Source organism: Salvelinus fontinalis, chromosome 9, assembly GCF_029448725.1.
Source record: "Salvelinus fontinalis isolate EN_2023a chromosome 9, ASM2944872v1, whole genome shotgun sequence".
Classification (NCBI taxonomy): domain Eukaryota; kingdom Metazoa; phylum Chordata; class Actinopteri; order Salmoniformes; family Salmonidae; genus Salvelinus; species Salvelinus fontinalis.
The window spans coordinates 18,501,297-18,645,475 of NC_074673.1; the positions used below are offsets into that span (position 1 = coordinate 18,501,297).

A 144,179-nucleotide genomic window follows, 5' to 3' on the forward strand; every position below is an offset into this window, starting at 1 on the left:
CTACAAATATTATTTGCATTTCCCGCTTGCCCCTGGTTCGAAGTTTGAGTGACGTGTCTCCTTGAAATTGGCCCTGGTCACGCCCTTCGCTTTGTTCATTGGTCGTAAGCGGGTTCAGTGGGTTTGTATTTTCAAGAATATTAGATCTGCGCATTTATTGCGCAGTGATGAACTTAACGAATCAGCATCATAAATCCAGATGTAATTTTGTCAATCACATACCATAGCCGTATATGTGAAAAACAAATAATAACCTCGAAAAAATATTTGTAATCACCGTTTCTCTACCTCAATTGTGCCAGGACGTGCCCTGATTGACTGCACTGACGCTCGCCACGATCATGTCATGATGTTCGTGTCATGATGATGTGACAGATGGCAGAGAGCATAGACCCCCACTGTGTTGAAACTGGGTGATATTGGGGGTCAATGCTGGGTATAGAGCAACATGTTTCTAAACTCCATTAGACAAGCGTTTATGGGGAGATAGTGGTAATATTCTAAAATGTTAATTACACATCACATCTAGGCTACATCTGTCCAAAAGATGTAGCCTTATAGCCCAGTGCCCCAAAAAAGCTATTTCATGAAGAAATTTGTGAAGTTCCTCTTTTATTTCAAAAATAACATCTTGCAGTGCCTCTTTGGCCTGAGCTCTCTCTCTCTGTGTGTGTGTGTGTGTGTGTGTGTGTGTGTGTGTGTGTGTGTGTGTGTGTGTGTGTGTGTGTGTGTGTGTGTGTGTGTGTGTGTGTGTGTGTGTGTGTGTGTGTGTGTGTGTGTGTGAGAGAGAGAGAGAGAGAGAGAGAGAGAGAGAGAGAGAGAGAGAGAGAGAGAGAGAGAGAGAGAGAGAGAGAGAGAGAGAGAGAGAGAGAGAGAGAGAGAGAGAGAGAGAGAGAGAGAGAGAGAGAGAGAGAGAGAGAGAGAGAGAGAGAGAGAGATAGATAGATAGATAGATAGATAGATAGATAGATAGATAGATAGATAGATAGATAGATAATGTGAGTGCCAGTGATCATGTTGAAGTTTAACAGTTCAAACACCCGGCCCCTCTCTAATGCCACTACTGTAAAACCACAGAACTCACTGGATCTGACTGTTCAGTTCTGTTCTACACTGTTATAATAATTTTGTTCACAAACATTGTTATGGAGATAGACCAACACCTGAACATCCTTAACACCAATCATGAGCCTGCAGAAAAAAATATATATTTTACTTAAATTTACGAAGTACCCTCCCTGTAGAAATAAAGTAGTAGCCTAGGCTAGTACTATAATTTATACTAGCCTAATTATCCTAATAGTAATAGTAGGCCTATAAAACAGCCATTCCATGGTCCTATAGTGTGCACAAATAAGTTTATTTTGGTCCCGGTTCGCCACTTTCTCTTTGGTTCATTTACTTACTTTAATCTTTCAAAAAATCACTCCCTCAACACTATTGCCTGTAACTGTGTAAGTTACACATTGCAACTAGACAAAATTATGTTAGTAGTCTAATTCCAAACTAGTCAGCTCTCCAAACATTGAAGTGCATTTGGAAAGTATTCAGACACCTTGACTTTTTCCACATTTGTTACATTACGCCTTATTCTAAAATGGATTAAACCGTTTTTTCCCTCATCAATGTACACACAATACCCCATAATGACAAAGCAAAAACATTTTTGCAAATGTATATAAAACAAATTTAAAAATTACATTTAAATAAGTATTCAGACTCTTTACTCAGTACTTTGTTGAAGCACCTTTGTCAGTGATTACAACCTGGAGTCTTGGGTATGAAGCTACAAGCTTGGCACACCTGTATTTGGGGAGTTTCTCCCATTGTTCTCTGCAGATCCTCTCAAAATCTGTCAGGTTGGATGGGGAGAGTCGGTGCACAGCTATTTTAAGGTCTCTTCAGAGTTGTTCGATCGGGTTCAAGTCCGGGCTCTGGCTGGACCACTCAAAGACATTCAGAGACTTGTCCCGAAACCTCTCCTGAATTGTCTTGGCTGTGTGCTTAGGGTCGTTGTTCTGTTGGAAGGTGAACCTTCGCCCCGGTCTAAGGTCCTGAATGCTCTGGAGCACGTTTTCATCAAGTATCTCTCTGTACTTTGCTCGTTCATCTTTCCCTTGATTCTGACTAGTCTCCCAGTCCCTGCCACTGAAAAACATCCCCCACAGTATGATGCTGCCACCACATGCTTCACCGTAGGGATGATGCCAGGTTTCCTCCAGATGTGACGCTTGGCATTCAGACCAAAGAGTTCGATCTTGGTTTCAACAGACCAGAGAATCCATTTTCTCATGGTCTGAGAATCTTTAGGGGCCTTTTGGCAAACTCCAATTGGGCTGGCATGTGCCTTTTACTGAGGAGTGGCTTCCATCTGGCCACTCCACCGTAAAGGCCTGATTGGTGGAGTGCTGCAGAGATGGGTGTCATTCTGGAAGATTCTCCCATCTCCACAGAGGAACTCTGAAGCTCTGTCAGAGTGACCATCGGGTTCTTGGTCACCTCCCTGACCAAGGCCCTTCTCCCTCGATTGCTCAGTTTGGTCAGGCGGCCAGCTCTAGGAAGAGTCTTGGTGGTTCCAAACTTCTTCCATTTAAGAATGATGGACACCACTGTATTCTTTGGAACCTTCAATGCTGAAGAAATGTTTTGGAACCCTTCCCCAGATCTGTGCCTCGACACAAACCTGTCTCGTAGCTCTACGGACAATTTCTTCGACCTCATGGCTTGGTTTTTGCTCTGACATGCACTGTCAACTGTGAGACATTGTATAGACAGGTGTGTGCCTTTCCAAATTATGTCCAATCAATTGAAATTACCACAGGTGAATCCAATCAAGCTGGAAAAACATCTCAAGGATGATAAATGGAAACAGGATTCATCTGAGCACAATTTCGAGTCTCATAGCAAATAGTCTGAATAATTATGTAAATAAGGTATTTAAGTTTTTTGACTTTTTATAAATTTGAAAATTGAAGGGGAAATGCAGTCAAAAACGAGATTTTTCCTGTGTTTTGTATATATTTCCACAATGAAAATTCTGAAAATGCATATTTAGTGTAAGAGCTTTTTGAAAAGACCACCCGATATTTCAGCTTGGTTGGGTTTTGGCCCAAATAAGTTAATAAACCAATAACAAAGAGACTTTGCCATTCTCTGCCAATAACAGCTAATTTTAAGGTTACATATCCCTCCCATTAGGCTCCTCCAATTAGGTCCCTTTCTCAGACCACTCCCAGACAGTCATAGCAAAATTCTTGCTTGATAAATTGTATTTGCTAAGTTATTTTTGTTAATTTCTGATCATTTTAATTGAAAACAATCACAGTAAGGCACTTTATTGTTACCCAGAAATGATTTAATATTGAGATAAAAACGGCTGCATTGGACCTTTAAATGTAAGCATATAGGCCTAAACTTGCCGTGCTTGAATGAGAACGTTTATCTCATCCACCCTACAACACCAGACACCAATACGCGCGTACACGCTCACAGACGCAAAACACACACGGCGTCTGGTACAGTGGCTTGCACCTCGTCAAAACAACACGGGGGCGAGCATGCATGCTCCTGGAATGACTCCCGCAGGATAGGTCGCTGGCGCATCGCACAACTGCACCAAAATGCCTGTTTGGTCAGTGCAGACTAAAAAATCAACAATGATATAGACTGGGTTTTATTGCAGATAGGCTATACAGTTGATCAATGCTATATCCACCTCATTCTATTATAAGCAACACGATCAGGAGAAGGAACGGTGAGTAGCGTGCGGTGGATGTGTGTGTACAGACAGTGAACTTTACTGTATGGGTAGGATATTTATGGTCTATTTTTTAAAGGTATGTGTGTCTGTTGATTGAGCAAGGTAAGATGGCCTACATTCGCATTGTTTACATGGGTTTGTTTGTTTGCATATTCTGTAGCGCACATTTTAAAGTTGCCTACTTCACGTGTAATGTAAGCTACGTCCCTCCCTATGACATGGACATCGTGTTCTATGGGGATACATTTCCTTTGTGTAGGCAAGACTGTAGCCTGCGCATCAACAATTGTATAACACATATGTATAGAGCAAGGATATTATTCTGTAGCCTAAGGGGTTCTCATAAATTAATGAAGTAAATGCCTTCGTTTGCAAATGAAAGATATCGATCTGTGGATTATGGAAGGGAAGGAACCCCAGTCGCTCCGCAAGAACAAAAGCATAATAACCAGACTGGCGTGGCTTGCGGGGCAGACAGTCCGAATGGAGTGTGTGTGTGTGGATTCTCTCCTCCTGCTATTATTACTATTTCTTAGATATCATCCAAACATTGTAATCTCCAGTCACAATAAGCATATGCAAATAGGGCATATATGTTTTGTTAGTTGAATGAATTACATTTTTTTTTTTAAATTGGGTTGTAGGTTCCTATTCAATTGTAACACACTAGGAACTACTTTAGAGTTACTATGTATGATGTGCATACAGTCTATTTAGGTTTGAAATGAGACTGGTTTCTAAAGCAATGTTATCTAGTAAGGCAAAGGATAACATTCAATATCTACTGAAGGAAGAATACTGCAAGGACGCAGGGGTATGCATTTTAAATGGAAGTTTATCTATAATTGAAAACATTTGTTTTTTCATTATCTTTTTTCATGTTCAAGATCAATACACAACACCAGAGTATCACAACTGCAATGACCATTCATTCATAACAATACAGTTTTATCCAATAAGTTAATCAAAAATAATAAACTGGGTACCCAATAAAAATGTAAGTCAGTGCCCTCAATTGTCTCTGTTCAGTTCCTACCACAATGTACCAGTCAAATATCTCTCTCTAGAGAGAAGAGGCGACGATAATGAGGATTGTAGAAGCTATTGACGACAAGCCTGTTTAGATGGCAAAGTAGATTGTAGAAGATGGCAGGTGGTGCTGGTGACGTAGAATCAAAAGGAGGGGGTACAAAACCAGTTAGGATTCTCTGTTCACAAACATCAATGGAAAATATATCCCAATTCCCTTCTGGTTTAGCACACTGATTACCTGAGCACTTGATTCTTCTTTAGTTGAAAATACACTAAGAATACCAAATATTACGAACACCTTCCTAATATTGAGTTGCACCCTCCTTTTTGCCCTCAGGACGGCTTCAATTCGTCGGGGCATGGACTCTACAAGGTGTCGAAAGCATTCCACAGGGATGCTGGCACATGTTGACTTCAATGCTTCCCACAGCTGTGTCAAGTTGGCTGGATGTCCTTTTGGTGGTGGACCATTCTTGATACACACGGGAAACTGTTGAGCGTGAAAAACCTAGCAATGTTGCAGTTCTTGACACAAACTGGTGCGCCTGGCACATACTGGCACATACTACCATACCCTGTTCAAAGGCACTTACATTTTTTGTCTTGCCCATCTGAATGGCACACATACACAATCCATGTCTCAATTGTCTCAAGGCTTAAAAATCCTTCTTTAACCTGGCTCCTCCCCTTCATCTACACTGATTTAAATTGATTTAACAAGTGACATCAATAAGGGATCATAGCTTTCACCTGGTCAGTCTATGTCATGGAAAGAGCAGGTGTTATTAATGTTTTGTATACTCAGTGTATATACTTTACAACTTTTTTTCTACGTTTAAGTTCAGTTATCAACTTTCAATATTTCTAGTTTTCTTCTAAGTTTCTTTCGGCTTCACAGTTCGTCGGCACTCTCTACAAAGTAAGGTGGAAAGAGAGCGAGATCAACAAACTCTCAACCCATACAATTAGTGTAAAGAAGTTAGTGACTGTCAAAATTAGCATGGGCTACACAATCATTACTAAATTACTATGTTTTTTTAGAAACCTTATGACACCAGCATTACAAATTGTAACAGCCCCATGTTCCAATATCCTTCGTATAGAGTAGACATTGAAGCCTGGTTATTGTGGAGCATTAGACTTGTTTAAAGGAGGGAAATTCGTCTGTAATTCATCTCTAGTCTCAGATACATCCACTGTATTACCTGTTTTATATTCAAGACAACTCTTTATTGATAGCCTACTCTTAGTTTAATTAACAGTGTGCCTAGATTGTATTTTTCCCAAGGACCAGCTGTTGGCGCCCTATTATTGCAACCTGGACTCAGTAGTAGATGTAACATAGTAAACATATATGCAGGAAGCTCCAATTAGTATGATATCAAATAAAATTGTATTTGTCACATACGTAGAATACAACAGGTATAGACTTTACCATGAAATACTTACTTACGAGCCCTTTCCAAACAATCCAGAGTTAAAAAGTGACAAAAATTCACAAAAATAAAAAAGGAAATAGTAACACAATAAATATAACAATAACACGACTATATACAAGGAGCGCCGGTATAGAATCAATGTGCAGGGGTGTGAGGTAGTTGAGGTAATTGCGGTAATATGTACATGTAGGTAGGGGTAAAAGTGACTAGGCAATCAGGATAGATAATAAACACAGTAGCAGCAGCGTATGTGAAGAGTGTGAAAGTGTGTCTATGTGTGAGTGTGTGTTTTATTTTTATTTATTTTTATTTCACCTTTATTTAACCAGGTAGGCTAGTTGAGAACAAGTTCTCATTTGAAACTACGACCTGTCCAAGATAAAGCATAGCAGTGTGAACAGACAACAACACAGAGTTACACATGGAGTAAACAATAAACAAGTCAATAACATGGTAGAAAAAAAAGAGAATCTATATACAATGTGTGCAAAAGGCATGAGGAGGTAGGCAATAAATCGAATAATTACAATTTAGCAGGTTAACACTGGAGTGATAAATCATCAGATGATGTCTGATGTGTGTGGTGTGTGGTGTCAGTGTGTGTGTGTGTGTGTGTGTGTGTGTGTGTGTGTGTGTGTGTGTGTGTGTGTGTGTGTGTGTGTGTGTGTGTGTGTGTGTGTGTGTGTGTGTGTGTGTGTGTGTGTGTGTGTGTGTGTGTGTGTGTGTGATATGTGTGATATGTGTGATATGTGTGAGTGTGTGGGTAGAGTCCAGTGAGTGTGCATAGAGCCAGCCAAGCAGTTGCCATACCAAGCGGTGATGCAGCCAGTCACAATTCTCTCAATGGTGCTGCAGTAGAACATTTTGAGGATCTGAGGGCCCATGCCAAATCTTTTTAGCCTCTTGAGGGGGAAGAGGCATTGTCGTGCAATCTTCACAACTGTTGGTGTGTTTGGACCATGATAGGTCCTTAGTGATGTGGACACAAAGGAGCTCTCGACCCACTCCACTGCAGCCCCTTTGATGTGAATGGGGGCATGCTCTGCCCTTCATTTCCGGTAGTCTATGATCAGCTCCTTTGTCTAGCTGATTATTATTATTAATATAGTCTATATATAGTCTATATACAGTGTGTGCAAATGGCGTGAGGGGGTAAGGCAATAAATAGGCCATAGTAGCGAAGTAATTACAGTTTAGCAAATTAACACTGGAGTGATAGATGAGCAGATGATAATGTGCAAGTAGAAATACTGGTGTGCAAAAGAGCAGTAAAGTAAATAAAAACAATATGGGGATGAGGTTGGTAGATTAGGTGGGCTATTTACAGATGGGCTATGTACAGCTCCAGCGATCGGTTAGCTGCTCAGATAGCTGATGTTTAAAGTTAGGGAGAGAAATATAAGTCTCCAGCTTCAGCGATTTTTGCAATTCGTTCCATTCATTGGCAGCAGAGAACTGGAAGGAAAGGCTGCTGAAGGAGGTGTTGGCTTTGGGGACGACGAGTGAGATATACCTGCTGGAGCGTGTGCTACGGGTGGGTGTTGTTATCGTGACCAGTGAGCTGAGTTAAGGCGGAGCTTTACCTAGCATAGACTTATAGATGACCTGGAGCCATTGGGTCTCGCGACGAATATGTAGCGAGGGCCAGCCGACTAGAGCATACAGGGCGCAGTGGTGGGTGGTATAAGGGGCTTTGGTGACAAAACGGATGGCACTGTGATAGACTGCATCCAGTTTGCTGAGTAGAGTATTGGAAGCTATTTTGTAAATGACATCGCCGAAGTCGAGGATCGGTAGGATAGTCAGTTTTACGAGGGTATGTTTTGCGGCGTGAGTGAAGGAGGCTTTGTTGGGAAATAGGAAGCCAATTCTAGATTTAGATTTCGTTTTTTGGGATTGGAGATGTTTAATATGAGTCTGGAAGGAGAGTTTACAGTCTAGCCAGGCACCTAGGTATTTGTAGTTGTCCACATATTCTAAGTCAGAACCGTCTAGAGTAGTGATGCTAGTCGGGGTGCGGGCAGCGAACGGTTGAAGAGCATGCATTTGGTTTTACTAGCGTTTATGAGCAGTTGGAGGCCACGGAAGGAGTGTTGTATGGCAGCTCGTTTGGAGGTTTGTTAGCACAGTATCCAAAGAAGGGCCAGATGTATACAGAATGGTGTCTTCTGCATAGAGGTGGATCAGAGAATCACCAGCAGCAAGAGCGACATCATTGATATATACAGAGAAAAGAGTCGGCCCGAGAATTGAGCCCTGTGGCACCCCCATAGAGACTGCCAGAGGTCCGGACAACAGGCCCTCCGATTTGACACACTGAACTCTATCTGAAAAGTAGTTGGTGAACCAGGCAAGGCAGTCATTTGAGAAACCAAGGCTATTGAGTCTGCCGATAAGAATGCAGTGATTGACAGAGTCGAAAGCCTTGGCCAGATCGATGAAGAGGGCTGCAGAGTACTGTCTTTTATCGATGGCGGTTATGATATCGTTTTGTACCTTGAGCGTGGCTGAGGTGCACCCGTGAGCAGCTCGGAAACCAGATTGCACAGCGGAGAAGGTACGGTGGGTTTCGAAATGGTCAGTGATCTGTTTATTAACTTGGCTTTCGAAGACTTTAGAAAGGCGGGGCAGGATGGATATAGGTCTATAACAGTTTGGGTCTAGAGGGAGAGGTTGTTGTCCTGGCACCACACTGCCAGGTCTCTGACATCCTCCCTATAGGCTGTCTCATCGTTGGAGTCGTTTGGAGTCGTGCGCAGCCACGCAGTCGTGGGTCAACAGGGAGTACAGGAGGGGACTAAGCATGCATCCCTGAGGGCCCACTGTGTTGAGGGTCAGCGTGGCAGATGTGTTGTTGCCTACTCTCACTACCTGGGTGCAGCCATCAGGAAGTCCAGGATCCAGTTGAAGAGGGAGGTGTTCAGTCCCAGGTTCCTTAGCTTAGTGATGAGCTTGGAGGGCACTATGGTGTTGAACACTGAGCTGTGGTCAATGAACAGCATTCTCACAGGTGTTCCTTTTGTCCAGGTGGGAAAGGGCGGCGTGGAGTGCAACAGAGATCCATCTGTTGGGGCGGTATGTGAATTGGAGTTGGTCCAGGGTGTCTGGGATGATGGTGTTGATGTGAGGCATGACCAGCCTTTCATGGCTACAGATGTGAGTACCCTGATAGTACCCCGATAGTCATTTAGACAGGTTACTATGGTGGTCTGCTTGAAACGTGTAGGTATTATAGACTGGGTCAAGGAGAGGTTGACAATGTCAGTGAAGACACTTGCCATCTGGTCAGCACATGCTCAGAGTAAAAGTCCTGGTAATAAGTATTGCCCTTGTGAATGTTAACCTGTTTAATGGTCTCACTCAGATAGGCTATGGAGGGTGTGATCACACAGTCGTCTGGAACAGCTGGGGCTCTCATACATGGTTCAGTGTTGCTAGCCTTGAAGCGAGCGTAGAAGGCATTTAGCTCGTCTGGTAGGCTCACGCCACTGGGAAGCTGGGTTTCCTTTTCGCTTTTGCCTTAAATGCGTACTTCGGGATTTTGGCATTTAAGCCCTTTATCTACTTCCCCATAGTCAGATGAACTCATGAATACCATTTTTATGTCTCAGCGTGCAGTTTAAAGGAAATTGCCAACTAGCGCTAGCGTAATTAAACTATTGGAAGTCTATGGGTATATGCTAGCATACTGCCCTCCCAAGCAAAAAGGCAGTAACTGCTAATTTGGTCGAACATGAGTTAATGCAATTTTTGTTACATTAAATGCATGCTTAATCATGTGGACAAGTATCCTGCCTCTATTGTATTGTGTTTGGAAGAAAATGGTGGTCGTATTAGCAGTAACTGCAAAAAGTTACTGTGAAAGGGAGGTAAATGGCAGTTTTAGCTTGGTTTCAACCTGCCCTTGGCTGCAGTTACTGCATTTTACCATGGTTTCATATAATTTTATTCTGATAGTGATGCAATCGAACCTGCATGACACTGACTGACAGCTACACACACATACATTGGTAATCTAGGGATACAACACCATGGCACAGTATTTACGGGGGGAAATTATGGTTGTACTTGCTCTGAAACGCCGACATCCAGACACTGGTAAGAACTAGCTAGCTAAGTAGATCTGAGATCAAAATTAATTAGCTAGCTAACTAGCTAGCGTGCATAGACTAACAATGCTACCTGCTCTCATAAGAGGAGATCTGCAATTGATACTAACTTCAATCTATTAGCCATATAATGAAGTATATTCTGAAATTTCATCTGATGGTTTCTTTGAATCAGTACACCATACACACGATTTATAGCCAGTGACAGCCACCTAGCTAAAACTTACGCGCCCTACCAAAACGTCAAAACCTAGCTAGCTAGCATTAGCATGAAGTAATAGATTTGTGCTACATGCTCCCATAAGAGACGATCAGCAGTTTATACTAGCTTAAATCTATTACACCTAGAATTAGTATAATCCCTATAGTTGTATTCTGACATTCCATAGGTTATTTGAATCAGTAACATTACACCACTGAAATAGAGAACCAGTGGGTGGTCTCTGACTCTTTAGACATCAGTCTATCAGATGAGAAATCAATTGCCAATGATGATGATGAAGATTATCATCCACCTTCAGAGTTGGATGTTCAAGCACAAGTGGCAGCTGAGCCCGTGGACACAACTCCAGAACACCTATCAAACAAGAAATCCAAGATTCCACCAATGGGTAAATGCAAGAGGCAATGTACTCAGAATATTTCAGAGGGTAGGCAAAAGGTAATATGGGAAAAGTATTAGGAGATGAAGTATAAGGAGAAGAGGACATGGATCTTTCACATGGTGGCACAGCAATCTAAGAAAAATATCACTGTTGGCGGGACAGTTGGTTTAGAAGATGGTTTCTGTACCATCTTCCAAACCAGAGCGGTTCTGCACAACAGGTGTGCAAAAGTTTTTTTCTGACAACATTGGGCTGCCACTCCAAAAATGACAGGCTGATTGTCACGATGATGGGCAAATCAATCACCACCAAACTGATTCCACCAAAGGATCATAGGGGAAAGAAAGCTTCAGCGAGCAAATTGAACATGAATCCAATCCTGCAACACATTGAGTCCTTCCATCCCCAAATCAGCCACTACAGACGAGAGCATGCCTCTCTACCTCCCTAGTGACGTTAATTTTCGGTTCTTGCATAATGACTACAAGGATGATGCCAGCTGTGGTTACGAAACTTATTGCAAGGCGGTAAAGGGAAGAAACATCAGCTTTGTGAAGCTTGGAGAGGAGGAGTGCGAGCTCTGTTTGGTGCTGCGTCATCATCTGAAGATGGAGCACAGGGAGAATGAGGCCATGGAGACCCATGCCTGCCAAGACAACAGCCATGCAGCACCTGAATTCACCATCCCCAACCCCGACTGCATGCAATGTAGGAAATATGAGGAGCATAAGAAGTCTGCAGAGCAGAAGCCATTACCAGGCTGATGCACAGAAAGATTGGCCTGAGGACTGGTCTGTGAGGAGCGTTGATATGCAAAAAGTCATCATGCTCCCTCACATGAGAGGTGTGGAAACAGCATTGTTCACAAGAATTGTTGCCTATCACGAGACATTCGCCACCATTGGAAAGAAGTCTCAAAAGAAGAAAACAATCTCAGTAGTATGGCATGAAGGAACAGCTGGTTGGAAGGCAGAGGAGATTACTTCATCTTATGTAACAGCACTGGAAAGGGAGAGAGATGTCAAGAATGCAGTGTATTGGGTGGATAACTGCACTTCTCAAAACAAAAACTGGTGCCTCCTAACATCACTGGTGAGTGTTGTAAATGCTGACTCAACTTTGATGGAGGACATCACCCTCAAGTTCTTCGAGCCAGGACACACCTTCATGAGTGCAGACAGTTTCCACCATGAGGTGGAACAGGAAATGAAAGCTCGACCTGGAGGTGTGGTGTACGACTTCGGGGACTTCCTCCATGTGGTTGCAACTTCCAATGCAGGCAAGGTGGAGGTGGTGGAAATGAAAAAGGAAAACATCCTGGCATGGAAAGCTGGCCATTCCATCGTCAAGCTGAAGAAGGCAGCAGCACCAAAGCTGGCAGAGATGGCTGAGATCCAGTTGAGGAGTGGATCCAGGAGCCTCTTCTACAAAGTCTCCCATGAAGAAAAGGACTTCACAGAGCTTGACTTCATCATGAAGAAAGTCACTCTAGAGACACCCTCGACACTACGTACACAGGATAGAGGGATAGAAGAGTCCAAGAAGATGGACATAATCACCAAGCTGTGTCCTCTGATGCCTGCAAATTGAAGGCAGTTCTGGAACGCTTTGGCTGTAAACACCATTGCTGAGGATGAGGAGTGATATGGAAGAGCACTGAAGAAGTTTTACTTAAAAATTAAATGTTACTTAAAAATTAAATGTAACTATTCAGCATTTGATCAATTGTAGCTAAATGTAATTTGCATCCTCTTATGAATATGAACATGTAAATATGTTTAAAATGTATTCTTAAAGCTGTAATTTATTTATTCATTCAAAATTGTCATTTGAAAACTTACAAATATTTTTTTTTTTATTAGCAACCTCCTGGTCATTTTTTATAATTTGTATTACCCTACGTCATATTTCTATCATGTTCCATCATCATATATTACAAGACAGGTAAACATTTCATGTAATTCAAATAATTGCAGTGCTGCTTTTAACATGTATTCTTATAACAAGACATGGGCTACTTGTGAATCACAGTATGTAATGTGACTAATGCAGAACCTACATCTCTATGTAAATTCAACTGGTATTTAAGTGGAAGACGCACAAAGGATGCCGTTTCAACTCTGTTACACTGTCAGTAATTACACTGTTCTTGTATTAATAGCATACATGACAAGTATAGGAAACTAACAAATTAAAATTGCAGATACTGCTCTTTGTTTTGGTATTACCCTGCAATTTATAACATATCATGCCAAAGAAGAAGGCAGTAACTGCCGTTTAAGGGTCAAAGGTCATGTCAGAGGTCAGGGTCAACATGAATTTAAAAAAATACTCATTGTAAGGCAACAGATCATTACATCTCCAATGATCTCACTAGAATTCATTTGACTGGACAATTAAAAAACTTTGAAGCCATTTTTCTCAGTTCCACTCTATGAGCAGTTACTGCCTTTTTGCTTGGGAGGGCAGCAAAGACTTCACATTGATTGGAAACTGCGTTCTCTAAGCTTTCCTCAGCATGACTTGATCCCTGTCTTCCTGCTTCACTGTTCTCAGGCGAACTGCAAGGTTAACACTACCGAACGTGGGACCTCAACTTCCAGTCAACAGTGTTGAGTGCTGACCGAAAGGATTTGCTTAGTAGATACAATAGACATCCAGTCATTGCGCTAACGCTAGTTAACATTGGGGAAATAATCTCTAACTTCCTTCATACTGGACACACATACAGTGGGGCAAAAAAGTATTTAGTCAGCCACCAATTGTGCAAGTTCTCCCACTTAAAAAGATGAGAAAGGCCTGTAATTTTCATCATAGGTACACTTCAACTATGACAGACAAAATGAGAAAAAGAAATCCAGAAAATCACATTGTAGGATTTTTAATGAATTTATTTGCAAATTATGGTGGAAAATAGGTATTTGGTCACCTACAAACAAGCAAGATTTCTGGCTCTCACAGACCTGTAACTTCTTCTTTAAGAGGCTCCTCTGTCCTCCACTCGTTACCTGTATTAATGGCACCTGTTTGAACTTGTTATCAGTATAAAAGACACCTGTCCACAACCTCAAACAGTCACACTCCAAACTCCACTATGGCCAAGACCAAAGAGCTGTCAAAGGACACCAGAAACAAAATTGTAGACCTGCACCAGGCTGGGAAGACTGAATCTGCAATAGGTAAGCAGCTTGGTTTGAAGAAATCAACTGTGGGAGCAAATATTAGGAAATGGAAGACATACAAGACCACTGATAATCTCCCTCGGTCTGGGGCTCCACGCAAGATCTCAACCCGTGGGGTCAAAATGATCACAAGAACGGTGAGCAAAAATCCCAGAACCACACGGGGGGACCTGGTGACCTGCAGAGAGCTGGGACCAAAGTAACAAAGCCTACCATCAGTAACACACTACGCCGCCAGGGACTCAAATCCTGCAGTGCCAGACGTGTCCCCCTGCTTAAGCCAGTACATGTCCAGGCCCATCTGAAGTTTGCTAGAGAGCATTTGGATGATCCAGAAGAAGATTGGGAGAATGTCATATGGTCAGATGAAACCAAAATATAACTTTTTGGTAAAAACTCAACTCGTGTTTGGAGGACAAAGAATGCTGAGTTGCATCCAAAGAACACCATACCTACTGTGAAGCATGGGGGTGGAAACATCATGCTTTGGGGCTGTTTTTCTGCAAAGGGACCAGGACGACTGATCCGTGTAAAGGAAAGAATGAATGGGGCCATGTATCGTGAGATTTTGAGTGAAAACCTCCTTCCATCAGCAAGGGCATTGAAGATGAAACGTGGCTGGGTCTTTCAGCATGACAATGATCCCAAACACACCGCCCGGGCAACGAAGGAGTAACTTCGTAAGAAGCATTTCAAGGTCCTGGAGTGGCCTAGCCAGTCTCCAGATCTCAACCCCATAGAAAATCTTTGGAGGGAGTTGAAAGTCCGTGTTGCCCAGCAACAGCCCCAAAACATCACTGCTCTAGAGGAGATCTGCATGGAGGAATGGGCCAAAATACCAGCAACAGTGTGTGAAAACCTTGTGAAGACTTACAGAAAACGTTTGACCTCTGTCATTGCCAACAAAGGGTATATAACAAAGTATTGAGATAAACTTTTGTTATTGACCAAATACTTATTTTCCACCATAATTTGCAAATAAATTAATTTAAAAAATTTAAGTGGGAGAACTTGCACAATTGGTGGCTGACTAAATACTTTTTTGCCCCACTATACATAGAGCTATGGTGAAAACAATGTGTGGGGAGGCAGAGGCACAGAGACTCACATCAATACCTTTGTCAGATAACACTATTAAACAAATGATTTATGCTACTGCTAGCAACAAGAGGAAACTGACTGAACGACTCAGAAACTCCCCAGCTTATGCTCTCCAAATGGACATTAGATGTGAGGGCTGAGATGCCCATACATTGACTTTGGTTCGCTATACATGTCGTGGGATGCTATTCACGAGGACATATTGTTCTGTCTCACGATTCCCGAGCATGAAACGGCACAGGGGATGGATGTTCAGTGTGCTGCGTGGCTATATTGATGAAAAACAGATTTCATGGGATTGAATGGTGGGCTTTTGTACAGATGGGGCTCCATCTATGGCGGAACGGCAGGCAGGCCTCTGCACTTTAGCAACTGGTGGCAAAAGAGCTGAGCACAGAACTCGGAGATACACTGCAGCAGGTAACTTCGATTGTAAACCTGAAATTTGCAGGTTGGCATTTATTGGGATAGATCTTGTCCTGGAGGCAACTCTGCAGGGTGGTCACTTGCTGGCCTAGCCACAAAGTCATAAAACCTAACCTTAACCCTAACCTTAACCACACTGCTAGCACTGTGCCTAACCCTAACCTTAAATTAAGACCAAAAAGCACATTTTTGTTTTCATAAATGTTTTAACATAGCCAATTTTGACTTTGCGGCCGGCCCATCAAGCGGAAACCGCTCAGCTCTGCCTCCAGTACAAGATTCATCCCAGTAAACATTTGGTCTGAGGTAGTGCAGATGTGCAGATACTTTCTTCCAATTGTGACAGTTTTGTTTTGAGCTATAGTACTCTAAGGTTTGCGCTTTGTTGAGACCCAATGCGAATGCTACGGACCTATCCCTAATGAAGCCCTTCACTGCATCCCACAGCATACAGGGGTCCCACACGCTGATGGTTGGTTAATGCTAATGAATTCTAGTAATTGTTCTTCAAATTCCTTTTTAAATGTGTAATCTGGAGCAATGATGGGTTAAACCGCCAACGTGTTGCATGCTTGTTGTGATTAATGATCAAGTCTCTGCAAAGCATGTCTCGATGGTTGGAGAGGGCCATGGGTAATACATCTATACATTCACTTATTTGAATAGGCCCTTTGAAGTGAAAACAGTCTAAACGGGTGAAGGATTTATGTCGAGAGGAAAAAAGGATAACATTTCAAAAGGAAGGATTCATAATTTGCCATTAATCATCAACCACCGCCTCATTTGCCCATTTCCGTAAGGCCAAAAGGGCAAGATGCTGGTCTCTCCCCTCAGACTGCCCTGATCTGTCAAGTCTGTGCTTCCAAACTGAATAAAAATTGCCACCAATTATTAGTCATATGTCAGCTAAATTTATTGTCAAGGTAGATAATTGATCATAAAATGAGCTGTCGTAAATGTTCAGTGCATACACAGACAAAATACAAATGTTACTTCTGCTTATAATCTATTTAAAAAGTACTTTTGTAATTGATTATAAAAGTATTTTAAAAAGTTACTAATTAAAAGTAATTCTCCCCTCTCCAAGGGATCCTCCACCTAAGTTAGTGTATTGAAAATTACACCTGGCAACAATTAGTACCCCTTTACCTTTTGTAGTAAAACATGATGACGCAATGACATGTTAATATATTTGTTGGAAAAACGAGACGCAGTGGGGTCCATCATTATTGGCTCCCAATTGGCGCAGCGGTCTAAGGCACTGCATCTCAGTGCTAGAGGTGTCACTACAGACACCCTGGTTCGATCTAGGCTGTATCACAACTGGCCGTGATTGGGAGTTCCAAAGGACGCCGCACAATTGGCCCAGAATCGTCTGGGTTTGGCCAGTGTAGGCCGTCATTGTAAATAAGAATGTGTTCTTAACTGACTTGCCTAGTAAAATAAAAATGAGCAAAAAATATGTTATAAAATAAATTGTACAAATACTGAGCTACTGTATACTGTATGCAAAACAAATGGGGAAATTATATATTTTTTATACTAATACAATTGCTCAGAGAAAGATTTTGTTAAAAAAGTAATTTTAAAAAAATTCAACAATCTAAAAAAAGATAGGGGTCAAAACTATTGGTACCCCTGTTTTCAGTACTCCAGCACCCTACCGTTGCGAGGATAACGACACTGAGCCTTTTTATAAAAATGTTTTATGAGATTGGAGAACACGTTGAGAGCGATCTTAGACCACTCCTCCATACAGAATCATTCCAGATTCTTGATATCCTTCGTCTGCGCTTATGGAGTGCCCTCTTCAATTGAAACCACATGTTTTCAATGGGGTTTCAAGTCTGGAGACCGAGGTGGCCATTACAAAATGTTGATTTTGTGGTCAATTAACCATTTCTTAGTGAATTCTGGTGTGTGCTTTGGGTAATTGTCTTGCTGGAAGATCCACTTGTGGCCAAGTGTCAGCATCCTGGCCAAGGCAACCAGGTTTCTGGCAAAAATTTCCTGGTACTGGGTAAAGTTCATTATGCCGTTGACCTTAACAAGGGTTTAGGACCAGTGGAAGGAAAATAGCCCCATAACAGGTGCACCACCATATTTTACTGTAGGTATGAGGTACTTTTCTGCATATGCTTCTGTTTTTCAAAGCCAAACCCACCACTGGTGTGTGGTCAAATAACTATATTTTCATGTGATCTGACCATAGCAACGGTTCCAATCCAAGTGCCAATGAAATGCCATCATTTGGATATTTCTTTAATGAAAGCCTCTCCAACATAATCCAGGTAGAATCAGGAATTTCCCAGGGCAGCTGTCTAGGCCCCTTACTTTTTTCAATCTTTACTAATGACATGCCACTGGCCTTGAGTGAAGCCAGTGTGTCTATGTATGCGGATGACTTAACACTATACACATCAGCTACTGCAGCGACTGAAACAAAGAGCTGCAGTTAGTTTCAGAATGTGTGGCAAGGAATAAATTAGTCCTAAATATTTCAAAAACGAAAAGCATTGTATTTGGTGAATTTGGTACATCATTCACTAAACCCTAAGCCTCAACTAAATTTTGTAATAAATCATGTGGAAATTGAGCAAGTTGAGGTGACTAAACTGCTTGGTGTAACCCTGGATTGTAAACTGTCAAGGTCAAAACATGTTGATAAAACAGTAGCTATGATCGGGAGAAGTCTGTCCGTATTAAAGTGCTGCTCTGCCTTTTTAACAACATTATCAATGAGTCAGGTCCTACAGGCTCTAGTTTTGTCGCACCTGGACTGCTGTTCAGTTGTGTGGTCAGGTGCCACAAAGAGGGACCTTGGAAAATTACAGTTGGCTCAGAACAGGGAAGCACGGATGGCCCTTGGATGTACACGGAGAGCTAACATTAATAATATGCATGTAAATCTCTCATGGCTCAAAGTGGAGGAGAAATTGACTTCATCACTACTTGTATTTGTAAGAAGTGTTGACATGCTGAATGCACAGAGTTGTCTGTTTAAACTACTAGCACACAGCTCGGACACCCATGCATACAGTACCCCACAATACATGCCTCCAAAGCGTTCTTCACAACCCCCAAGTCAAGAACAGACTATGGGTGGCACACAGTACTACTTAGAGCCATGGCTACATGGAACTCTATTTCACATCAGGTAACTGATGCAAGCAGTAGAATCAGATTTGAAAAAAACTGATAAAAATTCCACCTTGTGGAACAGCATGGACTATGAAGAGACACATACACAGGCACAGACACACATACACATTTGTATTTACTATGGATCCCCATTAGCAGCTACTCTTCCTGGGGTCCAGCAAAATTAAGGCAGTTTATACAATTTTAAAAACATTACAATACATTCACAGATTTCACAAAACACTGTGTGCCCTCAGGCCCCTACTCCACCACTACCACATACAGTATATACAGTACTAAATCCATGTGTATGTATAGTGCGTATGTTATTGTGTGTGTGTGTGTGTGTGTGTGTGTGTGTGTGTGTGTGTGTGTGTGTGTGTGTGTGTGTGTGTGTGTGTGTGTGTGTGTGTGTGTGTGTGTGTCTGTGCCAATGTTTGTGTTGCTTCACAGTCCCCGCTGTTCCATAAGGTATTTTTTTTAATCTGTTTTTTAAATCTAATTTTATTGCTGGCATGAGTTACTTGATGTGGAATAAATTTCCATGTAGTCATGGCTCTATGTAGTACTGTGTGCCTCCCATAGTCTGTTCGGGACTTGGGGACTGTGAAGAGACCTCTTGTGGCATGTCTTGTGGGGTATGCATGGGTGTCCGGGCTGTGTGCCAGTAGTTTAGACAGAGCTCGGTGCATTCAACATGTCAATACCTCTCATAAAAGTAGTGATGAAGTCAATCTCTCTTCCACTTCAACCAGGAGAGATTGACATGCATATTATTAATATTAGCTCTCTGTGTACATCCAAGAGCCAGCCGTGCTGTCCTGTTCTGAGCCAATTGCAATTTTCCTAAGTCCTTTCTTGTGGCACCTGACCACACAACTGAACAGTAGTCAAGGTGCGACATAACTAGGGCCTGTAGGTTCTGCCTTGTTGATAGTGTTGTTAAGAAGGTAGAGCATTGCTTTATTATAGACAGACTTCTCCCCATCTTAGCTACTACTGCGTCAATATGTTTTGACCATGACAGTTTACAATCTAGGGTTACTCCAAGCAGTTTAGTCATCTCAACTTGCTCAATTTCCACATTATTTATTACAAGATTTAGTTGAGGGTTAGGGTTTAGTGAGTGTTTTATTCCAAATGCAATGCTTTTAGTTTTAGAAATATTTAGGGCTAACTTATTCCTTGCCACCCACTCTGAAATGAACTGCAACTCTTTGTTGAGTGTTGCAGTCATTTCAGTCGCTGTAGTAGCTGACGTGTATAGTGTTGAGTCATCCGCATACATAGACACTCTGGCTTTACTCAAAGTCAGTAGCATGTCATTAGTAAAAAATTTAAAAAGCAAGGGGCCTAAACAGCTACCCTGGGGAATTCCTGATTCTAACTGGATTATATTTGAGAGGCTTCCATTAAAGAACACCCTTCTGTTAGACAAGTAACTCTCTATGTTACGAGGGGTGGAACAGGGAAACCCAAGAGCAGACTCAAACGAGGAGACTGGGATGAAGTAACCAAGGTTATTATTGAAACACCGGGGGGAGATGGATTGCAGGCCAGGGGAAGCTCGGGTGGGTTGCAGGAAACCAGGTGCTGAGGCTGGAGCGAGAGGGGCTGGGACAGGGTAAGCAGGTCCAGAGGGGAATCCAAGGGAGCAGTAGAGTGGGGAATCCAGGACAGAGTAGCAGGATGACGAGATGTGGGACTGGAGACAGGGACCAGAGTTAGAGCGGGCAAAACTGTAGTGGAGAGGAAAATCGTGTCAGGCAAGGAAAACAGGCACAACAGAATAACAGGATCTAAACAGTAACAAATGGCTAGAAACTGTATACTGACTGAGCGATCTGGCAGCATGGAAGAGGCAGGACTGAGTATATGTAGAGGTCTTGATTATGGAACAGGTTGCAGCTGGTGGGGATCTGCTCTGACTCCAGCACACCTGTCTCCGCCCACACAATCAGACACACACACACAGAGAGGGAGAGAGCACTGGGGGAGTGGCGGCAGGTCAAGGAGACACAGGATGAGCACTAGAGGGTGTGGCAGGAGCAGATGTGACACTTTATCCCTATTATAGCAGGGGGTGTAAAGCTATAACACATACGTTTTTCCAGCAGCAGACTATGATCGATAATGTCAAAAGCTGCACTGAAGTCGAACAAGACAGCCCCTACAATAATTTTATCATCAATTTCTCTGAGCCAATCATCAGTAATTTGTGTAAATGCTGTGCTTGTTGAGTGTCCTTCCCTATAAGCATGCTGAAATTCTGTTGTCAATTTGTTTACTGTGAAATAGCATTGTATCTGGTCAAATACCATTTTTTCCAGAAGTTTACTAAGGGTTGGTAACAGGCTGATTGGTCAGCTATTTGAGCCAGTAAAGGGGGCTTTACTATTCTTGGGTAGCGGAATGACTTGAGCTTTGAAGATTGAAGATTGAAGATGTGGCAAATAGGAGTGGCAATATCGTCTGCTGTTATCCTCAGTTGTTTTCCATTCAAATTGTCAGACCCCGACAGCTTGTCATTGTTGTTAGACAACAACATTTTTTTCACCTCTTCCACACTGACTTTACAGAATTCAAAAGTACAATTCTTGTCTTTCATAATTTGTTCCGATATACCTGGATGTGTAGTGTCAGCATTTGTTGCTGGCATGTCATCCTTAAGTTTGCTTATCTTGCCAATGGAAAAAGTAATTAAAGTAGTTTGCAATATCAGTGGGCTTTGTGATGAATGAGCCATCTGATTCAATGAATGAAGGAGCCGAGTTGGCTTTTTTTCCCAAAATTTCATTTAAGGTGCCCCAAAGCTTTTTACTATCATTGTAACGGTAGTCCTCCTCGTCTTCAACCGAAGAGGAGGAGTAGTGATTGAACCAAGGCGCAGCGGGTTGTGAATACATAATTTATTTAAAGAAAACACGAAAACACGAACTTCACTATAAACTAACAAAACAACAAACGGAGTAGACAGACCTGGACGACAAACTTACATAAACACGAAGATCGCACGAACAGGGAAAATAGACTACACAAAATGACGATGTACAAAACAAAACCGAACAGTCCCGTATGGTGCAACAAACACTGACACAGGAGACAACCACCCACAACGAACACTGTGAAACAACCTACCTAAATATGACTCTCAATTAGAGGAAAACGCCAAACACCTGCCTCTAATTAAGAGCCATACCAGGCAACCCTTAAACCAACATAGAAACAGAAAACATAGAATGCCCACCCAAACTCACGTCCTGACCAACTAACACATACAACAAACTAACAGAAATAGGTCAGGAACGTGACATACCCCCCCCTTAAGGTGCGAACTCCGGGCGCACCAGCACAAAGTCTAGGGGAGGGTCTGGGTGGGCATCTGACCACGGTGGTGGCTCAGGCTCAGGGCGAGGTCCCCACCCCACCATAGTCAATCCCAGCTTACATCTCCCCCTACAAATGACCACCCTCATATTACACCCCCTTAATCTTTTGGGTAACATCGAGACAAGGGGCAGAGGGATAGCTCGGGATAGAGGGATAGCTCAGGACAGAGGGATAGCTCAGGACAGAGGGATAGCTCAGGATAGAGAGGTTGCTCAGGATAGAGAGGTAGCTCAGGATAGAGGGGCAACTCCGGACTGAAAGGCAGCTCCGGACAGAGAGACAGCTCTGGACTGAGGGGCAGTTCTGGATAAATAGCTGCTCTGGGCTGAGGGACAGCTCATGACTGGCTGACGGCTCTGGACGCTCATGGCTGGCTGACGGCTCTGGACGCTCATGGCTGGCTGACGGCTCTGGACGCTCATGGCTGGCTGACGGCTCTGGACGCTCATGGCTGGCTGACGGCTCTGGACGCTCATGGCTGGCTGACGGCTCTGGACGCTCATGGCTGGCTGACGGCTCTGGACGCTCATGGCTGGCTGACGGCTCTGGACGCTCATGGCTCGCTGGCGGCTCTGGCAGATCCTGTCTGGTTGGCGGCTCTGGGAGATCCTGTCTGGTTGGCGGCTCTGGCAGATCCTGTCTGGTTGGCGGCTCTGGCAGATCCTGTCTGGTTGGCGGCTCTGGCAGATCCTGTCTGGTTGGCGGCTCTGGCAGATCCTGACTGACGAATGGCTCTAGCGGCTCCTGACTGACTAACGGCTCTGACGGCTCGGGACAGACGGGCGGCTCTAATGGCTCGGGACAGACGGATGGCTCAGACGGCGCTGGGGAGACGGATGGCTCAGACGGCGCTGGGGAGACGGATGGCTCAGATGGCGCTGGGGAGACGGATGGCTCAGATGGCGCTGGGGAGACGGATGGCTCAGACGGCGCTGCGGAGACGGATGGCTCAGATGGCGCTGCGGAGACGGATGGCTCAGACTGATCCTGTCTGGCGGAAGGCTTTGGCTGCTCCTGTCTGGCGGAAGGCTCTGTAGGCTCATGGCAGACGGGCAGTTCATGCGGCGCTTGGCAGACGGACAGTTCAGGCGCCGTTGGGCAGACGGCAGACTCTGGCCGGCTGAGACGCACTGTAGGCCTGGTGCATGGTGCCGGAACTGGAGGCACCGGACTGGAGACACGCACTTCAAGCCTAGTGCGGGGAGCAGGGACAGGGCACACTGGACTCTCAAAGCGTACTATATGCCTGGTGCGTGGTACCGGCACTGGTGGCACCGGGCTGAGTGCACGCACATCAGGACGAGTACGGGGAGAAGGAACAGTGTGTACAGGGCTCTGGAGACGCACAGATGGCTTAGTGCGTGGTGCCGGAACTGGAGGCACCGGACTGGAGACACGCACCATAGAGAGAGTGCGTGGAGGAGGAACAGGGCTCTGGAAACGCACTGGAAGCCTGGTGCGTGGTGTAGGCACTGGTGGTACTGGGCTGGGGCGGGGAGGTAGCACCGGAAATACCGGACCGTGCAGGCATATTGGCTCCCTTGAGCACTGAGCCTGCCCAACCTTACCTGGCTGAATGCTCCCCGTCGCCCGACCAGTGCGGGGAGGTGGAATAACCCGCACCGGGCTATGTAGGCGAACCGGGGACACCATGCGTAAGGCTGGTGCCATGTAAGCGGGCCCACCCAAACTCACGCCCTGACCAACTAACACATACAACAAACTAACAGAAATAGGTCAGGAACGTGACAATCATTCTTTATATATTTTATCATTGTTTCATAGTGTAGTTTATTTTTATTTAGTTTAGTCACATGATTTCTTAATTTGCAGTGACAATAAGTTGGGCAGCCAGACTTAATTGCCATACCTTTTGCCTCATCCCACTCAACCATACAATTTTTAAATTCCTCATCAATCCAAGGAGATTTAACAGTTTTTATAATCATTTTCTTAATGGCTGCGTGCTAATTATTAACAGGAATAAGTAGTTTCATAAATGCGCCAAGTGCAGCATCAAGTGCAGTGTCTGGTTGCTCCTCACTACACACCACAGACCAGCAAATATTCTTAACATCATCAACATATGAATCACTATAAAACTTATTGTCTGACCTCTTATGCACTGTATTAGGCCCAGCCTTTGGAACTTTGATTTTCCTAGATATGGCTACTATATTGTGATCACTACATCCTATGGATTTGGATACTACTTTAAAGCAAATATCTGCAGCATTAGTAAAGATGTGGTCAATACATGTTGATGATTTAATTCCTGTGCTGTTTGTAACTACCCTGGTAGGTTGACTGATAACCTGAACCAGGTTGCAGGCACTGGTTACAGTTTTAAGCTTCTTCTTGAATGGGCAGTTTGATAAAAGCCAGTCAATATTTAAATCACCCAGAAAATATACCTCTCTGTTGATGTCACATGTCACATACTGTACATGATCAAGCATTTCACACATGTTATCCAGATACTGACTGTTAGCACTTGGTGGTCTATAGCAGATTCCCAACAGAATGGGCTTTCGGTGAGGCAGAGGAAACTGTAGCCATATTACTTCAACAGTAGTTAACATTAGATAATCTCTAAGCTTTACAGGAATGTGGTTCTGAATGTAGACATTGGCATTTTTGTCTTTTTGGTAGATTTTATAACCTTGTATTGCTACCACTGTATCATCAAATGTATTATTTAAGTGAGTTTCAGAGATAGTCAGAATATGAATGTCATCTGTTACAAGCAAGTTATTGACTTCATGGACCTTGTTTCTTAGGCTACATATATTCATATGGGCTATTTCTAGCACTTTTTTGGGTTGCTTGATTGTTTTTAATGCTTTACTGGGAAACTTATCAGAGGTATACTTACTCATGTTATTAACATTGGAGCTGATAGAGCAGGCTGAGCTGCATAATGTAGTCTTCCTACTATTGCACACCGCCTCAGTGCTAACAGTGTAACTCTGGTTTATAGGCTCATGATTACTGCTTACAATAGCTGTAGGATAAACAGATGTATGCGGTGCAATTAGGGGTACATAAATTAAATGACTTACTGTACATTGTGTTTGCCAATGCCCCTAAGATCATTTGCATTTGGTGCAGCATTATGACGACTCGTTGTCACAATGGGATTAACTGAGCTGGTCTTGGATCATTTACCAGTCATTGTTTCAACGCAGCCTTGAAATGTGTGGACAGAGTTCAGGAGCCAAGATGATTTGGATGGACTCCGTCATTTCTGTAGAGTATCTTCTGTTTCCAGAAGGTGTCAAAGTTATCAATAAAAGTGACTCCAACAGAGCTACAGTAGTCTTTTAGCCAGATGTGTAATGCCAGCAGTCTGCTGAGTCTTTCACACCCGCGGCCCAACGATGGTACTGGACCTGAAATTATTGCCATATTTTTTTAGTCTTTTAATGCTAAAATCAGTTCTTTAAAATCCATTTTCAAATGTTCCGAGCTAGCCCTCCTGATGTCGTTTGACCCCACATGGACTATGACAGTGTCAGCTCCCGGCATCTGTGGGAGAACAGTCGGAAGCAGCCTTGTTATGTCCTATACTCGTGCTCCTGGATAGCACAGGGCTTTTGCATTGGGGACCGAGATGTTTCTCACCATAGAGGTGCCTATGATGACAGCTGGTGATGTTGAATGGGCCGGTCTCACAGGCAGCCTCACGGTCTGGTGAGGCTGGGAGCTCCAAGGATCTAAACCCGAGGTTTGAAACCACTGGAAAGGGAAACAGAACCGAGGACGAAGACGCAGGTACCTCCGGATCTGGGGAAGCCACAAAGGACGAAGGAGCCAGAACCTCTGGGTCCAGGGCGACAAAGCTGTTTCTGGTCTGTGTCAGTTCATGGCTCAACATCTCCATGGAGACCCCCGTTGCCAGAGGACGCCTTCTTCGACTTCCACGGTGAGTGAACGTACCTCCATGGACGGTTTGGTTGGGTCGAGAACAGCTTCGTTCTCCAGGGAAGGGGAAAACCCGTTCAGGGATGGAACCCTGCCTAGCACCGGCCATTCAGCTGTGGAGAGCGGCGACGAAACTTCCAACAGACCAGAGCGGCGTCCAAATACTGGCGTGGAAGAAAAATAAAAAGTAGGTGGGCGTGGGTTCCCCAGTAGCTTATGTAGGTTTGCTACTTGCGTGCTAAGAGTAGCTACTTCGCACCTGTAGTCCTCCGCAAGCAAGCAGTTGCTACATTGAAAGTCATCGCAGTCCACATTGTCCTGGAAAAAAGCAAAGTAAACACAGCTCCTGCAACACTGGAAACGTTCAATAGCGGCCTCCCTTTAAGACCGTCGAGCCAGCTAGGCTAGCTGGGCTTTCGCCCATATACGGGGATTAGCTGGGATTCCCCTATACGGAATCTGGCAGGATCCCGGGACAGATAGCAGCGCTCACAGAAATTTAGACCAACAGAGCCGCAGAATTCAAAGTAAAATAAAAGTATATAAAAACACTGTCAGCTTTTAAACCGAGGTCTTTAGTTCATGTTTTGGCGTTTGACAGCGTTCAACAATAACAAACATACATTGTGCTCTGATGACGTTAAAGGTCAAGACACACACTCTGCACACATGTACACATGGATGTTGTATTGGAAATATGTGATAGTGGAGTAGTGGCCTGAGGGAACACTGTCACGATCGTCTTGCTGTGAGAGATTGGACCAAGGCGCAGCGTATGCAAAATACATCTTCTTTATTAAAAGAAGAGAGAAACAAACAAGAAACAAACAACTATAAACGAACTAAACAAAATAACAAAACTGACGACCGTGAAGCTAAACAGACAAATAGTGCTGACACAAACACTACACATAGACAATTACCCACAAACAGCTAAAGCCCATGGCTGCCTTAAATATGGCTCCCAATCAGAGACAACAATAACCAGCTGTCTCTGATTGAGAACCAATTCAGGCAACCATAGACTTTCATAGACACCTACACTGAACACTAACCCATCTACTCTACTTAACCCCCTAAACCATACAACACCCTAGACAATACAAAAACACACAAAGACAACCCACCCCAACTCACGCCCTGACCAACTAAATAAATAAAAGAAAAAGGAACAATAGGTCAGGAACGTGACAAACACACTAAATGTATTGGATAAAGTGTTATGAAATGTAATGTCATGTAATATTTTTAATTGTATATGACTACCTTAATGTTGCTGGACCTTGACAGCAGCTAATGGGGATCCTTAATGTATACAAATACAAAATACACGTTTAGTGCAAGAGATCTACGCGCTTGTGCCTGTCATGTAGTGAACGCACACTATGAAGCAAGTAGGATGAGTGGCTGTATGCGCTTACCATGAGTTATTTTGATAACAGCAAAAATACATACATCAGAAATTAGAAAGCATCCGAAATTAGAAGGTAGATCTATTAGATGTCGTTCTAGTTTCATTTCTCTCTTTCAATAAATTTCTCTGCAAACCAGAAAATGTTGTGTACTAAAGATGAAATTGTAACCACACAAATACATTTAGAAGATAATTGTCAACCCGAATTATAAACACTGTGCTGACAACCTTTAGCTCCTAAATTAAATAAATTGCACAGTAGGCTACAGTGCATTCGGAAAGTATTCAAACCCATTTACTTTTTCCACATATTGTTACATAACAGCCTTATTCGAAAATTTATTAAATAGTGTTTTTTCCTCAACAAGCTACACACAATACCCCATATGACAAAGCAACGTTAGCAAATATATCTTCTTGGGTATGACGATCCTGACTATTCTCCCAGTACCTGCCGCTGAAAAACATTCCCAGAGCATGATGCTGCCATCACCATGCTTCGCTGTAGGGATGGTGCCAGGTTTCTTCCAGATGTGATGCTTGGCATTTAGGTGAAAGAGTTCAATCTTGGTTTCATCAGACCAGAGAATCTTGTTTCTCATGGTCTGAGTCCTTTAGGTGCCTTTTGGCAAACTCTAAGCGGGCTGTCATGTGCCTTTTACTGAGAAGTGGCTTCCGTCTGGCCACTCCACCGTAAAGGCCTGATTGGTGGAGTACTGCATAGATGGTTGTCCTTCTGGAAGGTTTTCCCATCTCCACAGAGGAACTCTGGAGGTCTGTCAGAGTGACGATCGGGTTCTTGGTCACCTCCCTGGCCAAGGCCTTTCTCCCCTGATTGCTCAAATTGGCCAATCGGCCAGCTCTAGGAAGAGTCTTGGTGGTTCCAAACTTCTTCCATTTAAGAATGATGGACGCCACTGTGTTCTTAGGGACTTCCATGCTGCAGACATTTTTTGGTACCTTTCCCCAGATCTGTGCCTCGACACAATCCTCTACAGGACAATTCCTTTGACCTCATGGCTTGGTTTTTGCTCTGACATGCACTGTCAATTGTGGAACCTTATATAGACAGGTGTGTGCCTTTCCAAATCATGTCCAATCAATTGAATTTAACCACAGGTGGACTCCAATCAAATTGAAACATCTCAAGGATTATCAATGGAAACAGGATGCACCTGAGCTCAATTTCGAGTCTCATATGAAAGGGTCTGAATACTTAAGTAAATAAGGTATTTCATATTTTTATTTTCGGTTTGTCATTATTGGGTATTGTGTGTAGATTGATGATGATTTAAAAAATAATAATTTTGGAATAAAATGTAACTTAAACAAAATGTGGAAAAGAGGAAAGGGTCTGAATACTTTCCAAATGCACTGTATAAGTTTTTTTCCACGCGCCATAATTTGTCCCGTTCGCCAAGCACGACACACCACACATATTGATGCGCTAGAGAAATGCATACAGAAGCAATCTTTCAACCACTTTTGAGACAAGAAAGCATGGTACTTTCAAAGTGGCCTTTCCGCCCCAGACAGAGGCCCGATGCGAGTGTTAACTGCAACCTAATGCCTCAAATTTCCCGGCTGCATCCCCTTTGTGTGGCCATAATCCCCCTTAAAACAATCCATGCCTTTTGCGGCCTGTGGCTGAATATAATCATTATAATTCCCTTCTTCACGCTGTGTGCCAGTGCACCTCTCACTCATATAGCTCTTAGTCACGTGATCGGGTCTTTGTCACCGGCTACAAGTGAAGACAGACACATCGGGGACGCAACTGTGTGCGTCCTTATCCAATTCCGAGGCGCATATTGAAGATATTGGAAGAACTGTTTATATTTACTTTTCGTCAGCAAAACCACTAGTCTATGTCAATCTACTATCCCCCATAGTACAAAAGTTGACCTATTCCATTCTGTGCGAGAAATAAATATTCCAAACATAGCCCGATGCGATAGTTCCCAAATTAATACAACCAATAGCATCAAAAAACCTGTTATTAAAAGATTTGCCTGATGCAACAGATGAGAACATTTAGCTTAAAATGTGGATGAACTGTTAGGCTATTTCTTCACATTCTAAGTGCAGCACTGCGCACACGGAAGTAGGCTATAAGCACAAATGTTCCATTAGCAGGAAAACACCATCATCAAAAGTGACCACAAATGAGATTATGCATGTAATTCTTTTATTATAAAGGTGCATTTTTATGTTGAAAATGTTCTTCCCTGTCGTGTTTTGGCATCATTAAACTGAAGAGTTATTTTTATCAAAAATCACAGTCCACATTGTCCCGGAACAAAGCAAAGTAAACACAGTTCCTGCAAAAGTGGAAACGTTCAATAGCGGCCTCCCTTTAAGACCGCCGAGCCAGCTAGGCTAATCAAAAATTCTCTGTAATTATTATTACGTGATTAAACTAACTTAATCATGTAACTGTAATTAACTAGGAAGTCGGGGCACCAAGGAAAATATTCAGATTACAAAGATATTTTAATATCTGATCATGTCTTCCAATTAATGAATTATTCTTTACCTCACTTTAGTCTCATTCCAAACGTCGTAAATTGTTGGTTATCTGCACGAACCCAGTCTTCACTATGAGTCATCCATACATCAATTGTCTTAAATAATTTATTTACTAACTAAATAGATCACAGAAATGCATAAACAAACAGTAGGTATAATTACAAGGAAATGATAGCGGATGTGCCCTAGTGGGCTAAACCGGCATCGCGGCTTGGTGGACAAAAGGGAAGTGGGGGTCGACTGAGATAAAAGACACTACAAAGTTGATAATTATAACATTTGAAATGCTAATCCTTTGCACATGAACGCTCACTCATTCGGGAATAATTGCAATCAATATATATATTTACGCTCAGTGTATCGTCTTGATCTCTGTTGGAAAGTTTGTTTTTGTTGGAGAGTTTGTCCGCCCTCTCTCTCTCTCTCGCTCTCTCTCTCTCTCTGCCGTGGTTAGAATGGATAGTTCAGAGTAACATTCAGCAATGTCGTTATAGAATAGATGTTTCGGCGGTTGTCGGTCTTCGCGTTCAATGATACCGAATTCCTAGCTGCAGACTAGTAATTAGTATCAAAGATTTGTTCTTATTCTGTTGTTTAGATAGTCTAAGAGTTTAACCACGTGGTATGGTTAAGAATTCAGCAAGAGTAATGCATGGTCTCTACTCAAACCTTAGCCCTCTGTGATGAGGTACTGGTCTATACTCAAACCTTAGCCCTCTCGGTAATCGAGTTAAGCTTGGTCTAAAGATAAATTCCCAAGGTGGGTGTTATATTCGGGAGAGCAGAAAGGGGCTGTCCCACGACGCCAGATCAGGCCTGTGCTCATGGGGCGGGCCTCTGATTAGGTTGAACTCCAAAGGGAATTGGAGTTTCCTTCATTAAACAGTCTAAAATCACATTACATAATTTCACAAATAGTTTCATATTTACTCATTCACCCCATACAACAATTAGACGTAAGCCCCACAACCGAGACTCTTGTATAAACAGAGTTATGGTAATGTGGCTGTATTGTCTCTCATGAGTTTCACAAAATTGTACTAAATGGACCAGTTCGTAGCTGGCTACGTCACCGACCTTTTATACATTCTCCAGAACATGAATATTGTTCGGTTCTCAAGTTCTTTGAGGTGGAAGAAATTCCTTTGTTCTCTCTATGAAAACTCACTCTCTCTTATACTCTGGCCATGAGGAGAGAGCTCCTCAAGGAATTTATGACCTGCCTAACATAGCCTGGTGTAGGGAGTATAGAGAGAGGGGGATGGTGCAGAGAGAGGGGGATGGTGCTCGCTGTACCCAAAGAGGGCAACGTCATGACATCCTTAAACTTGAAACTCATGCGCTGCGTATGTATTACAGTTAGGCTATACACCGCTTGTAAAGCGGATTAATGTGCTTAATTTTAAGAAGTTATTTGGCCACTTTAGTTGTGAAATAAACCTGGTCAAAACATATAGGCCTATTGGCTAGGCTACTTGAGGTGTGTGACTATGATTTGAAAAATTCGCAAAAAAACATGCACTGTTTTACTTAAGCTGGGCATCATTCACAAGTGATAATATATAATTCACAAGTGATCAGCTAATATTGTCACCGATCAGACTATTCTTGATTTAATCTTGTCTTTACATATACTAAATAATATATGTGTGAAATTTGTTTTGATTTAGAATGGACCATTATCATGCACCTGTCTCGAAACAGGGGCCAGGGGAAAAATACATGTTATCTCTGCACTTAAATAGCGAATGGAGGATGCTATTCCCATGGTTAATTTTCATATAATCCTGTTTTAAAGAGATGCAATGTACTTAATATTAGGAAGGTTGAGAAATAAATATACTAGGCCTAGCCTATAGAAAGCTGTTGGGAACCTCCTCTTTTTAATAGAGGCCATCACACAGTTTTCTCATGCAATTGCATAGCCTATAGAAATGTTGCGCAACATGAGCTCATTGGCTCTCATGAAGTGTTTGATTAGATTTTTGATTACATTTGCAGTGATGTCAGAGTGGTTAGAGGGACAATAGAGTGCGGAGTACCATGCAGCTAGCAAGTTTGGTAGGCTACTAATGACCATCAGCAGCATCAGAGCTTGGAGAAGCCTACCATGACTAAATGGTCACATGGAATTTGACTGCCATCATGACTCATGACTGCCGGTGTGGCGGTAATACGGTCACTGTAACAGCCCTATACCAGACTAAACGGCAAGCTAAAATATGTGATGGATAAAGTAATGCCGCATAATCAACTTTGTCAGGGTTTTATTTATTTTACCTTTATTTAACTAGGCAAGTCAGTTAAGAATACATTCTTATTTTCAATGACGGCCTAGGAACAGTGGGTTAACTTCTTGAGAATACAGGGGGTGCTGTTTCGCATTAGCATAATTGCCTCTACAGATTAAACTGCCTCTTATTCAATTATTGCTGTTACTATATGCATATAACCATATGCCATTGGATAGAAAACAAGCTATGGTTTCTAAAACCGTTCCAATTTTGTCTCTGAGTCAAACACAGGTCATTTCACAGCACTTTCCCTGAGCCAGAAGAAGATTGCAAGATGTGTATGCTCGCTTCAAAGCTCTGCCTATATATGGTCACGCGACCTATGACCCGAAACACACTTCCTTCTTCTTCCTCTGGGTGTCTGGAAGACGTCAGAGGAGAAATTTTTTGTTTATCTTGTACTGACGTGAAATAAGACCTATTTCTTTAGCGTGACCGACAACTTCCGGTTTCTGAGATGCGCGTTTTCAGAGGTGCCATTGTCTTTTGTTATGCTGACGTTACGGATGAAAACTATCTCCGTGTCGAAGTTTGTTTGATACATGTGACCATATCACCGTAATGTATGTTTTTTCAATATAGTTTAATCAGATTATTAGAATTTTTTCGGGAGTTTTGCCGTGTTCCGTTCTTTGAGTTTTTTTACTTTGGACATGGACCGTGCCAGTCGACCAGTACCCAGGCTAAATGAAGAGGGGAGGTTGCCATTGTGAATGGATTGAACGACTCATCAGGACTAAGGACACCTTGATCAACATTCTGATGAAAGACCAGCAATAGTAAGACCCAATTTACGATGTTATTTCATATATCTGTCGTGCATGTGAACTGGTCGGGCGCGTCCAGCCGGTTCTGGCTGGCCTGGTTATGCTAATTTAGCGATACATTTTGTTTTCGCTATAAAACATTTAAAAAATCTGAAATATTGTTTGGATTCACCAGATGTTGGGCTTTCAATGTCTGTACGCTGTGTATTTTTTCTGAAATGTTTTAAGACAAGTAATTAGTTATATAACGTTGGTCTCTGTAATTGTTCTAGCTGCATCAGCACTATATCAGATTGCAGCTGCAATGTAGAACTGTGATTTATACCTGAAAAATGCACATTTAAAAAAAAAAAACTATGCTATACCATAAATATGTTATCAGACTGTCATCTTATGAATTTGTTTGTTGGTTTGTGGCTATCAATATCTTAGTTTAGCCGAATTGGTGATAGCACCTGATGGAGTAAGAAACTGTTGGAGTAAGAAAATGGTGTCTTTTGCTAACGTGTTTAGCTAATAGATTTACATATTTTGTCTTCCCTGTAAAACATTTAAAAAATCTGAAATGGTGGTTTTATTCACAAGATCTGTGTCTTTCATTGGGTGTCTTGGACTTGTGATTTAATGATATTTAGATGCTACTATTTAATTGTGACGCTATGCTAGCGATGCTAATCAGTGTGTGGGGGGGGGGGGGGGGTGCTCCCGGATCCGGGTTAGGTACTCTGTAGAGGTTAACTGCCTTGTTCAGTGGCAGAACAACATATTTTTACCTTGTCAGCTCAGGGATTCAACCATGCAACCTTTCGGTTACTAGTCCAATGCTCTAACCACTAGGCTACCGGTGACATCAAGCACCCAACACCGTCTTTTCCACAAGCTTGTGACAGAATCAGAGGAGGCCACCTACGATTATCTCCTGCTTCACAGCAACGTGCGCTGTCTGAGTAAAGGAAAAGTGCTGGAGCAGTTCTGTGAGCTGCATGACCAGGTTGTGGATTTTCTCAGAAAAATCTAAATGAGGGCAGCAGCTGACCATCTTCGTATTCTGGAAATATAGGAATTCCTCTCCAGTGTTTTTTTGGTGATATTCTGTCACTTAAATTGGCTAAATCTGCAGGTACAAGGAAGAGGGAAAACAGTTGTGGACGTGGTGGAAAAACTTGAGGCCTTTACTAGGAAGCTTGAGTTGTTCGATTTGGACTGGAAGGCTACTGCACTTCAGCACACTGAAGAAACAACAGGCAGAGGGACCAGGCCGCAGTATTGTCACAGAGGTGATGGAAGATTTCATCAAGCAGCTGAGGGATAACTGGCAGTGTTAAATCTCCCAGAGGCCCACTTTCAGTTCACACAGACACAATAGAGTCATAAGAACCTTCTATTATGTTGCATAAAACAACCATTTGATGCAATTACAGTATTATAACATAATCTTGTAATTTCTCCACCAATAAAAATTATTGTTTAAATTAATTACTCAACTGGTGTAGTTTCTTTCCATCTGTTGCTGTAACAAGTTAGCTATATTTTCCGCACCAGACCACCAGACCTATTGTTTGTGCTACGGTTGCAGCTTTACATTTCAGCACCACCAAATGGTTCACTGTCTGCTTTATTAGTTGACTGTTTCCTGCATTCTCTCGCAACTGCTTTTTCTTCTTCTAAAGTGCTACAGTTTGGTTTAATATTTGTCTTTGGAAATCTTTTGTGTTTAATTAATTAATTTGTCTCTGCTTTAATCCTTTTTTTAGGTATACATGTCTTTAGTAGCCTACTTTCCCAATCTTGCGAATATGAACTTGATATTTCCATGGGAAAATGACGAACATAACCTACCTAAGACTGATTGGGCTATCGCCGGGTTCCCCAACTGGCGGCCCGCGGGCCAAATCTGGGCCGCCAGCAATATTATACGGCACCTCAAAGCCCCCAAAATGTATTATGAATATTGAAAATAATAGTAATAATAATTTTAAAATGTCAGACCCGAGATGCAAAATGTCCCAAAATAAATATCTCAAGAAGGAAGTTACCCCCCCTAAATAATGCAAAAGTTACATTTTTACTTAATTCATGAGGAGAGAGAATGCAGGAGACAGTCAACAATAATGCAGGCAGCTTCACGGTAGGAACCACATATGCAGAGATCATCCGTTCACCTACTCTGTGTCTCACAAAGACACGGTGGTTGGAACCAAAAATATCAAATTTGGACTCATCAGAACAAAGGACAGATTTCCACCGGTCTAATGTCTATTGCTCGTGTTACTTGGCCCAAGCAAGTCTCTTCTTGTTATTGGTGTCCTTTAGTAGTGGTTTCTTTGCAGCAATTTGACCATGAAGACCTGATTCACGCAGTCTCCTCTGTGCAGTTGATGTTGAGATGTGTCTGTTACTTGAACTCTGAAGCATTTATTTGGGCTGCAATTTCTGAGGCTGGTAACTCTAATGAACTTATCCTCTGCTGCAGCAGATGTAACTCTTGGTCTTCCTTTCCTATGGCGGTCCTCATGAGAGGCAGTTTCATCATAGCGCTTGATGGTTTTTGCAACAACACTTGAAGAAAATTTCAAAGTTCTTGAAATTTCCGGATAGACTGACCTTCATGTCTTAAAGTAATGATGGACAGTTGTTTCTCTTTGCTTATTTGAGCTGTTCTTGCCATAATATGGACTTCGTCTTTTACCAAATAGGGCTATCTTCTGTATACCACCCCTACCTTGTCACAACACAACTGATTGGCTCAAACTCATTAAGGAAAGAAATTCCACAAATGAACTTTTAACAAGGCACACCTGTTAATTGAAATGTATTCCAGGTGACTACCTCATGAAGCTGGTTGAGATAATGCCAAGAGTGTGCAAAGCTGTCATCAAGGCAAAGGATGGCTACTTAGAAGAATCTCAAATATAAAATATATTTTGATTTGTTTAAAACTTTTTTGGTTACTACATGATTCCATATGTGTTATTTCATAGTTTTGATGTCTTCACTATTATTATGCCATGTCAAAAAAAAAAAAATAATAAAGAAAAACCCTGGATTGAGTAGGTGTGTCCAAACTTTTGACTGATACTGTATCAGCGTGGTTGCTTTGCCATAATCAGTTCAGTTTTTATCAAGTTCTGTTTCAATATTAATCAGGCAAGTATCTATCCACGTCATGGCCAGATTGGAAGGTTATGTCCCGGTCTTTTTGGGTGATTTTGAGACTCGCCGGGTAGAGTAGTTTGAATCTTATTTCATCATTGTAGAGGGCAGATTTAACCTTCTTAAATTACGCTCGCTTTTTGGATACCTCCATAGTGTAGTCAGGGAAGAGTTGGATGTTGCCTTAGTAGGAGAGCTGTGTTTTCCCTGCTGCCTGGAGAACATGCTCCTTCATGCAAAAGATTATAAACTAAACCTTGTATTTTCATTTGTTAGAGTGTGTGTTTGTTTGCATGCAGGGTGCATATTACGGGGGAGCAAGGGAGGGCTCAGCTCCCCCGAATGAGACGTTAGCCTCCCTAAATACAACAAAAGTCTAGCTTTGGGGGGGGTCTCTACATTTAACTCTTTCTATTTTTAAAATGCAGTGGTAAATATTAAAATAAAAGCTTCCAAATGAAACGAACGCCCCCACCTCTCTGTCATTGTTTAAACCATTTATTTCTATGTGGTGGCGCTGTCCACTCAGTAGTGCTGAATTTCTTCCTCTTCTGAGCTCCTTTATGCATCGATTTTCCTTTGTACTTCCTAATTTTCACCATTTGTTTGACATGCTAAAAATAGCCTTTATTCCAATACATTAGATTTATCAGTTGATTTATCATTGTTTGCTTTTGTCGGTCAGCTGTTTAGAGCGCTCATTACTTTGTTTTTCAGGTGCACGCAGGTACTGGTGTTCTCCGTGCCATCTGTGGCCAGAAGTAGCAGACCGTTTATTTAGGTTTATTATTTTTTATCAATATTTATTTTCTTTCCTGGATCAGCTGATGATGGTCAACAATATCACTGGACAACTAGCCTACAGCTAGACACCAATGCACATCCGATCCGACAAAACAGGGTACAAACATTATTGGGCACAGACAACAGCACAAAGGGCAAGAAGGTAGAGACAACAATACATCACACAAAGCAGCCACAACTGTCAGTAAGAGTGTCCATGATTGAGTCTTTGAATGAAGAGAATGCGATAAAACTGTCCAGTTTGAGTGTTTGTTGCAGCTCGTTCCAGTGCTAGCAGCAGCGAACTGAAAAGACAAGCAACCTAGGGATGTGTGTGCTTTGGGGACCTTTAACAGAATGTGACTGGCAGAATGGGTGTTGTATGTGGAGGATGAGGGCTGCAGTAGATATCTCAGATAGGGGGAGCAAGGCCTAAGAGGGTTTTATAAATAAGCATCAACCAGCAGGTCTTGCGACAGGTATACAGAGATGACCAGTTTACAGAAGAGTATAGAGTGCTGTGATGTGTCCTATAAGGAGCATTGGTGGCAAATTTGATGGGCGAATGGTAAAGAATATCTAGCCGCTCGAGAGCACCCTTACCTGCCGAACTATAAATTAAGTCTCCGTACGTAATCTAGCATTGGTAGGATGGTCATCTGAATCAGGGTTAGTTTGGCAGCTGGGGTGAAAGAAGAGCGATTACAACAGAGGATACCAAGTCTAGATTTAATTTTAGCCTGCAACTTTGATATGTGTTGAGAGAACCACAGTGTACCATCTAGCCATACTTATATGAGGTGACTACTAGCTCTAAACCCTCAGAGGTAGTAATCACACCTGTGGGGAGAAGGGCATTCTTCTTACCAAACCACAATACCTTTGTTTTGGAGGTGTTCAGAACAAGGTTAAGGGCAGAGAAAGCTTGTTGGACATTAAGAAAGCTTTGTTGTAGAGCGTTTAACACAAAATCTGGGGAGGGGCCAGCTAAGTACAAGACTGTATCATCTGCATATATATAGATGAGAGAGTTTCCTACTGCCTGAACAATGTTGTTGATGTACATTGAGAAGAGTGTGGGGCCTAGGATCGAGCCGGGGTACTCCCTTGGTGACAGGCAATGGCTGAGACAGCAGATGTTCTGACTTCAGACACTGCACTCTTTGAGAGAGGTAGTTACCAAACCAGGCCAAAGACCCCTCAGAGACACCAATACTCCTTAGCCGGCCCACAGATAAGTATGCATTGAAAGTATAGGGAGCGTTACTTTTTTCACCACTACATCACTGGCTACCGGTAGGCCTGTTTGAAGTTCCTGGTAATACACATTGTAGCCTAGTCTAGTAAGACCATGTGTGTTAGGGTGACCATCCTGTTTTTCCCGGGACAGTTTCAGCCCCATTTCAGGTGTCACGACTTTCAGACTACAAAAAAGGTACATTTGTCAGCAAGACGCATCAATTTATGTATGCCTAATCAATGACAACCATTGAATGTCATTAGGAACAATTTTTGGTGTTAACAGATGTCTATTTCCATTGATCAAATGGCAAGTATACATGCAGTTTGGGTGATGGTATTATTTTGGAGTGGATGAACATGACTGCTGAGCTACTTTTGAAGTAGGTGCCAGGTAGCCTACTTTTGAAGTGATTTGTTTGACAATCAGATGAAAATATCTTGAGTGTTTGTGTTCATACCACAATTAAAGGTAATTCATTTTTACCATTTTAATTGTCTTTATTATTAGGCCCATAAAATGTATTCAAGCAGTGCACTCAATAGAGACTCCCTGAATGTCATGGTGTAATTTGCACTCTGTGAGAGATTTACCGGACCCATATGCATTGGGTACATAACCTGTTTATTGTTTACTCCATGTGTAACTCTGTGTTGTTGTCTGTTCACACTGCTATGCTTTATCTTGGCCAGGTCGCAGTTGTAAATGAGAATTTGTTCTCAACTAGCCTACCTGGTTAAATAAAGGTGAAATAAAAAAATAAATAAAAAATAACCTACGGTGCTTAGAATGACAGAAATCACATTTAGATTATGGTAATTCATCTTAACAGAACATGCAATTCCTGTAATGAAGCAGCCAATAAAATGTAATTTTCAAACATTTGCCAAAATGACAGTGGTTCTGTATTTGACAGAGATGAAAATCTCCGTTAGAAACTTAGAAAGAAGGGGACAAATAAATAAAGTATGAGCCAATAGAACAGGAGAGAAATGGCATAGCGGCAGGTCCAATGTGCTAGCTGAGGTAGTAAATTAAAATACATTTGCCAAAATTATACAGAAATAAATAAAATACTTCACCAGAAGCATGACTTAGCCACAGAGGAATCGAGGATCATTAGCTTCTTTAAAAAAATATCTGTTGATTGTTTCAAATCCCAAATTAGTTTCAAATTTTCTAATTGTTTCAAATTCAAATTAGTTGATTTTTATCACTTTATTGTAGATTTGTATGATTAACAGTGATTTGTAGAAATGAAAACATTATCATTGAAATGAAACTGTTCCACGAAAATGTGCATATTCAATCATAACTAGGACGCAGATAGGTAAAATTGTAAGATAAATTGTAAGCTTCCACAAACTTGAAACACAGATGCTGCCTATGAAGTAGGCTATTTATAAAATAATTGCCTCCATCGTCGGATTTTGCCTATAGGCTACTTTGAAGCAAGGTAAGTAGACATGCCTCATAATATGAAGTACAATTTGCCGGTTTCAAACAATTAAGTATGCCTCCAGCTCACATGTTGATGCGCTGATAATCTGTTGCCTGCACTTAAATGGTGAATCGGAGGCGAGCATTAAATTATCAGTTGAGAAATAAAATATAGTAGCTCTTTTAATCGTGCACCAAAACAGTTTTTAACATGCGATTGCATTTAAAATTGTTGCTCAATGAATGGGTTAATAAAAGCACATGTTTTACTCCAGCAGCAACCAGCTGAGGAGCTGCAGGAGAAATACTAATCAAAATATACTTTGTATGCTGTGTGTGTGTGTGTGTGTGTGTGTGTGTAATAGTTGTGTTGGATAAATAAGATACATGAAGGCTAATTAAAATAGATATGCCAAATGGACTACCTGACATAATTCCGCCCAAGTTTTTTTTTCAACTGGCTCCTCCTTCACGACGTCCCCTGAATGTCCACCCGCTAGCCTGCTAGCCGCTGCCCGCTAGCTGTCTAGAGTTGGCCTGGTTTACCACACGAAGCCCTGCTGATCCGTCCTCTGAACCGGAACCCCCAACAGAAGCTAGCCAGCTAGCTTGCTACTAGCTAGTAGTCAGCTAGCCACTGCTAGCAGTCATCAGCTACCTTTAGCCCGGACAACTCTTGCCAGTCTGCACAGCACGACTCAAACCAGAGCAAATCTGACTTATTTTTCTCGCTCTGAACCTTTTTTTTCACCTGGATCATCGCAGCTAGCTGCTATCCGAGTGTCCACTCCTGGCTAACGTCTCTGTCCCGAAGCAACAAGCAATTAGCGTGGAGCTAGCCTTGCTAGGCCCATCTTATAGGCCCATCTCCCGGCTAGCGGAAGAGGTCCATCAGCCACTCCTTGGGCTTCAATACCTATTTTGCCGATTGGCCTGGACCCCTACTGACCCATCATGACTGGACTACCGAAGTGGTTCGCACGAGAGGGTTTCTTAACTGGCTCCTCCGTTGCGACGTCCCCTGAATGCCCATCCGCTAGCCTGCTAGCCGTGGCCCGCTAGCTGTCTAGAGCACATCGTACTGTTAGCTTAAGAGGCCCATCGGACAAATTCTTTGCCCACTATACCTATTTTGCCAATCGGCCTGATTTACCACACAGAGCCCTGCTGATCCGTCAGCTGACGTAACAACAAGAGGGGGCCACAACAGACTTTCTTCCGTTGCGACGCCCCTCAAAGGCCCTTCTGCTAGCTTGCTGGCCCCGGCCCGCTAGCTGCCTGAAGCCACTCACTGGACTAATATGATCACTCAACTACACATGCCTCTCCCTAACGTCAATATGCCTTGTCCATTGCTGTTTTTGTTCGTAATTATTGCCTTATTTCACTGTAGAGCCTCTAGCCCTGCACAATACGCATTAGTTAACACTTTAGTTCCACCTCCCATCACCTGGTTTAAATTATATTTCTAGAGACAATATCTCTTTCATCGTCACTCTATGCACAGGTTTACCCCCACTGTATTCACATCCTACCATACCTTTGTCTGTACATTATGCCTTGAATCTATTCTACCGTGCCCAGAAATCTGCTCCTTTTACTCTCTGTTCCGAACGTACTAGATGACCTGTTCTTTTAGCCTTTAGCCGTACCCTTATCCTACTCTTCCTCTGTTCCTCTGGTGATGTGGAGGTTAATCAAGGCCCTGCAGTGCCTAGCTCCACTCCCATTCCCCAGGCGCTCTCATTTGTTGACTTCTGTAACCGTAAAAGCCTTGGTTTCATGCATGTTAACATTAGAAGCCTTCTCCCTACGTTTGTTTTATTCACTGCCCTAGCACACTCTGCCAACCCGGATGTCCTAGCCGTGTCTGAATCCTGGCTTAGGAAGACCACCAAAAACCCTGAAATTTCAATCTCTAACTATAACATTTTCCGACAAGAAATTTGCAGGGATAGCCTGCAGAATTCTGTCTTACTATCCAGGTCTGTGCCCAAACAATTTGAGATTCTACTTGAAAAAATCCACCTCTCCGGAAACAAGTCTCTTACCGTAGCCGCGTGCTATAGACCACCTTCTGCCCCCAGCTGTGCCCTGGACACCATATGCGAATTGATTGCCCCCCATCTATCTTCTGAGCTCGTGCTGTTAGGTGACCTAAACTGGGACATGCTTAATACCCCGGCCATCCTACAATCTAAGCTTGATGCTCTCAATCTCACACAAATGATCAATGAACCAACCAGGTAAACCCCAAATCCATATACACGGGCACCCTCATAGATATCATCCTAACCAACCTGGCCTCCAAATACACCTCTGCTGTCTTCAACTAGGATCTCAGCGATCACTGCCTCATTGCCTGCGTCCGTAATGGGTCTGCGGTCAAGCGACCACCCCTAAGACACTTCAGCGAGCAGGCCTTTCTAATCGACCTGGCCCGGGTATCCTGGAAGGATATTGACCTCATTCCGTCAGTAGAGGATGCCTGGTTATTCTTTAAAAGTGATTTCCTGACCATCTTAAATAAGCATGCCCCATTCAAAAAATGTTGAACCAGGAACAGATATAGCCCTTGGTTCACTCCAGACCTGACTGCACTTGACCAGCACAAAAACATCCTGTGGCGAACGGCATTAGCATCAAATAGCCCCCGCGATATGCAACTTTTCAGGGAAGTTAGGAACCAAAATACACAGGCAGTTAGGAAAGCAAAGGCTAGCTTTTTCAAACAGAAATTTGCATCCTGTAGCATTAACTCCATAAAGTTCTGGGACACTGTAAAGTCCAAGGAGAATAAGAGCACCTCCTCCCAGCTGCCCACTGCACTGAGGCTAGGAAATACTGTCACCACCGATAAATCTACGATAATTGAGAATTTCAATATGCATTTTCCTATGGCTGGCCATGCTTTCCACCTGGCTACCCCACTGGCTCCAGGTCATCTATAAATTGTTGCTAAGTAAAGCCCCGCCTTATCTCAGCTCACTGGTCACCATAGCAGCACCCACCCGCAGCACGCGCTCCAGCAGGTATATTTCACTTGTCACCCCCAAACCAATTCCTCCTTCGACCGCCATTCCTTCCAGTTATCTGCTGCCTATGACTGGAATGAACTGCAAAAATCACTAAAGCTGGAGACTCATATCTCCCTCACTAGCTCACAGATCACTGCACATGTACATAGCCAATCTGTAAATAGCCCATCCATCTACCTCATCACCATATTGTTATTTATTTATTTTTGCTCATTTGCACCCCAGTACCGCTACTTGCACACTCATCTTCTGCACATCTATCACCCCAGTGTTTAATTTGCCATACTGTAATAATTTCACCACTATGGCCTATTTATTGCCTCACCCCCCTTATCCTACCTCATTTGCACACACTGTATATAGACTTACTCTATTGTATTATTGACTGTATGTTTGTTTATTCCATGTGTAACTCTGTGTTGTTGTTTGTGTCACACTGCTTTGCTTTATCTTGGCCAGGTCGCGGTTGTAAATGAGAACTTGTTCTTAACTAGCCTACCTGGTTAAATAAAGGTAAAACAATTCAAATAAAATGAATTCCACAAAATTATGCAAATTAACCTATAGAACAATAAGCATGAGGTCAAATGTATTTACATCTACAAGTATTTCCATAAATTATTTAGCAATGGTATTTATTTTGTATTTTCTTTACAGCTAAATTGTGACCCCCCTCTTGATGGTGGAGAGGACTTTTTTTTAATCCTGCAATTCTACACATTCTGCCATGGGCGGAGAGAAGTAATGTGCAATTTTACAGCTAATTTCCTGCAAACCTACCCATTTTGCAATTCTACCCATTTTGCTTATGCCTGGAACTGGCCCTGTTTGTGTGTGTGTGCGTGTGTCTGCGTGCATCTCTGTGTGTGTAGACTGAATGAGTTTGTATGAGTATTGAGTAAGCCTTACACACCCTTTTGATTTCAAAATTTCACTGTTGTTACACGTCTCAAATGATAGGCTGCTACATCAACAGTATCGAGAGGCCGTTCAGAGTTCATTGTGGTTTTGACTACTCTCTCTCTTTCCGTGTGTTGAATGTTTCTTGGTTGGCTAGCTGCTGTGACAATAATAATAATAATCTATAAAATATTAAGTTGACAGACACAATCAATTCCTTATTCTACATGATGAAGAGGAATGCCTGTTCTTTATAATATGGTTCTTTCTGAGCATGCTTTGTCACTTTGCACCCTGACCCCACCCTGAATAGAAAGACCCTGGCGAGTCAAGGGTTTAATTTTTATGTTGTTGTTTTCTCAATGTTTCCTTTGACAGATGTTGGATGGACTCCGTCGGAGGCACGGCTCTCGCCCCTCCCCCCGACCCCTGTCACTCAACTTCACCACCTTCTCAGCCCCGCCCCCAAGCCATGATGTGGACAATAGCGATCATCCAATCAGGAGGTGAGGATCAACTCCAAGGATTAACATTTTGGGTGGTCATAAAACTATAGCCAGTCTGAAATCAACCCCAAGCCCGATTCCTTATGTAGTGGATGGCAGATGATACTATGGAGAGTTGCCCTACCATCTCAATGGTACACCTAACATGCAATAACTGGAAATTAGAAAAAAAAATATTGTTGTAAGCGATAGGGCAGAAACTCCAGTTTGCATGTCAAAGGGTAAGATTTGACCATATAGTTATCCAATCCTTACCCACCTGTCCCTACTCCTTCTAAGGATTGTATAAGTGTGCAACACATCTGGCCTATTGGATAATGGGTCTTTGAACTTTGACCCATTGACTGTGTGTAACATTTTGCTGGCCTTACGCAACATTGCTGAGTTGTTTCATCAGTTAATACTGAAAAGTTCTGCAGAAATGGCTAAAGGGAGTAATCAAAAGAAGAGACTGAGTGTGGGGTTTTGTGGGTGAGGTATAGTGAAACACACACAGAGAGAGATCAGAACAGCACAGAAAATGTGGTTACACCCTGTGTGTGTAGTGAGTGTGTGTGTGCTTGTGTGCACGCGTGTGTGTGTGCATGCTGGTGTGTATGAGCTTGTTTCTATGTCTATCCAAATGCCTATGCATACTCCATGCCTGTGTGTGTTCCTGCGTCTGTGAGAGTGGGAGTGGGGTGTTGAAAAGGTCTATTGTTCAGTGGTCTGGTGTCAGCAGACTTCTCCTGGACTGTGTGGGTTTGACCAGAAACACAAGCATTTATTCACACTGTACTTTAACCCCTCCACCGATCAGAATACACATTTTCAATCCCTTTTCACCAATCAGACAACCTCTAACCTTCTAACCAACCAGAATTCAACCCTTTAACTGCCCTCAGTAATCATATCACTGTATTTGATCTATTTTCTGTGCGGTAATTTCCAATTCTGTCTTTTTAGTCCTTCTCCCATCAGAGCATTGCTTTCTCGTCTCATTCCCGGCCGTGTTGCCCATAACCAATGATACAGGTTCAGATCGTTTTCATCCTACTACCGCTGAAGGTTACGATTGGGGGTTGGGTAATCTGATCCAAGATCTGTTGTTAACCTCAAACTGTCTTATGCTTCTAACAGGAGAGCCTAGAAGCCTAGCAAGGCTACTTCCTTTATCCTAGCTTGTCTCGCTGCATCTTTTGTCCCGCGATACATCCCCTACCATGCAGGAAACCGTCTCTCATTGTGCCTTATTGTGTCACTGTTTCCTGTCCCTGTTTTTGTTGTCAAAGAGCTAGACTTCTTCCTGTTAAGCTCATAGTGTCGCTATCAGGTAAACAGCAAAAAATATATATATTAGTTCCCTTTCTCTGCGGTCCCATATGCATTTGATTTTGTGCTGTGAATGAATTTATTGTATTTGTATGTCTGCATGTATGTGTGTATCAGTGGAGGCTGCTAAGGGGAGGACGGCTCATAATAATGGCTGGAACGGAGCAAATAGAATGGCATTAAACACATGGAAACCATGTGTTTGATGTATTTGATACCATTCCACTAATTCCGCTCCAGCCAGGGGAGGGGGAAGCAAGGAAATTGTATTGTTTTTTTTCTCCTGAGACCTCAGACAATAAGCAATAGTCACAGACCATGGCCCCGCCTTCTTCCTCCTCCCCTCACCCCTCTCTCTCTTCTCCTCAGTGTCTCATTGAGTCTTCTGCTCTGGTCTCTGCCTCGGCCAGATGCACAGTCTCTCTTCCATCTTTCACTTTACACTCTTGGTTCATACTCTTCGCTTCTCTTCACAACCCCGCCCCTCTCTCTATACCCCTATTTGAACGATCTCCTTCTTGTTCAGTTTCTAGTCTTTGCTGTAGCTCAATGCTTAGTCTGCTGTCTTTCTCTCTCTCCCTCCCTCTCTTCCGTCATGAGAACTCTACACAGGCTGAAGTTGATGAGCTCTCCCAGTCTTAGTGAGCTAGGAAAGAGTGAGAAGGGATCACCGGAGGAGAAAGGAGAGAAACAGAAGAGGGCTGGGGCCAATGCTACCTGGAACAGGTATGCTGCAGCCTGACCATGCATGTAGTATATGTAGATGTAGAATATTAAATATAATTTAATAAGTAAATGGGTGAATGGAATCTGAGTGGTACATGTTGATGTTTGTGTGTGTGTCCACTAGCATCCACAATGCTGTCATTGCCGTCTTCCAGAAGAAAGGTCTGGCTGACAATGAACTCTATGTCCTCAACGAAGGTGTCAGGTGAGTTACAAACACAAGCAAACACACACATCTGTTTGCTAGCATGGCGTTTATCTGCCACGTGTGTGTGTATGTATGTGTGTGTGTATGTGTGTGTGTGTTTGTGGGAGGCCATGTGGTCTTGCCAGATATCTCATTATCTTTCAAGACCAGACCAGAGCTGTCAGTTCTGTCATGTCAGCCTCGATTACAGCCCAGTAAACAACTGAAGTCACGCATATTACACACTATAGAAGAAAACCAACAGGCCAGAGAGCTGAGTCTCAGCTCACAGCAAATTCTTCAGTGTTAAACACTGTGCCAGTGTCTATATGGGTTCACACTTGAAGGTGTGATCTTTAGTCTGAACCAGGTCTGTGTTTGATCATTTCATTGCGGAGGTGGGTGAGGGGCCTCTAGCGGGTCGTTTGTGTTGTTGGGTGGTTCTTGGCTGTTCACAGGTCTTGGCATGCCGCCCCACTGATTACCTCGTGGCCCCTGTACTGACTTGGTGATAGAATTGAGGGTGCTGGGAGGGGTGAAGACAGTTTGGAGGGTTCGGGGTGTCTGGACTGAGGCTAGCTTGCTGCTGTGCGGGATTATGGGTAGGGAGGGCTAAGGAGGATGGATCTGGGCCACTAAGGAGCAGGGGGAGGAGTTATCATTTGGTAATTTTTGACCTGGGGTTTGATGGGGGTGGAGGTGGCTAGGAAGGGATTTGTTGGGATGGGGCAGAGATAGAGGGGCCGGCAGGGGTAGGGGCTGTTTCTGGAGGGTCTTGGGTGGTGACAGGAGTGGGACATATTGGGAAGTGGGTTGGGCATTACCTGTGGAAAGGTCTGGTTCTGGGTCTTCGTTGTTGTTGTCTGGCGGAGTGGGTTGGTGGGGTTGGGATTTGGGTTAGGGTTTGTGGCGCTGGCCCTTGCTCTGCCGGCATAGGAACTGGTGTCGATTCAGTGTCGGAAAGGAGGTATGCTCTGATTCTGTTAAATGAGGCTGAATCTTTACAATTTCTGAATTTTTACCAAAACTGTTCTAGTGACTGGGGGGTCTTGAAACTGGCTTCAAATGATTCCTGTGGCCCCTGGGGTTTCACCAGGCAGTTCCTGCTGAATTCCAGGCGGGTCATGGTTTCTGGTCTGGCGGTTATGGTTGCTGTTGCTGCTCCTCGGCGATTGGTGGCTCCGTCCTCAGCAGCCTCCTTGTTGGGGATCAGCTTTAGCCTCACTGTGTTGTAGCAGCGCCTCGCTCCTAGGTTCATCCCGGCCATCTCGCTCAGGTGGGTGTTGTTTTGGGTCTTGATGATGCCTGGTCTGGTTGTTGGTCTGCGCCAATCCTACTACACAGTAATATACACAGAGGTGAAAGTAGATTTCATTTCTTCCCTGTACGGGATCTCCTATCGTCGAATGATCTTATGTAAGCATGCCATATGTAAGCTGAAGTAAGACTTCAGAAGTGGCAGCAGACATGCTTAACTTTAATTAACATAACCATACACCACTTCAACTGGTACAACACTTATACTCACTGGTGGCCAAAAATAACTAATTGAAAGCCATGCCCCCACTAAGCCACGCCTCCAATATAATTTCCCAAGGTGCCTTGCCTTTTCGGGTGAATTGCAGATATACCACCCATGACTGTATTTGTTAGTGAAAAAGACATGGTTGTTGAATTTGTTCATTTATTGTTCTGTGGACTTCACCAAGTCAGTTCCTACTGCAGGCGAATATTGTCATTCAAATAAAAAAATGTATGACAATACATACAGTGCATTCGGAAAGCACACAGACCCCTTGACTTTTTCCACATTTTGTTACGTTACAGCCTTATTCTAAAATGGATTCCATAAAAAATGTTCCTCAGCATTATGTACACAATAATACCCCATAACGAGAAAGCGAAAAAACTGTTTTTTAGAAATGTTTGCAAATGTAAAAAAATATACGCAATTACATAAGTATTCAGACCCTTTGCTATTAGACTCGAAATTCAGCTCAGGTGAATCCTATTTCGATTCACCATCCTTGAGATGTTTCTACAACTTGATTGGAGTCCAGCTGTGGTGAATTCAATTGATTGGAAATCATTTGGAAAGGCACCCACCTGTCTATATAAGGTCCCACAGTTGACAGCATGTCAGAGCAAAAACTAAGCCATGAGGTTGAAGGAATTGTCTGTAGAGCTCCGAGACAGGATTTTGTCGAGGCACAGATCTGGGGAAGGGTTCCAAAAAACGTCTGCAGTATTGAATGGCCCAAGAACACAGGGCCTCCATCATTCTTAAATGGAAGAACTTTGGAACCACCAAGACTCTTCCTAGAGCTGGCCGCCTGGCCAAACTGAGCAATCGGGGGAGAAGGGCATTGGTCGGGGAGGTGACCAAGAACCCTATGGCCACTCTGACAGAGCTCCAGAGTTCCTCTGTGGAGATGGGAGAACCTTCCTGAAGGACAACCATCTCTGCAGCACTCCACCAATCAGGTCTTTCTGGTTGAGTAGCCAGACGGAGCCACTCCTCAGTAAAAGGCACATGACAGCCCGCTTGGAGTTTGCTCAAAAGACACCTAAAGGACTCAGACCATGAGAAACAAGATTCTCTGGTCTGATGAAACCAAGATCGAACTTTTTGGCCTGAATGCCATGTGTCACGTCTGGAGGAAGCCAGGCACCATCCCTACTGTGAAGCATGGTGTTGGCAGCATCATGCTGTGGGAATGTTTTTCTGCGGCAGCGACTGGGAGACTAGTCTGGATCAAGGGAAAGATGAACGGAGCAAAGTACAGAGAGATTCTTGATGAAAACCTGCTCCAGAGCGCTCAGGACTTCAGACTGGGCGAAAATTCACCCTCCAACAGGACAACGACCATAAGCACACAGCCAAGACAACGCAGGAGTGGCTTCGGGACAAGTCTCTGAATGTCCTTGAGTGGCCCAGCCAGAGCACAGACTTGAACCCGATCAAACATCTCTGGAGAGACCTGAAAATAGCTGTGCAGCTATGCTCCCCATCCAACCTGACAGAGTTTGAGTGGATCTGCAGAGAAGAATGGGAGAAACTCCCCAAATACAGGTGTGCCAAGCTTGTAGCATCATATCCAAGAAGACTCAAGGCTGTAATCGCTGCCAAAAGTGCTTCCACAAAGTACTGATTAAAGGGTCTGAATACTTATGGAAATGTGGTGTTGTGGAAATTCTTACACAGGGACATTCAAAGTCAATCTTAAATGAATCATTGTTTATTGTCAGCGCGCTGGAGAGGTTCCAACCAACTCAATGCACCATAGTACACATGTCAATCAAAAACTCTGCCTGGGCAGATCCAGCAGTTGTCTTATATACGGCTATACACAGACATGTTATATTTGCATGATTTAGCATAATTAATTCATCATTACCGTTTTGTTTCATTCATGTGACAAATCAATACTGGTTCATAACATGTGACAGATCAATACTGGTTTATAACATATGACAGACCAATACCTCACGAGGCTTCTTCTCTGTAAGCTGAGACCTTGAAACTGAGATATCTTTTGTTCGTTCTCAAAACAAGGTCTGGGTGTACTGCCAAATTGCAGCTACTGATAGTGAGGATTTGTACAGTCAGCCACTTGCATGAACACAGAAATTGGTTATTAGAACAGTACATTAATAGATAATCTTAGGAACTCATGGCAGGTTGAGTTACAGGTTCAGATATCAGAGGAGAGCTGGGGGAACATATGGAAAACAGTATATAAAGCCACTCTACATGTAACCGAACAAGATAGTTTCAATTCAAAGTACTACGTCGTTTTTTTATGAGCCCTGATAAACTTAATAAAATGTAAAAAAGGAATATCAGCAAAGTGTTGGAGGCAGTGTGGACAAATAGGTACTTTATCACATATATTTTGGCAATGTCTGAAAATCCAGTCTTTTTCGTCTAAAGTTTTCCATGTTATACAGGACATCACAGGTATTATTATTCAACCAGACCCATGTCATCTCCTTCTAGGTATTGTTCCTGTGGATACACTCCAATCCTCCCCACTTAAATTGATAGATTATCTTTTAGCAGCAGCAAGGAAATGTGTAACAAAATTATGGAAAAATTAACATGCACCCTCAAAAGATATTTGGTTAGGTCTATGCAGGGAACTTGCTGACATGGAGAGAACTACATCAATCTTGCAGCATAGACAGCATAGGTATAAAGGTGTCTGATCAGAGTTCCTGACATATCGTACAGGTCTTACTCTGTCATTTCTGGGCTTTTTGTTTGTTTCTGTTGTTTTTGTGTGACTTAATCCAAATGGTATACTTATTCAGACTCTTGAAATATATGCTACATGTTCTTTATATGCTCTTGAATAAAAATGTATATACATTATTTTATTTTTTTTAAAGCACGAACATTACAGTTCCCATTACAGTGGTATTTCATTTTTTTTTTTTTTTATACATTTGCAAAACTTTCTAAAAACATTTTTTGCTTTGTTATTATGGGGTATTGTGTGTATTTTGATGAGGGGAAAACATTTATTTAATCAATTTTTGAATAAGGCTGTAAAGTACAAAATGTGGAAAAAGGCAAGGGTTCTAAATACTTTCCAAATGCACTGTACACCATAAGGCCTTACTCTGATGGCCATGTTTTACCCTAACACAGTGGTGTAAACTCCTGGTTTACAGGCCACATCAGGCCTGCAAGTCACATTATGCTGGCTTGCAAAGTGATGTATACTTCCTATTGGAATCCAGCCAGAGTTAGAACATCCAACAGTTGGAATCTTTACTCACCCGCAACCTGCATTCAGAATGACTGTCATGGTTAGGAACATTGATAAAGGAGACTAGCTAAACAATTTAAACTGGAACAACCATTTCAGTAATGGATGCAATAAATATAAGTAACTGATTGAATAAGTTTATTTTTTTGTATTGTTTTATCTTTGTATGGCATAAGATTAATCAATCGATAAATGAACATGTAAAAACACATATATAAAACATCTATCTGCAGTAGAGCATGCTGAGAAATATGATAACGAGGGCTGTGATTTTGATGGAATGTTTTACTCTCCACAGAGTAAAACTGACACAATCACACTGTCACATTCAACACTTATTAACACCAACACTGATGTTCTTTGTACACCACTGAGTGTTAATTTCACGCTTAGAAAGTTAATTTAACTCCTGAATCAACACTAGAAGTGTTACACTGAAAAATGAACACTAGGTAAAACTATCCAGTTTGCTGTGTAGGGTCTAGTCCTAACATTGTTTCAATATACAGTATCAGTAAGAAGTTTGGACACACCTACTCATTCAAGGGTTTCTATTTATTTTTACTATTTTCTACATTGTAGAATAATAGTGAAGACAAAAAAACTATGAAATAACACATATGGAATCATGTAGTAACCAAAAAAGTGTTAAACAAATCAAAATATATTTTATATTTGAGATACTTCAAAGTAGCCACCATTTGCCTTGATGACAGCTTTGAACACTCTTGGCATTCTCTCAACCAGCTTCACCTGGAATGCTTTTCCAACAGTCTTAAAGGAGTTCCCACATATGCTAAGCACTTCTTGGCTGCTTTTCCTTCACTTTGCGGTCAAACTCATCCCAAACCATCTCAATTGGGTTGAGGTCGGGTGATTGTGGAGGCCAGGTCATCTGATTCAGAACTCCATCCATCTCCTTCTTGGTCAAATAGCCCTTACACAGCCTGGAGGTGTGTTGGGTCATTGTCCTGTTGAAAAACAAATGATTGTCCCACTAAGCACAAACCAGATGGGATGGCGTATCGCTGCAGAATGCTGTGGTAGCCATGCTGGTTAAGTGTGCCTTGAATTCTAAATAAATCACAGACAGTGTCACCAGCAAAGCACCCCCACACCATCACACCTCCTCCTCCATGCTTTATGGTGGGAACCACACATGCGGAGATCATCCGTTCACCTACTCTGCATCTCATAAAGACACGGAGGTTGGAACCAAAAATCTAAGATTTAGACTCATCAGACCAAAGAACAGATTTCCACCGGTCTAATGTCCATTGCTCATGTTTCTTGGCCCAAGCAAGTACCTTCTTCTTATTGGTGTCCTTTAGTAGTGGTTTCTTTGCAGCAATTTGACCATGAAGGCCTGATTCACACAGTCTCCTCTGAACAGTTGATGTTGATATGTATCTGTTACTTGTGAACTCTGTGAAGCATTTATTTGGGCTGCATTTTTATTTTTATTAATAAAAAAAAAGAAATTGTACCCCCCTTTTCTCCCCAATTTTCGTGGTATCCAATCGCTAGTAATTACTATCTTGTCTCATCGCTACAACTCCCGTACGGGCTCGGGAGAGACGAAGGTCGAAAGCCATGCGTCCTCCGAAGCACAACCCAACCAAGCCGCACTGCTTCTTAACACAGCGCGCCTCCAACCCGGAAGCCAGCCGCACCAATGTGTCAGAGGAAACACCGTGCACCTGGCCCCCTCGGTTAGCGTGCACTGCGCCCGGCCCGCCACAGGATTCGCTGGAGCGCGATGAGACAAGGATATCCCTACCGGCCAAACCCTCCCTAACGCGGACGACGCTAGGCCAATTGTGCGTCGCCCCACGGACCTCCCGGTCGCGGCCGGCTGCGACAGAGCCTCTGGTGCCCTCCCTAACGCGGACGACGCTAGGCCAATTGTGCGTCGCCCCACGGACCTCCCGGTCGCGGCCGGCTGCGACAGAGCCTCTGGTGGCGCAGCTAGCACTGCAATGCAGTGCCCTAGACCACTGCGCCACCCGGGAGGACTGGGCTGCAATTTCTGAGGCTGGTAACTCTAATTAACTTATCCTCTGCAGCAGAAGTAACTCTCGGTCTTCCTTTCCTGTGGCGGTCCTCATGAGAGCCAGTTTCATCATAGTGCTTGATGGTTTTTGCGACTGCACTTGAAGAAACTTTTGAAGTTGATTGACTGACCTTCATGTCTTAATGTAGTGATGGACTGTCATTTCTCTTTGCTTATTTGAGCTGTTCTTACCATAATATGCACTTGGTCTTTTACCAAATAGGGCTATCGTCTGTATACAAACCATACCTTCTCACAACACAACTGATTTGCTCATACGCATTCAGAAGGAAAGCAATTCCACAAATGAACTTTTAACAAGGCACACCTGTTAACTGAAATGCATTCCAGGTGACTACCTCATGAAGCTGGTTGAGAGAATACAGAGAGCGTGCAAAGCTGTCATCAGGGCAAAGGGTGGCTACTTTGAAGAATCTCAAATATATTTTGATTTGTTTAACACTTTAAGATGTTGATTTTGATGTTGATTCCCTATGTGTTATTTCATAGTTTTGATGTCTTTACTATTATTTTACAATGTAGAAAATAGTAAAAATAAAGAGAAACTCTTGAATGAGTTGTGTCCAAACTTCTGACTGGTACTGTATACTTAGCACCGGAAACAAACATGAACAGTACGTTTAAAAGAGAAAGCTGGGTTGCACAATCCCCAGATATCATGCAGTTGTATGAGATTTACATTCCTTGGTGTAAATACATGTAACTACACATTAATAATCTATATATACCCAAAGGTATGTGGGCACCCCTTCAAATGAATGATTTCGGCTATTTGAGCCACACTCGTTGCTGACAGGTGTATAAAATCGAGCACACATCCATGCAATTTCCATAGACAAACATTGGCAGTAGAATGGCCTTACTAAAGAGCTCGGTGACTTTCAATGTGGCACCGTCATAGGATGCCGGCTTTCCAACAATTCAGTTGGTCAAATGTCTGCCCCGGTCAACTGTAAATGCTGTTATTGTGAAGTGTAAACGCCTAGGAGCAACAACGGCTCAGCCGTGAAGTGGAGGGCCACATGAACTCACAGAACGGGATCGCAGAGTGCTGAAGCGCATTGCACGTACAAATCGTCTGTCCTCGGTTTCAACACTCACTACCGAATTCCAAACTGCCTCTGGAAGCAAAGTCAGCACAAGACCTGTTCTTCAGAGCTTCATGAAATGGGTTTCAATGGCCCAGCAGCTGCACACAAGCCTAAGATCACCAATTCGCAATGCCAAGCATCGGCTGGAGTGGTGTAAAGCTCGCCGCCATTGGACTCTGGAGCGGTGAAAACTCGTTCTCTGGAGTGATGAATCACGCTTCACCACCTGGCAGTCCGACGGACGAATCTGGGTTTGGCGGGTGCCAGGACTCAATGCATAGTGCCAACTGTAAAGTTTGGTGGAGGAGTAATAATGGTCTGTGGCTTTATTTCATGGTTCGGGCTAGGCCCCCATAGTTCCATTGAAGGGAAATCTTAATGCTACAGCATACAAAGACATTCTATACGATTCTGTGCTTCCAACTTTGTCAACAGTTTGGGGAAGGCCCTTTCCTGTTTCAGCACAGCAATGCCTCTGTGCACAAAGCGAGGTCCATACAGAAATGGTTTGTCGAGAAGTTGTGTTGTGGAAGAACTTGACTGGCCTGCACAGAACCCTGACCTCAACCCCATCAAACACCTTTGGGATGAATTGGAACGCCGACTGCGAGCCAGGCCTAATCGTCCAACACCAGTGCCTGACCTAATGCTCACTAATGCTCTTGTGGCTGAATGGAAGGAAGTCCCTGCAGCAATGTTCCAACATGTAGCGGAAAGCCCTCCCTGAAGAGTGGAGGCTGTTAAAGCAGCAAAGTGGGGGACAACTCCATATTGATGCCCATGATTTTGGAATGCTGCCAACTCAAGAAAAAGATTCAAACTGTAACCAGTGCCTGCAACCTGGTTCAGGTTATCAGTCAGCCTACCAGGGTAGTTACAAACAGCACAGGTACTAAATCATCAAAATGTATTCACATCTTTACCAATGCTGCAGAAACTTGCTTTAAAGCAGTGTCCAAGTCCATTGGATGTAGTGATCACAATGTAGTAGCCATATCTAGGAAAACCAAATGTCCAAAGGCTGGGCCTAATATAGTGTACAAGAGGTCATACAATAAGTTTTGTAGTGATTCCTATGTTGTTGATTTAAAGAATATTTGTTGGTCCGTGGCATGTAATGAGGAGCAAACAGGCGCTGCATTTGACACATTTATGAAATTGCTTATTCCAGTTACTAATAAGCATTCACCCATTAAGGAAATGACTGTATAAACTGTTAAATCCCAGTGGATTGATGAGGAATTGAAAAATTGTGTGGTTGAGAGGGATGAGGCAAAAGAAATGTCAAATAAGTCTGGCTGCACAACCGATAGGCAAACATATTGCAAATTGAAAAATCATGTAACTAAACTGAATAAAAATAAGAAGAAACTACATTATGAAAGAAAGATAAATTACATGAAGAATGATAGTAAATCGCTTTGGAGCACCTTAACTGAAATGTTTGGGGAAAAAGCAAACTCAGCTCCATCATTCATTGAATCACTAAACTGACTGATATTGCCAACTACTTGAATGATTTCTTCATTGGCTAGACACTACACATCCAAGTATATCTGACCAAATTAGGAAAGACAAGCATTGTAATTTTGAATTCCGTAAAGTGAATGTGGAAGAGGTGACATTTTTTGTTGTTGTCTATCAACAATGACAAACCACCAGGGTCTAACAACTTGGATGGAAAATTCCTGAGGATAATAGAGGACAATATTTCCATTCCTATTTGCCATATACTGGCTTTACTGGCTCAAATAGCCAACCAACCAATTAACCTGTTACTAAGCCTTAGTAAACTTTTGGGAAAAAATGTGTTTGACCATATACAACGCTATTTTACAGTAAACAAATTGACAACAGACTTTCAGCACGCTTACAGGGAAGGACATTCAACAAATACAGTACTTATACAAATGACTGATGATTGGCTGAGAGAAATTGATGATCAAATGTTTGAGGGCTTGTTTGTTTGACTTCAGTGCGGCTTTTGACATTATCTATCATAGTCTGCTGCTAGGAAAACATATGTGTTATGGCTTTACACCCTCTGCTATATTGTGAATGAAGAGTTGCCTGTCTAACAGAACACAGAGGGTGTTCTTTAAAGGAAGCCTCTCCAACATAATCCAGGTAGAATCAGGAATTTCCCAGGGCAGCTGTCTAAGCCCCCTACTTTTTTTGAGTAAAGCCAGTGTGTCTATGTATGTGGATGACTCAACACTATACACGTCAGCTACTACAGCGACAGAAATGACTGCAGTTTGTTTCAGAGTGGATGGTAAGGAATAAGTTAGTCCCAAATATTTATCAAACTAAAAGCATTGTATTTGGGACAAATCATTCACTAAACCCTAAACCTCAACTAAATTGTGTAATAAATAATGTGGAAACTGAGCACGTTGAGGTTACTAAACTGCTTGGAGTGACCCTGGATTGTAAACTGTCATGGTCAAAACATATTTTACATTTTTGATTTAACCTTTATTTAACTAGGCAAGTAATTTAACCTCTCTTGGGTACGTGAGACGTTAGCGTCCCACCTCTTCAACAGCCAGTGAAACTGCTGGGCGCCAAATTCAAATACAGAAATACTTATTATAAAAATTCAGAAAACAAAACATATTTTACATAGGTTTAAAGATTAACTTCTTGTGAATACAACCACGGTGTCAGATTTAAAAAATGCTTTACGGCGAAAGCATACCTTATGATTATTTGAGAACATTGCCCAGCAGACAAATCATTACAAACAGTAACCAGCCAAGTAGAAGAGTTACACAAGTCAGAAATAGAGATCAAATTAATCCCTTACCTTTGATGATCTTCATATGGTTGCACTCAGCAGACATTCATATACTCAATAAATGTTCCTTTTGTTCGATAAAGTCTCTTTATATCCAAAAACCTCAGTTTTGATCTCGCGTTTTCTTCAAGAATCCACAAGCTCAAACGCAGTCAAAACAGGCAGACAAAAAATCCAAATTGTATCCGTAAAGTTCATAGAAATATGTCAAAGCCTAAATAATCAATAATATTTCAACCGGACAATAACGTTGTCAATATAACAGGTAGACAAGAAAGGCACTCTCTCGGTCGAGCGCATGAAAAAGCTCTGTGACACTTTAGGGTCCACTCATTCAGACTGCTCTTACTTCCTAATTTTTCAGAATACAAGCCTGAAACAATTTCTAAAGACTGTTGACATCTAGTGGAAGGCATAGGAACTGCAATTTGAGTCCTAAGTCAATGGATACTGTAATGGCATTGAGAAAAAGAAACTACTTCCTGAATAGGTTTTTCTCAGGTTTTCGACTGCCAAATCAGAGTTATGGTAATGTGGCTGTATTGTCTTTCATGAGGTCATTAACATGAAACAAAACGGACCGGGTGGTAGCTGACTTCTCCACCGACCGTTTACACATTCTCCAAAACATGGATATTGTTCAGTTCAAGTTCTGTGATGTAGAATAAGTTCCTTTGTTCTACTGTGAAACTCTCTCTCTCTATGTGTCTCTTTCTGTATGGCCAGGGGGAGAGAGTCTCCTCCAGGAATTTACGACCTGAGATAACAGAACCTGGGTGTAGGAGAGGAGAGGGGGGGAAGGAACTGGCTATACCCAAAGAGGGCCACGTCATGACACCTGTCTTTCTAAAATCTTCAAAAGCCAAGTTAATAAGCAGATCACCAACCATTTCGAATCCCACCGTACCTTCTCCACTATGCAAGAGGTCCTGTTGTTCCGGACCTCTGGCGGTCTCTATGGTGGTGCCACAGGGCTCAATTCTCAGGCAGACTCTTTTCTCTGTATATATCAATGATGTCGCTCTTGCTGCTGGTGATTCTCTGATCCACCTCTAAGCAGACAACACCATTCTGTATATATCTGGCCCTTCTTTGGACACTGCTAACACACCTCCAAACAAGCTTCAACGCCATACAACCCTCCTTCCGTGGCCTCCCAACTGCTTTTAAATGCTAATAAAACTAAGTGCATGCTCTTCAACCGATTGCTGCCCGCACCCTCCCGCCCGACTAGCATCACTACTCTGGACGGTTCTGACCTAGAATATGTGGACAACTGCAAAAACCTAGGTGTCTGGTTAGACTGTAAACTCTCCTTCCAGACTCACATTAAGCATCTCCAAACTAAAATTAAATCTAGAATCGGCTTCCTATTTCGCAACAAAGCCTCCACTCATGCCGCCAAACATACCCTCGTAAAATTGACTATCCTACCGATCCTTGACTACGGTGATGTCATTTACAAAATAGCCCCCAATGCTCTACTCTGCAAGCTGGATGTAGTCTATCACAGTGCGTCTGTTTTTATCACCAAAGCCTCATATACTACCCACCACTGCGACCTCTATGCTCTCGTTGGCTGGGCCTCACTACATATCCGTCGCCAAACCCACTGGCTCCAGGTCATCTATAAGTCTTTGCTAGGTAAAGCCCCACCTTATCTCAGCTCACTGGTCATCATAGCAACACCCACCTGTAGCACGCGCTCCAGCAGGTATATTGCACTGGTTATTCCCAAAGCCAACACTTCCTTTGGCCGACCTTCCTTCCAGTTCTCTGCTGCCAATGAGTGTATTTTATCTCTCTCTCTAACTTTAAGCATAAGCTGTCAGAGCAGCTTACCGATCACTGTACCTGTACACAGCCAATCTGTAAATAGCACACCCAACTACCCCATCCCCATATTATTACTTACCCTCTTGCTCTTTTGCACCCCAGTATCTCTACTTGCACATCATCATCTGCACATATATCACTCCAGTACTAATGCTAAGTTGTAATTATTTTCGCCTCTATGGCCTATTTATTGTCTACCTCCCTATTCTCCTACATTTGCACACACTGTACAACGATTCTTTCCATTTTTCTTTTTCTTGTGTTATTGACTGTTCTTTTGTTTATGTGTAACTTTGTGTTTTTGTCACACTGCTAGGCCTTATCTTGGCCAGGTCGCAGTTGTAAATGAGAACTGGCCTACCTGGTTAAATAAAGGTTAAATATAAAAAATAAATAAAGGGAGAACTCTACAGTGCTGATTTATGACATCTGAATGTGCATCAGATGGCAACAAGATCATATTGTACAGCAATTTCATCAGGTAACATGAATAGAAAGCCAGCGAGAGGTGGTTAGAATAGAACGGGAGGCCAAAAGTCCGTGTAACCAATAGAGAGTCAGAATACCGACTGTGGGAACAAACAGTCTGTCCCATGGTTGGGTAAAGAAAGTTTGTAGTCAACAAAGTATGCAGGAGTCATGAGGCCAATAGCAAAATGCACAATAATTAAAAAATATATATAACGACTTGGGGCTAGCCATTGTAAGTTCAGAGCCACTCGCCCCAACAGTGCGTGTGTGCTGGAGGTGAGTGAAAGCTCGGGAGAGAGGGGGGAGTGAGGTGGAGGTACCTGTACCAGACAGGCGGAGACAGGCCAGGGCAGACAGTGAACAGATCACCAGGGGGAATCCAAGCATGCAGCAGGCAATGGGAGAAGCTTTTATTTCTGGAGGCAGATTGCTTGTAGAAAATGCCAGTGAATGGTCTTTGAACAGCAGGAGGGGGCTTCAGAGGACGCTTCAAAGACTCCTGACACTTGTTGGGACCAAAGACCGTTTACTTCACACCTTAGTGCTAATTGAATGTGTATCTGGCTCAGTTCCAGGTTGGAATGGTGTCCTCAGGTCTCTGCTGTTTGTTGGCTAGAGCACCCTCTGTATAGGTTGGAAAAAGAAAACCTTGGAAGCAGTAATCTCTCCGGTTTATTTCGGTCAAAATGATGTCGTAGGTTTGGAGTTTTGATCTGGAGCGAAGGCCATGCTGTGGAGAGTAGCATCCTGCATATGTACCTGCCGAAAAATCCAAGTTTATCTAACTCCAAATCTATCATTTTGTAAAAAAACATGTTGAAAGATGTGAGAGCTCACATTAAGCTGTGTCTCTCTCTGAGGTGGGCGCGTCATTATTGACACAACAGTAGCTAAAATGGGGAGAAGTCTGTCCATAATAAAGCACTGTTCTACCTTCTTAACAGCACTATCAACAAGGCTGGTCCTACAGGCCCTAGTTTTGTCACACCTGGACTACTGTTCAGTCGTGTGGTCAAGTGTCACAAAAAGGGACGTAGGAAAATTGTAATTGGTTCAGAACAGGGCAGCACGGCTGGCCCTTGGATGTACACAGAGAGCTAATATTAATAATATGCATGTCAGTTTCTCCTGGCTCAAAGTGGAGGAGAGATTGACTCCATCACTTCTTGTATTTATGAGAGGTATTGGACATGTTGAATGCACTGAGCTGTCTGTCTAAACTACTGGTGCACAGCTCGGACACCCATGCATACCCCACAAGACATGCCACAAGAGGTCTCTTCACAGTCCCCAAGTCCAGAAAAGACTATGGGAGGCGCACAGTACTGCATAGAGTCATGACTACATGGAACTCTATTCCACATCATGTAACTGACACAAGCAGTAAAATTAGATTTTTAAAAAGAGATAAAAATACACCTTATGGAACAGCCGGGAGTGTGAAGCCAACATAGGCACAGACACATGCATACACACACACACGATAACATATGCACTATACACACACGTACACATAGATTTTGTATTGTAGCTATGTGGTGGTGGTGGAGTAGGGGCCTGAGGGCACACAGTGTGTTGTGAAATCTGTGAATGTATTGTCAAGTTTTAAAAATTGTATAACTGGCTTAATTTTTCTGGACCGCAGGAAGAGTAGCTGCTGCCTATGCATAATAAATACAAATACAAATGAGATGTTTGATGAGCAGGTGTCCATATACATTTGGTAATGTAGTCTACACAATAATATAGTATATAATTTCACATAGATGGCTTTGAAGCTTTTACCTGTTTTGTGTTATTAGTGTATTGCACTAGACAAATGTAGGCTCTGTTCATGTGTGTTAACTCTCCTGACTTTGTTTACTCAGGCACCTATTGAAAACAGAGCTGGGGTCATTTTTCACAGAATACCTCCAGGTAAGTGATGTTACTGCTAAATGGTGAAATAATATAATGGATAGATTGTTTCTGATTGGGCCATAATATAAATTTTTACCAATGCTTTTTTTATTGAACCTCTCTGTCACTCAGAACCAGTTGCTGACAAAGGGCATGGTCATTCTCCGGGACAAAATAAGATTCTACGAAGGTATTTGTGGTGTCTTACTTTTCATAAAATTTTAGTAGATGGGTTAACAGTGACAGTAGAGAGAGCAGTCAGTGCTCCAAATAAAAATAATTGAACTGAAGCTTACATTACCTTTGTCAGGGTTACCTTTGTCAGGGTTACCATTGTCAGGGTCTGTGATGTTCTGTGCTTAACGCACCAAAGTCAACTGAGGCCATAGGTCCCAAACTGCTGTGCTTTGTGAGATTATTTTAGTACTAACAGCAGTTGGTTTGCTCCTCCTTTGGTGTTAAGGTCAGAAGTTACTGGACTCTCTGGCAGAGACATGGGACTTTTTCTTCTGTGATGTTCTCAACATGCTACAGGCCATCTTTCACCCAGTGCAGGTATCACTCTCCTTCCTCATCTCTCTCTCACTCTATCTCTCTGTCTCTCTCTGTCCTGACTCTCCTCTAACCTGTTCTCTCTCTCTCTCTCTCGCTCTCTGATTCTCTCTCAGCAGACAATAAAGAAGAACATTCTCTCAGGGAATTAGCTGCATTTTCATAACCCTACATCCCCCTCGCCTCACCCTTCGCTCCGTTCCTCTTTTTACCTCTCCCCTTCTTCTCTCCTTTCTTTCTGCAGGGTAAGGAGCCTAGTGTGAGACAGCTGTCTCTGCTCCATTTCAGGAACACCATAGTTCTGAGTGTGAAGCTGGAGGATGCTCTGTCTCGGCCTCGCGCCCGCATTCCCCCCTCCATCACGCAAATGCTGCTTATACTGCAGGCATGTACAGAACACCTCTCTCTCTGTCTTTCTCTCCCCTTTTCTCTGTCTCTTTATGTCCCTCACTCACACACACACATTTACGCTCTGACCTGTCTTCTCTCTCTCTCTGTAGGGTGTCCATGAGTCTCGGGGTGTGAGTGAGGACTACCTGCGTCTGGAGTCTCTGGTCCAGAGGGTGATCTCTCCTTACCTGGGCACCCACGGCCTCTACTCTGGAGAGGGCAGCGTGGCACACTGCTCCTGTGTGCTTGGTTAGATACATATACTGCCCTGTTCACTGTTCTTCCACTACGTTTTCCCTCTCCTTTACTCTCCTTCTCTTACACACTCTGTCCCTCCCATAGAGAATCGTTTGCAGTGGTGCTGGCCTAAGCAGCCTGTGGACCAGCCATCTAAGAACCCTGTGGTTCGTTCTAAGAGTTACAACATCCCTCTCCTCCTGACGCCCGTGGCAGAGTACGACCCTGATGCCAGCTCGGTGGGCAGCGGGGGCATCAGACGCCACTCTGCCTGTGAGATCATCTCCTGCCTAGAGGAACAGGGCCTGGCCTACGTCGACATTGCCTCTGGAATTGACCCCTCCACCTCCAGCGCCTCTGCTAACAAGCTCTGTGTGGTTCCACAGTTCACAGGTAGGGCCTCAGTCCTCCTCACTAGGTCCTTACTAGGTTAGGCTATGCATACACTACAAACTGTAAACTTCCAGAGGCGCAGGGTGGAAAAGTTGCCATAGTAGGAAAAATAAGAAAAATATTCTTGCCAGACTGATTGATCCTAACCGACAACCTTCCCTCTGGCAGGAACTATGGAGTCTCCTCTCCCCTCCCCCTTAATCCCCCCTCTCCACTCCCCAGGACCCCTCCACAAGACGGAGGTAACAATGACCCTCACAGACATGGTCAAGGGTGCCCCCTCCTCTCTCCCCAGCGGATCTTCCAGCCCAGAGACCATCATTGGACAGGTGCTGGAGTCCCTGGACACAGATTTAGATGGGATATTCATAGAATTCCCACCCTGCTGCTCGGAGTCAGTGGGATATGGTCGGGAGAGCAGGCAGAGCACTGTGTAGAGAGGGAATCATGGGTAGAAGATGCGCCTTAGGCACACATGTGTAGGATCAGCTTACCCTCCCCAAATATCTTAGCTTAGACATTGGAGGGAAGTCTTTAGGCTAGAGGCAACCTCGTCCTTATAAGGATTTTTGTGGCTAAGTGCACTCCATACTTCTCTCCACAAGATACCTCTTTTTAGTCAGCATTTCCTTGGAGAAGAAAAAACGAACTTTTGTAAGCATTTGATTCGATCTGATAATGTCTGCATTTTTTGGGATGTGTTTTGTTTTGTGTGTTTTGAAACTTAACTCTCACCACTATGATGCCATAACCTGTGGGCCCTTGGATTGTGTCTGGGTTTTCTACAAAAGCTTGGGAGAACTGCAGTTACCAGAAAAGCTTTTGGAGTAAATAGAGTATATGAATATGATTTGGTCACATCTTGCTCCTCATTCTAAGAACCTGCATAGTTCAGTATGTATTAACCTGGCTTGTCCCATCTGTATGTTCCCTCTCCCCTCTGTGATTTTTCACTGTCATGCCAAACATGTATGGCGTGAAAATGATAGTCAGAGATGGCTAAAATACTTCTGGGACCGGTCTATCATCCTCTTTTCAAAGGTCATAAAGCAGTCATGTTATGATTTACTTAATAATGAAATGTAATTGTTTGTTTCCTGTTTACATAGGAAGAGAAAATGAGGGTTTAATGATATTGAATGTTGTATCATTCACTGTGTTGTGCGGCACTTCAACTGTAAATAAATTTTTGTTTTTTAGGACAGCTAGATATTGTGAAGTAAGCTTTTTAACTTAACTTGTGACTTCAATAAGGCCTTTTTAACTGAAGCTATTTTTATGATGTTTTACCTCAACCGTTTTTGTATACTTTGCTTTTAAAAAAATCTGTAATTAGAAGTTTTTATCCATGATTGTAAATTATCATTAATTTGTGATATCAGATTTTAATAAAAACTTCAGTGGCTAAGTACAGATTTCCATTGCCTTCTTAAATAAAATGTTATTTAGTCCATTGACTTAATTTAATCAGAGAGGAAGAGGCAAAGCAAGAGGTTTCACTCAGGGCAACAAAAAAATAAATCTGTCCGTGAAAATAAACCCATGAAGTAAGGAATTTTTGTATGGCGGTCAAAGACTGTCAAAAACAAATGTAATTGCTAATTTGCTACGTGAGGAAGTTTCATAATGGTTAGAGTGTTACTAATGCACTAATATACAGTAAGTGGACACACGTGGCATTTAAGCAACTTTGAAAAAAATGACTTTATATCTGAGTTGTGCCTGTTGTCATAGAGATAGATAGAGTACTCATCATGGATATAACCCATTATAGGTCGTTATCAACAAAACTTCACAATACAGTGCAGTGCCTTAGATTTGGCTGCTGGGGGCAAGGAGACCACCAGCTCTGCTAAAACCATTGACAACTGCATGCCGTGTTCTTGAGATTATTAAATAAATGTTATGACTATTTGGTTTTAATATCACCTCTTGAAGAGCAGTCAGAATACCACATTTCCGATTATTCCACATTTAGTTCCATCAGAGTTATGCACCAAGTAACTGCATGCTTTTCATGATCAGTAAACAATTGATCATGTAATTTCAGATACTAGAGGGCCTATCCATTTGGCATGTAGCTAAGCAAAGAACATTTAGCTTGCTTTATCAGAGATTAGGCTTTTGAAAAGAGCTTGACATCGGCAAACCCTCGTCCTGGTAAAGTTGTCAGTCGAACTACGGTCATCACCACTATAGATGGCAAGCAACTCAAACAATATTTGTATATAGCCATCTAGTTTATCTCCTTAAAGTTAGTTCGTTAACTAGCCATATTGAGGTGATATGTTAGCTAGCCAATTCGACGTGGTAAATCAATCAATGTAGCCTATCATGTCTGTTAGCAGCAATTGTGATTAAATACGCTCTTAAAAACAATGTTGAAAAGGGGATAATGTTAGTTAACTTTGCTAGGTAGGCCTACATTGGTTGGAGAAAAAAGTACATTAGGTCTACTCACCACTATGTTTAGCCAACTGTACAAAGTTTCAACCAGTAGTTTGCTAGTTTGCAAAGTAAACATTATCAGCTAACAGTAGCCTACATCTGCAAATTTCACCCTTCTCCTGCTTGACAGGCAGAGGCCAAAAAGGACTATACATACCACGGTATAGCTCACTTTTATTTTATATCACTCAAATATCCAATTAATGGCGGTGGCCAATATTGAGCGATATCGTGAGGCTATACCATCACATATCTGAAATTACATGATCAATTGATGTTTACCGATCACGAAAAGCACGAAGTTACTTGCTGAATTACTCTGATGATAGAGCTAAATATGCGCAATTGTTTTGCATGGAATAATCAAACATTTGTAGTTCTGACTATGCTCTTGAAAAGGTGATTATATTACAACCGAACTGAACAAAAATATAAACGCAACAATTTCAAAGATTTTACTGAGTTACAGTTCATATAAGAAAATCAGTAAATTCATTAGGCCCTAATCTATGGATTTCACATGACTGGGAATACAGATATGCATCTGTTGATCACAGATTCCTTTAAAAAAAAGTAGGGGTGTGGATCAGAAAACCAGTCAGTATCTGCCTCATGCAGCACGACACATCTCCTTCTCATAGAGTTGATCAGGTTGTTGATTGTGGCCTGTGGAATGTTGTCCCACCCCTCTTCAATGGCTGTGCAAAGTTGCTTGATATTGGCGGGAACTGAAACACGCTGTCATACACGTCAATCCAGAGCATCCCAAACATGCTCAATGGGTGACATGTCTGGTGATTGTGCAGACCATGGAACATCTGGGACATTTTCAGCTTCCAGGAATTGTGTACAGAATTGTGTACAGCATTATCATGCTGAAACATGAGGTGATGGCGACGGATGAGCCTCATGGGCCTCAGGATCTCATCACGGTATCTCTGTGCATTCAAATTGCCATAGATAAAATGTAATTGTGTTCATTGTCCGTAGCTATTGCATGCCAATACCATAACCCCACCGCCACCATGGAGCACTCTGTTCGCAACATTGACATCAGCAAACCGCTCGACCCACAAGGATGCCATCTGCCCGGTACAGTTGAAACCAGGATTCATCCGTGAACAGCACACTTCTCTACAGTGGCGATTTTAGCATGTAAATCTTGGTTGGGAAAACGCAACATTTTTTTTTAGATGCATGCCAGCAAAGCCAATACACTACATGACACTAAACAATACATTTATTGCACTATAACAGTGACAAATGGTGCCCACAAACTGTTAGTTCCTACATAAAGCTATCCTGACAGCAGAGCTTTCCTTTCATAATATAACATGCCATTTAGCAGATGCTTTTATCCAAAGCAACATACATTTTTACACAAGGGCGGCCCAGAAATCAAACCCACAATTCTGCCATTGCAAGCACCATGCTCTACCAATTGAGCCATACAAGAAAACAGAAGAAGAGCGATGCACCATGTAGTGAATCCTTACCACCGCTACACCTGGCTATCAGCGGAGACTTGTCTGGCAGTTCATTCAGCTTAATTTACTTCCTTTTTAAAAACCATAGCTGACTTGTTTACACAAATATGGTTTCTACTGACTTCTTGTGGACATGAGTTAACTTTTGAACTATACACAAACCTTATTACGTTTATGTTCAGTAGATTCATAATGTTTGTTCTTATATCATTAACACTTAGCTTTTAAGTGCAAGCATACGAGCTGTGAAGAGGTAGGCCTATTCGTTCAGCACTTTCAAAATGGACAGAAATTCAGATAGATGTTAGTCAGATAATTCAGCAAGATTTTGAGGCCTTAACTTTACTCTTCTCTAAGTCAACACAGAGAGACAGACACAAAGACACAAAGAGAGAGAGAGAGATGCGGTTAGCCTACCATTTGAAGTATTTTATTAGGTGCTCTAAAAAGTAAGGAAAATACAATCACGAGGATCCCCTTTTATAGACCATATACCAACGCACAGACAGCACAACCCTGGCTATATCAAACGAAATTACATGGGTCTATTACTAAACTTCTTGTTGAAAGAGAATACAGTATTTGAATGGGAAGGAACTGTCACTGGCAAACATGGTTACAGACCCCTAAAAACATTATATAGTGTCCCCTCCTGGTGAAGAAAAGCACATGAGCTAATTATAATACACAAAGTAAGCAAAACAGTGAAATGCATCATTCCAACATTGCCTAAAATTATGAAAAAGATACTAATGAGAGACCTATTTAAGCAATATAACAATTGAGATGTACAAACTAGGGCCTCCCGGGTGGCGCAGTGGTCTAGGGCACTGCATCGCAGTGCTAACTGCGCCACCAGAGTCTCTGGGTTCGCAGCCGGCCGCGACCGGGAGGTCCGTGGGGCGACGCACAATTGGCATAGCGTCGTCCGGGTTAGGGAGGGTTTAGCCGGTAGGGATATCCTTGTCTCATCGCGCTCCAGCGACTCCTGTGGCGGGCCGGGCGCAGTGCGCGCTAACCAAGGGGGCCAGGTACACGGTGTTTCCTCCGACACATTGGTGCAGCTGGCTTCCGGGTTGGAGGCGCGCTGTGTTAAGAAGCAGTGCGGCTTGGTTGGGTTGTGCTTCGGAGGACGCATGGCTTTCAACCTTCGTCTCTCCCGAGCCCGTACGGGAGTTGTAGCGATGAGACAAGATAGTAATTACTAGCGATTGGATACCACGAAAATTGGGAAGAAAATGGGATAAAAAAAAAAGAAAAAAAAAGAGATGTACAAACTATGGCATAAGGGAACGATGATTGGATAAGAGGTAAACCGTCATTTCGTTTAAGAGGAGGGGTCATAATACCCATAAAACCTAACACTTAAAGGGCTGTGTTATGTGTAGGCTTACCCTGGCGTGACGTTTTGATAACCTTGTAAATCTCTTTCGGACAAGATGACTTTTATCAATATTGTAACGACCCTGTGTTTATAAGCGCGGAAATCGACTCTGCCGCACGAGCATGCTTTTGCGGCACAGTCAATAGCGCACCGGACCTCGGGCTAGAAGGTCGAGGGTTCGAGACCCGCGCCCTGCTGTTTCATTACAATATATTAATCAGCTTCTTGATATGCTACACCTGTAAAAGGGATGGATTAACTTGGCAAAGGAGAAATGCTCACTAACAGGGACGTAAACAAATTTTTGCTCAAAATTTGAACATTTCAGGGATCTTTATTTCAGATCATGAAACATGGGACCAACACTTTACATGTTGCGTTTGTATTTTTGTTGATCGTAGTTAACATTTATTTAACAACACCTTGAAAACGGCACCAAATTGTCAATGCTTTTAGCTGAGGATCTCATTGCCCCTCAGCAGGCAAATCTAGCCCTTAGCACCTTATTGTGACGCTTTATTGATAAAGTTTTAGGACTAATGCCCAACTGAGCATTCTACTCAATGCATCCACATTGGGCGGTGATGGAGATTTATTTCTAAAGTGCATTACTGTGGCTTGAAAACACGATGACATTTCTAAAGGCAAATAATTAGTAGGAGGAAACGTTTTGTCGCCAGATTGACTTTAGATGCAGTATAACGTTAGCTACTGTGGGAGTTATTGTCACATATAGGGACAGATATAATACTATAGAGCAAAGACAGGTGGACATCAGACTACAGGAGGAGAAGGCGACACTTAAGTGCATAGGACAGCTGGACATACTAATGTTAGAGGGACACATAGTCTGCTGGTCCTAATAAGGGCAAACATACCAAAGAGCACACCAAGCTAAACATAAGTACGAAGGCCAAAGACATAGGCCCATAGGATAGATGGACATATATTATTTTTAGGACAAGAAAGGGTCCTGCCACTATAACCTATAGCCATTATAACCTAACTGAAAGCAGATATGGGCGTTATTGGGCGTGAACTAGCAGGAAGCTTAAACTAAAAGATAATGGTGGCAGATGGACTGAGGGAAGGAACTTCATTTGCATGTGGGATGGACTCATATGCTGTATGTGTATAAGAACACAGCCAGTGCTAAGAAGGGTCGGCTATTCCGCGGACCAGCACGGCTCTTGATAACTTGTATTAAAAGCCAATATTGAATTCACAAGTTCTTGTAAGAGTGTTATATTTCTGAGACGATTCTCCACGACACTACCTAACTACGATTGAGGGGAGACCTCCAGATTTTAACTAGCTAACATTAGCATTGCTATCTATTTTTCACAAGCTTTGCTAGCTAATGACAACATTGCGATCTGTCTAAAGTAAATTTGACAATATGATGATGGCAAAGTTGTTTCCTACAACATATGTGCCTACTTTAGCAATGTCATTATATTCCCAAGCCCCTATAGTATACTTTAGATGAAACAGTCACAAGCCCCGGTTTAAGGTCTTTATCCCCGTTCTACCTTCGAGCATCAATATGGCGGCTGAAAAACATTGTTCTACAAAGGGTTGGTCAAAAAAAGCATTGTGATTGGTTGAGACATATTCTAAACCATACTGTAATATTCATGTGTAAACATACTGAATTATAATTGGATGCATTTTACCGCCATATCATACTGTGCTATGATTGGTTAAGACCACCCAAATGGTTAGGTCATGGTCAGTTTGATCCTGGTTGGCGATACGTTAACATGCCAGTTATAGCTAGCTAATAAAGAGCTACTTTAAGAAATATTCTGTAGTACTGCATTTTATTATTTTGTACAAAGTGTGCAAAACAAGACATGGTGTCAGAGTAAAAGGTCTTACAAGATGGATTTTACTGGAGTTCCTTCACCTCGAATGGACTGGGAGTCTACAAACTTACCCGATGCATGGCGTAAATACAAACAGCATGTGGAGCTAATGTTCACGGGTCCTCTGAAGGAAAGAGGAGAAGAGGAAAAGTGTAGCTACCTGCTCCTCTGGATCGGTGAAAAAGGCAGAGAAACACTACGATCGTTTTGAAGCATATGTTGTGCCAAAGACCAATACGATATTCGCTAGGTACAAATTCCATGAGAAAGTACAGGGAGCTAGCGAGTCTTTTGAACAGTTTGTGACAGACCTGCGTCTGCTTGTGAAAGACTGTGATTATGCAAACAAGGATGAGATGGTCAGGGACCGTATTGTATTTGGAATAGATTCACCGCGAGCGAGAGAGAAACTTTTGAATGTTGGGTCTGAGGTAATGCTGGACAAAGCTATCGACATAGCCAGATCTCACGAGCTACCACAGGCTCAGATGAAAACCATTTTTCGCTGCAGCACTAGCGCATCACGTGAACAAGCAGTGCATGCAGTCAGGCAGACATCAAAGCACACCTCCGGTGCGCAGAGAGCGCGTTTTAGAACGGAGAGAGACATAACTCCAAAACAGAGAGACACAGACTCAAAACGCCCCAAAACATGTGGATGTTGTAGATACAAAGTGCATGGCGAACAAGGAAATTGCCCAGCTAAAGGCAAACAGTGTACTAAATGTGGAAAATGGAATCACTTTGCAAAAGTGTGCAGAGCTTACCATGGAAAAACAGTACACACAGTGAGTGAAGATGAAATGTCAATCAAAGAGTCAAACGCTGATGAACTGTTTATTGATTCAGTGACACAGAAAAGTCAAATATAAGAGACAGAGCAAGCCTTTGCTGACATTCAGATAGGAACACAAGGCACAAAGCTAAAGTTCAAACTAGACACTGGTGTACAAGTAAACATTATTCCTCAGAATAAGTACCGCAGCTTGACATCTGAATGCGAGCTACAGCCCACCACGTGCAGACTGACTGGTTATGGTGGTGAACAGCTCCCAGTAAAAGGCACATGCACTCAAATGCAAATACAAGGAAAGTGACATGATGTTGGACTTTTATGTTGTTGACAATAGAGCACCTGCAGTGCTAGGTCTTAAAGCATGTTTAGACATGGACCTCATCAAGGTAGTTTTATCAGTGACAGCACCAGTAGAGACAGACAATGTACTGGAGGAGTTTGCTGATGTTTTTACAGGAATAGGATTATTCCCAGGAGAATGTACCATTCACCTTGACCCAGACACAATCCCTGTGGTCTACCCACCGAGAAAGATTCCCCTTGCTCTCCGTGCCAGTCTGAAGAAAGAGTTGGAGAGCATGGAGCAATCTGACATAGTCACCAAGGTTACAGAACCGACTGACTGGGTAAACACTTTAGTGGTGGTGGAGAAACCACGCACAGGCAGGCTCCGAGTATGCCTCGACCCAAGAGACTTGAACAAGGCTATCAAACGCCCCCATTATCCTTTACCGACGCTAGATGGCATCACACACAAGCTAGCGGGAGCACACTACTTCAGTGTCATGGACGCTAGATCAGGCTACTGGGCTATCAAGCTCACAGAAGAGTCATCTAAGCTCACACCATTCAACACACCGTTTGAACGCTACAGGTTCCGTCGCCTTTTGGGATTATCTCAGCCCAAGACGAGTTTCAGCGAAAGATCGACGAAGTGTACGAAGGCCTCGACGGAGTTGTGGCAATTGTGGACGACATCCTTGTCTATGGTCGAACCAAAGAGGAGCACGACCGAAACCTCTGCGTGATGCTGCAAAGGTCCCACGAGAGAGGAGTCCAGCTCAACCCCGAGAAGAGCACAGTTGGCGCTAGAGAGGTCAGCTACTTCGGACATCTTCTTACAGCGACTGGAATAAAGCCAGATCCACAGAAGATCTTAGCCATAAAAGAAATGGAGCAACCAAAGAACCGTGCAGAGCTGGAAACAGTGCTTGACATGGTCAACTACTTAGCCAAGTTCGCACCCAGCCTCTCCAATGCTAATGCACCCCTGCGTCAACTGCTAAAGCAGTCCAGTGAGTTTCTCTGGGACAAGCAACACGACATTGCTTTCCAGAATGTGAAAGACTTGATCACGAGAGAACCAGGACCAATCCTTGCCTACTACGACCCCGACAAAGACCTCAGACTCCAAGTGGATGCGTCGAAGTATGGACTAGGTGCAGTGCTACTTCAAGAAGGAAAGCCCATCGGCTACGCTTCCAGATCTCTCACAGACTGTGAAATCAACTATGCTCAAATCGAAAAGGAGCTCTACACCATTCTGTTCGGATGTAAACGTTTCCATCAGTACATATATGGACAACAAGTCATTGTGGAATCCGACCACAAGCCCCTTGAGTCAATTATGAGGAAACCACTAGCCACAGCCCCGCCAAGGCTACAGAGAATGATGCTTCAACTACAAAAATACGACTTCACAATCACGTTAACATGCCAGTTATAGCTGGCTAATAAAGAGCTACTTTAAGAAATATCCTGTAGTACTGCATTTTATTATTTTGTACAAAGTGTCCAAAACAAGACACATACTAAAAAAACGTTTAGCATGGGTACTCCTATAACGCAAAAATGGGCATCTTGTTTTCCGTTCCATCTGAGAATTTCCTGCGCATCCAGTGTCCCTTCAGCCCAGCCAATTCATTAGCTTGATCTCCACTGTAAAACGCATATAGACATTATTTCCCCTTGCTTCTAGCCTAACATTTGGTTTGTAACAACCGGGGTTTGTACAAACATTGCTGTCTGTCTCTTGACATTTGCAGCATTGTTTCAATATTGAAATTCGATCTCCACTGTCCTATTTTGAATTTATGTATCAGGACTAGAAGGACATCTTTTCTCAGCCAGTCGAAATGAATCAACATAATTTTAATCTATATATGCAAATAAATGCCAATAGAAAAACAGGTCAAATGAAATGAAATGCAGCTACTTTGCTGATATTCTAGCTGCATGGTTTGAATTGACTGTGTTAACTGTAGTTGGCTAGCTAGCAAGCGATAAGTGCTGGCAACGGAACCTTTAGAATGAACAACTGTGTGGCGTCCATAGATATAGAACAAAAAGACTTAACGACTGAAAAAGTAGCCTATTTATCAAAATAACGTTTTTTATTTAAATGTAAACCAGTTGTAGAAAAGCAATTGTAAGCAATCACTCGGTGGCATCATTGCCATTGTAATTGTTAGGATTTATGTTTATGCACTATAGCCTGCTACCATATTGTATGAATATTGTTTTGTTACACACACACACACAAACAATACAGATGTATGTGTGTAAAGACTGACCAACATTGAGTGACAGGCCATAAAAGCTGTGGTAAATCTGGAGAGGTGAGGGGTGCATCTCTCTAGGCCAACCAGGGGGGGTAGGGCACTGGACAATACCATATTAGGAACTGTTTCAGTGTAGAATCGACAGACACAAGACGGATCTAATCTACCCAACAACCAGATGTGGACAGAGGAGAGCACTAAGGGACTTGGACAAGTCCGAGTGCCAGCATAGGCTGGGCAAAGTCTAAACCGCGCTCAGCCTCTACTGTGATAGGCCAACAGACGCGTTGGAACTACGTCATCACGGTATAAGAACAGCTGTTTACGTACTTCCTGCCAGTTCCCTGTTATACCCTGCGTGGAGATACAGCGAACCCGTATATACGAAAATTGCATTTGCCATTCATTGTTTGCGTTAATTAAACATAATTAAAGAAAGTTAGCAGACCTTGCTTTTTATTTATCCTGATACCGGATTTGTTACACGCAGAGCTTTCATTATTAATTTCACATTTCCACAAACTTCGAACTGTTTCCTTTCAAATGGTATCAAGAATATGCATATCCTTGCTTCAGGTCCTGAGCTATATGCAGTTAGATTTGGGTATGTAATTTTAGGCGAAAGGTGATAAAAAGGGTTGGATCCTTAAGAGGTTTTAAAGTAGTTGTACACTAGAGGGCGTTCATATGACCGCAGCACAGCCGTGCTAAACAACTGTTGTTTAGCACGCCCTCTCGTGAACAATTGCTTTATTAACAATGGCAAAAACGCGACCGAGTGACAGAGGTGAATACAACAGGTGATTTGGAATTCCCATTGTTAGATCCTCCTGCCCATGATATGGTAAACAACATACACGTTCATAAAAAGTGCTGTAATTTACATCGTTACCTAGCGACATACTACTACTACCACAGATAGAACAATGAGACAGATATTTGACTGGATGTTTAAATGTGAACTATTTATAAAAAATGGAGATGGCCTCGAAGGCGCTGCCAATGCTGTTACAGATGCTATAATTAAGCAATAAGGCCCAGGGGGTGTGGTATATGGCCAATATACCACGGCTAAGGGCTGTTCTTAGGCACGACGCAACTAGAGCAGTAAAAAATGTATATTTTGCCTTACCCGTGCTATACCCGTCTGATATACCACGGCCATACAGGGCTCGAACCACCCAGTTTATAATGGCACAGATACAAAGATTGTGTCCTAACTATCTCTATGGCGTGTTGCTCACACACGTATCTGCCCTCTCGTTGGCTAGAATGGTCCCACCTGATCTCGCCTCCTACCGTCTGCCTTCCATCTGTGAGGACAACATTTATTTCCATTGTTAGAGCGGTCACATGTCTATCTTGTCAATATAATCAGAGGCAGAGGCGATGCGAGGGATAACTGGGCCCAAAATCTGTCTTCTCCAGCAGGTGGCGTTTTATTCGGCCACTAAGTGAGGAGTTTTTGTATGGAGGTCAATGACTGTCGAATTTAGTAAACAAAAAAATGTCATGGTTTATTTGTTTCGTGTGGCTTTTTTGAGCAAATAAAAGTTTCACAATACTTAGGTTGTTACGAGTGTACGGATTTAAGTAGACATTTTGAGAGAAAACACTTTATGCCGAAGTTGTGCCTGTTATCACACTCGTATCTGCCCTTTCATTGGCTAGAAGGGTCCCACCTGATCTTGCCTCCCCATTTCCTTCCATTTTTGAAGACATTTATTTTCAATGTTAGAGTGGCCAATGGAGGGTCTGGACAATATAATGGCTTATCTGTGATATAATAGACGATATTTAATTTAATTTATTGACTGAACTAAACAAAGTATGGACAGCGTTTGTGTACTTTACGGTTTCACGTTTTTATTTTCCTTCAATCAGAGGGGTGTTTTGTATGATTGACAGACAATATTTCATCGTAGTGGTTTATAGGAGGGTCCAATTTATTTTCCACTAACTACTCCCGGAAGATAAACCTAAACATTAGAAAATGCGGTAGCCATGTCGTAACCAACTTCCAATGAAAACACAGTATTATTCATGATATGGATTTTACAGATACATTTTTTGGGTGACAAATCCTCTGATCCAGGTAAGGAGAATGGCTGCCTGTCTCAAATGTCAATTCGGCTAGATTAGATTTGGCGAAATTCGACTAGCTAGCTACCGGCAGTTGCTGAACTATAGCTAAATACGCTAACCAATATATTGTTGTCATTAATTGACTAAGTGGAAATTGTCATATCAATGGCAAACTAGATTGATCATGATGATGATCCACCATTGCCAGGAAGACAACATTGCTACTTCCTCCTACTACAACCAGTGTAATTCGGCATGTTTAGCAAATATTGTCTCTCATCCTAGTTGTGTGTGTGTGTCCCACCTTCAGGCTCATCTCACGCTTGACCAGAACCTGCCAGTGTCACAGTTAACGTTCCCCCTCCAGGCCACCCCTCACTTAAATGAGAATGTCTCTGGCCCAGAGAGTCCTCCTGTCATGGACCTTCACCATCATATTCCTCATCATGCTGGTCCTCAAACTGGACTCCAAGATCCACTGGAACTGGTTCCTCATCTTCCTCCCTGTATGGACATTTGACACCATTCTCATCCTTATGCTGGTGGTGAAGATGGCGGGTCGGTGCAAGCCCGGCTATGACCCACGGGACGACCAGCAGAACCTGCGGCAGAGGGTTTTGTACCTGGTGGCAATGCTGCTGAAACTGGGCTTCTGTCTGACGCTGTGCGCCCGGTTGGAGAGGCTGACGGACATCTGGCTCAGTGTGGTGTGTGTCCCCCTCTGGGCCATGCTGGTCGGGGCCATGGTGGAGCTTGGCTACAATGTCTTTCACTACCGGAGAGACTGAGAGGATGGAGAGGGAGAAAGATGGAGATGGATTTTATTTACTCAGTCTAAAGACTGCAAGTGAGTCTGTAAGGGAGGTGAATGGGAGATTATTGTAATCCACTGCAGGAGAAACTGAACTGAAAAGGACTGTGATGAAGATAACAAATGGATTGGTTTATTTTACTACAGCAGAGATGGAAAGAAGGGGGGGGGGGAGAGATTGCTCCCACTAGTACAGGATGTAAAGACTACTACAAGAGAGACCGAGTGGAAGGAGAGAGTAGTGAAATGGCACTAATGACAATGTATTTGAGTTTATAATTCTCCCAAATGTAATCTTTATTTCGCCATAGTGATGCATCAAGCAATGTTGCAGCCATGATGGTCTCTGCCAGGGGAACTGAAGTCAAGACTGGAACTATTCCACGGTAACCGAGTGATGCTGAGACTCAGATCTTCGACTTTAAAATGTATGTCAAACAGAAAACAATGATTGCATGCACAAGGACTACTTTTAATATTTTGCACAGAAAATGTTACTGTAGATAATAGGCAGAATCTACCGCAAACCCACAGCTGATTTGTTATTGCTCAGCTATAATTAAGATCATTTGCATCTGACTGGAAGTGTGCAGAAACTTTTTCCTGTTTCTTCAGAAAATGTTACGAAAATACATTTACTTGAAGAAATGCAAAGTTTGGTAACTGAATTACATTTTGTGCTGTTTACTGTCATTTTGTTAACTAACTTTTCATTGTTTTTCAAATATATGTGTGGGACTCAGTGGTAATTGACTCATTTGATGCTCCAGTGGATAATTATTCTGCCGTGTGATATTCGAGACGTGTTGGTTGAGAATTCAGAGTATTCGTAAGCAGACTCGAACCCTTGCTTTCTAGACAAACTGACTGGTCTGTGCATGTGCCTGTGTTATTCTCTGATAACTGGGACAGTTAGTTCCAATGGGTTTATATGTGAACATTGGTATTGATTATGTTTCTTTGAAGTGTGATAGGGATATGTTTTCCCCTGGAGACCATGAAGAAACACACATCATAAAATGTCTTCGCTTTGCTGAAGTTTTCTAATATCTGCCTGGGTTGGATTGATGAAAGCAGAATGACTGATTATACAACAGGATGTCCCTGCTTTCATTTATCCAATCACATGCAGATCAGTGACTACCTCAAAGAAAGGAGAAGGTGTACATTTTCTATGGTTTGGAACATGGCTCTGATATGAAGTGAATTACATAACTGGTAACCTGACCCAATCCAGAGAGTATGGAGGGAGGAATTGCCTGGCCTCCGTTGTGTTGTGTAAGAGGTTACTGGTGACTCAGGGACAGGACTTGTACTGTTACTGGGTGTACTGTTACTGGATCGTTCCACAAAATGAGTGCCTTTTGCGTTCCTTTGATATTTTAAGTAGACATTTTAAAAGCCTGAAATGTTAAAAGCCTGTTATATTCAATGAAGTTCCCTTTAATATAGACCACATGGAGAATTCAATAAATCAGATTTTTTATTTGAATAAAGAGTTGCTAAAGTGCCAAAATTCAGCATTTTTACATGTCCCTCTGTGACTTCCAGGAAGATTTTAACCCACTTATCCCCAAAATCTCAAAGTTTTTACCATTGTTGTAAAGCCCTAGTTAGGGAGTGAACATTATTTCAAATAAGGGTTACATGGAGAAAAGCAGACCTCACTGCAGCAAAATATATTTTACATAAACCCTCCCTGAACGCTGAAGAACTACAAAAAAATGACCCTATACCAAAAATAATAATTAAAACAAAGTGGATAGCAGAGAACATGTCTACCGTTTACCCTCACTTATTGGACAGACCAGACCAGAGCCTTCAAAGTATTCACACCCCTTGACCTTTTCCACATTTTGTTGTGTTACAGCCTGAATTTAAAATGGATTAAACAGAGATGTTTTGGTCACTGGCCTACACACAATACAGCATTAATGTCAAAGTGGAATTATGTTTGTAATTATTTTTTTTACAAATTAATAAAAAATTGAAAGCAGAAATGTCTTCAGTCAATAAGTATTCATCCCCTTTGTTATGCAAGCCTAAATCAATTCAGGAGTAAAAATGTGCTTAACAGGTCACATAATAAGTTGCACAGACTCTGTGTGCAGTAATAGTGTTTAACATGATTTTTGAATGAATACCTAATCTCTGTACCCCACACAGAATTATCTGTAAGGTCCCTCAGTCGAGCAGTGAATTCCAAACACAAATTCAAGCACAACGACCAGGGAGGTTTCCCAATGCCTCGCAAAGAATGGCACCTATTGGTAGATGGGTAAAACAACAAAAAATCAGACATTGTATATACCTTTGAGAATGAAGTTATTAATTACACTTTGGGTGGTGTATCAATACACCCAGTCACTACAAAGATACAGGCCTCCTTCCTAACTCAGTTGCCAGAGAGGAAGGAAACTGCTCAGGGATTTTACCATGAGGCCAATGGTGACTGTAAAACAGTTAAAGAGTTTAATGTATTTGACAGGAGAAACCTGAGGATGGCTCAACAACATTTTATTTACTCCACAATACTAACCTAATTGACAGTGGGAAAAGGAAGCCTGTGCAGGATAAAAATATTCCAAAATTTGCAACAAGGCACTAAAGTAATACTGCAGAAAATGGGGCAAAGCAATTCACTATTTGTCCTGAATACAAAGTGTTATGTTTGGAGCAAACCCAATATAACACATTACTGAGTCCTACTCTCCATATTTTCAAGCATAGTGGTGGCTGCATCATGTATGCTTGTAATCATTAAGGACTGGGGAGGTTTTCAGGATAAAAAATAAATGGAATGGAGCAAAGAACAGGCAAAATCCTAGAGGTAAACCTGGTTCAGTCTGCTTTCCACCAGACACTGGGAGAGGAATTCACCTTTCAGCAGGACAATAACCTAAAACACACGGCCAAATCTACGCTGGAGTTGCTTACCAAGAAGACAGTGAATGTTTCTAGGCCGAGTTACAGTTTTGACTTAAATCTACTTGAAAATCTATGGCAAGACCTGAAGTCTAGCAATAATCAACAGCATATTTGACAGAGCTTGAAGAATCGCTGCCAATGGTGCTTCTACAAAGTATTGACTCAGTGATGTGAATACTTATGTAAATTAGATATTTTTCTATTTAATTTTCAATACATTTGGAAAAATGTCTAAAAACATGTTTTCACTTCGTCATTATCGGGTATTGTGTGAAGATGGGTGAGAAAAAATACATATTTAATTAACTTTGAATTCAGGCTGTAACACAACAAAATGTGGAATAAGTCAAGGGGTATGAATACTTTCTGAAGGCACTGTAGATATGGAGTTTTACAAACTGTTCTTTGTCCTGTAAGCAATACATGGCAACGCCAGAATTTTGATATCAGAAGGTTGTGGGTTCACAGACCACTGTGGACAAGAGTAGTGGTGGGAAAATCTTTTTTTATAGTAAAAGCATTGCATGAATATATAATCGTTTTTGCAGGTCAGAGAAAAAAATAGCAGTTTATAAACATTTAATGCAATTCTACATCATTTTACATATTAGCAGAATCTTTTAATACCACACAAATTACCAAAATCAATTATTTCTTAAAAAGGAAGAAAGAGCTCCAACACAAAGCCCACTTGTTAGTGAAGTCTAATTAAAATAAAGAAGTTGATATGATTTATGTCTACTCGAATTTGCCTACTTTCAGCACTATGAGCAGTCCATTTCTGATTGATAGTGCTGCGGCTGCTGCTTCAAATTTCAGCACCAAATCATATCAAATTTATTTATATAGCCCTTTGTACATCAACTGATATCTCAAAGTGCTGTACAGAAACCCAGCCTAAAACCCCAAACAGCAAGCAATGCAGGTGTAGAAGCACGGTGGCTAGGAAAAACTCCCTAGAAAGGCCAAAACCTAGGAAGAAACCTAGAGAGGAACCAGGCTATGAGGGGTGGCCAGTCCTCTTCTGGCTGTGCCGGGTGGAGATTATAACAGAACATGGCCAAGATATTCAAATGTTCATAAATGACCAGCATGGTCAAATAATAATAATCACAGTAATTGTTGAGGGTGCAGCACCTCAGGAGTAAATGTCAGTTGGCTTTTCATAGCCGATCATTAAGAGTATCTCTACCGCTCCTGTGGTCTCTAGAGAGTTGAAAACAGCAGGTCTGGGACAGGTAGCACGTCCGGTGAACAGGTCAGGGTTCCATAGCCGCAGGCAGAACAGTTGAAACTGGAGCAGCAGCACGGCCAGGTGGACTGGGGACAGCAAGGAGTCATCATGTCAGGTCGTCTTGAGGCATGGTCCTAGGGCCCAGGTCCTCCGAGAGAGAGAGAGAAAGAGAATTAGAGAGAGCATACTTAAATTCACACAGGACACCGGATAAGACAGAAGTACTCCAGATATAACAAACTGACCCTAGCCCCCCGACACATAAACTAATGCAGCATAAATACGGGAGGCTGAGACAGGAGGGGTCAGGAGACACTTTGGCCCCATCCGATGATACCCCTGGACAGGGCCAAACAGGAAGGATATAACCCCACCCACTTTGCCAAGGCACAGCCCCCACACCACTAGAGGGATACCTTCAACCACCAACTTACCATCCTGAGGCAAGGCCGAGTATAGCCCACAAAGATCTCCGCCACGGCACAACCCAAGGGGGGGCGCCAACCCAGACAGGAAGATCATGTCAGTGACTCAACCCACTCAAGTGACGCACCCCTCCTAGGGACGGCATGAAAGAGCACCAGTAAGCCAGTGACTCAGCCCCTGTAATAGGGTTAGAGGCAGAGAATCCCAGTGGAGAGAGGGGAACCGGCCAGGCAGAGACAGCAAGGGCGGTTCGTTGCTCCAGAGCCTTTCCGTTCACCTTCACACTCCTGGGCCAGACTACACTCAATCATAGGACCTACTGAAGAGATGAGTCTTCAATAAAGATTTAAAGGTTGAGACCGAGTCTGCGTCTCTCACATGGGTAGGCAGACCATTCCATAAAAATAGAGATCTATAGGAGAAAGCCCTGCCTCCAGCTGTTTGCTTAGAAATTCTAGGGACAATTAGGAGGCACACACCACAATGTAAGTTACTTGAATCTGGCTTATTGTGAATTCAATAACTCTGATAATACATCATGGGCAAGACACATATTGTTTTTAATAAAATACATTTTAGTAGTAGCAAGCTATCAAAGCAGTTCTCCTCAAATTGAACAGAACATAGGCTATAGGCTAATCCATGTGCAAAATGTCAGTGCCTTTGAACAGAGTCCATGCCCCGACGAATTGAGGCTGTTCTGAGGGAAAAGGGGGAAGGTATTCCTAATGTTTTGTATACTCAGTGTATAGCCTAATAAGCAACTAATTCTAAAACATTGAGAAATATTGACATTTTATCAATTCCAAATGACATGACCTTCCCCTAAACTATATTTAAAAAATACTTAACCCTCCCCTTGACTGAAATTGAAAAAAGCGTAACCCTCCCCCATTTTCCTCCAGGTAACCGTTCTGTAAATTCCGATCCATCCCTTACTTTGTTGCTTTGACAAAGACATATCTTAAGATTATTTATTTCATATGATTAGTGATTCATTCAAAAATAGGAACATTGAACATCTAATAGTCAAATCATAATGTAAAAGCAGGTGAGCTGGTTCTACCCTTTCTGGACATTTTCTGGTGTTTAGTGGTGTAAAACTGAGCTGGTCAAGCATAACACTTCAACCCTGTTAACCATAGACAGGCTAGAAATGTTTTAACATTTTCTTGCCCCTACCTGTTGCACACAACATGCTTCCATTCCCTGTTGCAATGGGATTTATGGCTGATTTAAAATGAAATTGTCAACCCTGTTACTTTATTTGGGACTTAATTTAGTATTGAGATGGTAAAACGTGTTATTCATTAAGTTGAACATTTCCTCTTTATGACAGAATGTTACAATTTGATGAAATCTATGTTTTTTTCACAAATTACACATCTCAAAAGGCACCAAATTGGTGGAATGATTCCTACTGTTACTGGCAACCAGGGAATCAGGGTTAGAAAGGGATCTATAACCATATTAACACCATGTTGTCTTCTGTGATACTTTGTTGTGTTTGTTATAGCAGAGTTTCTCAATATATTCCTGTGGCACACCCAGGAGGGTGCATGTTATTTTGTTTTAGTCCAGCACTAACACACCTGATTCGACTAAGCAAGGAATCATCAAGCCATATTAGCTGAATAAGGCTAATGCTGGGTTCAAACCAAACTGTGCATCCCTTTAGAGTCCCACAGGAATGGATTGAGAAACACCGGCTGGGGTGTGCCTGGTTTGACAACACTTCTTAGAACATTCCTTTATATTCTATCTGTAACGGGCTACGGCCAAACTCATACTCCTGAACATAGATGAAATCGTATGATTTAGATCATTTAGTATGATTTAGTATGATGTAGATCAACTCAAGTCAACTATTTTCGCACAAGTTTGTCTGCCAAAAGACGGACCATTTGTGCCTTTTTTGTCAGAGAATCACCGTCTTTTGTCATTCATCGGGGAACAGATGACTCCCATTGAAAAAGCATCCGAAATTCTCAGACACAAAATCCCATTGTCGGCAGCCTTACACCTATCAGGTTCCATCAGATCTGCAGACACTGAAGGGGATCTTGGATGTTCCCGGCCATGGCTTTGTCTGTTGGGCCCATGGTATGTGTTAGGAGTTTCACTTTAAATGTACAGTGAGCTCCAAAAGTTTCGGGACAGTAACACAATTGTTGTTGTTTTGGCTCTGTACTCCTGCACTTTGGATTTTAAATGATACAATGACTACGAGATTAAAGTGCAGACTGTCCACTTTAACTAGAGAGAATTTTCATATTGGGTGGTCCCATATTCCTAGCACGCAATGATTACATCACGCTTGTGACTCTAGAAACTTGTTGGATGCATTTGCTGTTTGTTTTGTTTGTTTGGTTGTTACAGACAGTCCTGAATCAATCGTGAATAATGATGAAAGTTAGACGCACAAATATTATACCTTCAAGGCATGCTAACCTCTCACCATTACAATAAGGTTAGCATTTTGCAGGGGTATGATATTTGTGCGTCTAACTTTCTTTTTACTAGACTTTTTACTGTGGAGCCATCAGCATAGCGAAACAGAATATAAGCTCGCAAGATTTCCGGTTGGTTGTACAAGGTTAAAGGGCAATTCTGCCACTTTTCAACCGCATATTCATAATCTCCAGCACCAAACCAGTGTCTACATATGTGAAAACAGCACGTTTCTATGATATGTGGTTAAAAAGATAAGGGGGGAAATTATTCTGTGACAACACAGGGTAGGATCGAGTTTTTAGCCCAAGCGAGTGTATTTTCTTGCTACCCAAGTCACCAAAAAACTCATTACTTTTTTACTTTTTTTTTTTTCAACAAAACATAGAAATGCACCGTTTTTGCATATGTTGACGCTGGAGATAATGAAAATGAGGTTGAAAAGTGGTGGAATTGCCCTTTAACAGACATGTGCATTAAAAACTACACTATTTTGATGATTGGTGGATTCAGTGAGTGTGTGTGATCAGAGCTGGGGTCAATTCAGTTTTCAACTTAGTCAGATGAGAATGCGCACAATGAATAAGAGGCCATTGTAATATTAGGAACCTTTTATTGAGAGGTTCTGGTCAAAGTATAAATCACACTACCAAGTCTTAATTTTAGGAAATAAAAGGTATTTACAAGAGTTTCTCACATACATCTGAACAAAAAAATACATAAAATGATAAATAAGTTCTATGGAAAATAAAACTTGTCTTACAAAAAATATATGCATTTCTGTATACATTTTCTCACATCAGTACTAGTACATCCATACTGTACAGATTCGGTACATATAATTTACAGCCCTGTATTGAATCATACATGTAAGCCTGGTCCTAAAACAACCCCTAGCTCTGAGCCCTTCGGTGTTGGCAGAACTGAAGTGCCTGGATAGGTATAAGGAACGTGGTAGAAGCTCCCCATAGCATACAGGCAGGCTAGTTCTCTATTTAAAATACACGCCTATCCCCTACTACCCACTTCTGTATAGTCTAGTGTAGACTAAGGGATTGGGGATTTGAATCCTGTCTAGATGGGGAACCATACTGCCAAAGTACAACAATCTGGTCCTGTCAGGTCTGCAAACTTCAAAGTAGGAAAGGCTAGGAGAAGACAAAGGAACCAAGGGGCTGTTTTGGGACTGAGTCGTATAGTACCTAGAGTAGGTGCTTTAAGAGAATAGTGTAGCTAAGTAGTGCACAGGTCACAACGGTTTTCATATAAAGAACCTACTACGTACATTCACTAACAAACGTAAAGTGAGCTACTTAGCGTAAATTCTTACTTTAGCCCTCTTCGGATGCTATGAAATGCATCCTTCCTCAGATCTGATGCTGACATGACTATTGGTATGAGCTACGTGGTGGAACATTTGCGTTTACTTACCCAACTGTGTTAGATCAGTGATTACTTCAAGGAATGGAGGAAAGGAAAGGATTTTCAAAGTTTTCAAACAGGGTTAGGTCCCAGATCTGTATGTGCTTTAGCCAATTCAACTCCTCTGTATATGTACTATGGCATGACAATGATAGTATGGCTGAAGCAGCAACAGATCTGGGAGCAGACTAAGTAAGAGAGAAAACTACACATTCATAATAAAAAGGCTTTCTGCTGTGCGTGTGTGGTGTGTGGTTTCATGGGGTGTTTTAGGGAGTGCTGCGGCCGTGTGTCCTGGAAAGGAACTGCAGGTTTGGTCTGTGTTGTGTCCTTTACTTTTGGTCCTTTAGAGGGTGCTAGCGTCCGGCTCTCGGACTTGGAGAGAGCACCTCGACAGTCGCTGTGGTGGTGAGACTTGTCTGCCAGGGAGAGGGGCGGGGCTTGAAATGCCTCCATAGGCTTAAAGAGGTCAAAGGTTACAAGCGTCCGTGGGGGTTTGTGGTCCGAGGGGGGGCAGCTAGGGGCAGGGGGCGGTTTCTTCCTTTCCTCCTTATGGTTGACCCCTCTATCCCTCTTGCCCTCCTTCTTCACATGAGACGGTGTGTTTCTAGAAATGACAGCCTTTCCTTCCTCCTCTCTCCCTGGCTTGGTGTGTGAAGTGTGTATGGATGGGTTACCCTCTTTCCCCTCCCTGTACCCATTTCTCTCCTTCTTTCCATGTGAGGGTTTCTGTCCATGTGTGCTGCTCTCTCTGCCCTCCTCTCTCTCTAGCCGTGTGTGAGACTGTGTCTGTGTACTACTACCACCTCTGTCCCTGTCTCGTTCCTTTTTGATTTGAGGTTGTGTCTTTGAGGCTGTGTCTGCCTCCCTCATTCCCTTCTCCTCCCTCTGGGCGTGTTGGGATGGATGTGTGTGTTTCCTCTCCTCATCCTCCTTTTTCCTAATGGGTGGAGACGTCTGTGTTTGTGTGGTGCTTTCCATCACACTCTCATCTTTCCCCTTCACCTTCTCTCCATCTTTCCCTCTCTCCCTTTCTCTGTCCTTATCTTTAACCCTCTCTTTCTTATCTTTCTCCCGCTCCTTCTCTTTATCTTTCACCCTCTCTACTTTCTCCTTCTCTTTCATCCTCTCCACTTTCTCCTTATCTTTCACCCTCTCCTCTTTCTCCCTCTCTTTTCCATCTTTCTCCAAATCTTTCCCCTTCCCTTTCTTGACTGGTGGTGTTTGTGTGGCTGTGCTACCATCCTTTCCCCTCTCTCTTTCTTTCTGTACTTGTGGAGGTGTCCTGTGGTGTCTTTCTTCCTCCTCTCTCTTTATCCCAGCCTGCTGTGATGCATTTGAGAGTTCCATATCTTCTCCATCTCTCTCTCCCTCCATCTGCACTTGTGGTGCCATCTGTGTGGATGTGCTGACATCTCTTGCTCCTTTTCTCTCCATCTCGTCTATCTTGTGATGCTCATCAACCTCCTTTCTCTCCTTGACTTCCAGTAGTGTCTCTGTGAGTGGGTTTCCTTCCACTCTCTCCTCCTTGACCAAAGGTGATGTCAGTGTAGGTGTACAGCCTCCTCTCTCCCCTCCCTTCTCTTCCTCTGTGTCGTCTTCCTCCTTGCAAACTAGTGGCGGCTCCTGTACGGGTGTCCGTTCCCCTCCCTCTTCCTTTTCCTCAGTCTTCACCTGCGTCCGTGGCTGTGTAGGAGTGTCCTCCTCTTTCCCCCACTCCTCCTCACTCTCCTCTGTTTCTTCCTCCTCTTCTATGACTTGACTTTTTGCCCTTGTAGAAGTACAGCTCTCCTCCTCCCTCTCTTGGTCCAGGTGGTATTGTCTGAGGCGGATGTGCCAGGCCAGGCTGCAGACAGCAGACACAGTCTTGAACTGGTGCACCACTCCCCTGGGGATGAAGTAGATGTCATCGTGGTAGAGCTGGATACGGGCGTAGCGGATGCCCTCTCTTCTCAGCTGGTTCAGCTTGGCATCATCTATCCACTGCACACACTACAGAGGGGGAGAGTGGGAGGAGAGGAGAATGGGAGGGAGAGGAGAATAGGAGGGAGGAGAGTAGAATGGGAGGAGGGAGAGGAAAGGGCAGTAGAGGAAAATATTTTGTTAGTTAAAGCCACCATTCACACACAATCATTGGTTAATAATCTGTTCTAAGGATCCATGTAGAATCCATTGATCTCAGACGTACCTGTGAGAGGGGTGGTTCGTACAGGTCTAGCTGGAGCCTCTGGACCACCTCTGGGAAATCTCCAGCGTGGAAACACACCACGTCTTTGGTTACCCTGGCAGGAGCATCACTACAGAGAGAGACAATGGAGAGGGAGAGACTGTCATAAAGAGGAACTCCGGTGTGTACAGACACGGAAGGGGGTTGTGTGTGTGTATACACACACTAGGTCAGGGCTAGAGACCAGATGTGTACCCACCCCTCTCCGCAGCGCACGGCCTTGAGCACCCCCACGGCGGCGGTGGTCTGTCTCTCGAAGCCCTGTCCGATGTGGTCGGCGTGGGCTCTGGTCCGGTCCTCAAATAGCATCTCCCTGGGCTCGCTGGCCCGCGGCAGGTACTGCAGGTTCTTGATCTCATTGGTCGACCTGGAACAGAGGGAAATGTAAATGCATTTTTAAAGTGAAAACTAAATGCCATAGGATGTGGCATGAGGATACCACAGACTGCTTCATTAAATTGAATGTCTTATGTCATGTTGGTGGCTTGCTGCAATGACTTGGTTCTTGTCCCTAGCAAACTTAGACCTACAGCAATCTTTTCACAATGGTGGACAAACCATGCCAAACAAAACCAAGCAATGTACCTCTTTCTCTTGAAGGGGGACTTTGGAATGTCAGCCACAGGGATCATCTGTTCCCCTGGTCTGACCCACATGATGGGTCCGTCGTCACTCTCTGTGGGGCTCCGCAGGCGCAGGCTGGAGAACGTGCCCCAGGGCAGGGTACGCTGGGACCACACACACACACACACACACACACACACACACACACACACATTTACTGGTATATATTTATTTATGTTATTTCAGTTTATTTTATGTGCAAATAAACAAAAGTAGAATAGCACAGTGCTGATGAAATTACAAACACTCTCTCAGACATACACTCTAAACCAACCTCTAGGAAGGGAGATTCCTCCAGCATGTTGATGAACTCGGGGAAGTAGTCTCCCACCTCCTCGTCCACGGCCCCCACCAGGCTGACCTGCCGCATGGCCCCCGCACGGTACGTCCCCTGGGAGTAGGTACGCTTCACCTGGGGGCAGGCACAGGGGACAAACAGGTTAGAATATTTTTGCATTACCATGATTATGTAGCTGGTGACATTCTGCTTCATAAAAGTCCAATATCTTTAATAAACTTAACTGCTGACATGCAAAATATTTTGGGATTGTATCAACAGTGGCCTAATAAAAAAGTACCAAAAGATAGTTTGAGTGGATTTTCCCTTTAAGACAGAGGCTTTAAATTAGAAGCATATTAACCCATCATTCATTCGCTAAATATAAGGCTAACACTGCATTGAATGTATTACCTGAAAGAGGTAGACTAGGACATCTTGAACAGGATTATCTATTTTGGATGCAATTTTAATGGAATTTATAGAGAAACACATAGTGCTCGCGTGAGCAGTGATTTAAAGCAGCGATATTCGAGTGATAGGCTGCAAAAAAACAAGGTGACTGCAGAAACACAAATGAAGATGTGTAAATTAGATGTGAATTCAGATATATTAGTCCTAACAGTAATGTAGCATAGGCTATGCAGCAGCAAATGTACCGGTCACAAGACAAAAAGTTACCAGCTGATGAGATACTAGCATTGTGAACTGCGCTCCATACTGAGATGCGCCGTCTGTACCCACCCTAAACGTTGATGATTGATCATGAAGATACCAGAGCAGAGAAGACAATAGAGAATCCAGATGTATCATTTAATATAACAGTTCCATTTCACGTGGTGCTGTTCATTCCTAGAAATAATGTATTATAATTTACTGGCTTCTCTAAGTTATTTATCCTAGGGAGTGGGTTTTGGCTTTAAATCGTAGTAAATCTCAGTAACCCGGTTCCCGCTATTCTGTATGTCTATCAAAAATCCATATTTAATTTTTTTAAATAAAATGCAGGTTAGGTGGGTTTCCATCGCATTTTCGGCTCTGCTGATGGTTTTGTCAGGGGAAATGTTGCGCTGTGTGGCAGTGCGCCCACCCTGGTCTCGACAGCGTGTCGCGGACGCATTGCGGGCTAGACATTTACATTTACATTTAAGTCATTTAGCAGACGCTCTTATCCAGAGCGACTTACAAATTGGATAGCTACCTACATGAGATTATTATGGACAAAAAAGCGAGATTGTTTTTGTTTGTCGGCGGTCAGGCGTCGATCATAACGTCACCAAAATAAGACCCTCAATATGTTGTAGAGGAGCATCGAGCTCATCACTGTGCACTTTCACCACCCTGTGGGGTTTCATTAGGATTTATTTCAGCTGTGGCCTGGTGCGCTGCATGTTTTCCCATGTTGTGGTGGGAGGACCACAGAACATGTCATCACATGACTCAGAGTTTACTTTGATATGATGGTTATTCTAATCAGTGTTTGCGCATGGAGGCATTTCCAACACCATTTCAAGCATAATTAATTGAGCAGACACAGGAATATCCCCCTTGTCAGGTGTATTTTGTTTGGTCGACATTTGGAGGGGTTGCCAAAAAATGTGCTGTTTCCATCAGGCCGGTGATTTATTTTTGTCCAAGTACTTTGCTCACATGGAGACCTGGTTAGTGATCCACTTTTTCCTGAATTCTATCTTAACAGCAGATGATCACAACAGTGAAACCCTTTAGAAAGTGACAGTGATGTCATCCATGCCATCTCTTGCACAGTTAAGGATGTGATGGTTTTACCTTTATATCATTACAGTAAGGATAGAAATACACGTTAGTGCAAATCACTTACCCATGATGTTGCACAATGATTTAAGTCATCGTTTTAGTCAAAGTATGATATATTTGGGCTTGAAGTGACAAATCAGAACTGCCTACTTTGTGCAAATCAGTGTGAATGCAGTGTCTTTTCCTATTAGGCTTGGGCGGTATACTGTATACCGGGGTATTTGGAAATAGCCAGGGGATGGTTTTACCAATGCCATTGAAACAATTGTTAGAATTTGTTTTAATACATGTTTATATTTGTAGCTACTTTTAAAGTAAATACCTGCAGTCAACTTGTGCAATACATAGGGAGATAAAGATGTGTTTTTCATTTCACCTGTAACATAAATGTTAATTATGAAGCTTGCCATAAATCCAAATCATATGGTGTTTGTTGACAAGCACACAATGATGCGAGACCGGAGCCTTGTATAATCACTCACTTTTGTGGAGCATGTGCCAGGTGATCTAGTTACAGTATGGTATTCACAAATAAATGTTCGCAAGCTAGATAATAGTTTTTAATTAAGTTTACTGTCTGAAATATGCTAAATGCTCTGCAGTTGTGCATTTGGTTTGCTAATTTATCAGCTAGTTAGCTATCTAGCTAAGTGGTTAGCTTCTTCCAAAATCAAGATTTGCTTGTTAACAGCAAATCAAACGCCTTGCTGTCTGAATCAATTTAAATTTGACTGGTTACGTACACATTTAGCAAATATTATTACGGGTGTAGCGAAATGCTTGTGTTCCTAGCTCCAACAGTGCAGTAGTATCTAACAGTTCACAACCTTACACACAAATCTAAAAGTAAAATAATGGAATTAAGAAATATATAAATATTATATTGAGCAATATCGGAGTGGCTAATATTTGTTTTGTGCGTGTAGCAAACTGTGAGTAGCATTTTTCCTGCAAATACTTTAGGTCAGAGACTATAAAAATGTTTGCAATGCGCTCGTTAGCATTCTATGAGATTACAGAGGTTCAGTGGGGTTTGAAAATAGCGCCCCTTGTGTTCAGTGCCGGTACTACCAAATATCCCGGTATGGCACAAGGCCGGTATGATGAATGGAAATAGGAAAGCACCGGTAAAAAAAAAATATATATTTTATTTTTATTGCCGCACAAACGTTTGGGGTATGAGGCCTTCAGTGTGCAAGGCAATGGCAATCAATGTCACAACAACAATACCACACAGGTGGGCATAATTTCAAATTCACAGTCAGTATTGGCCCAATCAAGAGATCCCAGCAGAGGGAGCTGTGGGGGAAACATGAGAATCAAATAAAGACAGACTCAATACAAATAAATGATGTCATTACCTAAATGTTCAGCCTATTTATAACCTAACACAAAAAAACAAGAAAAATAACATTCCTCATTAAGGCCTGCTGGGGCAAGAGTGGCCAAGCAGTCTATCCAATGTCTCTCTTTGGACAAGTAATTTATCCCTATCTCAAATCAAATCAAATTTTATTGTCACATGCACCGAACACAACAGGTGTAATAGACCTTACCATGAAATACTTTCTTACAAGCCCTTAACCAATAATGCAGTTCAAGAAATAGAGTTAAGAAAATATTTACTAAATAAACAAAAGTAAAAAATAAATAAATAAGTAACAAGAAAATTACATAACAATAACGAGGCTATATAGTGGGGAGCGGTACCGAGTCAATGTGCGGGGGTACAGGTTAGTCGAGGTAATTTGTAAAGTGACTATGCATAGATAATAGACAGCGAGTAGCAGCAGTGTAAAACGCATGACCAATGCATGACCAAAGCTGGGGTCACTGTGTAATATGTGGCAATGTCTATTACTCACTTCCTTGATCAACCTTGAAATAGGACTGTAGGTGGAAGGGGATTCCTTTGACGTGGTTGCAATATGCATTCCGCTCACTTTGTCTTACTCTCTTAAGGCAATTGTCCAATAATTATTCTTTATACCCTCTTATTTTGTATTGTTCACATAAACCTTTGGCATGTACATCAAATGATAAATCAGAGTCACAAATGCACCTAATGCGAAGGAGTTGGCTATATGGTAAACCATTTTTTAATGAAGATGTATGATAACTGCTGAAATGAAGGTATTTCTATCAGTTTCTTTTCTATACACCTCAGTGTGCAAGCCAGTGCCATCTTTCTTAACCAAAACATGTTCTTTATCGGATACTAACATACATTCAATACACGGTATCCTGGAATTCATGAATGTAAAGAATTCCTCCAATTCAAGATCATCACCTAACCAAATGAAAAAGAAAATATATATATATCTCATAAACACTTTGATAAACTTAGAATAAGGATTATTATTGTAAACGAAGTCTAACCCAAATTTCCCCAGAAATACATTTGCATAATTGGCCACAACTGGCACTCCCATAGCAGTTCTTTCCTTAAGGTCTTAAATAATTCTTAGTCAATATGTCATTAGTCAAGCTCAACAGTAAGTCAGTGGCAGGATCCAGTTATGTTCTTTGATTCAAATAATGTTTCATTGCATAAATCCTCTTGATAAGGAATATTTCTATAAAGGCTAGAGACATCCATAGTACACAACAAGTCATTTGAGTCCACTGAACAAGTCTCTAATTTATTTAAAAAGTCTGTAGTGCCCTTGAGGTAAAAGGGAAACATATATAAGTCCCTAATATTAGAGTCCACAAATTGAGGAAGTGGCTTGGTATGAAAGTATGACAATCTGGATACCATCCAAGCCTATTCCCTAATTATTTTTTATTTAACCTTTATTTAACCAGGTAGGCCAGTTGAGAACAAGTTCTCATTTACAACTGTGACCTGGCCAAGATAAAGCAAAGCAGTGCGACAAAAACAACACAGGGTTACACATAAACAACCTACAGTCGATAAAACAATAGAAAGATCTATGTACAGTGTTTGCAAATGTAGAAGAGTAGGGAGGTAAGGCAATAAATAGGCCATAGAGGCGAAATAATTGCAATTTAGCACTGGAGTGATAGATGTGCAGATGATGATGGGCAAGTAGAGATACTGGGGTGCAAAAGAGCAAGAAGATAAATAACAACATGGGGATGAGGTAGATGGGTGTGCTATTTACAGATTGGCTGTGTACAGGTACAGTGATCGGTAAGCTGCTCTGACAGCTGATGCTTAAAGTTAGAGAGGGAGATGTCTCCAGCTTCAGTGATTATTGCAATTCGTTCCAGTCATTGGCAGCAGAGAACTGGAAGTGAAGGCGGCCAAAGTAGGAGTTGGCTTTGGGGATGACCAGTGAAATATACCTGCTGGAGCACGTGCTACGGGTGAGTTATGCTATGGTGACCAGTGAGGTGAGAAAGCGGGGCCTTACCTAGCAAAGACTTATAGATGACCTGGAGCCAGTGGGTTTGGAGACGAATATGTAGCAAGGGCCAGCCAACGAGAGCATACAGGTCGCAGCGGTGGGTAGTAAATGGCGCTTTGGTGACAAAACGGTTGGCACAGTGATAGACTACATCGAATTTGCTGAGTAGAGTGTTGGAGGATATTTTGTAAATGACATTGCCGAAGTTAAGGATCGGTAGCATAGTCAGTTTTACGAGGGAATGTTTGGCAGCATGAGTGAAGCAGGCTTTGTTGCGAAATAAGAAGCCGATTCTAGATTTAATTTTGGATTGGAGATGCTTAATGTGAGTCTGGAAGGAGAGTTTATTTTTTATATTTTTTTATTGATTTAATTTCATCTTTATTTAACCAGGTAGGCTAGTTGAGAACAAGTTCTCATTTACAACTGCGACATGGCCAAGATAAAGCAAAGCAGTGTGACACATACAACAACAGAGTTACACATGGAATAACATGGAATAAACAATACACAAGTCAATGACACAGTAGAAAAAAAGAAAGTCTATATACAGTGTGTGCAAAAGGCATGAGGAGGTAGGCAATACATAGGCCATAGTAGCAAAGAATTACAATTTAGCAGATTAACACTGGAGTGATAAATGAGCAGATGATGATGTGCAAGTAGAGATACAGGTGTGCAAAAAGAGCAAAAAAAGTAAATAAAAACAGTATGGGGATGAGGTAGGTAGATTGGGTGGGCTATTTCCAGATGGGCTATATGTACAGCTGCAGCGATCGGCTAGCTGCTCAGATAGCTGATGTTTAAAGTTAGTGAGGGAAATATAAGTCTCCAGCTTCAGCGATTTTTGCAATTCGTTCCAGTCATTGGCAGCAGAGAACTGGAAGAAAAGGCTGCTGAAGGAGGTGTTGGCTTTGGGGACGACCAGTGAGATATACCTGCTGGGGCGTGTGCTACGGGTGGGTGTTGTTATCGTGACCAGTGAGCTGAGATAAGGCGGAGCTTTACCTAGCATAGACTTATAGATGACCTTGAGCCAGTGGGTCTCGCGACGAATATGTAGCGAGGGCCAGCCGACTAGAGCATACAGGTCGCAGTGGTGGGTGGTATAAGGGGCTTTGGTGACAAAACGGATGGCACTGTGATAGACTGCACTGGGATTCGAAATGGTCGGTGATCTGGGCTTTCAAAGTTTTTAGAAAGGCATGGCAGGATGGATATAGGTCTATAAAGTGTTTGGCTCTTGAGTGTCTCCCCCTTTGAAGAGGGGGCTGACCGTGGCAGCTTTCCAATCTTTGGGGATCTCAGACGATATAAAAAAGAGGTTGAACAGGCTAGTAATAGGGGTTGCAACAATTTCGGCGGATAATTCCAGAAAGGGAGGGCCCAGATTGTCTAGCCCAGTTGATTTGTAGGAATCCAGATTTTACAGCTCTTTCAAAACATCAGCTGTCTGGATTTTGGTGAAGGAGAAGCGGGGGGGGGGGGGGCTTGGGCAAGTTGCTGCAGGGGGGCAGAGCTGTTGGCCGGGGTAGGGGTGGCCGGGTGGAAAGCTGGGGGGAGGTGAAAAATGCTTATTGAAATTCTCCATTATCGTAGATTTATCGGTGGTGACATTGTTTCCTAGCCTCAGTGCAGTAGGCAGCTAGGGGGAGGTGCTCTTGTTCTCCATGGACTTTACAGTGTCCCAAAGCTTTTTGGAATTAGTGCTACAGGATGCAAATATCTGTTTGAAAAAGCTAGCCTTAGCTTTCCTAACTGACTGTGTATGTTGGTTCCTGACTTCCCTGAAAAGTTGCATATCGCAGGGGCTATTCGATGCTAATGCAGAACACCACAGAATGTTTTTGTGCTGGTCAAGGGCAGTCAAGTCTGGGGTGAAAGAAGGGCTATATCTGTTCTTAGTTCTACATTTTTTGAATGGGGCATGCTTATTTAATGAAGATGGTGAGGAAAGCACTTTTAACCTGTTAAGGCTAGGGGGTGCTGTTATCACTATTTATGGAAATCGTGTAATTTTTGAAACGGCTTCCTACAAAATTATTGATCGTACAATATGCATATTATTATTATTATTGGATAGAAAACAGTCTATAGTTTCTATAGCCGTTGAAATTTTGTCTCTGAGTGGAACAGAACTCATTCTACAGCAATTTCCCTGACATGGAGTCAGATTTCACACATTTTGGCCCCTGTTCTGGAGTCAGTTTTAAGGCCACTGTTATTGCTATGAGTATACGGACACTGCTTACGTCTTCCCCTGGATGCCTTTACGTGATGACGCTTTGAATGGTATCGATTGCCAAATCACAGCCCCTATAAAACAAAAACACGTGTAGGTAGGAACTCTTTTCTAGGTGCGTCAGGCGCGCGGAGGACACCGACCTACTGTTTTTCCAAGCATTAGTGTAGCCAGTTATATTTCTCTGGTCATGTTTCTACTCGTTATAGGAGTTAAAAACATCATAAGGTAGTTAATTTAAAGCGTTTTATAGCAATTTATATCCGTTTAGTGCGATTTTGGGACATTTATTTCTGAGACACTGGTAATCTCTGGGCACCGTTCCAGTTCATGCCGAACGCAATGTGCATTTCTACATGGCAAGACGACAGCTTTCGACCAAAAGACGATTAGACCCAAGAAAGGATTCTTTGACCAAGATTCTGATGGAAGAACAGCTCAAAGTAGGAACAATTTATTATGATAAATCGTGTTTGTCGAAAAATGTTAATGGCTTAGGACGCCATCTTTTTTGACGTAGCTTCGCTTGGCGCAAACTGTATTGAAAAGTAAGGATAATTTAAAAAATGTAAATCCGCGATTGTATTAAGAATTAAATTGTCTATCAATCGCTGTCCACCCTATATTTTTTAGTCACGTTTATGAGTATTTATGTATACGACTAGATCACTGTCTAATGTGGCGCAGGACATTTTCTGACCAGCTGGGCTACTTTTCTCATTGTCTAACCATGATTTTGGTGGCTAAATATGCACATTTTCGAACAAACTGTATATGTATGTTGTAATGTGATGTTACAGGAGTGTCATCTGAAGAATTCTGAGAAGGTTAGTGAAAAAATTTATATATTTTGGCGATGTTTACGTTATCGCTCTCTTTGGCTAGAATCAATGCTGGTGTAATGTTTGCACATGTGCTATGCTAATATAACGATTTATTGTGTTTTCGCTGTAAGACACTTAGAAAATCTGAAATATTGTCTGTATTCACAGGATCTGTGTCTTTCGATTAGTGTATGCTGTGTATTTTTACGAAATGTTTGATGATTAGTAGTTAGGTAAACACGTTGCTCATTGTATTTATTCTAGTCCATTTGTGACGGTGGGTGCAATTGTAAACTATGACATCTACCTGAAATATGCACATTTTTCTAACAAAACCTATCCTATACCATAAATATGTTATCACTGTCATCTGATGAGCTTTTTTCTTGGTTAGTGGCTATCAATATCTTAGTTTAGCCGAATTGGTGATAGCTACTGGTGTTGGTGGACAAAGAAAAGATGGTGGATTATGCTAATGTATTTAGCTAATAGATTTACATCTTTACATATTGTGTCTTCCCTGTAAAACATAAAAAAAATCGGACATGTTGGCTGGATTCACAAGATCTGTGTCTTTCATTAGCTGTATTGGACTTTAATGTGTGAAAGTTAAATATTAAAAAAATATATTTTTTTTGAATTTCGCGGCTCTGCCTTTTCAGTGGGGGTGGGGGGGGGGGGGGGGTGCCGCTAGCGGCACCCCGGGGCTAGACAGGTTAAAGAGCAACCAGGCATCCTCTACTGACGGGATATAGTCAATATCCTTCCAGGATACCTGGGCCAGGTTGATTAGAAAGGCCTGCTCGCTGAAGTGTTTTAGGGAGCGTTTGACAGTGATGAGGCAGTGATCGTTGAGATCCTGGTTGAAGATGGCAGAGGTGTATTTAGAGGGCAAGTTGGTCAGGATGATATCTAAGAGGGTGCCCATGGTTACATTTTTAGTGTTGTACCTGGTAGGTTCCTTGATGATTTGTGTGAGATTGAGGGCATCTAGCTTAGATTGTAGGACGGCCCGGGTGTTAAGCATGTCACAATTTAGGTCACCTAACAGTACGAACTCTGAAGATAGATGGGGGGCAATCAATTCACATATGGTGTCCAGGGCACCGCTGGGGGCTGAGGGGGGTCTATAACAAGTGGCAAAGGTGAGAGACTTGTTTCTGGAAAGGTGGATTTTTAAAAGTAGAAGCTCAAATTGTTTGGGCACAGACCTGGATAGTATGACAGAACTGCAGGCTATCTTTGCAGTAGATTGCAACTCCGCCGCCTTTGACAGTTCTATCTTGTCGGAAAATGTTGTAGTTGGAAATTTCTGGATTTTTGGTGGCCTTCCTAAGCCAGGATTCAGACATGGCTAGGACATCCGGGTTGGCGGAGTGTGCTAAAGCAGTGAACAAAACAAACTTAGGGAGGAAGCTTCTGATGTTAACATGCATGAAACCAAGGCTTTTGCGGTTACAGAAGACAACAAATGAGAGCACCCGGGGAATGGGAGTGGTGCTGGGTGCTGCAAGGCCTGGGTTAACCTCTACATCACCAGAGGAACAGAGGAGGAGTAGGATTAGGGTACGGCTAAAGGCTATAAGAACTGGTCGTCTAGTGTGTTCGGAACATAGAGTAAAAGGAGCAGATTACTGGGCGTGGAAGAATTGATTAAAGCCATAATGTACAGACAAGGGTATGGTAGGATGTGAGTACAGTGGAGGTAAACCTAGGCATTGAGTGACGATGAGAGAGGTTTTGTCTCTAGAGGCACCAGTTAAGCCAGGTGAGGTCACCGCATGTGTGGGGGGTGGGACAAAAGGGCTATCTAAGGCATATTGGGCAGGGCTGGGGGCTCTACAGTGAAATAAGATAATCACTCACCAAAACAGCAATAGACAAGGCATATTGACATTAGGGAGAGGCATGTGTAGCCGAGTGATTATAGGGTCCAATGAGTAGCAATAGGTGAGTCAGGGAGCCTATTCAGTAGTCGCTACTATGCTAGGCGAGCTGGAGACACTGCGATTCAGCTAGCAGATGGGCCTTCGGCGATGTTGCAACGGAAGAGCCTGTTGAAACCACCACGGACGATTTCATCGGCAGACCAGTCGTGATGGATCGGCGGGGCTCCGTGTCGGCAGTAAAGGGTCAGGCAGAACTAACTGTAAGTTAGTCCTTAGACCGCTGCGCCACTCGGGAGCCTGTGATATGACAAATTATTTTCAGCCTGTGTTTCTTTTACATTTTAGTCATTTATCTGATGCTCTTATCCAGCGCGACTTAGAGTTAGTGCAGCAGGGACTCTGCTGTCCTAACTTCAGGGTGAAGCCGTTTCCACCATTGGGGTGCCAGGACAGAGAAGAGCTTGGACTGGGCAGAGCAGAGTGCTTGGGTTGGGGTGTAGGGTTTAAGCATAGCCTGAAGGTAGGGAGGGGCAGTTCCTCTTACTGGTCTGTAGGCAAGCACCATGGTCTTGTAGTGGATGCGAGCTTTGACTGGAAGCCAGTTGAGTGTGCGGAGGAGCGGGGTGACATGAGAGAACTTGGGAAGGTTAAAAACCAGGTGGGCTGCAGTGTTCTGGATAAGTTGCAGGGGTTTGATGGCACAAGTGGAGAGCCCAGCCAACAGCGAGTTGCAGTAGTCCAGACGGGAAAGGACAAATGCCTGGATTAGGACCTGCGCCGCTTCCTGTGTGAGGTAGGGTCGTACTCTACAGATGTTGTAGAGCATGAACCCGTAGGAGCGAGTCACTGCTTTGATGTTTGCAGAGAATGACAGGGTGTTGTCCAGGGTCATGTCAAGGTTCTTTGCACCCTGGGAGGGCGACACTGTGGAGTTGTCAACCGTGATGGAGATGTCTTTGAGCGGGCAGGCCTTCCCGGGGGGAAGAGCAGCTCTCCCGTGTCAAGGTTGAGATGGTGGGCTGACATCCATGTTGAGATATCTGCCAGGCACGCAGAGATACGTGTTGCCACCTGGGTGTCAGAAGGGGGAAGGAGAAAAGTAGTTGAGTGTCACCCGTATAGCAATGATAGGAGAGACCATGTGATGGGGCCGAGTGACTGTGTATAGAGAGAAGAGGAAAGGGCCTAGAACCGAGCCCTGGGGGACACCAGTAGTGAGGTTATGTGGTGCAGACACAGATCTTTGCCACGTCACCTGGTAGGAGCGACTTAACAGGTTGGATCCAATCCAAGAGTATGCAGTTGCCCAGCCCTGAGAGCGTAGAGAGGATGATCTGATGGTTAACAGTGTCAAAGGCAGCGGATAAATCTAGGAGTATGAGAACAGAGAGTCAGCTTTAGCAGTGTGAAGAGCCTCCGTGACACAGAGAAGATTAGTCTCGGTTGAGTGACCCGTTTTGAAGCCTGACTGGTTAGGGTCAAGAAGATTGTTCTGAGAGAGATAACGAGAAAGTTGATCAGATACACAGTATGGTCAAGTGTTTTGGAAAGAAAAGAAGGGATACAAGTCCCTAGTCTTTGACGTCAGATGAGTCGAGTGTTGGTTTATTGAGGAGGGGAGCAACACGGGCCATTTTGAAGTCAGAGGGGATGCAGCTAGTGGTCAGGGATGAGTTGATGAGCGAAGTGAGGAAAGTGAGGAATGAGGGAAGGTCTCCAGGGATGGTCTGGAGAAGAGAGGAGGGGGTTGAGCGGGCAGGTTGTCAGGCAGCCAGACATCACTAGTCACATGACGTCATCTGGAGAGAGGGGAGAAAGAGGTCAAGGCGTAGGATAGTTCTGTGTGAGTGAGACCAGTTGACTCAATAGGCGGAATGAATGAGTAGCGGATGTCATCAACCTTCTTTTCAAAGTGGTTGACAAAGTCTTCCCGCAGAGAGAGGGGGGGGGGGGGGTGAAAGAGTTTCCTAGGGTTGGAGGCAGAAGCTTGAAATGTAGAGTTGTATAAAGTGGCTTTAGCAGCGGTTACAGAGGAAGGTAGAGAGGAGAGAGGGGAAAGGATGATAGGTCCTCCGGAAGTTTAGTTTTCCTCCATTTTCGCTCAGCTGCCCGCAGTCCTGTTCTGTAAGCTCACAATAAGTTACTCAGCCAAGGAGCGGGGGGGTTGAGTCAGCCGGGAGGAAAGGGGACAGTGCGAGTCATAGGATGTGGAAAGGGAGGAGAGTAGGGTCGAAGAGGCAGAATCAGGAGAGAGGAGGGAGAAGGATTTTGCAAAAGGGAGAGACGATAGGATAGAAGAGGAGAGAGTAGTGGGAGAGAGAGGGAAGATCGCAATGAAGCATGACCATCTGGGTAGGGGCTGAGTGGTTGAAGGAAAGACAGATGAGACAGAAAAGTAAACAAAGTGGTGATCAGAGACCTGGAGGGGGGTTGCAGTGAGTAAGATTAGTAGGCAAGCAGCCTCTAGTAAAGATGAGGTCAAGTGTATTGCCCGGCTTGTGAGTTGGAGGAGATTGGGAAAGGGTGAGATCAAGAGGCAAGGGGAAAGAGAGAATTGTAAAGAAATTAATAGAAGGCAGACATTGGGAGGTACCAAGAGCCATCATCAGGAAATTAGCTTATCAAGGTGTCAAGCTCATTGAGTAACTCTACAAGGGCACCTGGTGGGCGATAGATTGCAATAATGTAAAGCTTGAGTGTTCAAGTGACAGTGACGACATGGAATTGAAATGAGGAGATGGACAGGTGAGAGAAGAGAAAATCTCCACTTATGAGAAATAAGTAGACCTGTTCCCCCACCGTGATGACCAGATGCTCTTGGACTATGAGAGAAAACGTAGTCAGATGAAGAAAGATCTCTGGGGTGATCCATGTCTCTGTCTGGGCCAAGAAGTTAAGGGACTGAAGGGCAGCATAGGTTGAGATGAACTCAGCGTTCTTGACATCACTGCCTGAGACCCGGAATGCCACATGGGTTGTGCACGCAGGGCACACTAAATTAGAAGGGTTGCAGCCAAGGGGTGGGGAGCATCTGTAAAGCCTATAGGGAGAGGAGTGAACAGGTACAGAAAACACAGTTGCCAAAGCTGCAAAAAGAGCAAAAATTTGACCTGGAAATAACTAGGTAAGGTAATCAAGTGAGAGTGGTGTAGAGCCTTCCTCTCTTTCCTTGAACAACTCGGCAGAACCGTCTTTGTTTCGGCGACGATCTTCATTTTGTGACAGAAGTGTCACTGACACGATTGCTGCATAAAGCTTCCGCTGAGAAACCAGGGGAGACTGAAGTACTAACACTAATTGCCTAGCAGAGGTGGAGAGCACACCTCCCTGTACTAATTGATGATTGCCTAGGAGAGGTGAAACCACTTTCCAATACAGCCACTGATTACCAAACAAAGTCACAAATCCCCCCCCCCCCCCCCCCCCCCTTGATCCTGGTTGATGTGTAAACAACTATCTGCTAATTATGAGCAGTCAGCAGTTCACACACAGGCCGCAATTGATGGAAGATGTCAAAACTTGAGATAACAATTGAAGTCAAAAATAGGGCAGTGGTTTCCATCTGTGGCAAAGGTCTCTCTAAATCAATGTTTATGACAAATCCAGCTCCAGAACCAGCCATAGAGTCAGCTGGCAAATCCTTTGCATGCAGTGAAAAAATAAATAAACAGTAACAGATAACGGTTGCTAGCTAGATAAGGTTAGAAAGATAGCTAGCTAAGGTTAGCAGCTCGCTAGCTACACTGATAGTTGTCAGTGCCCTATTTGCAGTGGCATGTATTCATGGATGCCAAGGGAAGCCAGGTGTCCCAAAAACATTTACCAATAAAACATTTGTAATTTTATTTATCTTTCGTCTCTCTGCGTTTCATCATGTTCCTTCAATTCGCAAAAGGTGGAATGTATCACAGGAGAAAGCATCAGAGTGAGCGAAACAGCACCCCTCTTTCTCTCTACGTTTAGGCCATCTAATTGATGTGGTCTGGTCCAAACGAGTATGACATTGTAGCTGCCCATAGCATTGAAGACAAGGGAAGCTAGCAGGCTAGCAAGCATTTGGCCTCCCTTGATGACAAAAAAAAAGTATAAAACACATTTGCCAATCAGCGTTGAGCTAAACTGTGCGAGCTCAGCTGGGAATGGTCCTGGCGCACCCAAAAAAAAAAAAGTAAAGGGAAGCCAGCTTGGATTTTGGCGTCACTCCTATGAAATCCCATTGAGAACATACGTCATTGATAGAAAAACTTGAATTGTTGCATATTGTTGTGTTGTTGTCCTCCGGTGGCTAGCTAGCTAAAATTGTCCCTTCCCTAAATTAGCCATAGATGAAAATAGGGATTTGGACATCTGGTTTTACTTAATTCTTCGTACCGGCCAATAATTATAATGGTGATTCTGATCCAACCATAAATTCATACATTGTGCCCCTGGACTGAGAGGATGGAAATTCAAAATGTAGCTAGATGTAGAAGGCTAACTTTAACCTCTCTGGGGTAGGTGGGACGAGTAGCCAGGGAAAATACAGAGCGCCATATTCAAATAAATGATATAAAAATCTAACTTTCATTAAATTCCACATGTAAGATACCAAATTAAAGCTACACTCGTTGTGAATCCAGCCAACATGTCAGATTTCAAAAAGGCTTTTCGGCGAAAGCATAAGATGCTATTATCTGATGATAGCACAACAGTAAACAAAGAGAGTAGCATATTTCAACACTGCAGGCACGACACAAAACGCAGAAATAAAAATATAATTCATGCCTTACCTTTGACGAAATTCTTTTGTTGGCACTCCAATATGTCCCATAAACATCACAAATGGTCCTTTTGTTCGATTAATTCCGTCGATATATATCCAAATTGTAAATTTATTTGGCGCGTTTCACCCAGAAAAACACAGCTTCCAACTTGCGCAACGTTACTACAAAATATATCAAAAGTTACATGTAAACTTTACCAAAACATTTCAAACTACTTTTGTAATACAACGTTAGGTATTTTTAAACGTTAATAATCGATCAATTTGAAGACAGGATGATCTGTGTTCAATACAAAAAGAAAACAAACTGACAACTTTTTTGGTAATGTGCCTCTCTCAAACAATTTACTTTAAGTGACCCTCCTTTACGATGGCCGTACTTCTTCATTACACAAAGGAATAACCTCAACCAATTTCCAAAGACTGGTGACATCCAGTGGAAGCGGTAGGAACTGCAAACAAGTCCCTTAGAAATCTGGTGTCCCAATGAACACTCATTGAAAAGACAGTGACCTCAAAAAAATTTAGATTCTGAATGGTTTGTCCTCAGGGTTTTGCCTGCTACATAAGTTCTGATATGCTCACAGACATGATTCAAACAGTTTTAGAAACTTCAGAGTGTTTTCTATCCAAATCTACTAATAATATGCATATCTTATGTTCTGGGGATGAGTAGAAGGAAGTTGAAATTGGGCACGCTATTTATCCAAAAGTGAAAATGCTGCCCCCTACCCCGAAGAAGTTAACTGGTTAACGATGCCCATGAAAAGAAGAAGTTAGGTTAGCGAGCAAGCATTTTAGTCAGGTAGCCTAGGACAACAAAAAATAAGTGTGTACTCTCTGACAGAGTGATAGACCATTTCGTCATTATGAAAGAGAGAAGGGTGGCATTGGCGTTTCTCTACATTTAGGGTGCGTCAACATGTTTTTCTACTTGCACGAACACGCGCACACACACACAGAAATCAGAACCATGGACAGCCACATATTTAGTTTAAGTTGATTGGACTAAATTGTTTTTGGTATCTTTTAGTTGTCACTGTATTAGACTAAGCAGAGGTGATTTGATGTTGAAATGGTCCTGGAATAGTGGAGGCAGCTCCTGTTTTCTTTGTGACTTGCGGTAACTCGCTGTGGTTCTAAATCAATAGTTGTTAAGTCGTACGAAAATGCCGGAAACATTAATTTGCTTGGCCATGCTGTAGGTCTGCTACATGCAATATGCTTTGTGGACTTGACAGAAGTTTCAATCCGGTTTTGTGATAAAACAAAGGTGTGGTTGAATTTATTGTGCCACTGTCTTCTTATTGTCTCGGCCTTTAGGCCTATATATCACGATCGCAAGGCATATGAATCAACAGGTTATAAAGCAAACAACGCAATTATCACAACACATAATCAAAATGGTGCCGGAGAAGAAGGCTGACGTTTTACGTGTCCCCAACCTATTGTGATTTTTGTTAGTTTATTTACGTTGTTTAACTTATTTATTTTTACTTATTTTGTACATAATGTTGCCGCTACCGTCTCTTGTGAAAGAAAATAACTTCTGGACATCCGGACTGCGATAACTCGCTACGGACTGGCAGAATCCTTTTTTTCCCTTTAACGAGTCTGACGCGAATTATATACTGATTTCTTGGGAACAGGCCCAGATCCCGAGGTTTACGTGAAGAGGAAGCGGAGAAAAAGAGGCCAGGGGGCGGGCTGCCTTCTGAGAATTCGTAGACGATCTAATAAACTCCCACTTCCTTCCCTTCTGCTAGCAAACGTGCAATCTTTGGAGAATAAAATCAATGACCTACGCGGAAGATTAAACTACCAACGGGACATTCACAACTGTAATATCTTATGCTTCACGGAGTCGTGGCTGGACGACGACACCATCAACATACAGCTGGCTGGTTATACGCTGTACCGGCAGGATAGAACAGCGGCTTCTGGTAAGACAATGGGTGGCGGACTATGTATTTTTGGAAATAACAGCTGGTGCACGATATCTAAGGAAGTCTCGAGCTATTGCTCGCCTGAGGTAGAGTATCTCATGATAAGCTGTAGACCACACTATCTACCTAGACAGTTTTCATCTGTATTTTTGGTAGATGTTTACATACCACCACAGACTGAGCCTGGCACTAAGATAGCATTGAATGAGCTGTATTCCGCCATATGCAAACAAGAAAACGCTCACCCAGAGGCTGCGCTCCAAGTAGCCGGGGACTTTAAGTGAAACGTAAATCTGTTTTACTAAATTTCTATCAGCATGTTAAAAATGTGCAACAAGAGGGAGAAAAACAACAACTCTGGACCACCTTTCCTCCACAAACAGAGAAGCATACAAAGCTCTCCATCGCCCTCCATTTGGCAAATCTGACCATAATTCTATCCTCCTGATTCCTGTGTACAAGCAAAAACTAAAGCAGGAAGCATCAGTGGCCAATAAAAAAAAGTGGTCAGATGAAGCAGATGCTAAGCTACAGGTCTGTTTTGCTAGCAAAGACTGGAATATGTTCTTGGATTCCTCCAATGACATTGATGAGTACACCACAACAGTCATTGGCTTCATCAATCAGTGCATCGATGACGTCGTCCCCACAGTGACCGTACGTACATACCCCAACCAGAAGCCATGGATTACAGGCAACATCCACACTGAGCTAAAGGCTAGAGCTGCCCGGAAGCTTATAAGAAATCCTGCTATGCCCTCTGACGAACCATCAAACAGGCAAAGCATCAATACAGGACTAAGATCGAATCGTACTACACCGGCTCTGGCACTCGTCAGATATGGCAGGGCTTGCAAACCATTACAGACTACAAAAGGAAGCACTGCCGAGAGCTGCCCAGTGACACGAGCCGAACAGACAAGCTAAACTACTTCAATATTCACTTCGAGGAAAAAATTATAATTTTATTTCACCTTTATTTAGCCAGGTAAGCTAGTTGAGAACAAGTTCTCATTTACAACTGGCCAAGAAAAAGCAAAGCAGTGTGACACAAACAACAGAGTTACACATGGAATAAACAAGCGTAGTCAATAACACAATAGAAAAAAAGAAAGTCTATATACAGTGTGTGCAAATGGCGTGAGGTAGGCAATAAATAGGCCATAGTAGCGAAGTTATTCACAATTAAGCATATTAACACTGGAGTGATAAATGAGCAGATGATGATTTGCAAGTAGAGATACTGGTGTGCAAAAAGAGCAGAAAAGTAAATAAAAACAATATGGGGATGAGGTAGGTAGAGTGGGTGGGCTATTTACAGATGGACTATGTACAGCTGCAGCGATCGGTTAGCTGATGTTTCAAGTTAGTAAGGGAAATATAAGTCTCCAGCTCCAGCGATTTTTGCAACTCGTTCCAGTCACTGGCAGCAGAGAACTGGAAGGAAAGGAGGCCAAAGGAGGTGTTGGCTTTGGGGATGACCAGTGAGATATACCTGCTGGAGCGCGTGCTATAGGTGGGTGTTGTTATCGTGACCAGTGAGCTGAGATAAGGCGGAGCTTTACCTAGCATAGACTTATAGATGACCTGGAGCCAGTGGGTCTGGCGACAAATATGTAGCGAGGGCCAGCCGACTAGAGCATACAGGTTGCAGTGGTGGGTGGTATAAGGGGCTTTGGTAACAAAACGGATGGCACTGTGATAGACTGCATCCAGTTTGCTGAGTAGAGTATTGGAAGCTATTTTGTAGATGACATCGCCGAAGTCTGGGATCGGTAGTATAGTCAGTTTTACTAGGGTAAGTTTGGCGGCGTGAGTGAAGGAGGCCTTGTTGCGAAATAGAAAGCCGATTCTAGATTTGATTTTGGATTGGAGATTAAGTGAGTCTGGAAGGAGAGTTTACAGTCTAGCCAGACACCTAGGTATTTGTAGCTGTCCACATATTCCAGGTCAGAACCGTCCAGAGTGTGACATTGTGTATGAGCTTGTGTGTCGGTAGCTGTAGCATTTCTTGCGGTGGAAAAAGGATACCACCTTCTTGATCCTCCCAAGGAGGCGGTCCATCTGGTCCACTGAGATTCCCCTTTGGGATGCTAAATTGATCACGTGCAAAGCAAGCTATCTGTGGCCACAGTCCAGCTTCTATCACTGCATTTACTTTGCATTATCTGTGGAGATTGGGCTATTGCTATTGGGCCTCTCTAGCTTCCACTCTTCTAATGCTCCTAGCAGTACCTGCGCCAGATTTGTGCCTGTGTGACTGAGGGAGCATGTCTGTAGCACCGGACTTCGCAACTGCCACTCCTGTGGTGTAGTGAGAAGTCAGTCACATAGCTTTCCATTGCCCTGGAGGTCCACCCGTATGTGGTGAGGGCAACAGAGGATGCCTTGAAAAATGTAACTGCATTGTTGGTGGAGGGCTGATAAGTAAGCATTTCACTGTTTTATCCGGCACATGTGACTAATAAAATTTGATTTGATTTGACATATAGTTGCAAGAGAAAGTTTGTGAACCCTTTGGAATTACCTGGATTTCTGCATTGATTACTCAAAATGTGGTCTGATCTTCATCTAAGTCACAATAATAGACAAACACAATCTGACTAAACTAATAACACACAAACAGTTGTACTTTTCACATTTTTATTGAAGACATTGAGTAATTATTCACAATGCAGGATGGAAAAAGTGAGTGAACCTCTGTGTTAACAACTTCCCCAAAAGCTATTTGGGATCAGGTGTTTCAATTAAGATGAGATTGGAGGTGTGGGTTTCACAGGTGCCCTGCCCTTTAAATAAAGGCACACAAAGCCTGGTTACTGACAAATCTGTTCTTCTCCAGAAAGATTGGTTAGTGTGAACCATGCCTCGATCCCAACAACTTTCACAGAGCCTTAGAAGACACATTATAGACATGCACGAAGCTGGAAAAGGTTACAAAAGCATTTCTAAAGACCTTAGTGTTCATCATTCCACGGTAAGACAAATTGTCTACAAATGGAGAAGATTCAGGACTGTTGCTACTCTCCCTAGGAGTGGGTGTCCTGCAAAGATCACTCCAAGAGGAAAAAAGGGCAATCATGAAAGAGGTGAGAAATAACCAAAGGGTAACAGCAAAAGACCTCCAGAAAACTATACAAACAATGGAAGTCTGTGTCCATGTGTCCACTATCAGAAAAACACTGAACAACAATGGTGTTCATGGATGGTCACCATGAAGGAAACCACTGCTGTCTAAAAAGAAAAATTGCGGCATGTCTCAGGTTTGCCCAAGACCGACCACCTAGATGTTTCACAACGCTTCTGGGAAAATGTGCTGTGGACAGATGAGATTTTTTTTTACATTTTTGGGAAAATGCCACAACGCTATGTGTGGAGGAAAAAGGGCACTGCACACCAACACCAAAACCGCATCCCAACTGTGAAGCATGGTGGAGGGAGCATCATGGTTTGGGGATGCTCTGCTGCCTCAGGGCCTGGACACCTTGTAATCATTGAAGGAACAATGAATTCAAGTGAATCAAGACATTTTATAGAAGAATGTCAGGGGAGCAGTCTATGACCTCAAGCTTAAGAGAGGTTGGGTGATGCAACCTTTCGGTTACTAGCCCAATGCTCTAACCACTAGGCTACCCTGCCGCCCCTGAAATGCTGTGGCATGACCTGAAGAGGGCTGTGCAATAAAGACAACCCAGAAATATTGATGTACTGAAACAGATTTGAGGGTAGGAATTAGGGACACACAATATATCAGTGAACATATCGGAATTGGCCGATATTAACAAAAAATGCCAACATCGATATCGGCCCAATGTCTAGTTTAACGCCGATGTGAAAAACCGATGTCAAAGCTGTCGTGCATATCTATAGAGCGTAGGTACATGACGTAATGACGCCACATAAAACGCAACATTCCTAACCTAGCCCACAATGTCTGCTGTGTGGATCGAGCAGTCAACAAGTCGAGCAGTCATTCGTGGGTGATGTTGGTTTTCGCGACTGGTTGAGCACCGGTACATACTAACGTTACCAAGTGCACTATTGTTCAGATGTCGCCCTACCGGAGTTACACAGTAATAGCACCACTGCTATTAGCTTCACGACCTACTATGGAACACCGTTTGGGTCTTTGCGAGGCAAAAAAGATATGACAAATAACACTATTTAACAATAACACTATTTGACGCGTTAAATAAGCTTTTAGTTTGACACGGCAAATAACACAGTTCTATTATAGATTGTGTGTTCTGAATTTGCACGTGCAAGCCAAGCGCCACCACTACTATCAGTAGCACTGTCAAAGCTATACAAAAAAAGTCTGCAAACAAGCAAACACCGGCCACGAACGATGTTGGTAATAATGCATAATTTCTTCGACCGCAACTTCTGGGGTAGCTAGCTTGATTTAGCTTGGTACCTAGCTAGCACCAATACAACCAGCCTGAAAACAATGACCAGTAGAACCTGCAGTCATTTTCACTATTCTTAGCACTGACATAGGAATCCTTGTGAGTAATTATTAGCTAGGTAACCACTTGTTGTTCGCCTATTGAAATTGAACTTTAGTTCATGAAAATTAATAGCTAGCCAGCTACTTAACCTTGTAGCCCAAAGCTAACGTTATAAGCAGCCAGCTAGCTTCATCTGGCTAGTGAGGCTCGACCTGACCAGATTATGTGTTGTGAAGCTAACCAGAAGTAGGATTAGGCACAATAGCGCAATTTGCGGTCTGCCTTTCAAAATACAAGTACCTCTTTGAAAGTGATGCAGAATGTTACAATTAGTGGAATCATGCCATATTTATACTAGATAACGTTAACCTTTTCTCAATAGGGGGTGCTGTTTTCACTTTGTAAAAATTTCGTTCCCAAATTAAACTGCCTCGTACTCAATTCTTGCTTGTACAATATGCATTTTATTATTACTATTGGATAGAAAACACTCTCTAGTTTCTAAAACCGTTTGAATTATATCTGTGAGTAAAACAGAACTCGAGTTGGAGCAATCTTCCTGTCAGCAAGTGAGAAATCTGAAATGAGCCAGGCTGTTCTAAGGTCAGTTTATTCATTTGCATGTCTTCTATTTGTTGAGATGCACTGCATACGCCTTCCCCTGGATGTCAGCAAATAGTGAGAATTGGAATGGAGTTGCTAGGCAGATCTGAGGCCATATAAAGGGTTTGGGAACGTGGGGTCCACTCTTTTCAACATTCGCCATGACGCAAGACAGACCTCAGGATGGCGTTCTAGAAAGCTCCCGTTATAGCCCTTAGATATATGCGGCACTGATTTTATTCGATATAGGTGTTAAAGACATCATAATGTTGTTATTTTAAACCGAGTTATATCAGTATATTGCGATTTTCGGATATTTCTTTGTGCTGCGTTCTAGTGAGTTGGGCACGTCTGGGCCACATGGCTAATGTTTACTGCTAATTCCAAAGTTGAAGGCGACAATCTACAACCGAGCAACGATTCTTTTGGACAAAGGACAACTTGCCCAAGATTCTGATGGGAGCTCATCAAAAAGTAAGAACTATTTATGATGTTAATTCGTTGTTCTGTTGAAAAATGTAAAACTCATATTCCGCCATTAATCTCGGTGCGGTCTCGCTTTAACGCACGCTGTATGTCGTAGTAACGTTAATTTAAAAAATCTAACACAGCGGTTGCATTAAGAACTAATGTATCTTTCATTTGCTGTCCAACCTGTATTTTTTTGTCAAGTTTATGATTAGTTACTGATTAGATTAGGTGCCTCTCCCAAGATTTCTCCCGACATTTTGTTGGCAGCTTGGCTACTATTCTCATTGTATAACCACGATTTGTGCCGCTAAATATGCACATTTTCGAACAAACTCTATATGTATTGTGTAATATGATGTTATAGGACTGTCATCTGAAGAAGTTTGAGAAGGTTAGTGAAAAAATTAATATCTTTTGCTGGTTTATTCGTTATCGCTATTGTTGGCTTGAATCAATGCTGTTGTGTGGTTGGCTATTGTCGTAAGCTAATATAATGCTATATTGTGTTTTCGCTGTAAAACACTTAAATCTGAAATATTGGCTGGATTCACAAGATCAACTGTACAGTGAAATAACTATGCCCCCCAATGCAATTCTAAAGTATAATAGATCGTGTGATTTCAACAGATTTTTGTTCAAATTACCAAATGATTGTCTTTTATTGATTTTATATAGCATTCCAATCTCGTTTAGCATGATCTATTCAATTATGGCATAATTCTATTATTTGTATTAATTTGCATCACTATCAATGACACTTTTAATTTGAAGGCTAACCTAAGTCCACTATTGTGGCTAATCCTTATTGTGGCTAGCGTCACATAGATCGGTCCCACCACCATTAATCAAAAAAGAACTGTCTTATAAATTAGAGTTATTTTAGATGACACCTAGCTATATAGTTAGCTAGCTAACTATAGCTACTGAAACAGATGTTGTTTTGCCATGTTTTTGGGGAAGAACATTGTTTGCATCCATGAGCTAGCTAGCTGACCAGCACAGTAGGTGCACGAGACAATTTTATCAGCATCATAGCATATGAATCGTTGTGAGATATGAAATACGAGAGATTGATTACACTATGTGTAATAACTACTTAAAAAATGTATGAACGCATTAAATGATTATGTGATGTGCAGTCATATTCAGGTCTTGATTGGTTAACAAGCTTATTTGACACGTCAAATAGTGTTATTTGACGTGTATCTTTTTTGACATGGAAAGACCCAAACGGCGTTCCATAGAAATCCTGGTTGAGAATGAAATGACTGAACAAATGAACAACGAAACAGCACAGCAAGTAAGTGAGTTGTGATTATGTTTTACTGGTAATGGGGACATACTTAAATGACAACAAAATAATTTTTTGGTATGTGTGGTGTAACCTTCATTTAACTAGGCAAGTCAGTTAAGAACAAATTCTTATTTACAATGACGGCCTACCCCAGCCAAACCTGGACGACGCTGGGCCAATTGTACACCTCCCTATGGGACTCCCAATCACGGCGAGAGCTTCTGGTCAGCGGGGTGGTGGCACCGGGATCCTCATCTCTCCCAAGTGGTCATTCTCTCCTTCTCCCCTTACCCATCTGTCTATCGCCTCCTTTGAATTCCATGCTGTCACAGTTACCAGCCCTTTCAAGCTTAACATCCTTATCATTTATCGCCCTCCAGGTTCCCTCGGAGAGTTCATCAATGAGCTTGATGCCTTGATAAGCTCCTTTCCTGAGGACGGCTCACCTCTCACAGTTCTGGGTGACTTTAACCTCCCCACGTCTACCTTTGACTCATTCCTCTCTGCCTCCTTTCCACTCCTCTCCTCTTTTGACCTCACCCTCTCACCTTCCCCCCCTACTCACAAGGCAGGCAATACACTTGACCTCATCTTTACTAGATGCTGTTCTTCCACTAACCCCATTGCAACTCCCCTCCAAGTCTCCGACCACTACCTTGTATCCTTTTCCCTCTCGCTCTCATCCAACACTTCCCACACTGCCCCTACTCGGATGGTATCGCGCCGTCCCAACCTTCGCTCTCTCTCCCCCGCTACTCTCTCCTCTTCCATCCTATCATCTCTTCCCTCTGCTCAAACCTTCTCCAACCTATCTCCTGATTCTGCCTCCTCAACCCTCCTCTCCTCCCTTTCTGCATCCTTTGACTCTCTATGTCCCCTATCCTCCAGGCCGGCTCGGTCCTCCCCTCCCGCTCCGTGGCTCGACGACTCATTGCGAGCTCACAGAACAGGGCTCCGGGCAGCCGAGCGGAAATGGAGGAAAACTCGCCTCCCTGCGGACCTGGCATCCTTTCACTCCCTCCTCTCTACATTTTCCTCTTCTGTCTCTGCTGCTAAAGCCACTTTCTACCACTCTAAATTCCAAGCATCTGCCTCTAACCCTAGGAAGCTCTTTGCCACCTTCTCCTCCCTCCTGAATCCTCCCCCCCCCCCCCCCCTCCTCCCTCTCTGCAGATGACTTCGTCAACCATTTTGAAAAGGTCGACGACATCCGATCCTCGTTTGCTAAGTCAAACGACACCGCTGGTTCTGCTCACACTGCCCTACCCTGTGCTCTGACCTCTCTCTCCTCTCTCTCCAGATGAAATCTCGCGTCTTGTGACGGCCGGCCGCCCAACAACCTGCCCGCTTGACCCTATCCCCTCCTCTCTTCTCCAGACCATTTCCGGAGACCTTCTCCCTTACCTCACCTCGCTCATCAACTCATCCTTGACCGCTGGCTACGTCCCTTCCGTCTTCAAGAGAGCGAGAGTTGCACCCCTTCTGAAAAAACCTACACTCGATCCCTCCGATGTCAACAACTACAGACCAGTATCCCTTCTTTCTTTTCTCTCCAAAACTCTTGAACGTGCCGTCCTTGGCCAGCTCTCCTGCTATCTCTCTCAGAATGACCTTCTTGATCCAAATCAGTCAGGTTTCAAGACTAGTCATTCAACTGAGACTGCTCTTCTCTGTATCACGGAGGCGCTCCGCACTGCTAAAGCTAATTCTCTCGCCTCTGCTCTCATCCTTCTAGACCTATCGGCTGCCTTCGATACTGTGAACCATCAGATCCTCCTCTCCACCCTCTCCGAGTTGGGCATCTCCGGCGCGGCCCACGCTTGGATTGCGTCCTACCTGACAGGTCGCTCCTACCAGGTGGCGTGGCGAGAATCTGTCTCCTCACCACTGGTGTCCCCCAGGGCTCTGTTCTAGGCCCTCTCCTGTTCTCGCTATATACCAAGTCACTTGGCTCTGTCATAACCTCACATGGTCTCTCCTATCACTGCTATGCAGACGACACACAATTAATCTTCTCCTTTCCCCCTTCTGATGACCAGGTGGCGAATCGCATCTCTGCATGTCTGGCAGACATATCAGTGTGGATGACGGATCACCACCTCAAGCTGAACCTCGGCAAGACGGAGCTGCTCTTCCTCCCGGGGAAGGACTGCCCGTTCCATGATCTCGCCATCACGGTTGACAACTTCATTGTGTCCTCCTCCCAGAGCGCTAAGAACCTTGGCGTGATCCTGGACAACACCCTGTCGTTCTCAACTAACATCAAGGCGGTGGCCCGTTCCTGTAGGTTCATGCTCTACAACATCCGTAGAGTACGACCCTGCCTCACACAGGAAGCGGCGCAGGTCCTAATCCAGGCACTTGTCATCTCCCGTCTGGATTACTGCAACTCGCTGTTGGCTGGGCTCCCTGCCTGTGCCATTAAACTCCTACAACTCATCCAGAACGCCGCAGCCCGTCTGGTGTTCAACCTTCCCAAGTTCTCCCACGTCACCCCGCTCCTCCGCTCTCTCCACTGGCTTCCAGTTGAAGCTCGCATCCGCTACAAGACCATGGTGCTTGCCTACGGAGCTGTGAGGGGAACGGCACCTCAGTACCTTCAGGCTCTGATCAGGCCCTACACCCAAACAAGGGCACTGCGTTCATCCACCTCTGGCCTGCTCGCCTCCCTACCACTGAGGAAGTACAGTTCCCGCTCAGCCCAGTCAAAACTGTTCGCTGCTCTGGCACCCCAATGGTGGAACAAACTCCCTCACGACGCCAGGACAGCGGAGTCAATCACCACCTTCCGGAGACACCTGAAACCCCACCTCTTTAAGGAATACCTAGGATAGGATAAAGTAATCCTTCTGACCCCCCCCCCCCTCTTAAAAGATTTAGATGCACTATTGTAAAGTGGCTGTTCCACTGGATATCTTAAGGTGAATGCACCAATTTGTAAGTCACTCTGGATAAGAGCGTCTGCTAAATGACTTAAATGTAAATGTAATGTGATACAGCCTGGATTCGAACCAGGGACTGTAGTGACGCCTCTTGCACTGAGATGCAGTGCCTTAGACCGATGCATCCGTGTGTGTCAACTATTTAACTGTACTAGAATGCTTGAAAGGGCGCAAAAATGTTAAATATCGGTATCGGAGTTTTTGGCAAGGAAAATATTGGATATCAGTATTGTCCAAAAATGTCATATCGGTTAAGCATATCGGCATCACTAGTAGGAATGATTCAAAATTCCTCCTCAACGTTGTGCAAGTCTTATAAGCAGCTACAGGAAACGTTTGGTGGAGGTTGTTAAAGGAAGATCTACAAGTTACTAAATTCAAGGGTTTACTTTTTCCAGCCTGCACTGTGAATGATTACTCAATGTCTTCAATAAAAATGTGTGTCATTAGTTTAGTCAGATTGTGTTTGTCTATTATTGTAGATAATAGATCAGATCTGAAGATCAGACCACATTTTATGAGTAATCAATGCAGAAATCCAGGTAATTCCAAAGGGCTCAAACTTTTTCTTGCAACTGTAGGTCGTAATATGGCTATGGGTCGGGGGGCTTGGCTTCCCCAGTGATTTTACCCACGCACCGCTACTGCCTATTTGTTGTTTATCAACTACGTGGAAATTCCCACACCCAATTTGTGAATAAGTACAAGTAGCCTTTGTCATTTTTCGGAGGTGAAACCTAAACTCGCTAGGACAGGAAATTACATTGAAATAGCGGCAGGAACTTCCTCTGGAGGGTCCTTTAAAACCCTTAGACTAAAATGTGTGTTCCCCCGCGGAAATCTAATTAACATAAAAGAGATCTCCATCAAAATTAATCTGTTTAAGCTAGAAATATCCGTTTTTTTTTTGCATAGGCTGTGTCTCAATCCATCACATCCGCAGATATCGCCCTTCTGTATCTGCAGTGAAAGGTGGCAGAGCTAGAGTGGTGTTTGTCAGATCATGAGACATACCGAAAATCGGTCTTCTCACGAAAACTGTAGTGTCTGTAGCGTTCGAACGGGTTGACCTAAAAACTATTATGAAAACACTATTGAAAGATGAGACTCATGAATAGGATGGTGCACTCCGTTTTGCACAAGATTCATCTGAAGGCCCCTGGTACCATACCAGTATGGAGATAGTTTACTGCCTAAAATAAGGGGATAAATACATGTATAAATAAAAATTGTTTCCTGATCTTTATCTCTCTCAAATATAGGACAGACACTTCAGAATAAACTTCCTTTTGATTTTTAGGGGGACTATCTGTTGTTCCATGTAGTAAATCAGCCGTTCAATGAGTTTCTATTGGCTATGAGCAACAATGGCAAATTCATGCAATCATTTTTTTTTTCATGTTTTTTTTTTTATATACCTTAAGGGGTCTTAAAATTCTAAATCAAATCGCTAAATAATCGTTGGTATCACAATCTTAAAACAATTCCATATGTTAGCTTAGAACCCCCCCTTGTTTAGACAGGGCTTCGATTCTAAAGAGTTATTAAACACTGCCCTCTCACCATTCGGTTTACAAATCTCCGCTGACCTCACATATCAACAATCTTTAACCTCTCACCTGCCTTACCTCAGGAGGCCTGACGCCGCATGCAAACACAAACAGGAAAACACCTAAAATGCGCAAGTTGATTATGTTCTTGTTAGTAATGTGTAAGCCCAGTCCCACAGTCATCCAACCACTATTACTCAGGCTTTATTTGGGAGATTACATTTACAACTGTACTTCTTAAAGCCCATTTTAACTCATGCTTCTCTGCCAGATATCACTGAGTTGGTACATGCCACTGTAATGATAAAAGTTTTGTTTACCTAACCCGGTGTACATCTCATGCAGCCGTGTGATAGTGTCTGCTAGTAGAGACAACTCTGAAACCTGTGCAAGCTCTGTAACAAAACAAACTGCTGCCGTGTGTTTATTCTTAACTGTAAAACTTGAACTAGGAGAGAATGACCTCGTAAGGTTAAAACGTGAGGAACTCAACCATCTGTGGTCATGCAGATTTGGTACTTTTTAACCCGCTCACGTAGTGAGTAGTCATGTAATTGATCAAGGGAATTCATCTAGCCATTCAATAATATAGAGAATTTTTTTTTAAATAAATAATTAATTCATACCAGCAACATCTAGCAGTAGCAAGTGTCTGTCTTACGCTCCAATTCACATAGCTAATGGCAACCGAAGCCCACTAATAATCCTTCAACATGCTGCAATGTTTGTTCACATGATAGAATCTTTCATCTTCAGCATCGCTGAATGCTCAACCATGTGGTGTCTCACAGAGAGCAGTAGACCTTTCAAACTATCTGCAGGGAGGAAGGAAACAGGGTTGCTAGGATACAAGACTAAGAATCCCTGGTCGAGGGGAAATATAAATGCAGATTCTGAAAGTAAACAAAAACACAGAGAAGAGTGAAGGAGTTACTATCAGAACCTACTGAAGAGTCAAGGTGTCACACTAGCAGAGCCTAGTGAAGGGTCAATGATTTACATTAGTAGAACCTAGGGAAGAGTCATGCACTTCAAAGTATGAACATTTTGAACATCTTGGCCATGTTCTGTTATAATCTCCACCCGGCACAGCCAGAAGAGGACTGGCCAACCCTCATAGCCTGGTTCCTCTCTAGGTTTCTTCCTAGGTTTTGGCCTTTCTAGGGAGTTTTTCCTAGCCACCGTGCTTCTACACCTGCAATGCTTGCTGTTTGGGGTTTTAGGCTGGGTTTCTATACAGCACTTCGAGATATTAGCTGATGTACGAAGGGCTATATAAAATAAACTTGATTTGAAAGTCACACATATACATCAGCACCAGTGTGTGTAAGTGGCTGGTACTGAGGTGGGGATTCTTTGGGATGATTATAAAGCATTCCCATCTATCCACTGACCTGAGTGTTGAAGTTGGCCATGGTGGTGGTCTCTATATCCTTCTTCCCCAGCACCTCCATCTTGACCGGCGCGTTGGGGAACTTGTAGGAGAAGTAGTCCAGAAAGTCTGGTAGGTAGGAGGCCGCTCCATGGATGATGCCCATGACGTAGTGGGCCGCTTCAGCTTGGTCCTCGCTGAATGACAGGGTGACAAATTCCTGGGCGAAGCGCTGCATCTCGGCCGGGGAGAGACAAGCCAGCTGCTGGCAGTAGGCGTGGGCCACCGAGGCTCCTCCGTTGGCCTGCTGCTCCACGTGGATCAGATGGCCAAACTCCAGCCCTGACATGCCCTGGGACTGGGCACTGTGGAGGGGGGAGCCGTAGCCCAACCTCTCCCTGACCATGGAGGTAGTGGAGGAGGACACGGAGGTAGTAGTGGTGATGCTGGAAGGATCCTGATGGGGACTTGGGAAGGTGTGGAAGAAACTGTTATTGGTGTTGTAGTTACTCCTGTCTGGTGTGTTGAGCAGGCCCGGCAGGTCCACAGACACACCAGAACACACCGTCTGACTGGAGCGGTGGTACATCTTGGGACGGCTGCGTCTTTCCCTCTCACAGTCTTTGTGCTTCTTTTTCTTCTTCTTCTTTAGCTTTTTCAAGAGGAGCTCGTCCTCCGAGTTGACTTTTGGCTTCTCTGTTGATTCTGCAAGGAAGAGAAGACAGTGTAAGCCAACAGGTGTACTTAAGATGTGTGCATGACCTACCTACTTCACAGCTTTTGACTCAATTTATTATGAGGAAAACTAAAACAACAACTGTGAACTACTCACTTATTCACCATTATTTATTTTTAATCCATACCTTTCAGTGGAGATTTCACCTCTCTGTTCTCCCTCTCATTCACAACCATAACTTGGTGTTTCTTCTTCTCCCTGTCCCTCTCTTTATCACTCTCCTTTCTCTTCTCTCTCTCATCTTTGCCAGTGTGGTCTAAAATACAGAAATTTAATACAGTTTAAGTAACAAACACATTGATTCTGAACCATCAACATTTAATTCAACTTAATCTCAACTGTAGGCCTTTCTGTCAGTCAGTGGTATAATAATCTACTGGGCCTAGTAGCATTATGTAGGCCTACTGTACAGTAGCACTGCTTAACTAATGTTATCAGCTGGCTTTAGTTATTTCAAACATAGTTTATGACTTTTTACATTCCATCTGTGATTCAAAAGACTGACAATGTTGACCCTACCACACGCTGTATCACCGTTCTCCGTCTTTGTATGGCAACTCCCAGGGTTCACTTTCTCCATGAGTGAACTCTGCGTTTTAGCGCTCTTCTCCTTTTCCTTGTGCCGTTTCTCATTCGGTTTCTTCACTTTCGCAGGAGAGGCAAGAAAGTTGCTGATCTTGAAGATCTTTCGTGTGAGAGCTGGCGCGGTGGAGTTGCTCGGCTTGGCCGGGCCGAAACTCCATTTCGCTGGGCTTCCATAACTCTGCTTCCCGTTGTGTTTTTCCCCTGCACACACTAAGTCCCCGTTCAATTTATTGTGTTTCAAACTCTTCTCCTCGATTCGGACTTTCTTTGGCGGTGGAGGGTAGACGTCATTGGAAGACTGTAGTCGACTCTCTGGTGGTATTTTGGGTGCCAAGGGGTTTGGGGGATTTGTTTTGCCATTAGCTGAGAAATGCATGGAACCTACGGACTCGGCCATCTTGGAAGTTTCTATTTTTTACGCTCACACGTAGCTGCTGCGTGACTGAGAGACAGAGGAGGGGCGGTCCCTTGTGTAGTACGTCAGAAGACAAGAAGCGGGGGGTGAAAACAGTAAACACTGTTGTTTACATGTTGCAAGCGGGAAAATCGAGATGTCATTTATACAATTTACACTATGCACAATGTAAGTCAACTACATTCTTACAATGCATTTATATAATGGACATTGTCACTGTAACGTTATCTCAATGTGAGAGATATACTTGAGATAGTGAAATAAATAAATAAATCAATATTTTTTTTATTTCACCTTTATTTAACCAGGTAGGCAAATTGAGAACACGTTCTCATTTACAATTGCGACCTGGCCAAGATAAAGCAAAGCAGTTCGACACATACAACAACACATAGTTACACATGGAGTAAAACAAACATACAGTCAATAATACAGTGAAAAATAAGTCTATATACAATGTGAGCAAGTGAGGTGAGATAAGGGTGGTGAAGGCAAATAAAATATATATATAAATAAAAAATATTAAAAAAGGCCATGGTGGCGAAGTAAATACAATATAGCAAGTAAAAAAAACACTGGAATGGTTGGTTTGCAGTGGAAGAAGGTGCAAAGTAGAGATAGAAATAATGGGGTGCAAAGGAGCAAAATAAATAAATACAGTAGGTAAAGAGGTAGTTGTTTGGGCTAAATTATAGATGGGCTATGTACAGGTGCAGTAATCTATGAGCTGCTCTGACAGCTGGTGCTTAAAGCTAGTGAGGGAGATAAGTGTTTCCAGTTTCAGAGATTTTTTAGTTCGTTCCAGTCATTGGCAGCAGAGAACTGGAAGGAGAGGCGGCCAAAGGAAGAATTGGTTTTGGGGGTGACCAGAGAGATATACCTGCTGGAGCGCGTGCTACAGGTAGGTGCTGCTATGGTGACCAGCGAGCTGAGATAAGGGGGGACTTTACCTAGCAGGGTTTTGTAGATGACCTGGAGCCAGTGGATTTGGCGACGAGTATGAAGCGAGGGCCATCCAACGAGAGTGTACAGGTCGCAGTGGTGGGTAGTATATGGGGCTTTGGTGACAAAACGGATGGCACTGTGATAGACTGCATCCAATTTATTGAGTAGGGTTTTGGAGGCTATTTTGTAAATGACATCACCGAAGTCGAGGATTGGTAGGATGGTCAGTTTTACAAGGGTATGTTTGGCAGCATGAGTGAAGGATGCTTTGTTGCGGAATAGGAAGCCAATTCTAGATTTAACTTTGGATTGGAGATGTTTGATGTGAGTCTGGAAGGAGAGTTTACAGTCTAACCAGACACCTAGGTATTTGTAGTTGTCCACATATTCTAAGTCAGAGCCGTCCAGAGTAGTGATGTTGGACAGGGGGGCAGGTGCAGGCAGCGATCGGTTGAAGAGCATGCATTTAGTTTTACTTGTATTTAAGAGCAATTGGATGCCACGAAAGGAGAGGTGTATGGCATTGAAGCTCGCCTGGAGGGTTGTTAACACAGTGTCAAAAGAAGGGCCAGAAGTATACAGAATAGTGTCGTCTGCGTAGAGGTGGATCAGAGACTCACCAGCAGCAAGAGCGACATCATTGATGTATACAGAGAAGAGAGTCGGTCCAAGAATTGAACCCTGTGGCACCCCCATAGAGACTGCCAGAGGTCCGGACAACAGACCCTCCGATTTGACACACTGAACTCGATCAGAGAAGTAGTTGGTGAACCAGGCGAGGCAATCATTAGAGAAACCAAGGCTGTCGAGTCTGCCGATGAGGATGTGGTGATTGACAGAGTCAAAAGCCTTGGCCAGGTCAATGAATATGGCTGCACAGTATTGTTTCCTATCGATGGCGGTTAAGATATTGTTTATGACCTTGAGCGTGGCTGAGGTGCACCCATGACCAGCTCTGAAACCAGATTGCATAGCGGAGAAGGTATGGTGGGATTCGAAATGGTCGGTAATCTGTTTGTTGACTTGGCTTTCGAAGACCTTAGAAAGGCAGGGTAGGATAGATATAGGTCTGTAGCTGTTTGGGTCAAGAGTGTCCTCCCCTTTGAAGAGGGGGATAACCGCAGCTGCTTTCCAATCTTTGGGAATCTCAGACGACACGAAAGAGAGGTTGAAAAGGCTGGTAATAGGGGTGGCAACAATTTCAGCAGATAGTTTTAGAAAGAAAGGGTCCAGATTATCTAGCCCGGCTGATTTGAAAGGGTCCAGATTTTGCAGCTCTTTCAGAACATCAGCTGACTGTATTTGGGAGAAAGAGAAATGGGGAAGGAGTGGGCGAGTAGCAGAGGGGAGGGCAGTGCTGTTGACCGGGGTAGGGGTAGCCAGGTGGAAAGCATGGCCAGCCGTAGAAAAATGCTTATTGAAATTCTCAATTATAGTGGATTTGTCGGTGGTGACAGTGTTTCCTATCTTCAGTGCAGTTGGAAGCTGGGTGGAGGTGTTCTTATTCTCCATGGACTTTACAGTGTCCCAGAACTTTTTTGAGTTTGTGTTGCAGGAAGCAAATTTCTGCTTGAAAAAGCTAGCCTTGGCTTTTCTAACTGCCTGTGTATATTGGTTTCTAGCTTCCCTGAAAAGTTGCATATCACGGGGGCTGTTCGATGCTAATGCAGAACGCCATAGGATGTTTTTCTGTTGGTTAAGGGCAGTCAGGTCAGGAGAGAACCAAGGGCTATATCTGTTCCTGGTTCTAAATTTCTTGAATGGGGCATGCTTATTCAAGATGGTGAGGAAGGCATTTAAAAAAAATATCCAGGCATCCTCTACTGACGGGATGAGATCAATATCCTTCCAGGATACCTCGGCCAGGTCGATTAGAAAGGCCTGCTCGCTGAAGTGTTTCAGGGAGCGTTTGACAGTGATGAGTGGAGGTCGTTTGACCACTGACCCATTACGGATGCAGGCAATGAGGCAGTGATCGCTGAGATCTTGGTTGAAAACAGCAGAGGTGTATTTGGAGGGCAAGTTGGTTATATTCTAATGAGGACATTAGAATATTTTTATTTAACTAGGCAAGTCTGTTAAGAACAAATTCGTATTTACAATGACGGCCTACCCCAGCCAAATCCCAACCCAGACGCTGGGCCATTTGTGCGCCACCCTATGGGACTCCCAAACACGGCCGGTTGTGATACAGCCTGGAATGAAACCAGGGTCTGTAGTGACACCTCTAGCCCTGAGATGCAGTGCATTAAACCTCTGCGCCACAAAGATGTGAGTATTTGTATTTATTAAGTATCCCCCAGCAGCTACTCTTCCTGAGGTCCAGCAACATTAAGGAAGTTATATATTATTTAAAATATTACATGACATTACATTTCTTAACACTTTATCCAATACATTTAGTGTGTTCCCTCAGGCCACTATTCCACTATCACATATTTACAATACAACATCTATGTGTACGCGTGTAGAGTGTGTGTCTTATGTGTCTCTGCCTGTGCCTGTGTGTGTGTCTCTTCAAAGTCCCTGCTGTTCCATAAGGTGTATTTTTATCTATTTTTTTTCAGTCTGTTTCTACTGCTTGCATTAGTTACCTGATGTGGAATAGAGTTCCATGTAGCCATGGCTCTATGTAGTACTGTGCACCTCTCATAGTCTGTTCTTTACTTGGGGATTGTGGGGTATGCATGGGTGTCCGAGCTGTGTGCTAGTAGTTTAGCAGACACCTTGGTGCATTCAGCATGTCAACACTTCTTACAAAAACAGGTAGTGATGAAGTCAATCTCTCCTCCACTTTGAGCCATGGGAGATTTACATTCATTAATGTTAACTCTCCATGTACATTTAAGGGCCAGCCGTGCTGCCCTGTTCTGAGCCAGTTGTAATTTTCCGAGGTCTCTCTTTGTGGCACCTGATCACAAGACTGAACAGTAGACCAGGTGCAACAAAACTAGAGCCTGAAGTAACTGCCTTGTTGATAGTGTTGTTAAAAAGGCAGAGCAGTTCTTTATTATGGACATACTTCTCCCCATCTTAGCTACTGTTGTATCAACATGTTTTGACCATGACAGTTTACAATTCAGGGTTACTCCAAGCAGTTTAGTCACCTCAACTTGCTCAATTTCCACATTATTTACTACAATATTTAGTTGAGGTTACAATATTTAGTTGAAACTAACTGCAGCTCTTTGTTAAGTGTCGCAGTGATTTCACTCCCTGTAGTATCTGATGTGTATAGTGTTGAGTCATCCGCATACACAGACACAATGGCTTTACTCAAGGCCAGTGGTATGTCATTAGTAAAAATTGAAAAAAGTAAGGTGCCTAGACAGCTGCTCTGGGGAATTCCTGATTCTATGTTCGAGAGGCTTCCATTAAAGAACACCCTCGGTATTCTGTTAGACAGGTACAGTTGAAGTCAGAAATTTACATACACCTTAGCCAAATACATTTAAACTCAGGTTTTCACAATTCCTGACATTTAATCCTAGTAAAAATCCCCTGTCTTTGGTCAGTTAGGATCACCACTTTATTTTAAGAATGTGAAATGTCAGAATAATAGTTGAGAGAATTATTTACACATATATCACATTCCCAGTGGGTCAGAAGTTTACGTACACTCAATTAGTATTTGGTAGCATTGCCTTTAAATTGTTTGACTTGGGTCAAACATTTCGGGTAGCCTTCCACAAGCTTCCCACAATACGTTGGGTGAATTTTGGCCCATTCCTCCTGACAGAGCTGGTGTAACTGAGTCAGGTTTGTAAGGCCTCCTTGCTCACACACTCTTTTTCAGTTCTTCCTACACATTTTCTATAGGAATGAGGTCAGAGATTTGTAATGGCTACTCCAATACCTTGACTTTGTTGTCCTTAAGCCATTTTGACACAACTTTGGAAGTATGCTTGGGGTCATTGTCCATTTGGAAGACCTATTTGCGACCAAGCTTTAACTTCCTGACTGATGTCTTGAGATGTTGCTTCAATATATCCACAACATTTCCTGCCTCATGATGCCATCTATTTTGTGAAGTGCATCAGTCCCTCCTGCAGCAAAGCAGCCCCACAACATGATGCTGCCACCTCCATGCTTCACGTTTGGGATGGTGTTCTTCGGCTTGCAAGCTTCCCCCTTTTTCCTCCAAACATAACGATTGTCATTATAGCCAAAAAGTTATATTTTTGTTTCATCAGACCAGAGTAAATTTCTCCAAAAAGTACGATCTTTGTCCCCATGTGCAATTGCAAACCGTAGTCTGGCTTTTTTATGGCGGTTTTGGAGCAGTGGCTTCTTCCTTGCTGAGTGGCCTTTCAGGTTATGTCGATATATCACTTGTTTTACTGTGGATATAGATACTTTTGTACCTGTTTCCTCCAGCATCTTCACAAGGTCCTTTGCTGTTGTTCTGGAATTGATTTGCACTTTTCGCACCAAAGTACGTTAATCTCTAGGAGACAGAACGGGTCTTCTTCCTGAGCGGAATGACAGCTGCGTGGTCTCATGGTGTTTATACTTGCGTACTAATGTTTGTACAGATGAACGTGGTACCTTCAGGCATTTGGAAATTGCTCCCAAGCATGAACAAGACTTGTGGGTCTACAGTTTTTTTTCTGAGGTCTTGGCTGATTGCTTTTGATTTCGCCATGATGTCAAGCAAAGAGGCACTGAGTTTGAAAGTAGGCCTTGAAATACATCCACGGGTACACCTACAATTGACTCAAATTATGTCAATTAGCCTATCAGAAGCTTCTAAAGCCATGACATAATTTTCTGGAATATTCCAAGCTGTTTGAAGGCACAGTCAACTTAGTGTATGCACATTTCTGACCCACTGGAATTGTGATACAGTGAATTATAAGTGAAATAATCTGTCTGTAAACTATTGTTGGGAAAATAACTTGTGTCATTCACAAAGTAGATGTCCTAACCGACTTGCCAAAACTATAGTTTGTTAACTAGAAATGTGTGGAGTGGTTGAAAACTCGTTTTAATGACTCCAACCTAAGTATATGTTAACTTCCGGCTTCAACTGTAAGTCTTTATCCACAATATAGCAGGGGGTGTAAAGCCGTAACACATACTTTTTTCCATCAGCAGACTATGATCGATAATGTCAAAAGCCTCACTGAAGTCTAGCAAAACAGCTCCCACAATCTTTTTATCATCAATTTCTCTCAGCCAATCATCAGTCATTTGTAGAAGTGCCGTGCTTGTTGAATGCCCTTCCCTATAAGCGTGCTGAAATTCAGTTGTCAATTTGTTTACATTAAAATAGTATTGTATCTTGTCAAACACCATATTTTCCAAAACTTTACTAAGGGTTGGTAACAGGCTGATTGGTCGGCTATTTGAGCCAGTAAATGGGGCTTTACTATTCTTGGGTAGCGGAATTACTTTTGCTTCCCTCCAGGCTTGAGGGCACATACTTTCTAGTAGCCTTAGATTGAAGATATGGCAAATAAAAGTGGCAATATCGTCTGCTATTATCCTCAATAATTTTCCATCCACATTTGTTTGGTTATCCTTGCTTGGGAACTCAGTGTACTATCACTACAATTTGAGGCAATATGAATGGGATGAGATCACGGCCATGCTGAAATATTAAAATGTGCCACACGGTGGAAGCAGAACTGAACAATGACATCACCTACACCTCCATATACAGTGCCTTCAGAAAGTTTTCATACCCTTGACTTATTCCACATTTTGTTGTGTTACAGCCTGAATTCAAAATGGATTCTATAGATTTTTTTTTCTCTCACCCATCTACACACAATACCCCATCATGGCAAAGTGAAAAAATGCTTTTTGAAATGTTTGCTAATTTAATGAAAAAGAAATACATAATTATCTAATTTACATAAGTATTTACACCCCTGAGCCAATACATGTTTGAATCACCTTTGTCACCGATTTGTTTTTCTATTTATTTTTGATCCCCATTTGCTGCTGCCAAGGCAATCTTCCTGGGGTCTGGCAGTTATACAATTTTGAATATTACAATTCTGTCACGCCCTGACCTTAGTTAGATATGTTTTCTGTATTATTTTGGTCAGGTCAGGATGTGACGAGGGTGGGTATGCGTGTTTTGTGTTGTCTCGTTTTTTTTGTAGATTTATGTTTTTTTTGGAAGTGTAGGTTATTGTAGGTGTATGGTGGCCGGAATTGGTTCCCAATCAGAGGCAGCTGTTTATTGTTGTCTCTGATTGGGGATCCTATTTAGGTTGCCATTTTCCATTTTGGTTTTGTGGGTTATGGTCTATGTGTAGTTGCATGTCAGCACTCGTTCGATTAGCTTCATGTTCGATTAGCTTCACGTTTGTTTTGTTAGTTTGTTTAAGTGTTCTTCGTTAATAAAAGAACAATGTATTCAAATCACGCTGCGCCTTGGTCTCCTCACTACGACGAACGTGACAAATACATTCATAACAGATTCACAACACACTAAGTGTGTGCCCTCAGGCCCCTACTCCAATACCAATTTGTTAATTTGTTTACTGTAAACTAGCATTGTATCTGGTCAAACACTATTTTTTCCAAAACTTTACTAAGGGTTGGTAACAGGCTGATTGGTCAGCTATTTGAGCCAGTAAAGGGGGCTTTACTATTCTTAGGTAGCGGAATGACTTTTGGTTCCCTCCATGACTGAGGGCTCACACTTTCTAGTAGGCTTAAAGATATGGCATATAGGAGTGGCAATATCATCTGCCATTATCCTCAGTAATTTTCCATCCAAGTTGTCAGACCCCGGTGGCTTATCATTGTTGATAGACAACAATACTTTTTTCACCTCTTCTACACTCACTTTACGGAATTCAAAATTACAATTATTGTCATAATTTGATCAGATATACTTGGATGTGTAGTGTCAGCATTTGTTGCTGGCATGTCATGCCTAAGTTTGCTAATCTTGCCAATGAAGAAGTCATTAAAGTAGTTTGCAATATCAGTGGGTTTTGTGATGAATGAGCCATCTGATTCAATGAATGAAGGAGCCGAGTTAGCCTTTTTTCCCCAAATGTACCTTTGTTTCATAGTGTAGTTTCTTCTTCTTTTTATTCAGTTTAGTCACATGATTTCTCAATTTGTAGTACGTTTGCCAATCGGTTGTGCAGCCAGACTTATTTGCCATTCCTTTTGCCTCATCCCTCTCAACCATACAATTTTTAAATTCGTCAACAATCCACAGGGATTTAATAGTTTTTACAGTCATGTTCTTAATGGGTGCATGCTTATTAGTAACTGGGATAAGCAATTTCATAAATGTGTCAAGTGCAACATCTGTTTGCTCCTCATTACACACCACGGCCCAACACATATTCTTTACATCAACAACATAGGAAGCACTACAAAACTTATTGTAGGACCTCTTATACACTATATTTCGCCCAGCCTTTGGAACTTTGGTTTTCCTAGATATGGCTACTATAGTGTGATCACTACATCCAATGGATCTGGATACTGCTTTAAAGCAAATTTCTGCAACATTAGTAAAGATGTGATCAATACATGTTGATGATTTAATTCCTGTGCTGTTTGTAACTACCCTGGTAGGTTGACTGATAACCTGAACCAAGTTGCATGCACTGGTTACAGTTTTAAGCTTTTTCTTGAGTGGGCAGCTTGATAAAAGACAGTCAATATTTAAATCACCCAGAAAATATACCTCTCTGTTGATGTCACATACATGATCAAGCATTTCACACATGTTATCCAGATACTGACTGTTAGCACTTGGTGGTCTATAGCAGCTTCCCACAAGAATGGGCTTTAGGTGAGGTAGATGAACCTGTAGCCATATTACTTCAACAGTATTTAACATCGGCTCCTCTCTAATCTTTACAGGAATGTGGTTCTAAATATGAACAGCAACACCTCCACCACTGGCATTTCTGTGTTTTCTGTAAATGTTATAACCTTGTATTGCTACCACTGTATCATCAAAGGTATTATCTAAGTGGGTTTCAGAGATAGTCAGAATATGAATTGAATCTGTTACTAGCAAGTTCTTAATTTCATGAACCATGTTTCTTAACCTGTTCCGCTAGCGGAACCCCTCTCCAACAGACAATGAAATTGCAGTGCACCAAATACAAATCAACAGAAATCTCATAAATCACATTTCTCAAACATACAAGTATTAGGCACCATTTTAAAGATACAATTCTCGTTAATCCAGCCACAGTGTCTGATTTAAAAAATGCTTTACAGCGAAAGCTCCACAAACGATTATGTTAGGTCACCACCAAGCTACAGAAAAACACCGCCATTTTCCCCGCCAAAGAGAGGAGTCACAAAAAGCACAAATAGAGATAAAATTAATCACTAAACCTTGGATGATCTTCATCAGATGACACTCATAGGACTTCATGTTACACAATACATGTATGTTTTGTTCGATAAAGTTCATATTTATATCAAAAAATCTAATTTTGCATTGGCGCGTTACGTTCAGTAGTTCTAAAACATGCGGTGATTGTGCAGAGAGCCACATGAATTCACAGAAATACTTATTATAAATGTTGATGAAAATTCAAGTGTTATGCATGGAACTTTAGATACACTTCTCCTTAATGCAACTGCTGTGTCAGATTTGCAAAAAAACTTTACAGAAAAAGCATAATCTGAGTACGGCGCTCAGAGCCCAAACCAGCCAAAATAAATATCTGCCATGTTGCGCAGTCAACATTAGTCAAAAATAGCATTATAAATATTCACTTACCTTTGATGATCTTCATCAGAATGCACTCCCAGGAATCGCAGTTCCACAATAAATGTTTGTTTTGTTCGATAATGTCCATCATTTATGTCCAAATAGCTTCTTTTGTTAGGGCGTTTGGCAAACAAATCCAAATGCGCGTTCAGGTCCAGTCGGACGAAAAGTTCAAAAGTTCTATTACAGGTCGAAGAAACTTGTCAAACTAAGTATAGAATCAATCTTTAGGATGTTTTTATCATAAATGTTCAATAATGTTCCAACCGGAGAATTCCATTGTCTGTAGAAAAGCAATGGAACGAGAGCTACCTCTCATGTGAACGTGCGTGACTGAGAACGAGGCTGCTGCCAGACCCCTTAGTCAAACAGCTCTCATTCGCTCCCACTTCACAGTAGAAGCCTGAAACAACGTTCTAAAGACGGTTGACATCTAGTGGAAGCCTTAGGAAGTACAAAATAACCCATATCCCACTGTGTATGCGATAGGGACTGTCACGTCCTGACCTTAGAGATCCTTTTTATGTCTCTATTTTGGTTGGTCAGGGCGTGAGTTTGGGTGGGCATTCTATGTCTGGTGTTCTATGTTGTCCTTGTTTTGTATTTCTATGTGTTTGGCCTGGTATGGTTCCCAATCAGAGGCAGCTGTATATCGTTGTCTCTGATTGAGAACCATACTTAGGTAGCCTGTTCCCACCTGTGTTTGTGGGTAGTTGTTTTCTGTTTTGTGTGTCGTCACCTTACAGAACTGTTCGTTTGTCGTTTTGTTGTTTTGTCAAGTGTTTCGTATTTTATTAAAAGTAATATGAACACTTGCCACGCTGCACCTTGGTCCTCTTCTCCTTCTCCTGACGACGTTCGTTACAGGGGCTGAGTTCAAAAACTACAAACCTCAGATTTCCCACTTCCTGTTTGGATTTTTGCTCAGGTTTTTGCCTGCCATATGAGTTCTGTTATACTCACAGACATCCTTCAAACAGTTTTAGAAACTTCAGAGTGTTTTCTACCCAATACTACTAATAATATGCATATACTAGCATCTGGGACTGAGTAGGAGTCAGTTTACTCTGGGCATGCTATTCATCCAAAAGTGAAAATGCTGCCCCCTATCCCAAAGAAGTTAAGCTACATATGTTAATGTGGGCTATTTTGAGCAGGTTTTAGTTTATTTACTGGGATTCTTAGCAGAAGTAGATATTCTCATGCTATTTATGTTAGTGCAGGGTGAGCGGCACACAGTGGACTTCCTACTAGGGCACACCGCAGGAGTGCTAACAGCATAAATCTGGTTCATAGGCACATGATTGTTGCATACAATAGCTGTAGGATCAGCAGAGGCATTCAGGGCAGTTAGAGGAACATAAATTAGGTTACTTACATCTTGTCTACCAATGCCGCTGGTATAATGTGCATTTACTAAAGCATTATGATGACTCAGCGACATAAGGGTAGGGATTAACTGGGCTTGGGTCATTGATAAGTCATTGTCTTAACGCAGTCTTATAATTCTGCGAAAGGATCCAGGAACCCAAATGACTTGAGTGGATCCCATCCTCCTTATAAAACGTGTTTTGTTTCCAAAAGGTATCGAAATTGTCAACAAAAGTTACACCCATTGAGCTGCAATAATCACATAGCCAGTTGTAAAGAGAAAGAATCCTGCTAAAGTGTTCAATGCCACGATTCAGAGAGGGCACAGGGCCAGATATGATGGATATTTTATTAGTGTCAGGCAGACCCTAAAAATCCAGTTTCAACTATTCAGAGCTGCCCTTCATAATGTCATTAAAACCCTAATGGACTATGATAGAATCGGTGTCCATGTCCTGGCGTAGTACATTCGGGAGCAGCTTTGTAATGTCATTTACTCTCGCTCCTGGATAGGACATTGTTTTTTCACAAGGAACAGTCACATTTCTTACCATGGAGCTGCCCAAAATCACGGCTGACGAGAAGGTCAGGGAAATCCGCCCACTCTCACTCTTTACAGGATGGTGCAGGCCTCTGACAGATTGAGAAGCCCCGCTCGATCCAGAGCAGGGACGGAAGGTTGCCGACGTCGACTTTGAAATCGTACGGGAAGGAGTAGGAGTAGGCACAGTGGCCGCAGACACAGGTACCCCCACCAACGAAAGTGCTGGAAGATCAGACTCCAGGGCAGTGAAACTATTTGTTGATTGTATCCGCTCCAGGCCTCTCGTTGGGAGTGCAGACTGCTTTGCGGGAGGTCGCTTTTTTCGGCCTCCGCGGCTCGTGAGATACGACCATTATTGATTGTCATGCTCCTCTTGCTGTGCTCCTTTGACTCCGCTATCATATGGGGGAAGAGAGGCAGGAGATGGCTCCCTTGACGAACAAACTCCGGGCAACACCGGCCAGTCGGATAATGACAAATGACAAGACAGAGATGCACCAATATGCGTGAACGCCGTCCAGCCACCGGTGTAGAAAAGGTCAACATTCCGCTCTGCATTTTCCCCAGTTTCTTACGTAGGCTGGCGACCTGAATGATCAATGAAGCCACCTCAAGCCTATAATCCTTGGCAAGCAAACAATTGCCGCATTGGAACTCTGAGTGATACAGTTTGTCCCAAAACAAAGTGTAGTAGATTCTTTTACTTCTCCAGACAAAGAGGGCTCCATTAGAAAACTCATCTGGGACTAACTTTGTTAGCTTGATGGCTAACATTAGCAGCTTAGCTAGGTTAGCTACTCTTTCAAGCAGACTTTAACCTGTCAGTTAAACGTGATTCCAGGACAAGAAATAGCGGCCCTAGCTGTTAAAAGCTAACCGCATTGCGGAATCCATTAAATAACAAGTTTGGTATTTATGTTTAACAAAGATTGGTTATGTTTTAGTTAAAATAACAAAGCAAGTGTTTCCAGCATGCAGTGTTCAGCTGCACACTCTGATGACGTAGATTACAGCTGTTAGTTTTAATGAGTCAATCTCTAAGAGCTTTGCACACCTGGATTGTACAATATCTGCCCATTATTATTTTCAAATTGCTTCGAGCTCTGTCGAATTGGTTGTTGATCATTGCTATACAACCATTTTCAAGTCTTGCCATACATTTTCAAGCAGATTATATTCAAAACTGTAACTCGGCCAATCAGGAATATTCACTGTCTTCTGGCCTTGTGTTTTAGGTTAATGTCCTTCTGAAAGGTGAATTTATATACCAGTGTCTGGTAGAAACCAGACTGAACCAGGTTTTCCTCTAGGATTTTGCCTGTGCTTAGCTACATTCCATTTTTTTTTTTTTTTTAAACAGTTTCCTTCCTCTCCCGCAAATGAGTTAGGAAGGACTCCTTTACATTTTTACTCCTGAACTTATTTAGGCTTGCCATAACAAAGAAGTTGAATACTGATTGACTCAAAACATTTCAGCGTTTAATTTTGTATTAATTTGGACACATTTTTGGAAAACGTTATAGGCCAGTGACAAAATAAATCTACATTTTATCCATTTTAAATTCAGGCTGTAACACAAACCATTTTGGAAAAAGTCAAGGGGTGGAATAATTTCTGAAGGCACTGTATATTTGGACATAGCTGCTTTGCGGTCATTCACTATGCGGTGCCTTATGGACCTCATAACTTTTGGGGGGAAAAGTATATATGTATCAGAAAAATTACATTTTTTTATTGGTCAAGCTCAGTCACTAGTAATTATAGGTGGATTGTTCACACATGGACCATGAAATATTTCCACTCTGTTAGGAACATACATTGTTAACACTTTCAGATAAATATGTGTATTTGGAAAGTATTCAGACCCCTTGACTTTTTCCACATTTTGTTACGTTACAGCCTTATTCTAAAATGGATGAAATTGTCACGACTTCCGTCGAAGTCGGCTCCTCTCCTTGTTCGGGCGGCGTTCGGCGATCGACGTCACCGGCTTTCTAGCCATCACCACTTCATTTTTCATATATCCATTTGTTTTGTCTTGTCCCATACACACCTGGTTTTCATTCCCTAATCATTCTACATGTATTTAGCCCTCTGTTTCCCATCATGTCTTTGTTGTAACGGCTGTCTAATTCCTCCTCCTCGGATGAGGAGAAGGAGTAAGGGTCGGACCAAAACGCAGCGTTGTATGATGACATAATGAATATTTATTAAAAGACGAACATAGGAAGAACACTTGAATAGAAACAAAACAACAAAACGACGTAGACAGACCTGAACTTGAGAACTTACATAGACACGAAGAACGCACGAACAGGTAAGACTAGCCAAACGAACGAACAAACGAAACAGTCCCGTGTGGTGCAACAGACACAGACACAGGAACACTCACCCACAAACGAACAGTGAGAACAGCCTACCTTAATATAGTTCTCAATCAGAGGAAACGTCAAACACCTGCCTCTAATTGAGAACCATATCAGGCAACACATTTAACCCAACATAGAAACACATAACATAGAATGCCCACCCCAACTCACGCCCTGACCAACTAAACACATACAAAAACAAGGAAAACAGGTCAGGAACGTGACATTTGTGTGTAATTGTTTGTTTGGTATTGTGGATTATTGTTGGGAGCTTTACTTTTGTCATGTTCCTTGTTTTTGACACGTTATTGTTTTTATGTGCTGTGTATTTTGGAACGGAATTAAAGTGTACCTGTTTACTACACTCTGCTCTCCTGCACCTGACTACGCCTCCCGTACATACCTTTGACAGAAATAAATTTTTCCCTCATCAATATACACACAATACCCCATAATGACAGTGGAAACAGGTTTTTAGAAATGTTTGCTAATTTATTAAAAATAAAAACTGAAATAGAATATTTACATATGTATTCAGACCTTTTACTATGAGACTTGAAATTGAGCTCAGGTGCATCCTGTTTCCATTGGAGTCCACCTGAGGTATATTCAATTCATTGGACATGATTTGGAAAGGCACACACCTGTCTATTTAACACACCACAGTTGACAGTGCATGTCAGAGCAGAAAGAAAGCCATGAGATCAAATGAATTGTCCGTAGAGCTCCGAGGCAGGATTGTGTTGAGGCACAGATCTGGGGAAGGGTACAAAAACATTTCTGCAGCATTGAAGGTCCACAAGAACACAGTGGACTCCATCATTCTTAAATGAATTTTGGAACCACCAAGACTGAGCAATTGGAAAGGGAAGTTACCAAGAACCCGATGGTCACTCTCAGAATTTTGAGACCTGAATCTGAGAAGTTGAATATATTCAACTTTTGTAAACTTAAAATGACAGTTTGTAAACTTAATACGCAGATAATGAATGCATTAAACAGTGAAAATGAATATATAAGTATTGAATTTGAATAACACATTTGTAATGGATCCCCCCAGTACTGCTGCTCATTCCTAGGCCTTCTAGGTGTCACTGAACTGGATCATTACCACCAACCCCGGTCTGTCTTGTCTCTTTACGCACACCTGGTTCCTATTCCCCCTGATTAGTATGTGTATAATTGTGCTCTCTGTTCCCCATTGTCCTTGTCGATTATTGTTCCATTGTTCTTGTGAGTATCTGTGCTCTGTGGTATCCGCTTTCGTGCTAAGTTTACTTTGCATTGTATTACAGTTTACGTATTGTGTTAGTTTTGCCCTGGAGTTCCGGACCATCGTGGCCTCCACCGGATGGAACAAGTCGGCTCTGGTCACCGTTTTGTTTTCCGCAGCGGACTGTGGGAGGAGGTACAAACAGAGTTAGCCTGCCATGATGACAACCTGTCACTCGACCAGCTCATCAGTATGGCGATCCGGTTGGACAACCTCCTGTGGTCCCGATGGAGGTGGGCTCTGCACGTTTGCCCGAGGCAGCGCGTAGGAGAAGGAGGAATCTGGGTTTCTGCTCCTATTGTGGAGAAAGGGGTAATTTCTCCCCAACCTGCCCTCTATCCACTAATCTGGCCACTGCATTACGCATTCCTTTGGTTCCCCTACAGTCACTCATTCCGGTTCAAGCCCTGGATAATCGTCCAATAGGGACAGGGCTCGTACATCACATCACTGTTTCCGTTTCTCTGCTGACCCATGACACTCAGTTAGAACAGATCACCTTTTTGATTATAGACAGCCCCACGCACCCCATTGTTTTTGGTCTCCCCTGATTGAGTTGGCATAACCTTGTAATTCATTGGTCCAAGAGGAGACTGCTGGGTTGATCGCTGATCTGTCAGCACCACTACGGTGGAAATTCCAGACCACACCCCTCAAGTGGATTTACCGGAGGAATACCAGGATCTGCACCGGGTTTTCTCTAAGACCCAGGCTACACGCCTGCCTCCTCATCGCCCCTGGGACTGTGCCATTGACCTGCTGTCTGACGCAGCCCTCCCGAGAGGACACGTCTATCCCCTCTCCTATGCGGAGACTGAGGCCATGGAGACCTACGTACAGGAGAGCCTCCAGCACGGTTTTCTCTGCCCCTCTATGTCACCAGCCTCCTCTAGCTTATTTTTTGTTAAGAAGAAAGATGGGGGACTGCGCACCTGCAATGGTTATCGAACACTGAATAAAGCCACTGTTAAGTTCAGCTATCCTTTACCCCTCATCCCGACTATCATCAAACAAATGCACGGGGCACAGTACTTCACGAAACTGGACTTGAGGAGTGCCTACGATCTGGTGCACATTCGTACAGGTGACGAATGGAAAACATCCTTTTCCACGACTCGTGATGCCCTTTGGCATGTCTAATGCTCCTTCAGTCTTCCAGGCCTTTATTAACAAAGTGTTTCGGGACATGCTGGGACGGGGTGTTGTGGTTGATATAGATTACATTTTTGTCTATTCTGCTGACCGCACCCAGCATGTCTCTTTGGTCAGGTCTGTGCTGGAAAGACTGTTGGAGCATAATCTATATGTTAAACTAGAAAAAAAAATACTTTTTTTCCCAGCAGTCCGTGTCCCTTTTGGGCTACCTCATATCCATAGAGGGAGTGGAGATGGAGGAGCAACGTGTCAGCGCAGTCAAGTCATGGCCCATCCCCAACTCCGTGAAAGCAGTCCAGCGATTCCAGGGGTTCACCAACTATTTCCGGAGGTTCATCCGGGGCTTCAGCACAGTGGTCGCGCCTCTTACCTCCCTGCTGAGAGGAGGTCCCCAGCGGCTTCGTCGGACGGCGGAGGCGGAGAGGGCGTTCGAGACGCTGAATGCACACTTCACCACTGCTCCCGTGCTGGCACATCCCGACCCCTCACTCCCCTTCATCGTCGAGGTGGATGCCTCCAAAGTAGGAGTCGGGGCAGTGCTGTCCCAGCGCACTGGAACCCCTCCAAAGCCCAATCAGGGTCTTGAATACATTTGACGTTTTTATAATTTAGCAGACATTCTTATCCAGAATGACTTACAGGAGCAAGAAGGGATACGATTTTTCACCTAATCGGCTCAGGGATATGAACCAGCGACCTTTTGTTTACTGGTACAATGCTCTTAATTTATAAGCTTCAAACGTCCTATGTTTTAAACATAATTTAGACACAACGCTCCCATGAAAAGTGTCTAGAACATTAATATCTTACATTCTGAGAACATGGCAACCATGTTCTTTGTATGTTTGGCATGATGTTGGTGAAATATTCTCCTAACCCTCAGAAAACTGGACACATTAATGTTCTTGCAACATTCCAATGACACTGTCTAGATTATTAATATTGAATATCCTCAGAACATGGTAACCACATTCTGGGTAAATTCTGGAAAATCACTGGAACATTCCTAAGAAAACGTTAGGGAATGACCTAATGAGACTCTTAAAGATGCAGCCTGGGATCTTAAGCACTTACAAATTCATAACATATCATATGAATTGCATACACATTTAAAAAGAAAAAAAATGGATGACGTAGTACACAGTTGTGTACAATTTTCATGGATCCGTTTTGGCTCGTGAGAACTACTTTCAAAACTCATGTCTGAAATTATTTTCTCAAAAGTTGTGGGAACATTTGATGTTAGCTGGGGAGTGACATCAGGTGCACTTTAAAATATGATTAAGTTATTTCAGAAGCTAGCAGACTCATTACTTACCAACAAAAGTTGCAAATCACAATAAAACAACATTACGTTTTGAAGTTCACTTTCCTTGCTTTGTCTAACAACACTATCATGAATCTAGCAAATAAGTATTTATTTAGTTTCATAGCATACACGTTTGCTAGCAAATCTCTCACACTGGCTTAAGTGCAGGGGGTTGCCTAGCAATAGTTGCCTCGAGGGAAGCAACATCTGCATAGAGCGACAAATTCCCATTATTTGTGAATCTGTTTGGATCAAACAGCTAGTGTGACTGCTGAAATAGCTTTGTAATAATAGGGAGAAGTATCTATCAAAATAACTACATTATACCATTCACTAATCATAAACTATTTACATAGAATTTCGTCCAGAAATTTACCCAAATTTCTAACTTACTCAACCCTTAACCTTTCATAGGTCTAGTAAAAACCCAAATAGTGTGAGGAAGAGAGTTATGTCATTCCAAAACATGATTCAGATTCATTTACAACCTTGATAATAATAATAATAATAATAGGCCTGTTGACTCTCAACTTCAGCAATTTTCTTCTTCACATTTATTAATTATTTATATTGCATATCTTGTGTCTCAGTTACAGGGCAAAAAAACGAAGTGCTATAAACAGTGCTCAAACGTTTCCAGTAATGCAATTCTAATATTGTCACGACTGTTTGGAGGATTGACGGACCAAAACGCAGCATTAGGAAAATAAGCCATCTCCTTTTATTGATGAAGAAGGCAAAACGAAACAAACACACTTACGAACTAACCAAAACAATAAACGATCGTGAAGCTAAATAAACGATGTGCACACACATGCTACAAACGTTTAACATAGACAACTACCCACATCAAATGAAAGCCTATGGCTACCCTAAATATGGCTCCCAATCAGAGACAACAGAAATCAGCTGTCTCTAATTGGGAACTCATTCAGGCAACCATAGACTCTCCTAGACAACTAAACCAACATAGACAACGCTAGACACATGTACTCAACACAAACCCATATACTACACCCAACACCCCCTTTACCATAGAATCACCCAAAACCAACAAAACACAAACATTCCCCATGTCACACCCTGACCTAACTAAAATAATAAAGAAAACAAAGAATACTAAGGCCAGGGCGTGACATAACCCCCCCCTTAAGGTGCGAACTCCGGGCGCACCATTACACAGTCTAGGGGAGGGTCTGGGTGGGCTTCCATCCACGGTGGCGGCTCCGGCACTGGTCGTGGTCCCCACCCCACCACAGTCCCTAACCACCTCCTTAGCTTCCTCCAAATGACCCCCCTCCACATTTACCCCACTGCATTAAGGGGCAGTTCCGGACTAAGGGGCAGCTCCGGACTAAGGGGCAGCTCCGAACTAAGGGGCAGTACCAGGGTAAGGGGCAGCTCCGGACTAAGGGGCAGCTCCGGACTAAGGGGCAGCTCCGGACTAAGGGGCAGCTCCGGACTAAGGGGCAGCTCCGGACTAAGGGGCAGCTCCGGACTAAGGGGCAGCTCCGGACTAAGGGGCAGCTCCGGACTAAGGGGCAGCTCCGGACTAAGGGGCAGCTCCGGTCTAAGGGGCAGCTCCGGACTAAGGGGCAGTACCAGGGTAAGGGGCAGTACCAGGGTAAGGGGCAGTACCAGGGTAAGGGGCAGCTCCGAACTAAGGGGCAGTACCAGGGTAAGGGACAGCACCAGGATAAGGGGCAGCACCAGGATAAGGGGCAGCTCCGGACTGAGGAACGGCTCTGGACGCTCATGGCAGGCTGACGGCTCTGGACGCTCATGGCAGGCTGACGGCTCTGGACGCTCATGGCAGGCTGACGGCTCTGGACGCTCATGGCAGGCTGACGGCTCTGGACGCTCATGGCAGGCTGACGGCTCTGGACGCTCATGGCAGGCTGACGGCTCTGGACGCTCATGGCAGGCTGACGGCTCTGGACGCTCATGGCAGGCTGACGGCTCTGGACGCTCATGGCAGGCTGACGGCTCTGGACGCTCATGGCTCGCTGACGGCTCTGGACGCTCATGGCTCGCTGACGGCTCTGGACGCTCATGGCTCGCTGACGGCTCTGGACGCTCATGGCTCGCTGACGGCTCTGGCTGCTCATGGCTCGCTGGCGGCTCTGGCAGATCCTGTCTGGCTGGCGGCTCTGGCAGATCCTGTCTGGTTGGCGGCTCTGGCAGATCCTGTCTGGTTGGCGGCTCTGGCAGATCCTGTCTGGTTGGCGGCTCTGGCAGATCCTGTCTGACGGACGGCTCTAGCGGCTCCTGTCTGGCGGGCGGCTCTAGCGGCTCCTGTCTGGCGGGCGGCTCAGTAGGCTCATGGCAGACGGGCGGCTTTGCAGGCTCATGGCAGGCGGGCGGCTTTGCAGGCTCATTGCAGACGGATGGCTCAGATGGCGCTGGGGAGACGGATGGCTCAGATGGCGCTGGGGAGACGGATGGCTCAGATGGCGCTGGGGAGACGGATGGCTCAGATGGCGCTTGGCAGACGGACAGTTCAGGCATCGCTGTGCAGACGGCAGACTCCTGCCGGCTGAGGCGCACTGTAGGCCTGGTGCGTGGTGCCGGAACTGGTGGTACCGGGCTGGAGACACGCATCTCAGGGCTAGTGCGGGGAGCAGCAACAGGACGCACAGGACTCTGGGGACACACAGGAGGCTTGGTGCGTGGTTTAGGCACTGGTGGAAAAGGGCTGGAGACACGCACCATATGGCTAGTGCGTGGAGGAGGCACTGGTGGTACTGGGTTGGGGCGGAGAGGTGGCGCCGGAAATACCGGACCGTGCAGGCGTACTGGCTCCCTTGAGCGCCGAGCCTGCCCAACCTTACCTGGTTGTATGCTCCCCGTCGCCTGACCAGTGCGGGGAGGTGGAAAAACCCGCACCGGCCTATGTAGGCGAACCGGGGACACCATGCGTAAGGCTGGTGCCATGTACGCCGGCCCGAGGAGACGCACTGGTGACCAGATGCGTTGGGCCGGCTTCATGACATACGGCTCAACGCTCAGTCTAGCCCGGCCGATATGTGGAGCTGGAATGTACCGAACCGGGCTATGCACGCGTACAGGAGACACCGTGCGCTCTACTGCGTAACACGGTGTCTGCCCGTACTCTCGCTCTCCACGGTAAGTACAGGGAGTAGGCGCAGGTTTCCTACCTGACTTCGCCACACTCCCTCTAAGGCCCCCCCCAAGAAATGTTTGGGTTGAACTCACGGGCTTCCAGCCTTGTCTCCGTGCTGCCTCCTCATATCGCCTCCTCTCGGCTTTAGCTGCCTCCAGCTCTTCACGAGGAAGGCGATATTCTCCCGGTTGTGCCCACGGCCCCTTACCATCCAGTATCTCCTCCCATGTCCAAGAATCCTGTGTAGGTGGGTCCTGTTGCCGCTTTACATGCCGCTTGGTCCTGTATTGGTGGGTAGTTCTGTCACGACTGTTTGGAGGATTGACGGACCAAAACGCAGCATTAGGAAAATAAGCCATCTCCTTTTATTGATGAAGAAGGCAAAACGAAACAAACACACTTACGAACTAACCAAAACAATAAACGATCGTGAAGCTAAATAAACGATGTGCACACTGTTACGTTCCCCAGTTTCTGTGTTCTGTTTTGTATTTGAGTGTGTGTTTCAGGAGATGGCTTCTGGAAGTACTCCCCAACCAGCTGATTGGTCTACCCCAGGCTAATTGATGATTGGAGCTGACCCCGCCCCCTCGTCAAGAAGCAGCTGACACTAATCACCATTGCCACCTGAAGATAAAAGCCAGTGTTCTGCCCAGGAGAGAGAGAGAGGAGAGAGATGAGATTTGGAGTAGAGATTTGGAGATTGAGAGAGAAAAATTAGATTGTGATATAGTGTTGGTTGTGTATCAGAAAGTGTGGTATGTACTGTTGTTGTTGGTAGCAGTTTTTCTATGTCCTGTGTTTGTGAGTGTTTGTGAAATCATTAATAATTACTCTGTTTCATTTGTTCCCAGGGGGGAAGGAGAAGGCACTTTGGGAGTGCTTAGGCAAGAGGCCCGCGGGCATACATATACCCGTAGTATATTTACTGTCTAGGCACACTAGGTAAGACCTGGGCGGACCACCCCCTGTATTTTGGTTAGGGCACCAGACGGTGCTAAGTTAGGTAAGTTAAGTGGGTAGGCAGGTTAGATAGGAGAGGGGGAACTTTGATATTTACTTTTTTTGCTTTGGTTCCATCCAGCCCCTTTTCCCCATATTACCGTGTAAGAAAATAAATCCAAGTAAACGGTAAAATCTGCTTTTGTGTCATCCTTGCTCGCACCTACGGTCCATACCTCTTGCACTTCAGAGAGTTGAGTTATAGCAGGGAGTTGCGTTCCCTCTTCTCAGAGGCGTGCGTAACACACACACACACACACACACACACACACACACACACACACACACACACACACACACACACACACACACACACACACACACACACACACACACACACACACACACAGGCTACAAACGTTTAACATAGACAACTACCCACATCAAATGAAAGCCTATGGCTACCCTAAATATGGCTCCCAATCAGAGACAACAGAAATCAGCTGTCTCTAATTGGGAACTCATTCAGGCAACCATAGACTCTCCTAGACAACTAAACCAACATAGACAACGCTAGACACATGTACTCAACACAAACCCATATACTACACCCAACACCCCCTTTACCATAGAATCACGCAAAACCAACAAAACACAAACATTCCCCATGTCACACCCTGACCTAACTAAAATAATAAAGAAAACAAAGAATACTAAGGCCAGGGCGTGACAAATATGGAAAAGTTAAGTTTGTCTTATATGTGCAGTAACATATATCAACAAATAAACACAGTGAAAATATGCAAACTGTACCATATTTAAATAATTCTGTTCAAATGCACACTCGGGAAAGGAATCCAGTTTAATACCACTCCCTCCTTCTAATGCAAAATTCAAGTATAGGGCTGAAAATCCATCAGAAAGAATGGAGAATAGAGAATAGAGAAAACACAGCATAGTTAAATCCTGACAGCGAATTACTCCAACAGAGTTTGTTTATTTCTCAGGCCCTAAATGATTTGTGAGTGTATATTGGATAGAGAAATAATACTCAGTGAGTGGGTTACCATGGATACGTTGATGACTCACTAGTAAGAGTCAGTAACTCCCTTTTGACCCTCACACACACTCTCCGTCCACACACCCATCAGAGGTCTTAAGGGTGTGTGTCAATTGTCTGAAGTGTCCTCCTTTCCTCATCTTGTCTTCATCCTCTCCTCTCCTTTTAGGAATAAAAAAAGATATATAAATATAAACTCAGTAAAAAAATAAATGTCCTCTCACTGTCAACTGCGTTTATTTTCAGCAAACTTAACATGTGTAAATATTTGTATGAACATAACAAGATTCAACAACTGAGACATAAACTGAACAAGTTCCACAGACATGTGACTAACAGAAATGGAATAATGTGTCCCTGAACAAAGGGTGGGTCAAAATCAAAAGTAACAGTCAGTATCTGGTGTGACCACCAGCTGCAGTAAGTACTGCAGTGCATCTCCTCCTCATGGACTGCACCAGATTTGCCAGTTCTTGCTGTGAGATGTTACCCCACTCTTACACCAAGGCACCTGCAAGTTCCCAGACATTTCTGGGGGGAATGGTCCTAGCCCTCAACCTCCGATCCAACAGGTCCCAGGCGTGCTCAATGGGATTGAGATCCGGGCTCTTCGCTGGCCATGGCAGAACAATGACATTCCTGTCTTGCAGGAAATCACGCACAGAACGAGCAGTATGGCTGGTGGCATTGTCATGCTGGAGGGTCATGTCAGGATGAGCCTGCAGGAAGGGTACCACATGAGGGAGGAGGATGTCTTCCCTGTAACGCACAGCGTTGAGATTGCCTGCAATGACAACAAGCTCAGTCCGATGATGCTGTGACACACCGCCCCAGATCATTACGGACCCTCCACTTCCAAATCAATCCCGCTCCAAAGTACAGGCCTCGGTGTAACGCTAATTCCTTCGACGAAAACGCGAATTCGACCACCACCCCTGGTGAGACAAAACCGAGGGAGGAATTGTGCGTTCCTGGTGTAACTCGGGCAGTTGTTGTTGCCGTCCTGTACCTGTCCTGCAGGTGTGATGTTCGGATGTACCAATCCTGTGCAGGTGTTGTTACACGTGGTCTGCCACTGCGAGGACGATCAGCTCTCCGTCCTGTCTCCCTGTAGCACTGTCTTAGGCGTCTCACAGTACGGACATTGCAATTTATTGCCCTGGCCACATCTGCAGCCCTCATGCCTCCTTGCAGCATGCCTAAGGCACGTTCACACAGATGAGCAATACCCTGGGCATCTTTCTTTTGGTGTTTTTCAAAGTCAGTAGAAAGGCCTCTTTAGTGTCCTAAGTTTTCATAACTGTGACCTTAATTACCTACCGTCTGTAAGCTGTTTGTGTCTTAACAACCCTTCCACAGGTGCATGTTCATTAATTGTTTACGGTTCATTGAACAAGCATGGGAAACAGTGTTTAAACACTTTACAATGAAGATCCGTGAAGTTATTTGGATTTTTACGAATTATCTTTGAAAGACAGGGTCCTGAAATGTATATATATATAATATATATTTTGTACACAAGAAAGAAAATATATTACGGGTCAACATCTAAATATTGCTCCCAGCGCTGATCAAAGCTCAGAACGCTTATATTCTTGCTCTGACTGAGTAAATAATCATGCCTAGCTGCCTCTTTGTGATCGAGTGAAATCACAAACCGTGGTTTGTTCGTAATTTTCACCTGCGTCCCCCGGATTTCCCTCCCAGATTTGCCTAGCCCTAGCAGCTAGAGGTCTTCTCGAGAACAATCAGACCAGGATCCGAACGGACCCGATGCAATTTTTTTAAAGGAAACCCGGACCTGAGAACAATCAGACCCGAACCCAAATGGACCCGACGACAATCAGACCTAGACCCGACCCATATCCTAATGGGTTTGGGTCTAGACCAGACCCGATTGGACCTGAGTAACAAAAATATCATATTTATCAGCCAAGTTGCTCTTCTGAACTTCTGAGCTCTTCTCTTCTGTGAAGACTTCTACTAGCAGAACATTTGCCACTCTCTCAGCTAACTCCACCCTCTCACGGCACAGGCCGAGAGCCTGAGACGTGTAAAAGATGCTGGACAAAAAAGCAATTTATAAACTGTCCCACAACCACCTGCAGCGTCTACAGACATCCCCCAAACAAACAAAAAATGACTCTGAGAGTGCACAACTTGTAAATAGTTGCTTATGTCAGATATGTCAGTCAATC

At 43.1% G+C, this 144,179-nt stretch overlaps 2 protein-coding genes and 1 pseudogene across 3 annotated transcripts; 2 read left to right on the plus strand and 1 right to left on the minus strand.

The window, feature by feature from the left end:
* Nucleotides 1-3,469: 3,469 nt before the first annotated feature.
* On the plus strand, nucleotides 3,470-64,323 carry LOC129862203 (proline-rich protein 5-like; annotated as a pseudogene).
* Nucleotides 64,324-75,156: 10,833 nt separating this feature from the next.
* LOC129862205 (transmembrane protein 60-like) lies at nucleotides 75,157-77,875 on the plus strand. Its single transcript, XM_055933629.1, has 2 exons — nucleotides 75,157-75,554; nucleotides 75,855-77,875. The coding sequence occupies exon 2, from the start codon at nucleotides 75,928-75,930 to the stop codon at nucleotides 76,330-76,332; it is 405 nt and encodes a 134-aa protein (XP_055789604.1). The 5' UTR covers nucleotides 75,157-75,554; nucleotides 75,855-75,927; the 3' UTR covers nucleotides 76,333-77,875.
* Nucleotides 77,876-83,987: 6,112 nt separating this feature from the next.
* LOC129862204 (lysine-specific demethylase RSBN1L-like) lies at nucleotides 83,988-119,167 on the minus strand. Of its 2 annotated transcripts, XM_055933626.1 has the most exons (8): nucleotides 118,696-119,167; nucleotides 118,304-118,432; nucleotides 117,463-118,145; nucleotides 87,942-88,079; nucleotides 87,629-87,771; nucleotides 87,243-87,410; nucleotides 87,005-87,113; nucleotides 83,988-86,808 (listed from the first exon to the last, which is right to left on the minus strand). In XM_055933626.1, exons 1-8 carry the CDS (start codon nucleotides 119,156-119,158, stop codon nucleotides 85,030-85,032), a joined length of 3,612 nt encoding a protein of 1,203 aa, XP_055789601.1. In that variant the 5' UTR covers nucleotides 119,159-119,167; the 3' UTR covers nucleotides 83,988-85,029. The 2 variants fall into 2 exon arrangements, with proteins under 2 accessions (XP_055789601.1, XP_055789603.1); XM_055933628.1 differs by lacking the exon at nucleotides 118,304-118,432.
* Nucleotides 119,168-144,179: the final 25,012 nt, after the last annotated feature.

Coding starts and splice junctions, on each gene's coding strand:
- LOC129862205 (XM_055933629.1), top strand. CDS start 75,928: ATGAGAATGTCTCTGGCCCAGAGAGTCCTCCTGTCATGGACCTTCACC.
- LOC129862204 (XM_055933626.1), bottom strand. CDS start 119,158: ATGGCCGAGTCCGTAGGTTCCATGCATTTCTCAGCTAATGGCAAAACA. Junction 88,080..117,462: donor TGGCCAACTTCAACACTCAG/GTCAGTGGATAG, acceptor GCCTGCCCCCAG/GTGAAGCGTACCTACTCCCA. Junction 87,411..87,628: donor TCCCCCTTCAAGAGAAAGAG/GTACATTGCTTG, acceptor CCTCTGTTCCAG/GTCGACCAATGAGATCAAGA.